This window comes from Cherax quadricarinatus, chromosome 75 (assembly GCF_038502225.1).
Source record: "Cherax quadricarinatus isolate ZL_2023a chromosome 75, ASM3850222v1, whole genome shotgun sequence".
In the NCBI taxonomy this organism is placed as follows: Eukaryota; Metazoa; Arthropoda; class Malacostraca; order Decapoda; family Parastacidae; genus Cherax; species Cherax quadricarinatus.
In genome coordinates, this window is record NC_091366.1 from 1,304,799 (window position 1) to 1,448,977 (window position 144,179).

At 42.2% G+C, this 144,179-nt stretch overlaps 2 protein-coding genes across 4 annotated transcripts; one reads left to right on the forward strand and one right to left on the reverse strand.

Moving 5' to 3' along the window:
• The first annotated feature begins 3,030 nt into the window (after positions 1-3,030).
• Positions 3,031-56,183, forward strand: Polr1A (RNA polymerase I subunit RpI1). Its single transcript, XM_070100873.1, has 29 exons — positions 3,031-3,074; positions 6,049-6,222; positions 6,784-6,963; positions 11,929-12,050; positions 15,081-15,198; positions 15,568-15,812; positions 17,359-17,559; positions 18,293-18,517; positions 20,179-20,370; positions 20,866-21,561; positions 22,150-22,323; positions 24,206-24,364; positions 27,821-27,978; positions 29,123-29,204; positions 30,648-30,848; positions 34,434-34,562; positions 35,388-35,555; positions 36,071-36,255; positions 37,114-37,357; positions 41,030-41,108; positions 41,846-41,988; positions 42,457-42,677; positions 42,917-43,097; positions 44,113-44,277; positions 49,515-49,664; positions 52,942-53,106; positions 54,923-55,069; positions 55,535-55,691; positions 55,994-56,183. Exons 2-29 carry the CDS (start codon positions 6,057-6,059, stop codon positions 56,092-56,094), a joined length of 5,154 nt encoding a protein of 1,717 aa, XP_069956974.1. The 5' UTR covers positions 3,031-3,074; positions 6,049-6,056; the 3' UTR covers positions 56,095-56,183.
• Positions 56,184-57,211: 1,028 nt separating this feature from the next.
• LOC128691868 (glucose dehydrogenase [FAD, quinone]) lies at positions 57,212-112,336 on the reverse strand. 3 transcript variants are annotated; one of them, XM_070100875.1, is made up of 15 exons: positions 112,203-112,336; positions 98,706-98,819; positions 87,842-88,013; positions 82,807-83,015; positions 75,296-75,482; positions 72,056-72,187; positions 71,800-71,921; positions 69,390-69,443; positions 67,901-68,014; positions 66,303-66,462; positions 64,954-65,114; positions 62,740-62,917; positions 61,937-62,010; positions 59,878-60,029; positions 57,212-57,390 (listed from the first exon to the last, which is right to left on the reverse strand). In XM_070100875.1, the coding sequence occupies exons 3-15, from the start codon at positions 88,002-88,004 to the stop codon at positions 57,237-57,239; spliced, it is 1,860 nt and encodes a 619-aa protein (XP_069956976.1). In that variant the 5' UTR covers positions 88,005-88,013; positions 98,706-98,819; positions 112,203-112,336; the 3' UTR covers positions 57,212-57,236. The 3 variants fall into 3 exon arrangements, with proteins under 3 accessions (XP_069956976.1, XP_069956975.1, XP_069956978.1); XM_070100874.1 differs by lacking the exon at positions 98,706-98,819 and having other exon boundaries at positions 112,203-112,323; XM_070100877.1 differs by lacking the exons at positions 98,706-98,819; positions 112,203-112,336 and adding an exon at positions 94,176-94,297.
• Between the last annotated feature and the right edge of the window lie 31,843 nt (positions 112,337-144,179).

Consider the following 144,179-nt stretch of genomic DNA (forward strand, 5'->3'; position numbering starts at 1 on the left):
AAGGTAAGTGAGATCTAATCGGACTTGATTAAATCTATGTGTGTTGTAGAGGAAGCGGTTGTGGTAGCAGATAATTAGTCTTCTTGTTCTGAGTGACGGTTTGAAGGAATAACGAGTGGTGTGAGTTTTCTTTGGTATTGCGATGTTGGCTGCTTGTGTAATGGTGTCCTGGATGAGATCAAGTTGAGTATCGATGTCAGAGATGGGTTTGTTGTTGTAGTCATAGGTGAGGTTAATATTGTCTATGTGTTGTTTGAAAGCATCCCAGTCAGCGTTCTTGTAGGAGAAGGAAGGTGTGGATGGAATGAGGATAGGGTTGGAGGAGATGTGTAAGATGACTGGGATGTGATCAGAGCCTGTAATAGGGCCAGGTGAAATGTAGTGTTGAAATAGAGAGCTGGCTCGGTTTGCCAGAATGATGTCTGGTTTGCCTTGGCCCATGTGGTTGTAAAAGGTATTGAAGTCTGGGCCAAGATGAATTAGGTGTTTATGGTTTGTGAAGTTGAGTAATTGGAGACCAAGTTGGTTGTTACTGGCGTGATGAAAGGCGGTGTGTTTGGCATTCATGTCAGCTAGTAGGTATGTTGGTGTGTTGGTGTAGTTGAAGACTAAGGAAAGGTCGTGTATGTTGAGAATAGTGTTTGGGCGAGCATAGGTGGTGAAAAAGATAAAGGGACCGAGGTGGGTGTGTATTCTGACTGCAAGACAGTGTTGGTGAAAAAAAGGGATTGGGAGAAATTCGTGTTTTATGTTGGAATTAACAAGGATGGCAACCCCATCGTGGGGATCATAGGGGGACTGTAGTGCAGTATATCCATAATGGCGGATGCGTTGAGGGGCTTTGAGGCAGGTACTGTTTAGCAAAACAATATCTGGCCTCTCTGCTTCAAGTAGCTCGGCCAGTAGGTGTCTAATTGTCAGTCCCTCGGCCTGAAGAAGCCTACACAGTAGGCTTCTTCAGGCCGAGGGACTGACAACCTCAAATTCTACGACTTCAAGGGTGATGGACTGATTACATCGTCTTCACATCTCTACTGTTCCTGCCTACTTTCTGTATTCGACTGAAGAAGCCTACTGTGTAGGCGAAACGTTTCGGAATAAAGTTGTCTAACTGTTGCATATGTGTCTTACCTAACAACCTGTCGGTATTGTATACCATTTTGATGTTCATCCCCAAGGTAGTATTCTGGGTCCCTTATTATTCTTATGTTATGTCAATGATATGCCTATCAGTGTCAAGTGCAAACTCCTACTGTATGCAGATGACAGTGCTCTGTTAGTGACAGGTAAAGACCCACAAGATATAGCTGTTTTAACACTGGAACTGGAGTCCTGCAGCAAATAGTTAGTAGACAACAAACTATCATTACACCTCGGGAAAACTGAAGCCATTCTCATTGGCACGAAACATAAACTGAGAAGGGTAAATAATTTTAATGTTCAGTGTAATGGGGAGTCCATCACTTTGGTTTCATCAGTAAAATATCTGGGAATCCCCTTTGACCCATGCATGTCAGGAGAATGGATAAGGAACAGTGTAGTAAAGAAAGCGAATGCCAGACTGAAGTTCCTGTATAGACAAGCACAGTGTCTACCTACTGAGGCACAGTGTCTACCTACTGAGGCACAGTGTCTACCTACTGAGGCACAGTGTCTACCTACTGAGGCACAGTGTCTACCTACTGAGGCACAGTGTCTACCTACTGAGGCACAGTGTCTACCTACTGAGGCTCACAAAACTATGTCTAGCCCTTATACAGTGTCATATGGATTACGCTTGCTCTTCATGGTACTCTGCTTTGACAAAAAAACTGAAAGATAGACTGCAAATCACCCAGAACAAAATCGTAAGATTCATCCTGGGGCTGGGACCAAGAGAACATGTAGGCCAGGATGAATTACAGCAGTTGGATATGCTGAATGTTGAAGACAGAGTAAAACAACTGAAGCTAAATCATGTTTATAAAATTGCTCACAAACAGTGTCCAGAATATCTTGCTGTCAATGTTGGGAACCAAAGCAATCATAGTACTAGGGGGAGAGAGCACAACTTTGTAGTACCCACAGTCAGTGGCCAGGCTTCAAACACCTTTTATTGTACAGCAATAAAGAAATGGAACAGACTACCCGCACATGTCAAAGCCAGTCATAGCATGAACCAGTTCAAGAAGAGTGCCAAAAAGTGTCTGATGAATGTAGCTACAGAAAGGGAGGGGAATGATTTTCTATTTTTTAGCTAAAATACGTGTAAATTTTACCTTGTTCCTAGTAATGACCCTCGTATTGTAGATAGTCTTAATGACCCTCGTGTAGTAGATAGTCTTAATGACCCTCGTATTGTAGATAGTCTTTTTAGTATGATAATAAGATGTTATCTTCATTGTAGAATAATAAGAAAATATTATAACCTTTATATTATAATAATAAGGTAAAAGGACCCCAATGGAAATAAGTCACTCTGTCTGACTTTTTTGGGTTATCCTAGGTTCTCTACACATATGCTGCTATGTATGATAATCTATGTAACTGTATTTGTGTATACCTGAATAAACTTACTTACTTACTTACTTACCCGGTAGATCATCAGATGCAGCATTTTCCACCTGACCTCAACATTCTCCACCTGACCTCAACATTCTCCACCTGACCTCAACATTCTCCACCTGACCTCAACATTCTCCACCTGACCTCAACATTCTCCACCTGACCTCAACATTCTGAACATGACTATAAATACTCCCGTACCTTCCACCCCAGGTAGATCTGTGTGTGACTTGAAAAATCCCACTGTGTGGGCGAAACGTTATCAATAAAGGATCACATTATACTGCATATGTGTTTATATTTCCATAGTAGTATGTCATTGATGTCAGCTATGGTCTGTATACCTTGTACATGTACTTTTAGAAATAAAGATATTATTATTATTATTATTATTATTATTATTATTATTATTATTATTATTATTATTACTACTACTACTACTATAAATATTATTATTCTTGTAATTATTATAAGGTTGACTAAAGCGTCAGTTTTAGTGACCCTTAACAAGTCCATCCTGGTGGACACAGGTCAGGTGGTGTCTTATTTAGCTCTTGTTCCAGGGAATTAAGGTTGCTTTCTCTTTCCTCGGATCAGACCCGCCTCCCCGACGGTCTCCCCAGCCGCTGTGTAGCCCCCCCTACGGGTCATGCGCTTCCCTAGAGTAATAATAATGATTCCCCGTAATGGCGAGTCAGATGTCTCTGTGGTGCTGGTGAAGGGCTCTTGATCCAGGGGTGTGGAGTTGGTCTGTGTTTATTCCTGCATGTGGTAGAAGGCTTTTTTTTTTTTTTAACTCTGGATAAGCCAGTAAAGCCACTCTAGCTTATTTCCATTTACTATGAGATTTAAGTGAAAATTTCCGTGATGCTGGTGAGGGGCTCTTGATCCGAGGAAATGGATCTGTGCTCCGGTTCCTTGAATTGAGTCTGAATACCTTCCATCCCCCCCCTCCCCAGAGGCGCTATATAATCCTACGGGTTTAGCGCTCCCCCATGATTTTAATTGTAATCCCATTATTGGTGCCTTGTGTCCCCTGCGGGTTTAGCGCTTCTCTCATACTAGTATTGCTACTAGTATTCTAGTGTTACTATTACTATAGTATTACTAGTACTACTATTATTACTAGTACTACTAGTATTACTAGTACTACTATTATTACTAGTACTACTAGTATTACTAGTACTACTAGTAGTACTACTAGTATTTGGAATTTGTGCATGGGGCTCAACAACAATTAACCATCTCAGACCACTAATTACCCAACAAAAGGCTGCAGTCAGAATGATAACAAATTCTCACTACAGGCAGCACACTCCACCAATATTCAAAACACTCAACCTACTCACCATACAAAACATCCATACTTATTATTGCACTTATTACATACATAGAACACTTAACTCTGATATTAACCCTCGCCTCAAACATCTCCTTGCCAACCTCAACAGAACACATGATCATAACACAAGGCACAGATCACTCTTTGATGTTCCTCGTGTCCATCTCACACTATGCAAAAACTCAATGCACATAAAAGACCTTAAAATCTGGAATTCATTACCTGTAAATATGAAAGAAACACTACCTGTTTATAAATTCAAGTCTCTTCTCAAAGATCACTTACTCACTCAAAACCAAATAAATACTGAATAACTGAACCATATAAATTGTATATCCTATATGTTACTCACAATTATATCATAAATGTTAAACCCTAAAACCCAATCTAACTTTGTTATTTTTTTAAATACACTACCTAACAGAATACTCCATTCTACTGAATGAACAGCAATGCATGCAACCATATGACCTGTCTTTGTAATACTCACTTGTGCTTTATAGTTATCTGTTTACAATAATGTTTTATCACTGATTTCATCATTGCTTAGTTAATCTTAAGTTAATTTTAAGCCAGCCCGTAATGCTATGCATATAAGTGGCTTTGGCATGCTGCTCTTATCTGTATTTTTTTGTACCTCTGTATATATGCTAAATTACTAAATAAATAAATAAATAAATATTACTAGTACTACTAGTATTGCTAGTACTACTAGTACTACTAGTATTACTAGTACTACTAGTATTACTAGTACTACTAGTATTACATTACTAGTACTAGTATTACTATTACTACTAGTATTACTAGTACTACTAGTATTACTAGTACTACTAGTATTACTAGTATTACTAGTACTAGTATTACTAGTACTAGTATTACTATTACTACTAGTATTACTAGTACTACTAGTATTACTAGTACTACTAGTATTACTATTACTACTAGTATTACTAGTACTACTAGTATTACTAGTACTACTAACCACTTGCCTTCACTAACTCTTATCTAACACCTCACACAAACCTGTTGGATGTCCAAGCTCATCACACACAAAACCTCCTTTACTCCATCCCTTCAACCTTTCCTAGGATGACCTGTACCCCGCCTTCCCTCCGCCACAGACGTATACTTCGAGTCATCCTGTTTTTCTCCAGCCTGTAAAAATGGTTCGTACATTGGATTGCGTGCAGCCAGTGGTAACAGCCTGGTTCATCAGGTCCTGATCCACCATGAGGCCTGGTGACAGACCGGGCTGCTGGGGCATTGAACCCCATAACTCTCTCTAGGTACCCTCAAGAACCCCTCCTTTGCCCTCTGGATAATGCTTTTAGAAACCCCGCACCTCCTCCTAATCTCAAACCTATGAATTCTCTGCATAATATTCACACCAAGCATTGCACTCAGGCATGACATTTCCACTGCCTTCAGCCTTCTCCTTGTTGCAACATTCACACCCATATAAGAGTATTGCACCAGTGGCGTTGCTAGGGTTGGTGTCGCCTAAGGCGGCCCACTCCCGTCTTACGATGCCACTGTATTGTACCACTATACTCTCATGCATTCCCCTTTTTGCCTCCATGGATAATGTTCTTTATGTCCACAGATACATGTACCTCAATGCACCACCCACTTTTTCCCTTCTTCAGTTCCATGGTTCACCTCATTTTTCACATAACCATCTGCCACAAGTCCACTTATGAATATCTGAATGCATTTACTTTCCTCCATCAACGTCAAAATGGTATACAATACCGACTGGTTGGTAGGTAAGACACATAGGCGACAGTTAGGCAACTTTATTCCAAAACGTTTCGCCTACACAGTAGGCTTCTCAGTTGAGTACAGAAAGTAGGCAGGAACAGTAGAGATGTGAATGGACTAATGTACTGATTACTAATAGACAGATTACATCGTCTTCACATCTCAACTGTTCCTGCCTACTTTCTGTACTCGACTGAAGAAGCCTACTGTGTAGGCAAAACGTTTCGGAATAAAGTTGCCTAACTGTTGCCTATGTGTCTTACCTACCAACTTTCCTCCATATTTCCTCCCTCCTATCTAATATCCAATCTCTCAATATCTATTACAGTAAGTTCTTTATAAACGTGATAAGAATCTTCTATCTCATTATTACATACTCGTCATAATATTCTTGCTCTTAGGTATCATCATGGGGAGTTACGGGCAGGTTATGCACACCAGTGTGAACAACATTACATTCCGTGTCTACACAGAAGAAGAAATCAAAGAAATCTCTGTGGTAAAAATAACCAACGACCAGTCCTTCAACGAGCTGGGTCACCAACTTCGTGATGGAATATACGATCTGCGGATGGGTAATTGTCGTGTAATCTCCATTTTGTACAGTAGGACTGCTGTATCCATGGGTCTGGTTTCCACAGTTTACTCTGGCCCAAAAATAAACCTTAATTTTGCTTAATAATGACACCAAGGTGTAAAAATAATGATGCTGGCAGTTCTTCAAAGCCTCAGAGAATCTTGAAATGCTTCCCATCAATGAAAAAGTGCCAACTTTTGACTTATTGTACTTAATTTATCAGTTAAACTTTATTATAGGTATGTATTATAGGTATGGAGTGAATGATGAAAGTTTTTCTTTTTTGGGCCACCCTGCCCAGGTGGGAATGGGCCGATGTGTTAATAAAAAAATAATAAAAATAATGTATGTAAATGAGAAATTACTTATATATAGGGTTCTTTACTATCCACAGTTTCAAGTATCCACCGTAGATCTTGGAACGTATCCCTGCAGATACGTTGGTCCTACTGTATTTTTGTTTTCCATGTATGAAGACTTATGAATATTATGTTAGGACAGTAGTAACTACTGATAATAAAAAAGTGTTTCTTCTAATGAATTATGTTCAATTTCAAAGGACCACTAATAAAGCATGTGCAAGATGTGTGTGAAACCTGTGGCCAAGATGGTTTTCGATGTCTGGGACACTGTGGCCACATAGAACTGCCACTGCCTGTCTATAACCCAATTTTTTATGAGGACCTCAAGAAGCTGCTCTCAGTGATGTGTATTTCCTGCTACAAGCTTCAATCAGACGGTATATATAATCATTATTTTTTAACATTCCACCCACCTCTCGCCAAGGACGGATGACCCGACAATGAAAAAAACACTCACTCTCATTCATTCAATAACTATCTTGCCAGAAGGGAGCTGACATCACAGATATCCCTCTAAACTGCAACATTCCCACCTCTCCTTCAAAGTGAAGGCACTGTACAGTGGTACCCTGAGTTTCAAACATTCTTCATTCCAGAAGGTTGTTCAGGTGCTGATACCCAATGAATTTGTTCCCATAAGAAATAATGTAAATTAGATTTATCCGTTTCAGACCCCCAAAAATACTCTTACAGAAGCATTTACAATAATACAGTTATATAATTGGTTGAGTTGGGAGCGGTTCGAAACTCGGGGTACCACTGTATACTTCCCATCTCTGGTTTCCTGAATCCCTTTATAAACATTATCAAGTTCACACACCAACAGCATGTCAAATCATAAAAACCACTTGCTTCCATTTACTTCAGCCTAATATGCTCACACAATTTATGATACAGAATGATGGTGAATAAGACACATATGCACAATCTGAAACTATTTAAAAAACATTTCACCCACCAGACACTTTATTAATCTAGTACAAAGAAGTGAAAGGAGATTTACATAGGAATCAGAGTATTAGTGGTGAAAAAAAAAAGTTGTAGTAGTGGAAATGTAAGGATTTTTTTAAGTATAGGTCAGGTTTTTTAAGTAGCAGTCAGGTTTTTTAAGTAGTGGTCAGGTTTTTTAAGTAGTGGTCAGGTTTTTTAAGTAGTGGTCAGGTTTTTTAAGTAGCAGTCAGGTTTTTTAAGTAGTGGTCAGGTTTTTTTAAGTAGCAGTCAGGTTTTTTAAGTAGCAGTCAGGTTTTTTAAGTAGCAGTCAGGTTTTTTAAGTAGTGGTCAGGTTTTTTTTAGTAGCAGTCAGGTTTTTTAAGTAGCAGTCAGGTTTTTTAAGTAGCAGTCAGGTTTTTTAAGTAGCGGTCAGGTTTTTTAAGTAGCGGTCAGGTTTTTTAAGTAGCAGTCAGGTTTTTTAAGTAGCAGTCAGGTTTTTTAAGTAGCAGTCAGGTTTTTTAAGTAGCAGTCAGGTTTTTTAAGTAGCAGTCAGGTTTTTTAAGTAGCAGTCAGGTTTTTTAAGTAGCAGTCAGGTTTTTTAAGTAGTGGTCAGGTTTTTTAAGTAGTGGTCAGTTTTTTTTAGTAGCAGTCAGGTTTTTTAAGTAGCAGTCAGGTTTTTTAAGTAGCAGTCAGGTTTTTTAAGTAGCGGTCAGGTTTTTTAAGTAGCAGTCAGGTTTTTTAAGTAGCGGTCAGGTTTTTTAAGTAGCGGTCAGGTTTTTAAGTAGCGGTCAGTACCTTTGTAAGTGTATAAGTAAGTTTATTTAGGTACAGGTAGTACTCATAAGTCAGGTTTTTTAAGTAGCAGTCAGGTTTTTTAAGTAGCAGTCAGGTTTTTTAAGTAGCGATCAGTGCCTTTGTAAGTGTATAAGTAAGTTTATTTAGATACAGGTAGTACTCATAGAGTTACACTAATTATCATACTTAGTAACATATGTAAATTACCCACAAGGATAACCCCAAAAGAGTCAAACAAGGTGACTGTTTCCAGGTTTGTTTGTGGAGAAGTGATTCTTAATACTATGTCAAATATTTACTTTTGTACTATGGTGTTTTATAATTATAATAATAATAATGTACTATGGTGTTACATATGACAATAATAGATGATTCTTATAATCTGCATTTCAAGAGTCGGGTAAAATTACACTTGCAACTAATGTGACATTTTATTGTGGCAACGTTTCGCTCTCCAGGAGCTTTGTCGAGCCGTTACAAACAATTCAGGGACAGAGGGTATATATAGGTTTTAGAGTAAGGTGCAAACATAATAGTACATGTACAGGTACAACATTGATTTTCCGAACCGTTGGTTCCAAAGCTTTTACGGATTACTGATTTTTCTGCCTTTAGAGCGCAGTATTCCTTGGTCTTGGGGTTGGATAACTGATGTTTAGTTTGCAACGTGAATTTCAAGTTCCTGCTCATAAATTTGTACAGTTTCGGACCATCATTGTCTGGAAAATCGATGTTGTACCTGTATAACCGTTGTAGGTAGTACAGTGGACCCCCGCATAACGATATTAATCCGTTCCTGAGAGCTCATTGTTATGCGAAATTATCGTTATGCGAATGAATTTTCCCCATAAGAAATAATGGAAATCAAATTAATCCATGCAAGACACCCCAAAGTATGAAAAAAAAAAAAATTTACCACATGAAATATTTATTTTAATACACACAAACTGAAAAAGACATGCACAGTTACATGACACTTGCCTTTATTGAAGATCTGGTGATGATTGATGGGATGGGAGGAGGAGAGAGTCTTAGTGTTTAGAAGGGGAATCCCCTTCCATTAAGACTTGAGGTGTCAAGTCCTTTTCCGGGGTTACTTCCCTTCTTTTAATGCCACTAGGACCAGCTTCAGAGTCACTGGACTTCTGTCGCACAACATATCTGTCCATAGAGGCCTGTACCTCCCGTTCCTTTATGACTTTCCTAAAGTGTTTCACAACATTGTCAGTGTAATAGTCACCAGCACGGCTTGCAATAGCTGTGTTAGGGTGATTGTCATCAAAAAAGGTTTGCACTTTAAGCCACATTGCACACATTTCCTTAATCTTTGAAGTAGGCAACTTCTTCAATTTCTCTCTCTCCTCCTCCGAAGCAGTTTCCTCAGGTCTGGCCTCATGCTGATGATGATCTAGCAGCTCATCAGTGGCTAGTTCGTCATTGTCCTCCTCCACCAACTCTTCCACATCATCCCCACTAACCTCCAACCCCAAGGACTTTCCCAATGCCACAATGGATTCCTCAACTGGCATAGGATTCCCAGGGTTAGCCTCAAACCCTTCAAAATCCCTTTGGTCTACACATTCTGGCCACAGTTTCTTCCAAGCAGAGTTCAAGGTCCTCTTAGTCACTCCCTCCCAAGCCTTACCTATAAGGTTTACACAATTGAGGATATTAAAGTGCTCTCCAAAACTCTCTTAGAGTCAATTGAGTTTCTGAGGTCACTACAAAGCACCTTTCAAACAGAGCTTTTGTGTACAGTTTTTTGAAGTTTGCAATAACCTGCTGGTCCATGGGCTGCAGGAGAGGAGTAGTATTAGGAGGCAAAAACTTCACCTTAATGAAGCTCATGTCCCCACAAAGTCGCTCTGCCACGTCTGTAGGATGACCAGGGGCATTGTCTAAAACCAGGAGGCACTTAAGGTCTAATTTCTTTTCAGTTAGGTAATTTTTCACATTGGGGGCAAATGCTTGGTGTAACCAGTCATAGAAAAAGTCCCTAGTGACCCATGTCTTACTGTTTGCCCTCCACAGCACACACAAATTAGCCTTGAGGATATTCTTTTGCCTGAACGCTCTTGGAGTTTCAGAGTGATACACTAATAAAGGCTTCACTTAGCAATCACCACTAGCATTGGAACACATTAACAGAGTAAGCCTGTCTTTCATAGGCTTATGTCCTGGGAGTGCCTTTTCCTCCTCAGTAATGTAGGTCCTGCTTGGCATTTTCTTCCAAAACAGGCCTGTTTCATCACAATTAAACACTTGTTCAGGTTTCAGTCCTTCACTGTCTATGTACTCCTTGAATTCATGCACATATTTTTCAGCTGCTTTGTGGTCCGAACTGGCAGCCTCACCATGCCTTATCACACTATGTATGCCACTACGCTTCTTAAATCTCTCAAACCAACCTTTGCTGGCCTTAAATTCACTCGCATCATCACTAGTTGCAGGCATTTTTTTAATTAAATCCTCATGCAACTTCCTAGCCTTTTCGCTTATGATCACTTGAGAGATGCTATCTCCTGCTAGCTGTTTTTCATTTATCCACACCAATAAGAGTCTCTCAACATCTTCTATCACTTGCGATCTCTGTTTCGAAAACACAGTTGAACCTTTGGCAAGAACAGCTTCCTTGATTGCCGTTTTCTTGGACACAATAGTAGCGATGGTTGATTGGGGTTTACTATACAACCTGGCTAGCTCGGAGACATGCACTCCACTTTCATACTTAGCAATGATCTCTTTCTTCATCTCTATAGTAATTCTCACCCTTATTCCTGTAGGGTTGGCACTAGAAGCTTTCTTGGGGCCCATGGTCACTTATTTTGCAGATAAAATCACCAAAAACACTGTTACCGGGGAGGCTGGCTGGTAAACAATGCCACCGGCGGAACATGTGAGGCTGGCTCGGGCCGCACATTAGACGCGTCTCGGATGAATAGCGTTGAGCGGGTTTTTTAGCGGTATGAGAGGCAAAATCTTAGAGATAAAATGTATCAGTATGCGGATTTAACGTTACGTGATGCCAACGGTATGCGGGGGTCCACTGTATTATTGTCAGTAATATTGTTAGTAATTCTACTATCATTATTACCATTTCAAGAGTTCTTCCTTTTTGATCCTTTTGGCACTGTTCCAATTTATAATGTCCATGTGATTTTTTATGTCTAACACATTTATCGGTTATGTCTCTCCTGCATGCATCAACTAGTTACACATCATCACGAGTTTCATTCTCTTACGTGCAGGTTATTTATCATATTTCGTGGCTTATTAGACACATGTTTTTTCCACAAAATGTCTCCAAAAACTACCCTGTATCCTATAAACTGAAGCTCAGTGACAGGCGCTTTGTATAACTTTGGGGTGTGGGGTGGGCTGTAGCTCCCCCAGTTACGTTCGATGCCGAGCCATTGAAACTAAAGCAAGTCTTATAAGCCACGCCTTATAAGCTGTGAAATACTACAGTATTGTTCCAGTCACAGTATTGTGCCTTTCCATTCTACATGACAAATAATAATTGATATCATTTGTAATATAAATAAAATATTAGAGTTGAAACAAAACAACGTTTAAGTGTTTAAAGTGTTTTAAATAAAACCTTACCTCTCCTTTAGAATACCAGGTGATGCAGCTTTCATATCAAATCAGACTTCTGAATGAGGGTTATGGTCAGCAGGCTCTCGAGGTGCAAGATATGGTCGCACAAATCATGTCAGATGAGAGAGAGTCGGACGAGGTCAGTTTGTTTCTACAGTTTTATTGTAGTGAATGAAAAGGCATAAAAATGGCTTGAGCCTTTATTATAATGACTTTTACACTTGAGAGGTGTTTTATCTAATTTGTTTTATTTTAAGCACAGTTCGTCTCAAAATATGAAATACTTGGAGCTTTACTTTCCGAATATCTTAAATGTTTTCATTTTTACCTTTATCTACTGCTGCTTTTTCAAGTAATAGATTAAGACTGTTTCCTTAGATTGTTTGTAAACTTGAAATAATGGTTTAAGGTAGTTTATTGCCCCAATGACCATTTTTTTTGCAACAATAAATTTTTACTTAGTAGCATTGGTACAATATCATGACAAAAAATTTTATTTTTTGGATATCTCAAGAATAAATAAGGTAACAGCTTCAAATTTGGTGTTCGTATGTCTTGGCTATGGTATATAATTCAGGTGCAGTACAGTGCTCCGTATAAATGTTCATTTTGTGACCTTCTAGCAGGAATTATAAAAAAAAAAAAATTAATTGAATTGGCCATTTCCTGCCATGATAGGTTGACTTAACCCTTAAACTGTCCAAACGTAGATCTACGTTTTTTCAACATTTGAAAGTATGTAAAAAAACGTAGATCTTCTTTTTGTTTTTTTTACATTTGAGAACGTGTAAAAAAAACTTTGATCTACGTTTTTTTTTTTTGTTATATTTGAAAATATGTAAAAAAACGTAATCTACTTTTGGAGCACTACGGATGTGAACATAGATCTGTTTGGACAGTTTAAGGGTTAAAGAAGGAAACACATTCACCATCAGTGACTCAGTCGCCATCTTTCTAGAAATGTGCTGACGTCACAATAGGATTATCCTCCTCCTGCAACATCCCCACCCCTCCATCAGAGTGCCAACACTGCCTAGCCTTCCTGTCCTCAGGTCTTCAGTCTGCTAACTCATAATGTTGTAAGGAGAATTAATTATAGCCCTAATACCATATGACCAAGGATTAATGAGCATAGAAGCCCTACTGGAAGCATACACTAAAATTCCGGTAATAGTAAAAGTTTTAAGAAACTCGCATTTGTTTAAATTCATCATTGTGGGAAATTTGGGTCCTGGAGGTTGGTGTTTCCTAAACAGCTGCTTATTGTGCATGCCATGCTTATCCTGTGAACAGTAGTGCAAAACACAAGATTAATAGGCCACTATGGGCCTTCATCATACCCCCACTGGGATGACCCTTGATTTATACATCCAATTCATCAACCTATCCCTCTCAATACCCAAACCACCTCAGCAACTCCTCCTCTTCAACCCTCAAAGATTGGTATTAGGGCTAGTACCATTTCTGCTTTATGCAAATGATATTCCAGATGGGATTGAGTCAGATGTATCCCTGTTTGCTGATGTAAAACTGATGAGAAGACTGAAAACAGACAAGGTCAGGGAAAGACTGCAAATGGATCTAGACAAACTGCAAGATTGGTCAGATAAGTGGTTGCTTGAATTTGACTCCCAGCAAATGTAAGATCATGAAGATCAGGGTGAGTGACCTTCAGGAATCTCAACAAAAAAGCCTTTCCGGGAACTTTATTCAACATACGTTAGGACCATCTTGGAGTATGCAACACCAATACAGGAACCACATCTGAGAATGTTAAGAAATCGGAGGTGTAGAAGTATGCAACAAGGCTAGTTTCTGAATTAAGTTGCACAAGTTATGAGAAAAGTCTAATGACATTAAAGGACAGAAGAACCAGGGAAGTGTCCCGTAGCTCGATCGCTAGCACACTCGGCTCACACACTGAGGTCTGGAGTTCAAATCTTCTCTGATACGGCTGGAAAACATTAGGGACGTGTTTCCATAAGACACATGCTGTCCATGTTCACCCATTATTGTAAAATGGGTACCTGGGTGTTAGTGAACAGGTGTGGGTCGCATCCTAGGACAAAACTGACCTAATTTGCCCGAAATGCTCTGCATAACAAGCGGCTTTCTGTATAGTAGTATGTCACTGATGTCATCTATGGTCTGTATACCTTGTACATGTACTTGTAGTAAATAAAGATATTATTATTATTAACAACATACAAAATACTGAGGGGGAATTGATAGGATAGACAGGGACAGGCTGTCTGAGAGGCAAGAAACAGGAACTTGGGGACACAGCAGATGTCAGGAAGTATTTCTTCAGTCTCATGGTGGTTGGAAAAGGGAATGATTTTTATGAAGAAGTGGTAGAGGCAGGCTTCATACGTAACCTTAAGAGCAGATACAATAAGGAACATGAGGATGGGAGGAAGTGAGTCTGATAAGCAGCAAGTTGAGAGGCGGGGCCTGGAGCTGAACTCGACCTGCAGCCACATATAGGTGAGTACATATAGTTGGGTGCTTATTTTATTTTAACAAAATTAAATAAGTGCCTAGTAGCATTTAAATAAGTCTCCATTAGCACTTGAAGGTGGGAACATAGTGTCTGCACTCTGATGGTGGATCATTATAATTACAATACAGGAAGGCCCCCATCGTTTTTGTCATCTTCTTTTCAGTGTTGCCCATTTTCGGTGGTTTTTCAATTGAGCTATTGTTCATTATGTTCGGTGCTTTTTCCGCATTTCTAATGTTTTCGTACAATAGTGCATAAGAGAAGGGTAACTGGTGCCATATTTTAAGGTAAGTATTGTTTGTACTGTATTTATTTTACTTTTGTATTGTTTTTTATGCTTAGCTATATTGAACACTTAATATATGATAGTGTAAACACGTCATAAGGTGATTTAGACACATTGTGCCTGCCAGCGATTTTTGCTCATCACCGGGGATCGGGAACCTAACAGCCACAAAATCAGGGCCCTCCTGTGTGTGTAAACTGCAAAGACTGCTAAGACTGACTAGTGATGCATATGTTGACTTATTTCAATCCTATCTTTATTGCTAAAATATTTTTTTATTGAAACTACTCTTATAAAATAAATTACATTTGTGTATTTTATTGAAAATGATTTGTGTAAAACAGAATAAAATTATTAGCCATATTTATTTACATTCTTAGGTATTAACTGGAGTGGGTGACAGAATTATCCAAGGAAGTGAAAAGAACTTTAATAAATCAAATAAGATGCAAGCTATTGGAGCGACTCTGAAGACATACTACGAGAAAGTGATTGAAGGTGAGCATAACGTTGGAGATAAATGGTATAAAATATTGACGCAGTGGACAAATAGACACAAATGTAGTATAATGTGATTCTTTACTGACTACATTTCACTACCATCACAAGCTAATATCAAAGATGGGTGACACAAACCCACTACCATTATAGTATGCTCCTCACTTAGCGACAGATTCTTTTACCGACGTGGTCTTGGGAACGGAACTCCGTTGTTAAGTCAGGAGAGGCTGTATTCTATGAATTCAGATTAAGGTGTATTAACCCACGCAGGAGAGAGAAGTTTCTCCTATGTGCGGGTTATTTGTGTATTATTCCAGTCACGGTATTATGCCTTTTTCTTCTTCAATGTTAGTTATCAATTTTCAGAAGGAACATGTCATCGTGAGGTGTCCACATCCATCATCAAAGCCATCCAGCAGCAAATCATCAAAAAATTCGTGGAAGATTGCAAAACTAGAAAGCTCTGTAAATATTGCAAACGATCTAAAGTAAAGCTCACCTTTCAGTATTCACGTTTCATGGTGAAATCACAGCGGTTCAAGAATCATAAAAAGAATGACGCTCTTGTGACAGTTGATGTTGACAATCAGTCGTACATCACAACCGAACAGGTAAGGATGTTAAAATGCTCTGTAATGATAACAGTTAAGGATTTAGGTAGTACAGTAATGTGGAGAGTGTTGGATGGTAGAAGTAGAACTGTCGACATCACTGTGTGTTGGATAGTAGTAGTAGAACTGTCTACATCACTGTGTGTTGGATAGTAGTAGTAGAACTGTCTACATCACTGTGTGTTGGATGGTAGAAGTAGAACTGTCTACATCACTGTGTGTTGGATGGTAGAAGTAGAACTGTCTACATCACTGTGTGTTGGATAGTAGAAGTAGAACTGTCTACATCACTGTGTGTTGGATAGTAGAAGTAGAACTGTCTACATCACTGTGTGTTGGATGGTAGAAGTAGAACTGTCTACATCACTGTGTGTTGGATGGTAGAAGTAGAACTGTCTACATCACTGTGTGTTGGATGGTAGAAGTAGAACTGTCTACATCACTGTGTGTTGGATGGTAGAAGTAGAACTGTCTACATCACTGTGTGTTGGATGGTAGAAGTAGAACTGTCTACATCACTGTGTGTTGGATGGTAGAAGTAGAACTGTCTACATCACTGTGTGTTGGATGGTAGAAGTAGAACTGTCTACATCACTGTGTGTTGGATGGTAGAAGTAGAACTGTCTACATCACTGTGTGTTGGATGGTAGAAGTAGAACTGTCTACATCACTGTGTGTTGGATGGTAGAAGTAGAACTGTCTACATCACTGTGTGTTGGATAGTAGAAGTAGAACTGTCTACATCACTGTGTGTTGGATAGTAGAAGTAGAACTGTCTACATCACTGTGTGTTGGATAGTAGAAGTAGAACTGTCTACATCACTGTGTGTTGGATAGTAGAAGTAGAACTGTCTACATCACTGTGTGTTGGATGGTAGAAGTAGAACTGTCTACATCACTGTGTGTTGGATGGTAGAAGTAGCTGTGTCTACATCACTGTGTGTTGGATGGTAGAAGTAGAACTGTCTACATCACTGTGTGTTGGATGGTAGAAGTAGAACTGTCTACATCACTGTGTGTTGGATGGTAGAAGTAGAACTGTCTACATCACTGTGTGTTGGATAGTAGAAGTAGAACTGTCTACATCACTGTGTGTTGGATAGTAGAAGTAGAACTGTCTACATCACTGTGTGTTGGATGGTAGAAACAGCTGTGTTTGCCATGTGTGTCGTAAGAGGCAACTAAAATGCCAGGAGTAACAGGATAGTAACCCCTTCTATATAAATTATTAAATTTTCTTTTTAGGTCACCTTGCCTTGGTGGGATACGGGCAGTTTGTTGAAAAAAAAAAATTATCATTATACTCCACGAAGAAGTGTAGAAGAATCCTTCCTCCGTAAACTATGCTTGTCGTAAGAGGCTACTAAAATGCCTGTATAAATTACCACATGCATAAAAGAAAAGTTTAATTTTTCTCTTTGGGTCACCTTGCCTTGGTGGGAGACGGCTGTTGCACTAAAAAAAAAAAATTATGTACATTTCTAGTGTAGGGCTACTCTTCGAAAACTAATACATACATGTAATGTTTTCGTTTTGCTTTTTTCAGATTCGTACCATTCTGCGAAAGTGTTGGGAAAAAGATAAAGAGTTATTGGTGTGTTTGTATCCCATACTGGCATCATCAAAATTGGAGCATCCTACTGACTTGTTTTTTATGACTTGTCTCTTGGTTATGCCTCCAAAGTTTCGTCCATGTAACTTGCAGGGCGGAATAATGGTGGAACACGAGAGCAGTGTTCTTCTGAAGGTAAGGGAATGTGTTGATATTAACCAGTGCTGGGTGTCGAGAAGTAATTGTAACCAGTGTTGGGTGTCAAGGGGGTAATTTTAACCAGTGTTGGGTGTAAGGGGATAATGCAAACCCCACTAACACAGCTTCAAGACTAAGTCCTCTAGCCCCCTTCGCCCAGACTGCTGACCCTAAACCTTTCTTATATAGAGAACAAAAAGGCACAATACTGACTGTTCAACTGCCTCCCAGCATACACAAGGGGGATTACCGATAGACCCCTGGCTGTATTCAAGAAGGCCCTGGACAGACGCCTAAAGTCAGTACCTGACCAGCCGGGCTGTGGTTTGTACGCCTGGTTGCATGTGGCCAACAGTAACAACCTGGTTGAACAGGCCCTGATCCACCATGAGGCCTGGTCACAGACCGGGCTCTGGGGGCATTGACCCCGAAACCCTCTCCAGGTATACTGTCCCTGCCATCTTGCCTCTATATACTGACTCCATCTCTTTTCTGTTAGTGTGACCTTGTCAGTGGTCCAAGTCAGACTTAAACGTCATCGTAAGCTCCTCTTTCCTATGTGCAGATTATCTGTGTATCCTTCCTATATAGAAATTCTGGAGCCACCTCTGATTTTAGCACACTCTTAATTGTCTTTTTTGCATAATATGCTGTATTATGTATGGTAACACAGACTGACACATTACACACATGGATTTTAGGAGGATTTAAAAAAGTTTACTTCTTACAGGGTGTGGTGAGAATGGCTAAGGTTCTAACATTTCTCATCTCAGTAGTGAAAGGAACCATTACAGAGCTGCCAGAAGAACTCAAGTATCTTCTCTCAGAAGTCTCAGGAGAAACACCTGTGGAGAAGACCCAGAGCATCTGGTACCAGATGCAAAGTTACGTTGACAACCTCTTTGATTCTGAGATCAACTCTTCGTCGAAGCTCACAACTAGAGGGATCCGACAGGTTAGTTGTTATCTTTGTACATATGAAAAGCTTTTATTTTAGAAATTACTAACCTGTATTTTTTTAACAATATTACAATTATATATTTGTAATTAGTTATTTGAGTTTGCCTTGGGAGTTGAGCTATAGCTCTTGGTTTCATCTTTAAATTTTTGACTGACCATTGTAATTTAATTTTGTCATTTCATCTTGAACCTCTGTGTGGTGCCCACTTTCATTTTGCTTCTTCACCACTTAAAGATGCTTCCTGATATCCCTGTGGCTCATTTGGGTGTACAGTTTGATTTATTGCATCTATGGTAAGGAATACTGTAATTTTGTTTACCCTTTTTATCCCTCCTAATATTTTTAATGTTGTGATTATACCCTCTCTTGGTCTTCATGTGTTCATTGAAAAGGCTTGAATGTATGAGACTTAATATGCAGGGAAAAACGTTCACTGTACAATTTTTTTTTACTCACAAAGGGGCTTTCTCATATTCATAGAGAAGATATCACAAAACACATGTATTGTGCAGTAATTAAGGGCAAGTGAGACAAAGCCAGAGAAGCAGTACTTAAAAGTCCACTGTGTTTCATTTACTGTGTTGCCTAACTTCTTTGTCTTGACCCCACTCACTGTATGCTATATAAAATGTGTGTTGTGATATGTTCCTTGTGTTCTGTGCTTGCTGATTCAGCAGTTCTTTTCACTCATTATTGCTTGAATATGTTCATATCCCAACTTCGATGTCGTGTTGTTCGCGGGTGGGCTATATGTGGCATCCACAACACCCTAGAATGTTTGTTGATTTAAACACACAAACACCCTGCACATAAGAGGGAGAAGCCCAGGATGACATTTCAGCCTGACTTGGACCATTTTTACATGTGATATATTAACCCTTAAACGATCCAAACGTATATATACGTTCACGCGTGTAGCGCCCCAAACGTATATATACGTTTTCTTTGTCATTCATTCAACATTGCCACAATAAGCCTGAGTTACCTAGACATGAGAGAATGGGTGTGTTCACTTACTGTGTTCCATATTAAAATAATTGGGGATACCTGGGTACCATATGCTCTTTTTTCCTTTTAAAAGAAAAGATTTCTTTTTTCCTCAAAAAATTTGGGGTGCTACGCGAGTGAACGTATATATACGTTTGGACCGTTTAAGGGTTAATGGTCCAGTTTGGACCAAAACATCATCCTGAGCTTCTCTCTCATATGTGTGGGTTCTTTACATGTTGTTCCAGTTATGGTATTGTGCCTTTTTGTTCATTCACTGATTAAAGTTCTGACTGTAATCAGTAAAATTATTACAGTCTGCAGCACTGCTGTTTAACAGTCCTGTTCCCTTCCCTCCTGGCTTTTCTCACAATGTGGTACCTCCTAGTGAAGAAAGCATGTGTTATCACCTCTGTTATCTTGCATTCTCTGATTGCAGTGAGGTCAGGGTGAATAAGATGCAAAGTGTTCATTTTTTTTTTTTAAACACGCTGGCCATCTCCCACTGAGGCAGGGCAACCCAAAAATGAAACACTTTCGCCATCATTCACACTATCACTGTCTTGCTCATTTCTACTGTAAAATTATGATTATATAATATACAGAAAATGAACACACACAGTTTTTAAATACTGGTGAAATTTATATCGTCTAATTTTTTCTTCAAGGTAATAGAGAAGAAATGTGGTTTGTTTCGGAGAAATCTCATGGGCAAACGTGTGAATTACTCAGCACGCTCAGTAGCCGCACCTGATCCACTCCTCGCAGTCGATGAAGTAGGTGTACCCATGGATTTTGCTCTTAAACTCACATACCCAGTTCCTGTCACTCAGTGGAATGTACAAGAACTCCGGCAGCTTGTAAGTATTTCTTAGATTTTTTTTTATCACTACAGCCTCTCCTCACTTAACAACGGAGCTCCGTTCCTAAGACCACATCGGTAAATAAATTCATCACTAAGTGAGGAGCATACATCTTTGATATTGTTTTAATGTCACCTTTGCAACATTTGTAATATTTCTGGTATATTTTTAAATGTTTATACAGTAGTGTACTGCAATAAACAGAATAGAGGAAATTAGCTCTAATATACATTATTTAGGTGTGCATACTAGTCATAGAGCCCGTTATAAATCCGAGTCATTGGTAAACGAGTACGTCGCTAAGTGAGGAGAGGCTGTACTACCTTTCCCACTCAAGAAATGTATTTATATAATTTAGCAAATTTTCATATTTTTGTTACGTGCATATGGTTATCTAAAAGTAAATGTCAGCTATTTTCTGAGGGATATGTTATAAGTATGCAGTTGTCTGCTAGTTAAGAGTGTATGATATATTCAGATCTTTTTCTTTAGGTGAAGAATGGTCCTGCAGTGTATCCTGGAGCAGTGATGATTGAAGATGAAGAAGGCAAGAAGAAGCGTCTCAGAGACGATGATGCTATCCAAAGGATTGCCATTGCCAACAAGCTTCTCACTCCACCAGAATCACACGTGCGGAGAGTCAATGCCACCAAGATTGTGTATCGCCATTTGCAGAATGGTGATTTTGTGTTGATGAATCGCCAGCCGACTCTTCATCGTCCTAGTATCCAGGCTCACCGTGCCCGTGTATTACCAAAAGATCGGGTTCTGCGTATGCCTTATGCAAATTGCAAAGCATACAATGCAGATTTTGATGGTGATGAGCTAAATCTGCACTTCCCTCAGAATGAGTTAGCAAGAAGTGAAGCTCACCATATTGTAACAACTCATAATCAGTATCTTACACCAAAGGATGGATCCCCACTTGCTGGGCTCATTCAAGATTGTGTTGTAGCCAGTGTCATGCTGACCATGAGGCAAACATTTTTCTCACGTGAAGATTACCAGCAGTTAGTTTACACTGGACTGTCTGACAAGTGTGACAGGATTAAAATGTTGCCTCCTGCGATTCTAAAGCCAAAGCAGCTGTGGTCTGGGAAGCAGGTCATCTCCACCCTCCTCCACAACATCATTCCAAAAAACGTGGCACGACCATCTTTCACATTCAAGACCTCGGTTAAAGTGGATGTAAGATTTTACACTATGTACATCTTAGCTATAAATTTGATATACTGAAGGTTCAAGAACTTAAAAATGAGTTAGGGTCCAAGTTTTTGACTTAAATGAGTTTATTTGTATAGACAGCATTGGGAAAAATGATGGTTATGTTTAACGCATGTTTAATAGATGTTCGTACTGTAAGTTGACAGTTGTAAAAACTGTAAATGGTTTCTAAGTGCCCCATTTGTAAGTGGGTATGTGGGAAGTACAATGTCTGCACTTTAAAGGATAGTTTTGGGATATTTGCTGTTTAGAGTGACATGTAAAATGTTGTATCTGCATGCCTCTGGTAAGACAGTGATAGTGTGAATGATGGTGAGAGCTTTTCTTTTTCAGGTCAGCCTGCCTCGGTGGGGGACGGCCAGCATGATAAAATAAAATTTGTGCCTATTTCCTAGAGACCAATTCTTGAAACAGAACTTTTTTTAATAAGCAAAAACTACATTTGTTTACAAATTACTTTTCCAAAAATTAAGCCTTTGATTCGTTGAGTATATATGGTACAAACATGGACATTTCTCTCTGCCATATAATTAATAATCTTACATTTTATAGATGTGGCAGACTAACAAACCAAGAGAGTGGAAAGCTGGTGGCTTCCCAGAGAAAAAACGCGGGGCTATGACCGATTCTGATTTTATTATGGTTGACGGAGAGTTGCTGTGTGGTGTTATTGATAAGAATGCTATTGGGTCCACAAGCTATGGACTTATACATACGTGTTATGATGTAAGTTGTGCCTTTTAACCCTTAAACTGTCCAATCGTAGATCTACGTTCACTCACATAGTGCTCCGAACATAGATCTATGTTCTATTTTACATCCTTTCTTATGTAAAAGAAAAGCGTAGATCTACATTCAGAGCGCTACGCAAGTGAACGTAGATCTACGTTCAATTTTACATGCTTTCTTAAGTAAAAAAAACATAGATCTACGCTCGGAGTGCTACGCGAGTGAAGGTAGATCTACATTTGGACAGTTTAAGGGTTAATTGAAACCTTTCACATTTAGCCATTAATGGCTCGGGTTGAGCTCAAAAAATTTGTACTGTAGCATTGTCTAGTCATTTGATATATTTTAAGACTGAAAAAAGGATATACTTTGGATAATATATATTATATAAAAAGGATATTGGCAGTTTGGAGGGATATGTTGTGTATCTTTATGTGTGTATTTTTCTAGACTGTTGTATTCTGAGCACCTCTGCAAAAACAGTGATAATGTGTGAGTGTGGTGAAAGTGTTGAATGATGATGAAAGTATTTTCTTTTTGGGGATTTTCTTTCTTTTTTTTGGGTCACCCTGCCTCGGTGGGAGACGGCCGACTTGTTGAAAAAAAAAAAAAAGAAAAAAAAAAAAAGGATTTGCTTTGGATAAAAAAAGAAACATGGCAAGTGGGAAAGCAGTACAGGAGTCAAGTTATTTTTGTGGTTCATCAACTTAAAAACAAGTTACTTGTACAGGAGGGCCCCACTTATACAGCAGGTTAGGTTCTGGGCTACTGCTGTACAGGAGGGCCCCACTTATACAGCAGGTTAGGTTCTGGGCTACTGCTGTACAGGAGGGCCCCACTTATACAGCAGGTTAGGTTCTGGGCTACTGCTGTACAGGAGGGTCCCACTTATACAGCAGGTTAGGTTCTGGGCTACTGCTGTACAGGAGGGCCCCACTTATACAGCAGGTTAGGTTCTGGGCTACTGCTGTACAGGAGGGCCCCACTTATACAGCAGGTTAGGTTCTGGGCTACTGCTGTACAGGAGGGCCCCACTTATACAGCAGGTTAGGTTCTGGGCTACTGCTGTACAGGAGGGCCCCACTTATACAGCAGGTTAGGTTCTGGGCTACTGCTGTACAGGAGGGCCCCACTTATACAGCAGATTAGGTTCTGGGCTACTGCTGTACAGGAGGGCCCCACTTATACAGCAGGTTAGGTTCTGGGCTACTGCTGTAAAGCAAAAACCACTATAAAATGAAACATAGCCTTCAACTGCATATAAGTCTGACAACATGTTTACACTATCACATATTAAGTGAGCAACAGAGCGAGGCCTTAAAAATGCATATACAGTACACACATTACTTACTTTAAAGTGTTTTCAACCTTAGCTTATAATGAATGTTGAATATAATTATTGTAGGAAGTCTGGATAAATGAAGAATGCATATACAGTGGACCCCCGGTTAACGATATTTTTTCATTCCAGAAGCATGTTCAGGTGCCAGTACTGACCGAATTTGTTCCCATAAGGAATATTGTGAAGTAGATTAGTCCATTTCAGACCCCCAAACATACACGTACAAACGCACTTACATAAATACACTTACATAATTGGTCGCATTTGGAGGTGATCGTTAAGCGGGGGTCCACTGTAATTGAAAACTGCCGCATTAGCGAAGTGCTGTAAAGTGAAGCGCTCTAAAGCAGGGTCCTTTGTATAGAAAATAATACAAAGGAGAGTTGGGTTTTACACATGTTTTGCCACAAATAAAGATACCCAGATATTGCACATGTGTCAAATTCATTTACACATGTTTGTACTGTAGTCCCCATGGTTATTAAACTTTAATTGCTTTTTAAATGTAGGCATGTTGCTAATGTAATTGTTTTACAGTTATACGGTGGAAGTGTTGCTTCCAAGCTGCTGTCGTCTATCAACCGTCTATGCGTATATTATCTCAAGTGGGCTGGCCATACCATCAGTGTCAAAGAATTTATTACACCATCACATGTTAGTGCCAAACGCAGAGCAGTGTTGGCTGATCTTATAAAGGTATGAAGATAATAAATTGCTATTTTCTTTTCGTATGATTGTATTCCCTTGTACCAAGCTGTCTGCATCTTGCGTAGACTACCATATATTATCGGCCATGAGTCCATCTTGGTCATTACATAGGGGTAGTATGTTGCTTATTCTACAATTATCAGATTGTTTGCATATGGAAGTACCGTATTTCGTGGCTTATAAGACGCAGCTTATAAGACTTGTTTTAGTTTTATTGGCTTGGCATCGGATGTAACTGGGAGAGCTACAGCCCACCCCACACCCCAGACTTATAGCACCTGTCACTGTCCTTCAGTTTATAGGACGCAGGGTGGTTTTGGGAGACATTTTATGGATTATTATTATTATTATTATAATCAAGGGGAAGCACTAAACCCGGAGGATTATACAGCGCCTGGGGGGGGGGGGAAGGCATTCAGGCTTAATTCGGGGAACTGGAGCACAGATCCAATTCCCTAAATCAAGAGCCCCTCACCAACATCAAGGAACCTTCCTTGAGGGGAATACATTTTATGGAAAAAATGCGTCTAATAAGCCGCAAAATACGGTAAATTGTTTTTCTGCATCAATAGAATATCAAAACATAAACATTATCTACATTGACTACTAAAGAATTTGAAAAATGCAGTCGTGGAGCGATGGTCTGTGATGTCACTGGGTGTAACAGGAAGCCAGAAAAATGACAGGGTGGGTAATGAGAACTTTGATAACGAGAAATAATGCCAGTTATAACACGATATACTTGTGCTCTCTTGCTTGGAGTACTGTTTGGTGTTGCCAGGTCTGTAAAAACATTGCTAATTGTGTCTTAAATGCATTCTCAAGTTAATGAATTATCATTTAATGTATTTTGATAATGACAGAAAATGCTCAGTCCAAATTATATATGAAAATATATCAAGTGCAGGGAGTAAGGGGCTTGTAATACCTTCTGCAGAAATTACTAAATATGAAATGAAGAGACATTACACTTATTCTGTTTTGGGCCACCGTGCCCTGGTGGCAAACGGTTCTTGTGTTAAAAAAAATATACAGCCTCTCCTCACTTAACAACGGAGGTCCATTCTTAAGACCACGTTGGTAAACAAATTTGTCACTGAGTGAGGAGCATACTATAATGGTAGTGGGTTTGTGTCAACCATCTTTGATATTGTTTTAATGTCACTTTTGCACCATTTATAACATTTCTGATATTTTTTTAATTGTTTATACAGTAATATACTGTATATTGTAATAAACAGAATAGAGGAAATCAGCTTTAATATACATTATTTAGGTATTCATATTGGTCAGAGAGCCCATCATAAGTCCAAGTTGTCGGTAAATGAGTACGTTGCTAAGTGAAGAGAGGCTGTATGTATAATGTACCCCCTTTTTTTTTTTTTTTTTTTTTTTTTTTTTTTTTTTTTTTTTTTATTAATCTGAAATCATTTTGATGTTGAAAGGGGCTGTTTACAGGGTTGTTCTGCCCCTTCAGTTTTTAAAATATCAAGTGTTTATCTGAAAGTTTTCTGTGTGAAGTCAGCAGCTGTCAGTGTTCTTTTAGGATTTGTCAGAAAAATCACGTTATATCTTACACTACACAAATAACGTGCGAGGCCTGGTCACAGACCAGGCCACAGGGGTGTTAATCCCCGAAACCTTCGCCAGGTATAGGAAACAGAAACCATGTGCAGATTATTTGTGTATTGTTCCAGTCACAGTACTGTTCCAGTCACAGTATTGTTCCAGTCACAGTATTGTTCAAGTCACAGTATTGTTCCAATCACAGTATTGTTCCAGTCACAGTATTGTTCCAGTCACAGTATTGTTCAAGTCACAGTATTGTTCCAATCACAGTATTGTTCCAGTCACAGTATTGTTCCAGTCACAGTATTGTTCCAGTCACAGTATTTTTCCAGTCACAGTATTGTACCAGTCACAGTATTGTACCAGTCACAGTATTGTTCCAGTCACAGTATTGTTCCAGTCACAGTATTGTTCCAGCCACTATATTCTTCCTTTTGGTTCTTTATACCTTACACATTTCCATGAGTGATAATCTGACACATAAGATACAGCTGGGTGGGTTATTAAGTGTCTGCATAGCTGTTTAAAACTTGTATATAGTTACTAGATATATAATGAACTCCATGGGGAAGTGAAATTAAATTCTTCCTCCATAAGCCATGCGTGTCCTAAGAGGTGATTAAAATGCCGGCAGCAAGGGACTAGTAACCCGTTCTCCTGCACAGTACTGAATTTAAATAGAGAAACCTTTATTTTTCTTTTCAGGTCACCCCTCCTAGGTGGGATATGGCCGGTTTGTTGGGGAAAAAAATAGTTGTATAAAGCTTTCGTAAAGTTACTAGGTATGTGAGGCCTGGTCACAGACTGGGCCACGGGGGCGTTGACCCCCTGAAACTCTCTCCAGGTATATAATGAAACAATCCAGCTTCATTTACTATACAGAGCCACAGTGTAATAAATATGTCACCAAATATTGGTCAGAAAGATGTTTATTTTGACTCTCTGGGGGAAATGATTTATTGTGTTAGTACGTTTTATTGTGGATACCTGGAGACGGTTTCGGGGATCATCACCCCCCGTGGCCCAGTCTGTGACCAGGCCTCCTGCACGGATAACGTTGACTTTTTTAAATTTATTATTTTGGGCTCAAATGACAGAGAAATGGAGCACTCCAGTTTTGGGGTTTTACTCTATATTTTGTAAACAGAACTCATAGTAAGTGAACTGATAACTTATGAGATACATTTTTTTTTATAACGTATTGTCAGTCTCCCACCGAGGCTGAGTGACCCAAAAAAAAAAGAAGAAAAGAAAGTTTTTTTTTTTTTGATACAAGATAGTGTTTTGAAAGAACAATACACAAATAACCTGGAACAATACACAACCTGGAACAGTACACAAATAACCTGGAACAATACACAACCTTTGTAGATGAATGGTTCAGAGAACCGACATGTTGATAAATTAGACACATGTGCAATTCTTGGGTATCTTTATTGAGGAAACGTTTCGCCACACAGTGGCTTCATCAGTCCATACGTAGGAGAAACTTGAAGAACAGGAGGAGAATGAGGTAATCAGTCCCTCAACCTTGAGTCGATGTGTTCAGTCCATCAATCTTGAATAGAATGATTGATGGACTGAACACATCGACTCAAGGTTGAGGGACTGATTACCTCATTCTCCTCCTGTTCTTCAAGTTTCTCCTACGTATGGACTGATGAAGCCACTGTGTGGCGAAACGTTTCCTCAATAAAGATACCCAAGGATTGCACATGTGTCTAATTTATCAATACACAACCTGGAACAATACACAAATAACCTGGAACAATACACAACTTGGAACAATACACAAATAACCTGGGTTATTAGTGCATACTGATATTAAATTTAGACCAAAATTTACCTATAAAGCATATTAAAATACATTGACAGAGAACTCCTGCTGAGGTGAGTGCCAAGTTTGGCATCGCAGAGGAACATTTCCAAGATTATTATGAGAAGGCTCACATGAAAGGCAGTGAAAAGGACATGGCAGCCATTGACGCGGCTTACACATCCGTTCTGGGTTCAACCACTTCAGAAGTCACTGGGTAAATCTTAAAGCCTAGCATGGACCAGTAGACCTGCTGCAGTGCTCCCTCTTTCTTACTTTTTATGAAGTTTTTGTTCAATAATGACCTACATGGAGACAAAAACTAAGGGGATTATTTGAGCTATATATTTCAACCCTCTTCTGGGATCCTCTTCGAAATATACAGATCAATTAATCTCCTGAGATTGTCACCTCGTGACTTATTATAAGCATTCATTAAAGTATTGTTGACTAGCATTTTAAATATGATTAAATACAGACATAGGTTCAATTTAAAATAAATTTTGTTAATTTGTAGCCTATTTAAATTTTCTTATTACATATATTGCATTTTGTATATTTATTTGTGTGAGCTGAAGAGATCACTAAGTTTGGAGAAAATATAATTTATAAAGTAAAATTATTAACTAAAGTCTTACGTAAATGTGTAACTAACAACACAGTATGTGTAATAATAATTATAATAATAATAAGTTTATTACAGCATGATGCAATGTTTATACAAGGTGAATGATATTTGGGTCAACATACCAAAAGTCCCTATAATATATGCAGAGCATTTCGGGTAAACTTAAGATTAATAAGGGAATAACAATATGGGTAATTTTGTACTTACAGTCACTTGGGTGAGTGGAAGTACAGTTGTGAAAGAAGTACAGTGCTGTATTAAATGTGGTTGAGTACACCTACCATCCGTCTTACGACCGAGTTCGGTTCCGAGAAACCGGTCGTAAGTCGAAATGGACGCAAGTCGAACCTTACTACTGAATATCAACATCACATTTTTGTAATGACTTTATTTTATTGTTTTATTTTGGTATTTCATGTTTTACTTTACTTTTTATGTTGTTAGTACTGTATTTTATACTGTAAGGTTTAGGATAAACACTGTGTACAACACAAATAGTTGTTTATTTCCCAGAAATTTGGCATAAAAAACACGGTCGTAAGTCGAGTGGTCGTAAGTCGAGCAGGTCATAAGTAGGATGGTAGGTGTATGCTGACAAATTTATGTAATGAATATGAAATTTATTATGCTAAATTAAAAAAAACAGCATTTTTTAGTAGTTAATGTTTCAGTATCTCAATAAATAATAAATGTCCTGATAATGAGTTATTTTTCTCCAAACTTCATAATTCAGAGAAAACGAACGAGGACTTATACGGCGCAGTTTGGACAATCATATGAGGATGATGGTAGACACAGGAGCCAAGGGTTCGAAGGTAAGTTACGTTTCGTTATACTTTTTGTGTATTCTTGAAATTGTTTCTACACATGGGGCAGAAACTGGTATTCCAGTAATGAGGACGGCAGTTTAGTGTTGTTCGTTAAATGTCTGTTGTAGCCAGAGGATAACAAAGTGTACTCGTGTGAATAAATAATTTATAAAGCCCACAAGTTGATAAATGAGACACTTGTGCAACATTTAGGCATCTTTATTCTGGAAACGTTTTGCCACGTAGTGGCTCCTTCAGCCCACTGCAGAGAAAAGTGGAAAATGAGGAAGAGTTTGAGGTGATCTGTCCCTCAGCCTTGAGTCGATGTGTTCAGCCCATCAGTCTTGACTTGTCTGCCTGCTTGACCCACCAACTTGGGGTTGATGGGTCAAGCAGACAGATAACAGATAAAGTTAAAATATTTATGGCATCAGTCAAAACAGAGGTATCTTATATTAGGGTTTAAATGGCTAGAAGAACACTGGATGAAGGAATCATTCATTATGCGTGTGATTCAAGTTGTTTCAAGATTGGTAGTAAGATCTCTATTTTTTCTGGGTAATTAATTTATATGTGCACCTCTGGGAAGATAGCTGACAAGTGAGCAATGATGAATGTCTTCTTTTACATTGTACAGCTTTAGTGGGAAATGGCCGATGTGTGGGAAGTACAGTGCCTGCACTCTGATGGAGGGGTGGGGATATTTGCAGTTTTGAACTGTGTATTGGAGCCCCTCTGACAAGACAGTGATGGGGTGAATGATGGTGAATGTGTTTCTTCTTTTTTTGGGCCACCCTTCCTTAGTGGGACACAGCTACTTTGTTAAAAACCAATCTTTATGTACTCCTGTCATTCTCATGAAGAGCCATACTAAAGATTATTGTGAATTTACATCTGCCATTTATTTACAAAGCACAAGGTTACTCTGACCTTCCCTACACCTTTGACCTCTAGTTTTTCTAACATTATCTGTGGCATCATTTTTTTTTTCTTTTTAACACATCGGCCGATTCCCACCAAGGCAGAGTGACCTGAAAAAGAAGAAACACTTACATCATCACTCACTCCAACACTGTCTTGCCAGAGGAGTGCCTGTATTACAGTTCAGAAACTGCAACATGTCTCCACCTTTCTCCTTCATGAATTATCAATTATTATCATAAAATAGACAGTGATTCTTGTATTAAATTGTAATGAACAGTGTGCCTTATGTTGAAAAATGGTATAAAATACAAACAAAGTTGATAAATATGACATGTGCAACAGCTGCATGTGTCTCACTTAGCAATGTGTCTCACTTATCAGCGTGTCTCACTTATCAATGTGTCTCACTTATCAGTGTGTCTCACTTATCAATGTGTCTCACTTATCAGTGTGTCGCACTTATCAATGTGTCTCACTTATCAGTGTGGTTTCATTTATACTTCTGTATTTACTTTTACTTTACAGGTGAATATGAACCAGATAGCATCTTTATTTGGTTCTGTGGCTATTGACGGAAAGAGGATGCCTCTGAGCATCACTGGCAGGTCTTTGCCATCTTTTAAACCATACGACCCTAACCCAGTTGCAGGCGGCTACATCTCAAACCGCTTCATGACTGGCATTAATCCCCAGTCGTATTTTTTCCTGTGCATTGTGGGGCGTGACGTAAGTTCAGCTGTGGTTGAACATTTGCTTAACAGTAGCTGGTTCAGATTTTTTTATTAAGATTTGTTATTTCTGTAATTGTATTCCACTTAATTTGTATTACACTTATATTTCTTCCAATACTAACAGTTTTTCAGTTTATAGTGTACACCCTCGAATTTAGTAGTGCCATTTCTGTGTGCAAAACTATTTTTATTATCTATAAAATGTATTTTCTGTTAATGTTTTAGGGTGTCTGGAATGGTTTAATTGGATTTACATTATTTCCTATGGGAAATATTAACAAAAAATATATTTTATAGATAATAAAAATAGTTTTGCATACAGAAATGGTACTACTAAATTCGAGGGTCCACTGTACCTGTATTTATCAACAATCAGTGGGACAGGACCTATCCGCTGAGTGAGAAATCTATTTATGCTCGAAAATGTGTGTGCTTACACACCTTTCACATAGAAGAAACTTACGATGATATTTCAATCCGGCTTCAACCATTAATCATAATAATAAAAAAATTATTTCTTTTCTGCAGTATACAGGTGATGTAGTTTACGTATAATAAAATATTGTGAGGCACAAAAGCCACTAGCATGTAGTGCATTTCAAGCAGAATAGTCCAAGTTGAACCAGAATGTTGTCTTGAGTTTCCTTCTCTTACGTGTCGGTTATTTATGTACAGCCTCTCCTCACTTAAGAACGGAGTTCCGTCGCTAAGTGAGGAGCACACTGTAATGGTAGTGGGTTTGTGTCAACCATCTTTAATATTGTTTTAATGTCACCTTTGCACCATTTATAACATTTCTGGTATATTTTTAAATGTTTATACAGTAGTGTACAGTGGATCCCCGGTTAACGATATTTTTTCACTCCAGAAGTATGTTCAGGTGCCAGTACTGACCGAATTTGTTCCCATAAGAAATATTGTGAAGTAGATTAGTCCATTTCAGACCCCCAAACATACACGTACAAACGCACTTACATAAATACACTTACATAATTGGTCACATTCGGAGGTAATCGTTATGCGGGGGTCCACTGTACTGTACATTGAAATAAACAGAACAGAGGAAATGAGCTCTTAATATACATTATTTAGGTATAAATACTGGTCAGAGAGCCCGTCTTAAGTCCAAAGCATCGGTAAACGAGTACATCACTAACTGAGGAGAGGCTGTATTGTTCCAGTCGCTGTATTGCGGCTTTTTTGTTCTGCATGTTTTTGCTATTGAAGTTTCTTGAACATTTATTTGTGTATATTTTGATACAAAAATATTTAAAAAATTTAAAATAAGATCCAAGAATGTTTTTTACTCTCAGTGTAAGTTAAGGAAATATATAGGGTTACCCCCGTAGTCACAGGGGATGTGTTCCACAACCTACCATGGTTACCCGAAACTGCGGATAGTAGCGAATCCTATATATACCATTTTTTGTATACAGTACTTATATACATACCTATGATAAAGTTTAATTGATGAATTACACAAAATAAGTTGAGAATTAGCACTTTTTTTTACTGATGGGAAGCACTTCATGGCTTCTCTTCGGCTTTAAAGAACTGCCGTCACTACTTTTGTGCTTTGGGGCCGTTATTAAACAAAGTTAAGGGTTATTTTTGGGTCACAGTAAACCATGGATAACTGAAATTGTAGAAACTGAATCTGTGGATACAGGGGTTCTGCTGTACTGTACTGACACTTTAACCCTTAAACTGTCCAAGCAGATCTACGTTCACATGCGTAGGGCTCCAAAAGTAGATGTATGTTTTTTTACGTATTTTCAAATATAAAAAAAAAAACGTAGATCAAAGTTTTTTTACACATTTTCAAATGTAAATAAATAAAAGATGATCTACTTTTTTTACATTCAATTGTTGAAAAAACGTAGATCTACGTTTGGACAGTTTAAGGGTTAATATACATTTGTCCATATAAATTTGTTGGTACCTTATATGTGGATTTTGATTATCTAGCTTTTTAATGATGGGCAACTGTGTGTAGATTCTAGCTTCAATTATCACACATTTTTTGGTTCCATGCCTTTTCTTCCCTCAAATGTTTTTTATTCAGGTCATTATTCCTTGTAAATGTCAATGTTAACTATATTACAGTGAGATGATAAGAGATTTGAACTCTGAAGCACAAAATAATCCTTAACCTCAAGGATAATTTGTTATGGATGAGAGACTTCTGCAACGTTTGGCAATCTTGATTGAGAAATGTTTTGCCAGCCAGTGGCTGAAGAAGCGTTCCCTCAGTAAAGATTCCCATATGATACACAAGTGTCTCATTCTTCAATTTTGTCAGTTTTCTAAGCTATTTACCCCACACAGAATTTTTAATATTTGTAATTTTTTTTTTTTTCAACAAGTCGGCCGTCTCCCACCGAGGCAGGGTGACCCAAAAAAGAAAGAAAATCCCCAAAAAGAAAATACTTTCATCATCATTCAACACTTTCACCACACTCGCACATTATCACTGTTTTTGCAGAGGTGCTCAGAATACAACAGTCTAGAAGCATACACATATGAAGATACACAACATATCCCTCCAAACTGCCAATATCCCAAACCCCTCCTTTAAAGTGCAGGCATTGTACTTCCCATTTCCAGGACTCAAGTCCGACTATATGAAAATAACCGGTTTCCCTGAATCCCTTCACTAAATATTACCCTGCTCACACTCCAACAGATCGTCAGGTCCCAAGTACCATTCGTCTCCATTCACTCCTATCTAACACGCTCACGCACGCTTGCTGGAAGTCCAAGCCCCTTGCCCACAAAACCTCCTTTACCCCCTCTCTCCAACCCTTTCGAGGACGACCCCTACCCCGCCTTCCTTCCCCTATAGATTTATATGCTTTCCATGTCATTCTACTTTGATCCATTCTCTCTAAATGACCAAACCACCTCAACAACCCCTCTTCTGCCCTCTGACTAATACTTTTATTAACTCCACACCTTCTAATTTCCACACTCCGTAAACTCTAGGACTGTAACCCCCCACTAATTTACATGAATTAAATTTTATTTTTTGGGGGTTAGCCTACCTTGGTGAACAATGGCTGGTGTTTTATTAAATATTCATGTTGATGGTGTTTGCATAACACTTTTTCAGTTTCTAATTACACATCGGCCGATTCCCACCAAGGCAGGGTGGCCCGAAAAAGAAAAACTTTCATCATCATTCACCTCATCACTGTCTTGCCAGAGGCATCCCTACACTACAGTTATAAAACTGCAACATTAACACTCCTCCTTCAGAGCGCAGACACTGTACTTCCCATCTCCAGCACTTAAGTCCGGCCTGCTGGTTTCCCTCAATCCCTTCATAAATGTTACCTTGCTCTTACTCCAACAGCACATCAAGTATTAAAAACATTTGTTAATAAATTTTTATTTTTCTTTCCCCGTAAGCTATTCATGTTGTAAGGGCAACTAAAATCCTGGTAGCAAGGGGCTAGTAACCCCTTCTGTATTAATTACTAAATTTAAAAAGACAAACTTGATGCAACATGGCCAGTTCATCGAATTTTTTTTATATATGCTAATGCCTTCTAATACTGTGCATTGCATCCTTCAACAGAGCTTGCAACACACTGCTGTCAAGACTGCAGACAGCGGCTATCTGCAGCGCTGTCTCATCAAGCATCTCGAGGGCATTCATGTCAAATATGACATGACTGTTCGTAACAGTGATGGTCTTGTTCTTCAGGTATTTACATCCAGTTTTGCTCATGGACATTTTTTTAATTAAAGATTTCCATCTTAAATTTTTCCACTCTTAGGCTCCTCAAGTCTTTATTAAAGTTATCCAGTATAGTCAAAATATTTATACAAGATGGTCAAAATATTGACCCAATATGGTCAAAATGTATTTATACTGTACCTATTTTTGCATGACTCACATTCTAGTCTTAGTCAAATTTAGGAAATCTAGTTTGTTCAATTTCATTAGATTTCTTCTTGAAAAAATAAAAAATACAATAATGCATTTTACAGAACCTTGATTGGTAACACATTTAGGCACAATACAATAGCAGTTTGTACAGACCAGTCACAAATATGGATATTTAAAAGATAATGAATGTGATACAGAATTAGAGTTGCCACTGCTGGAAGTTTAACGTTGTGAGTCTGGAAGTACATTGTTGTTATTGAATCATGATGTGTACTCACCCATATATGGCTGCAGGAGTTGAGTCTTAGCTCCTGGCCCCACTTCTTGTTGCCCCCTATCCTGCATGAGGTATTTGGTATTCACTGCAGAATTTGGTTGAAACATTACATTAGTAGCTTGATATTCTCCCTTTGAATCGACAGAAAATATTTTTAATGGTATAGGAATATTGTATTCAAATTGTCTACGAAGCAGCCTTTGTATGTGGGAATCTTAGCTGTAGTTAAAGTACTGAACTTTCTCCATACATTGATGATTAGATCAATATAGAACATAGCATAAAGTTTGGAGAGAGAGAATGATTAATGATAAATTCAGCATTAATTTGTTGTTTATTTATGTAAGCAATTTTTTTTTCAGTTTGATTATGGTGAGGATGGATTAGACGTAACCAAAGTTCCATTTTTAAAAAATCCCGAGACTTTGGATGTGGTGGTGAAGAACCACAGTCTTCTCCTTAACAGCCAAGCTCTCTCCCTGGCCAGATCTGTGGGAGAGAAGGATTTGGTTGATGCATACACAAGGAAGGTATGGCATCACGTATAGGGGACAGCCAGGACTCGATTAGTACAAATCTGAATAGTGCCATTTCAAATGAGATCTCTCCACTGAATTTATTATTTGCACTAATTGAGATCTAGCTGTATGAAGAGTTCCTACAGTACAGGCATACTTCATTTTAAGGCGGTTTGCGTTAGAGCATTTCGCTCTAACGTTTATGTTTATTATTGGCACTTGCCTTGCTCTAAGATGGTTTGTGGCAGTGATATACACATCATCTGACTGTAGCATCATTTTTCTTAGGTTTAGTGCTATTACTCACTCAATAAATGATTGTGTTCTCAGGAACCTAATCTGTATTAGCCAGGCATGTCTGTACTTGCTTCACAACCTTCAGTTTGCATTATCTGCAACTCTTTTAAGCATATTTTTCTTGTCTTTCTCTGGTACCTGTAGCTCATAAATTATTATTAATTTGTCAGTAAGTGCTTTTATAGAAGAAGCTGACATTATCAAAAATTTTTAATACCTTAAATTTCAAGATGAAGAAATGGCATAAGAAGAACAGCAACACTGAAAATGTTCGTCGCAGCGCCTTCCTCAAGTTCAGCAAGAAGATGAAAGACACTGTTGAGAGCGCTGGCTACAGTGAAAGAACTGGGCGGGCAAACTCCTCCAAAGAACTTCAAGATATGTGGCACAACATGACACTAGAGGAGAAGAAAAAGTTAGTCTTCATGTTTTTCAAGACTGATGAAAGACTTAACCCAAGGAATTGGTTGTACCCTCCTTCTCCTTGGATTGAACTAGATTACCTCATATTCCTCAGTACTGCATGATTGTTATGGGTTTAGTGCTTTACTATAAGTAAAAAAGTATAGTAACTGTTTTTGTCAGTTTATCTCTCTCTGTTAGTCCAGTTCTTTATGTTTTCATTAAGTTTTCCTTCAGTACCTGTAAAATTTTTGTGACTGGCTTTGGGAGTTTTTCTATTCTGAAGGCCCAGCTGGGGCTGCAGAGGCCTACATATCGATTAAAGTCTGGCACCTGTTTCAGATAGTGCTTATATTATCTTTAACATAAGCATCAGTAACCTGTATATACAGTAGCAACTGGATTGCCAGACTTGTGGTGTGAAAGTACAGTGCATGCAGTCTCAAAGATTGGTGAGAATGTTGCAGTTCAGCAGATTTTATAGATATAAATTGTGTGTCTTTCATGCCTTCATTCCAAAGAATACAGGTAAAGAACTTAAAAGATTCCCAGTAATTTAGGTGCTTGACTCATCTTATGCAGTGAAGGTTCTTTGTACACTCTAAATTTCCAATTTTGCCCACCTTAAAAAGAATCATTTAAATTGTGATGTCTACAAACTTTATTTTGACACTTCTGCCATCCCCCACCGAGGCAGGATTTCCCCAAAAATAAAGAAACACTTTCACCATCATTCACGCATAATCACTGTCTTTGCAAAGGTGCCCAGATATGACAGTTTAGATGTCACTCCAAACAGCCAATATCCCAAACCCCTCCTTTAAAGTGTAGGCATTGTCCTTATTACGTATTCATTTTGATTCAACTTCAGATTCATGAAGGATTCTTCGAAGCGTCCAGACCCAGTCAACTCCGTGTTTAGTGGTGCGTCGAACCTTGGTGTAGTCTCTGAAGCTGTAGATGATCTCATTGAGCGCTACTATGAAGAGATGTACTCCAGGCAGCCCACTCAGCAGCAGAAGTTAACGTGGGAAGAGGTGGCAACCACAGTACATATGAAGGCTCTTAATTCCAAGGTGGACCCAGGAGAAGCTGTAGGAGCTCTGTGTGCTCAGGTCAGCATATATTTGTATTTAATACCTCTCATAGTTTGCTTTACTCATTGGGCCAGTATTTCATGTGCAGTACATAGCAAAAACTTGTCTTCAAACAAAAACTTATAATCATATCCATAATTTTTAAAGGGATGTAGGGGTAAGCCTTTTTGGATGACCAGAAGCTCCAGCGGCAAGTCATCATATGACTAAAACCAATGCCAGGAAACACTTGTCCTGTTTCCTGACAAATCTTACCTAACCTAACCTTGTCTTAGATCTACACAATTAGATCTCAAGAAGTTGTGATATGGGATTAAAGTATCCTCCTTCCTTCATGAGATGTGCACCTGCTACCAAATGCACTCCAAGCAAGATGTGCATGTAAGCTGCTTTTCTTCATAAAATAGGATTGTAGAAGGCCTCTGCTGGCACCTAGACTCATACTTAGCACTCGTGTGACTCAGTTTAGAGTTACATGTAAGTCTGAAGTTGGCTACTAAAGTATTTCCTTGACCAGGAAAGCTTTTAACAGTGTAAACCATAGAAAAAGTGTGGTTTGAACCCATTGCAAACGAATCCTAAAATTCACAGGCCAGTGGGATTCGAACCCCACCTGTTTTGTGGCTTGTTTGCAATCATGTTATTATGATTTCGTGAGTTCATTTCTTGTCTGGGGTGAGTCTAGTATCAGAAATATCACCCTCACAGGAGGCTCAGGTTCACATCTCTAATGCTCCTTGATGTTTCAGAATGTCTACCATATATTATTGGTCATAAGCAGCCATTTCTTAGTAAATATGCCCACAGTAATCTTTACCCTTGTAGAAGAACCTTTCCTCTGTGAGCCATGCATGTCTTAAGAGGTGACTAAAATACCGGGAGCAAGGGGCTAGTAACCGTGCCTTGGTGGGAGATGGGCAGTGTGTAAAAAATCTTCCCTTCCTTGTGCTAAACCAAAAAGTAATCCAACCACTGGGGCAGGTGGAAGTTAAGTGACTCGAGTATTCATGTGTATAAATGTCACTGTGTTTTCGAGTTACTATATTCCTCAAAACAATGGAATACCACACAACTTATAGATATATCATGTGTCTGTTTGCTTCCATGGCTTTCTGCATGTTCTGACATAGACAGCATCATTTTTGTGCCTCCTTCCCATCCTTTGCAGCAGAAATAGTATCAGGGAAGTGTACATCAGGCTTCAGCCAAAATGAATAGCTTTCATTGCCATGGTGGTGACATGTTGGCTGAGCTTTCACCTGGTATTTTTCTGTTATCTGTCTCTTCTTCTTTCTTTCTTTCAACACACCGGCCGTATCCCACCGAGGTGGGGTGGCCCAAAAAGAAAAACGAAAGTTTCTCCTTTCAAATTTAGTAATATATACAGGAGAAGAGGTTACTAGCCCCTTGCTCCTGGCATTTTAGTCGCCTCTTACAACACGCATGGCTTACGGAGGAAGAATTCTGTTCCACTTCCCCATGGAAATAAGAGAAAATAAACTAAGAACAAGAACTAGAAAGAAAATAGAAGAAAACCCAGAGGGGTATGTATATATACGCTTGTACATGTATGTGTAGTGTGACCGAAATGTAAGTAGAAGTAGCAAGACGTACCTGAAATCTTGCATGTTCATGAGACAGAAAAAAGGACACCAGCAATCCTACCATCATGTAAAACAATTACAGGCTTTCGTTTTACACTCGCTTGGCAGGACGGTAGTACCTCCCTGGGCAGTTGCTGTCTACCAACCTACTACCTAGGGTTATCTGTCTCATGATAGATAAATCAGTCAATTTAAACTTCCATCCTGTCTTTCACCTGGATTTAGCACTCAGCATCCAACAGATGGAAAAACAATTTTATATACCACTTGTAGCTCATTCTGACACAGTCTACAAACCTAATTTGCTTGTCTGATTTGTCTACCAAACACTTACTAGTATTACAGTCAACAAGTACAAGTAGTTTAATAATAGGTTCATCTGTTTGCCAGTCAGCCTTTCTAGTTTGCTTCATTTAATGTCCATTCATGGTCATCAACATTGTCACATCTCTTTTCTTATGCCATGGAAGTGCCATCTTGGCATCTTTCTACCTGTTAGAATTGTATTGAATTCTTCTTGACAGATGATCACATATCTTCCAGTATCCTCTGTGCTAGCACTATGCAGACTCTTATCACTGGTGAATTTGGCTGGAATTTAATTTATATACAGGAGGGCCCGGTTGTACAGCACCTTCTTTTTTACTATTCCACACTATCATTGGCTTCAGATTAAGCCATTGTTCATTATATTCCACCCATCAGTGACTAACACCGGTGAGTGGAACAGTGGCTCAGTTGAAAGCCAACAAAAGTGTGTAACAGTGCAAAGAAGGTGCTGTATAACCAGGGTCCGTCTGTATGTATGTATGTATGTATGTATGTATATATATATATATATATAGTAGTAGGTAGGTAGTAGGTTGGTAGACAGCAACCGCCCAGGGAGGTACTACCGTCCTGCCAAGTGAGTGTAAAACGAAAGCCTGTAATTGTTTTACATGATGGTAGGATTGCTGGTGTCCTTTTTTCTGTCTCATGAACATGCAAGATTTCAGGTACGTCTTGCTACTTCTACTTACACTTAGGTCACACTACACATACATGTACAAGCACATATATACACACCCCTCTGGGTTTTCTTTTATTTTCTTTCTAGTTCTTATTCTTGTTTATTTCCTCTTATCTCCATGGGGAAGTGGAACAGAATTCTTCCTCCGTAAGCCATGCGTGTTGTAAGAGGCGACTAAAATGCCGGGAGCAAGGGGCTAGTAACCTCTTCTCCTGTATATATTACTAAATGTAAAAGGAGAAACTTTCGTTTTTCCTTTTGGGCCACCCCGCCTCGGTGGGATACGGCCGGTGTGTTGAAAGATATATACATATATATATATATATACATACATATATATATATATATATATATATATATATATATTTATTTATTTATTTATTTATTTATTTTTAACAAGTCGGCCATCTCCCACTAAGGCAGGGTGACCCAGAAAAGAAAGAAAATCCCCAAAAAGAAAATACTTTCATCATCATTCAACACTTTCACCTCACTCACACATAATCACTGTTTTTGCAGAGGTGCTCAGAACACAACAGTTTAGAAGCATATACATATAAAGATACACAACATATCCCTCCAAACTGCCAATATCCCGAACTCCTCCTTTAGAGTGCAGGCATTGTACCTCCCATTTCCAGAACTCAAGTCCGGCTATATAACGATAACCGGTTTCCCTGAATCCCTTCACTAAATATTACCCTGCTCACACTCCAACAGATCGTCAGGCCCCAAATACCATTTGTCTCCATTTACTCCTATCTAACACGCTCACACACGCTTGCTGGAAGTATATGTATTTTCAATTATTACTAAATAAAAAAATATGAAAGACTGTGAAAGTGTTTCTTCTTTTTTCATATCACCTGTCTTAGTGGAGACTGCCAGTGTGTTAAAAATCAACTATTAACTGAACAGATACAGTCAAGGTTGTGTCTATTTACTTTGTTTTATTTTTAACTCGCTGGTCGTTTCTCACTGAGACAGGGTAACCCAAAAAAGAAACGGTCACCATCATTCACATTATCACTTTCCCTGTTTAATCTAAACATTGCATTTTATTCCTCTTTACAGGCTATTGGTGAACCATTGACTCAGATGACACTCAACACTTTCCATTTTGCTGGCAAAGATGAACTTAACGTTACACTTGGTTAGTAAACAGCTTTTTTTCAATACAAGAAATCTAATAAGTACAGTTAACTAAGCTGGCAGATCTGTTTGGCTCTTATGTTCCCTTGTTTTGATAGCACCTCACGATAGGTGACTTATCAATAGTAATAAGGTATCAAAATGTAATAAACTGTTATCTTCCCTGAGCTTATGTAGAGGTTGACTCATATCCTTGACTAATGGGGTTGTGGAGCAAGTGGTCGAGGAATAGCTGGAGACTACGGTAGTGTGGGAAATAATAGAGGTAATTGCTGATGAAGTGGTAGAAACATCAGAGATGAGAACATTTTAAGGTTTGGAAATGGGAGTAACTGTGGTAGTGGTAATCATTGTGTGCTGAGATTACAGGAAAACACTGGAGTAACTGCAATAGTGGTAATGATTGTGTTGAGGTTACAAGAAAATGCTGAAGTAAGTGTGGTAGTAGTAATCACTGTGTTGAGGTTACAGGAAAACACTGCAGTAGGAGCAGTATGGTATTTTCCATGTTGGTGTGGTTGAGTCACAGCTTAATTATATGACAAACTCTTTCCTTTTCATACATCAGATCTCACTTTTCCAAAAGAAAACAGAACAGTTACAAGAAAACGAGGGGTGTGCTTCACCACAGTTAACACAAGAAAGGGGTTTGGTGTGAATTTTTGTGTAAAGTATTGATATACTGTACTGCAGTGATTGACAGAATTTAAATGATGCTTTTTTTCTCTTGTCATTCAGGTGTACCTCGTATGGTTGAAATTTTAAAAACAGCCAACAAAAAAATATCGACTCCCATCATGGAGGTGGCATTTCATCCACACATTACTAGATCGCAAGCTGAGAGTCTTCGTATTAGACTCTCTGAAGTATCCCTCTCAGCGGTGAGTTGCTGTGTTATACACTCTAATTCTTGGATCTCAGGCCTAATGATTTTCTTAGCAGTGCTCAGGAGAAATTTTAATGCCAGTGTACCAGTGGCTCAAACATTTAAAAAATAATAGATATGTTGGAATTATTTGAATAGTAGTGTCAGCACGCCTCTGGCAAGACAGTGATGGAGTAAGTGATGATGAAAGTGTTTCTTTTTTTTGGGTCACCCTGCCTCAGTGGGAAATGGCCATTACATTATTAAAAAAAATAAAATAGTGGTGAAGGTAGGGTTTTTGAGTCTTTTTTTAACTTGAATGTGTCATTGTTATACCTAGAGGGTGTTTGGGGGTCAGTGCCCCTGTGGCCAGGTCCATGTTTCTGATTGCTGCTTTAGTTATATAAAAAATGTGTCTCTTGTACTAAATTATTTATTTATATTACTTTAATGTAAATATCTCATGGAATATACTTGTTTTTAGGTAATGCTTAGATTGGATGTGAGATCCGAGCCTGAGAAGAACAGAAGAGGTCATAATCATCGCCGAATCAATATCAAATTTACATTCCTTCCACATCGTGAATACAAGCACATTTATGCTGTCAACCCTTCACAAGTGTTAAATTACGTTGAGCACTATTTTATCCCAAAGGTTTTATTGAAAGAAATCCAGAAATCATGTTCCATGGGCCGAAAGATGTGGTAAGTTTTCATTGACTTGCCAGGTAGTTGACTGACTGAAATGCTGGGACATATTAGTGGCTTTCTTTGTACTTAACATTATTTTTACAACATGTAAATCACACATTGTATACTATGCAAAGGAATAAAAATTGGAATGTGTCTAATTACATTATTCTTGTAGCTTGAGATACTAGGCGTACATGTGAAGATATACATCATTAGTCTTGTAGTTCTTTAGTTTTTCCTGTTGCTTACAGTTCTTCAGCTGATACTACAGAAAGAAAAAGTAAGGAAAAAGGAAACACTGAAGATAACGATGATGATGATGGACTAAACACTGCCGAGGACACTGAAAGATACAGGGAGAAAATTGATGGCACATTTGGTAAAGTGAATGCTGAGGACGACGACGACAATGACGTGGAGGAGGTTGGCGAGGTAATATTTATTACATTTCTGTTAATGTTATTCGCAGTGGTAGCTCCAGGAGCTCTACACACTAATAACCCAAACACAGACCTTAACTAGTCATGGTGGCTAGGTGATGGTCCATGTTGACCATTAGCTAGTCATGGTGGCTAGTTGATGGTCCATGTTGACCATTAACTAGTTTTGGTGGCTAGCTGATGATTCATATTGACCATTAACTAGTCATGGTGGCTAGTTGATGGTTCACGTTGGACTGACATGTGTCATAAGTTTCATTCTCCCATGTGTGTGGATTTGTGTATCACTGTCCATGTCTCCAGAAGATGTCAGAAACACTGCTGAGACAAGTGTAGAAGTCTTCAAGAGGAAACCAGACAATTATCTTCACTAGGCTATGATGAATATGTAGACCAGCAGTAATAGCCTGGTTGATCAGGCCAGGCTTTGGGAGTAGACGGGAACTCATTAAAGGTAAAAGTATATAAGTAAGAGGTAACAAACAGCTGAAGTGAGGTTAGTAAGGAGAAAGCCACCATCAAGTCAATTCACAAGTGTTATGAAGATTAGAGTATTTAACAATATACCATGAAAGGGAAGCATTAACTGAGACTAAATCAATATTTAAGATTGACGTTAGGAATAATGCAATCATCAGCTTGTTGGTTCTCTGAACTATTTATCTACAGTGTTAGGAATGTTGTGTATAAGGACTGATATGACCCTTGTACACTACTTATGGTGATTTCACCACCACCATGGCTATCTCTTGGGTCTACAAATGCCCACCAATATTTTATAGTACCTGATGAGCAGTGTGAAGTATATAGACAGAATGCACCATGTTTTAAGGGGAATAGTTGTAGAATATAATCTGTGCTTTTCAGTGAGATTGCTAAATAAGTGAATGCAACCAGATGTCAGTCTTGAGACACGTGAATCTATTACGTTTTACTGTACATGTATTTAGATGTTTGTAGGCTTCTGTACCATTTTTAAATTGATTCTTACATTATTCAATCCATAGGAAGATGCTGATGCAACAGCAGCATCAAGGAAAAGAAAGTCAGAGGAACAAGATTATTCAGAAGATGAGAACGAGGCAGAATCATCAGACAAGGACGAAAGTGAGAAGGAAACTGTGTCGGAGGATGAAGGTCTCGGGGAAGAAACCAAATCAGATGAGGAAGATGTGAGTAAAGTAGATTTAAGATTTTTTTTTATACTGATGAAGTTTTCTTAATTTTTTTTAAATACAGCAACCGTCTACCCAGGCAGGGTGACCCAAAGAAGAAGAAACACTTCTTTTACATTTGTTAATGTGCAAGTGCTCCTTGACTTAATGATTGTGCAGATGTTCCTCAACTTAAGAGGAACACCCCATCGTACATCAAGGAGCACCTGTATACAGAAGGGGTTACTAGCCCCTTGCTCCCAGCATTTTAGTCGCAGCTTACAACACGCATGGCTTACAAAGTAAAGATTCTTCTCCAATTCCCCATGGAGATTTAATTAAAATATAAAGGATTAATCTTGTAAAATCTCAGTAAATATTTTGCCTCCTATTATATTGTATTTACTATAATATGATGTTGTAATTGTTTTACATGATGGTAGGATTGCTGGTGTCTTTTTTTCTGTCTCATAAACATGCAAGATTTCAGGTACGTCTTGCTACTTGTACTTACACTTAGGTCACACTACACATACATGTACAAGCATATACAGGTCCTCCATCACAAATCCGGCATCATTGGGACCTGTAGTGTGCCGGATTACTGAGTTTGCCAGATTACAGAGCAGTTAGGTTAGGATACACTTAATAAAATTAACCAACTTGACTTAAACAAAGTTCATTGAACATCGGCAAAAATCGAACATTTCCGCTACTTTGAGCTCAGTTTCAAGGTACTTTTCATCATGAAAACAATTAAAATCATATCTATTTCTGTAATATATCTTTCATTCTATCAAACGAGACCGAAAAAATGAGAATATAACCATAAAAACCATACAAAAATATACCGCTTAGCACCCGCTAATGGCTGAGAAGTGAACTCCGCTATTTATGGTCTAATTTCTTTCATTTTTGGTGTACGTTAAGAAGTATCTTTCCATCATACATTGCCCAAGTTTCAGTAAGATAACCCAACAAACAACTGAGAAAATAATAATATAATAATACAGTGGACCCTCGCCTAACGCTATTAATCCGTTCCTGAGAGCTCAACATTAGGCGAATTAATTTTCCCCATAAGAAATAATGGAAATCAAATTAATCCGTTCCTGACACCCCAAAGTATGAACAAAAAAAATTTTTACCACATGAAATATTAATTTTAATACACACAAACTGAAGAAGACATGCACAGTTACATGACACTTACCTTTATTGAAGATCTGGTGATGATTGATGGGATGGGAGGAGGGAAGACTGTGGATGGTGTTAATGTTTAGAAGGGGAATCCCCTTCCATTAGGACTTGAGGTGGCAAGTCCTTTTCCGGGGTTACTTCCCTTCTTCTTTTAATGCCACTAGGACCAGCTTGAGAGTCACTGGACCTCTGTCGCACAACATATCTGTCCATAGAGGCCTGTACCTCCCGTTCCTTTATGACATTCCAAAAGTGTTTCACAACATTGTCAGTGTAATAGTCACCAGCACGGCTTGCAATAGCTGTGCAAGGGTGATTTTCATCAAAAAAGGTTTGCACTTTAAGCCACATTGCACACATTTCCTTAATCTTTGAAGTAGGCAGCTTCCTCAATTTCTCTATCCCCTCCTCCAAAGCAGTTTCCTCATGTGTGGCCTCTTGCTGTTGAAGATGATCTAGCAGCTCATCAGTGGTTAGTTCTTCATTGTCCTCCTCCACCAACCTTCCACATCCTCCAACCCCAAGGACTTCCCCAATGACACAGTGGATTCCTCAACTGGCATAGGATTCCCAGGGTTAGCCTCAAACTCTTCAAAATCCCTTTTGTCTACACATTCTGGCGTTAAAATGTATCGCTAGGCGGATTTAACGTTATGCGATGCGTTCGTTAGGTGAGGGGTCCACTGTATCTTTATTTACTACACGTACAAGGTATACAGGCCTAGCTGACATCAGTGACATACTGCTATATAGAAAGCCGCTTGTTATGCAGAGTATTTCAAGAAAATTAGGTCAGTGTCCTAGGATAACACCCACACCAGTCGACTAACACCCAGGTACCCATTTACTGATGGGTAAACATAGACAACATGTGTAAAGAAACATGTCTAATGTTTCTACCCTGGCTGAGAATCGAATATTTACCAAAAATCATATATGGCTAACCCAAGCCAGGTACTAGAAATAAGCCACTTTGACTTTTTTGGGTTATCCTAGGTTCTCTACACATATGCTGCTGTGTGTGATAATCTATATAGAGAAAATAACTTTTTTGTTTCAGGTTTATGGTGCAGTACAAGTGTATATCACAGTTACCCCTGTGCTACACTCAGTTTTCTCTAATATAAGCCCCCAAGACAGGGATAGGAGAATGGTACACCTACCATCCGACTTCGGTTCCAAGAAACCGGTCGTAAGTCGAACTTTACTCTGAATATCAACATAACATTTTTGTAATGACTTTATTTTATTGTTTTATTTTGGTATTTCATGTTTTACTTTACTTTTTATGCTGTTAGTACTGTATTTTATACTGTAAGGTTTAGGATAAACACTGTGTACAACAAACACACTTGTTTATTTCCCAGAAATTTGGCATAAAAAACACGGTCGTAAATCGAGTCGTCGTACGTCGAGCTGGTCGTAAGTCGGATGGTAGGTGTATTTGTATACCATATCCTTTTCATACCTCCGTTGAACTGCTCTGTGTTATGGCAAATATTATTTATTCTGGAGTATTTAACATGTTTTAGGTTAAGTAAAAGGACACAAGTGCAACTAATGTGACATTTTATTGTGGCAACGTTACACTCTCCAGGAGCTTTATCAAGCCTGATAAAGCTCCTGGAGAGCGAAACATTGCCACAATAAAATGTCACATTAGTTGCACTTGTGTCCTTTTACTTTACATATTGTCGGTAATACTACCAACTTTATTACAATATTTTAGGTTATTTATATTGTTTATTATGTCATATTAGATCATTTGTGATAGGCAAATAAGCTGTAGTGTTGATATTAGTGTAACAATAAAGCATTTTTCCCTGCATCACGAGACTGAGCTCATAGCAACCGACAGTGGCTTCCAAGCCACCTTATCTTTAATGGACAATGTACTGTGTAGGTTCTTTACACAATGAAAAGCATTTCTTTTATTCATTGGAACCATGGCTAGGGCTAAAAGTAAGCAGGTTATAACAATAAATGGAGAAAAAGAAATTAGAATGACTTATGCAGCAAGTAGCACCATCACTACGACAAGGTCCTAGATGCACTAGAAGACAAAAAGAATGCAGATGTAATATATACAGACTTTGCAAAAGCCTTCGACAAGTGTGACCATGGCGTAATAGCGCACAAAATGCGTGCTAAAGGAATAACAGGAAAAGTCGGTCGATGGATCTATAATTTCCTCACTAACAGAACACAGAGAGTAGTCGTCAACAGAGTAAAGTCCGAGGCAGCTACGGTGAAAAGCTCTGTTCCACAAGGCACAGTACTCGCTCCCATCTTGTTCCTCATCCTCATATCCGACATAGACAAGGATGTCAGCCACAGCACCGTGTCTTCCTTTGCAGATGACACCCGAATCTGCATGACAGTGTCTTCCATTGCAGACACTGCAAGGCTCGAGGCGGACATCAACCAAATCTTTCAGTGGGCTGCAGAAAACAATATGAAGTTCAATGATGAGAAATTTCAATTACTCAGATATGGTAAACACGAGGAAATTAAATCTTCATCAGAGTACAAAACAAATTCTGGCCACAAAATAGAGCGAAACACCAACGTCAAAGACCTGGGAGTGATCATGTCGGAGGATCTCACCTTCAAGGACCATAACATTGTATCAATCACATCTGCTAGAAAAATGACAGGATGGATAATGAGAACCTTCAAAACTAGGGATGCCAAGCTCATGATGACACTCTTCAGGTCACTTGTTCTATATAGGCTGGAATATTGCTGCACACTAACAGCACCTTTCAAGGCAGGTGAAATTGCTGACCTAGAAAATGTACAAAGAACCTTCACGGCGCGCATAACGGAGATAAAACACCTCAATTACTGGGAGCGCTTGAGGTTCCTAAACCTGTATTCCCTGGAACGCAGGCGGGAGAGATACATGATTATATACACCTGGAAAATCCTAGAGGGACTAGTACCGAACTTGCACACGAAAATCACTCACTACGAAAGCAAAAGACTTGGCAGACGATGCAACATCCCCCAAATGAAAAGCAAGGGTGTCACTAGCACGTTAAGAGACCATACAATAAGTGTCAGGGACCCAAGACTGTTCAACTGCCTCCCAGCATACATAAGGGGGATTACCAACAGACCCCTGGCAGTCTTCAAGCTGGCACTGGACAAGCACCTAAAGTCGGTTCCTGACCAGCCGGGCTGTGGCTCGTACGTTGGTTTGCGTGCAGGCAGCAGTAACAGCCTGATTGATCAGGCTCTGATCCACCAGGAGGCCTGGTCACAGACCGGGCTGCGGGGGCATTGACCCCCGGAACTCTCTCCAGGTAAACCAAACAGTACCAGCAGGTTGGTGTGGAAACCCTGGAAATTTTAAATTATGCTAGCCAAAATTAGTGCCGAATAACTGAAGGAACCAAATAACTGATTGCCGGATCTGTATATACACACACCCCTCTGGGTTTTCTGTTATTTTCTTTCTAGTTTATTTCCTCTTATCTCTATGGGGAAGTGAACAGAATTCTTCCTCCGTAAGGCATGCGTGTTGTAAGAGGCGACTAAAATGCAGGGTACAAGGGGCTAGTAACCCCTTCTCCTGTATAAATTACTAAATTTAAAAAGAGAAACTTTTGTTTTTCTTTTTGAGCCACCCTGCCTCGGTGGAATATGGCCAGTTTGTTGTAAGAAGAAGATGATGATGTTTTTATAATCCAGACTTCCAAGGTCAGGAAAATGGGCAAAAAAAATCAAATGTTTTCCGAACTCAGTTCTTTGGATAATACTCCTAATCTTCAAACTATGAATTCTCTACATAATATTCACACCATACATTACAACACTGCCTCCAGCCTCCTCACAACATTTAAGATACATGCTTCATACCCATATAAGAGTGTTGGTACCACTATACTCCAATACATTCCCCCTTTTTGCCTCCACAGATGCACCATCCACCTTTTTTTTCCACTCATCAGTTCTATGGTTCATCTCATCTTTCATAGACCTCTGTGCAAATTTACATTCTTTTAGACTTTAATTTTTCTATTCTTGTATTTATATTTTTTCATCAACAGTTAAAGGCAAAACCAAATGTAGAAGAGTCTAGGAAGCGTAAGGAATGTGTCACGGTGGACAAATTTGTCATACGAAAGGAAGCGCTCAAGGCATGTGACTCTTGGATTGTGGACTATGACTTTGATAGAAACAAAGAAGAATGGTGTGAAGTGAGTATTGTTCAAAATTTAGATCTTTCTATTCGTATGTTTAAAATGTCTATTTATTTTGTTCATCTTTATTATTATTTTTTTTTTATGTGTGTGTTCCCACAATATGGTGGGATAATAACATTCAGTAATTTTGGCGGGTTTGCTAGATAGCAGTCATCCAAGCAATATACAGTGGTCCCTCGTTTTTCGTAATTAATCCGTTCCTAGAAGTGTGACTATTGTCGAAATTGACGATTTTCGAATCAATTTTCCCCATAAGAAATAATGTAAGTCCAATTAATTCATTCCAGACTCCCAGAAGTATCAACAACAATATTTTTTTACATTAAAGATAGATTTGCATACACAAAAGAATGAACATTCAACATGACAGTTGCCTTTATTGAAGGCTGTTGTTGATGAATGGAAGACAGGGAGGAGAGGTTATTGTTTGGAAGGGAAATCCCCCTCCATATGGCCTCTAGGTCACTTCAGGGGTCACTTCCCTAGCTTAAATATAGATTTACATGCAGAAAAGAATACCAGATAAATGTAAAGCACTAATAAAATATAAATGAACATTGGTAATAGGGATAGTTGATGAGTGGAACGGTCTGCCTAGTAGGGTGATCGAAGCTGAAACATTGGGTAGTTTCAAATTTAGGTTGGATAAATATATGAGTGAGAGGGGTTGGTTTGAATTGGGCTTGCACATGAGTAAATAGGTTTATCAAAGCTTATTGCTTGGGTAACAGTTATGCTGTTAGTGGGTTGGATTTGTGAAGGACCTGCCTAGTATGGGCCAACAGGCCTATTGCAGTGTTCCTCATTTCTTATGTTCTAAAAGCTATGACTTGGGTAGTTTCAAAATTAGGTTGGATAAATACATGAGTGAGAGGGGTTGGATATGAGTTGGACTTGCACCTGAGATTTTTACTTGGATAGCATTTGTTCTGTTAGTGGGTTGAATATGTGAAGGACCTGCCTAGTATGGGCCAACAGGCCTGTTGCAGTGTTTCTACTTTCTTAAGTTCTTATTTAACATCACACTTACTTTTATTGAAGACTTGGTTGTGTGAGGGAGGGATGGCGAGTTTATTGTTGGAGAATAAGACCCTAATATCAACTCTGCGGCTTATTTATCTATCACAATTCAACTAATATGACATAATAAACAATACTAATAACATAGAAACATGGAATATACTCTAGCATGAATAAAATAAGTCATTATGTATGTCACAAGGTGTTGTGGTTGGGTATATAAGGGCCACTGAGAGTAAGCCGTCCATAGTGGTGGTGAAGCAGCAGCTGAGGCGTTGGTGTTTTCTGTAGCCCTATATAACTCCAGCAACATTGGAGGAGTTAGTAGTATTGCTGAATCAGTGAAGAAGGCACCCTCTACCACCACTATTGCAACTGTTACCACCATCACTATAACCCTATACCACCACCACAACTGCTTCCATTCTACCACCACCATCTTCGTATTTTTCTCACATTCTTTGCCAAAAGGGCTGGCACTAGAAGGTTTCTTTGGAGCCATGGTGACTTATTTAGCAGTTGTAAGCACTAAAATAAATTGAATATTATGAAATGTATTATATAAACTCGTGGGATCATCCTCACTCACTGATAAACAATGGCACACTGGCTGGGAATGGTGTGAGGCGACTCAGGGCTGTGTGTACACGTCCCAGACGAACGACTATTTGTGAGTCAAACGACGATTCACGAGCCAGTGTTTTGATGAAAATAACGTTATGATTTTTGAAAATTACGAGTATCGAGGGACCACTGTACTCTCAAATTGTGTAGGGGGGTCTTACCAATCCTTAGGAAAATCGGCAGAAATCGAATATTTCTGCTACTTTCAGTCCTGAAACCATTCAAAATCATTTCTATTTCAGTAGCATATCTTCCATTCTATCAAATGATGCCAAGAATTACCCAATAAAGCCATAAAATCCATCCAATAAAACATCTCAAAGTTGTTCTTTTAAACCAACCAGAAGGTCAGAGTTTTGCTTTTCCATCATGCACTGCGTGGGGCAGGATTTTTTTTTATTATGCTGTGCACACACACCCATTCTTTCATTTCTATGCCAAAATTTACCACTCACAGGTTATCTGAGGGAGCTGTGCTCAAAACAGATCTATGTAATGGAAACTGAAAGGGTTAATAGCTCTTTTTACTGTAATATTCCTTTTCCATGGGTAGTGATCCTTGCATATTGTCACCACAGTACTTTAAATTTGTACATTCATGGGGCAAGGAAAAATGAGCACAAAATTTCTATAGAGCAATAACTGGGCTCTTAGAAAAAGATTATGGAAGACTTATTGTAGGATAAGTATACAACTCTCCATGGGGAAGTAGAACAGAATTCTTCCTACGTAAGCCATGCGTGTCGTAAGAGGCGACTAAAATGCCGAGAGCAAGGGGCTAGTAATAACCCCTTGTCCTGTATATATTACTAAATGTAAAAGGAGAAACTTTCGTTTTTCCTTTTGGGCCACCCCGCCTCGGTGGGATACAGCCGGTTTGTTGAAAGAAGAAGAAGTATGCAACTGGAGACAAATGGTTTTTGGGTCGTGATGAGCTGTGAAGGGATTTAGTGAAACTGGTTAGCCAGACTTAAGCCCTGGAGGTGAGAAGTACAGTGCCTGCAATGTGAAGGAGGGGTGGGGATTTATGCTGTATGGAGTATCTGCACACCTTTGGCAAAACAGTAATAGTGTGAATGTTTCTTTTTCAGGTCACCCTGACTTGATGGGAGACAGCCAGCATGGTAAAAAAAATATATATATGCAATAAGATAACAGTAAACAGGTGATATCAAAATATAGAAAACAACCACTGTGAAAGAATAGTTAAATTCCAAGTGCTTTCGTGACTTATCACATTATCAAGGAACTACTATATACTTCCTTGATAATGTTTTCCATATATAACATGTTGGCCGTTTCCCACCAATGCAGGGTGACCCAAAAAAGAAACTTTCACCATCATCCCCACATAATGACTGTCTTTGCAGAGGCTCTCAGATCCGACAGTTTAGATGTCACTCCAAACAGCCATATCCCAAACCCAAAAGTTACAAGAAAGGTAACAAATGCAATTAGAGAATAATAATAAATACTGTAGTATTTTTACAATGGCAGGGCATTTATTTGGAATGAAAAAGTTTATATTAATCATGAGTAGAGGTAGTGTAAGTTGTCATATAATTAATATGTAAAGGAGAGTATTTAATCCAGAAATTATACCTCACCCCACTGTGCATAATTACAGGTAACAATTGCTCTACCCATAAGTGGTCTCAACTACGATATACCTTCCATTGTACGACAGAAATCAGAGAAAGCTTTGATACATTTTGTCCCAAATATTCGAAGAGTCTTCATTGTCGAGAAGGATGGTAAACTATTACTCAGGACAGAAGGTGTCAATATACTTGTAAGTATGTGAATTTTTCAGTATGACTTAGAAAATCACAACCGCACGATTACAAATAAATCAGGGAATGAACCCTCGGCAAGTGAGTCCTAAAAGTCACAGGCCAATGCGTTAACCACTGGGCCACGCCCCATACATTCCATGATAATCAACTACATGAGCTACTGTGGATAAACATTGTTAAAGAAGTCTTAAAATGTTATGAAGTTTCCTCTCCAATGATGATGATAATTCATTTTCTAATAAGCATGAAAATAAGTGTCAGGGTGATGACAATATTAGGCTGTATATGGGATTAAATCTGGAGTATCTGAGAGAGTTAGAGCAAAGGAAGGGGTAGCAGTAATGTTGAATGATCAGTTATGGAAGGAGAAAAGAGAATATGAATGTGTAAATTCAAGAATTATGTGGATTAAAGTAAAGGTTGGATGCGAGAAGTGGGTCATAATAAGCGTGTATGCACCTGGAGAAGAGAGGAATGCAGAGGAGAGAGAGAGATTTTGGGAGATGTTAAGTGAATGTATAGGAGCCTTTGAACCAAGTGAGAGATTAATTGTGGTAGGGGACCTGAATGCTAAAGTAGGAGAAACTTTTAGAGAGGGTGTGGTAGGTAAGTTTGGGGTGCCAGGTGTAAATGATAATGGGAGCCCTTTGATTGAACTTTGTATAGAGGGGAATGTATGAGAGTATAGTTTTACCAACGCTCTTATATGGGTGATGAATGTTGCAGTGAGGAGAAGGCTGGAGATGTCATTTCTGAGAGCAATGTGTGGTGTGAATATAATGCAGAGAATTCGTAGTTTGGAAGAGGTGCGGGATTACCAAAACTGTTGTCCAGAGGGCTGAGGAAGGGTTGTTGAGGTGGTTCGGACATGTGGAGAGAATCAGAATAACTTCAAGAGTGTATCAGTCTGTAGTGGAAGGAAGGCGGGGTAGGGGTCGGCCTAGGAAAGGTTGGAGGGAGGGGGTAAAGGAGGTTTTGTGTGCGAGGGGCTTGGACTTCCAGTAGGCATGCGTGAGCGTGTTTGATAGGAGTGAATGGAGACAAATGGTTTTTAATACTTGACGTGCTGTTGGAGTGTGAGCAAAGTAACATTTATGAAGGGGTTCAGGGAAACCGGCAGGCCGGACTTGAGTCCTGGAGATGGGAAGTACAGTGCCTGCACTCTGAAGGAGGGGTGTTAATGTTGCAGTTTAAAAACTGTAGTGTAAAGCACCCTTCTGGCAAGACAGTGATGGAGTGAATGATGGTGAAAGTTTTTCTTTTTCGGGCCACCCTGCCTTGGTGGGAATCAGCCAGTGTGATGATAAAAAAAAAAAAATAAAATATGTGATGAAAATATTTGTAGGGTAACAGTACAAGGGTTTTTGTGTAGCTGAAATTTATGCATGATTTATTGGAGTTAGAACAGAATATTAAACCAATACACTCAACAGAAATGTCATACAACTCTCCTCAGTATCAATGAAATATCATACAACTTTCCTCTGTAATTAATGGGTTGGTTGTAAAGTCCCAGTTAAAAATACAGTGGTACCTAGGGATAAGAACAGCTCAAAACTCGAACAGTTATGTAAGTGTATTTTTGGGGGTCTGAAATGGATTAATCTAATTTACATTATTCCTTATGGGAACAAACTTGTTTGGTATCGGCACTCGAACGAATTAAGTTTGTATCCCGAGGTACCACTGTGCTGTGCTGGCTAAAAAATGTGCATCATATCCACAGCTCTCTCTCTGTAACCACTCATTCACTTACACCCTTTGTTAATCCACTTATTAACTGTAAAGGGTGAATTAGTGTTCTTGTTTCAGAAAATGTGTGAGTGGGAGCACATGCTAGATGTGAACCGCTTGTACACAAACAACATACATCAGGTAGCAGAGAGGTATGGTATTGAGGCTGCTCAGCGCTCGGTCATCAGGGAACTACGAGCTGTCCAGTCTGCATATGATATCAAGGTAATAGTTATGGCTGCTAGCACTAGTAATGTCTAAACTCAAAAATTAGCCCACATGGAGGAAATAAAAGATTATTATAATCATGGGGCAGTACTAAACCATAGGATTATACAGCACATGTGGGGGGGATGGAAGGTATTCAGGCAACTGGAGCACAGATCCTATTCCTTCTCACCAGCATCAATGAATTTCCTTTGAAGGGAGGAAATAAAAGGAAGATAGATACTGGGATTTTTTTATTAGTGAGGCCGTCTTCAGTAGACTGAAGATGGATTATTTCTACGTGGTCTCATTTATTCCACTAGACTATATGTTTTATTCATTTGGGAACTCCTCTTTAAGGAGTGACATTATTTATAACAATAGAGGAGTTTTCTGGGGAAAAGCCCATAGTGCCTCAGTTTTATACCTTGTCTTTGTAACCCATTTTTTCTTAAGGTAATATTAATCACCTTTCTGTTTTAGGTCGATTTCCGCCACCTGTCTCTACTTGCTGACTACTTCACGTGTGAGGGTGTATACAAAGCTTGCTCCCGCTCTGGTTTGAACTCTTGCGTTTCTCCACTTCAGAAGATGTCCTTTGAAACCTGTTTAAATGTCCTTAAAAATGCCATTTTAAGAGGTACGTACACTGTGTAGTATTATTATTATAATAAAAAGAAGCGCTAAGCCACAAGGGCTATACAGTGACTGCGTAGTAACTCGAGGAATAATTGCAATGAAGTTTTCTCCTGTCGTGAATATTATGTTCTCTTTACTGTTGTAGTAAGGCAGCTGTATAGCCCTTGTGGCTTAGTAATTCTTTTTGATTATAATATATATATGTATTAAGGCAGATCTTTATTTTAATGTCATCCATACTGAATAAACATTAAGTTACAACTTTTAGATTATTAAAATATATATTTTTCTTTTATCCTCCAGATGAGAAAGACCATATGAGTTCTCCATCTGCAAATATTGCTCTAGGACAGCCAGTGAAGATGGGTACAAATTCTATGCATATATTGCCCATTCTCACATAGTATAGAATTTTTTTTTAAAAATGAAACAATACTGTTTAAATTGGAAGAATTTTGTATGAAGTGAGCATTAGTTAAATTCATTGAAATATTTCAATCTTTTCTTTTACCCCCAAGTATAGAAATCAATTTATCATTTCCTTAGTAGGTAATTTGTTATACAAACATTGCCTGTCATAGATTAAACATTTCCATAGCTAAAAATATTTTAATTTGGAGATCGACCATTATATGAAATTTAGAGTAGATAGGCACTTAATGGCTATGGTTTCCAGTAAACATTTGTAAGGAATGAAGCTCATGATGGTTGATACTCTTAGTACAAATTTACTTTAACTTGTGGGGTAGAGACCCCTCAAGGAAGGTTCCTTGATTTAGGGAATTGGATCTGTGCTCCAGTTCCCCGAATGCCTTCCACATAATAATAGAGATTGACTAGCCATGTTTATGAATATTGATAATTAGTTATATTCATGAAAAGAATACCCCTCAGGGAAGGTTCCTTGATGTTGGTGAGGGGCTCTTGATTTAGGGAATTGGATCTGTGCTCCAGTTCCCCGAATTAAGCCTGAATGCCTTCCACATCCCTCCCAGGCGCTGTATAATCCTACGGGTTTAGCGCTTCCCCTTGATTATAATAATAATAATGAAAAGAATAATATACTATTTAATATTCCTTCAGCAGTCTATAAAATAGGAAGGCAGCTAGCAATCCGGGATGATCTAAGTTGATTATTCATTATTAAAATTAAGGCCATAAACAATGGGAAGTATTGAACCCACAAGGATTATAAAACATATATATAATGGGATTAGTAATTATGTTCAATCCAAGGAAGATGGTGATGTCTAGTTCAAGAACTTTTTCCTGAGTAAGTGACTCTTCTGATTAAGAGTTAGACCTGATTCTTCCACAAGTGCTATATAACCCCTACAGTTCTAGTGCCTTAGAGAAAGGAAGGTTTCTGCATTCATTAAGTGGTATAATTTAATAAATTAAAGTGTTGAACAAATTTATTTATTTACACACATTTATTACCATACAATTCTTTAATATACATACACACAATCTTACTTATTGATCAGTATTAACATTTATGATACCTGGAGAAGGTAAGACCAGGCCTTGATTTGATAGATCTGATTTATATATTCAGTCCTGCCGAGCGCTTCCACTCTTGTTTTATCATGTCACTGCCCTTCTCGGCTATCATAATAGTAGGAGCATTTGTATTACCGTTAGTAATAAATGGCATAATGGAGGCATCCACTACTCTCAGTCCTCCGACTCCACGAACCCTGTAAGGAAATAAGCGATAAATTTATTATACAACTGTCTGTTACACATTTAAAAAATGAATAAGACGCACATGTGCAATACCTTGATATCTTTACTAGAGACAGGTTTCACCTGGACAGCTGCCTTTTTCCGTCTGAAACAAGGGCACGAGAGGAAAGTAGGAGAACAAGGATGATGTGATTGCCTACAAAAAATTTACAACAATATCATGGTAATCTCAAAAATGACATTTGGTGAATTCTTCATCTTTCTTTGTAACAAAGGTTTGTAGACAATTTTCATGAAAATGATATTTTGTTACTTTACTTTTCTTAGCCCCTCATATCTTTTAATGTGTTCTGTTGGAAGGATTAGTCTTGCATGTGTGTTCTCTGGTTTCAGCGAGATGAAGAATTTGTGCTTAGTCCTGGCAGTTACAGATGACTTTTGTGGGATACGTCTTGTACAATGAGGGTGGCATGCAAGAACATTCCAGTGGGTGTACCAAGTTTGGCTTTTCAGTCGTGGTGCAAGTAGCACTATGTTATGCCCTTTTTTATTTGTTTCTGGTATACTTTGAATTTGAGGTGGGTGTCTTTTCTTATAAGAGGCATGTCAAGGAAAGGAAGGCTATCATCAGCTTCCTTTTAAAGTGGTGAATTGAATGGATGATTCCAAAATGAGTTGGTTTGTTTGGTGTTGCTCAGGTTGAGCCTTTGGGGAGTGATAAGCAGAATATTGTCCACATTGCTTAGCCATGTGACTGTTTTGAGAATGATATTGGTGAATCTCTTGGCCTTCAGTGATTCCACACATGACCAAGCTACAATACTATCAACAACTTGCACCTTTGTCATTCTGGGGATTTATTCAAAACAAAGGACATCAGCATGAAAAACAAGAAGTTGACCTAAAAGAGGCTTCTCTCCAAGAGTCCCTGCTGACCAAGGAGTTGGTTTACTATACAGGACTCTAAGGCTGTAAATAAACTTGGCTGCACCTTGTCAAGATTTCTTGAAACTCGGCCCTGCACGAACTTGGTTTTTCTTTCGGTAATTCCTTTAATAGGCATTCTACATTTTTATGGGCTCACCGATTAGTGGCATATTAGCAAATCTATATATGGAATCACTGAAAGCTTAAGAGATTCACAAACATTCCCAAAAGACACCTCAACAATGTGGAGCCAGCAATTCAACTAATCTTGAGGAGGAAGCTGATAAAAGTGTTCCTTTTGACAAACCTCTCTTCAAATAAGACACTCATCTCCCATTCAAAATATATCAGAAACCAACCAACAAGAATGACATGAGCCATTACTACTTGCACCACAATTGAAGAACCAAATGTGATACACTCATTGGCATATTCTTGCATGCCTATAGGATCTGCATCCCAGAGGAGTGCAACATTCTGAAACACATCATCTTGACACTTGCATTTCCCACACAACTCATCTGTAATTGCCGGGACTGAACACAAACTTCACCTTCATGAAGCCATAGACAGATGAGACGCGTCCTTCTTACAGGCCACACTGCAAGATACATCACACCCAGCTCCTTGAAAAACAGCATAGGCATTGCAAATCATATGAATCCTCTTCCAAGATTTGACAAGGATTAAAGACAACTGCTTTGACCTCTTTAAGAGAGGTCAAAGCAGCTGATCATGGCCAGAAATACATGGTAGACAGCCTACACACCAGATTGCAGAGCACTAATGCATGTTCAGGACTGTGTCACACACACAGTGTAATGGAATGATACCCGGCTGATCATCAAAGATAAAAACAATGGCATCTTGGCTTTGACATGTACAAAGCATTATTTCATGTCTATGCCAAAATTTGCTGCTCACAACAGATTTGAGTAGGCTATTAAAATACAAATACATTACTAGCACTTTATGGACATTGTTCACTATGACATATTGCTGGATATACCAGACTTGCCTATGTTTGCCTGGATGTGCTAACCATCCAGAATGACTGTCTTTTTTTATCAAAGCACAATATCTATTCTCAGCTTCTTCCATGGCCTGCTGTCAGCCATCTGAAAGTTCTTTTAATCTGATTGGCTTGTTGCATCTTTACATACTACATTCTTGTCTTATCTTGCCTGTCCTATCCATCCACCAGTTACACTTGTATGCACTACCTTTGCAATGCAGCACTGGCCTTCACAGGTTTAATACTTTGTTAATATCATTCTTTAGTGTCATCACTGACAGCTTGAGCACTCTCTTGCCTGTGTAGATCTTACTGTCTCTTCAATATCAAATAACATGTCATGTACGTATGAGCTTATGAACACCTCATTTGGTTTATTTTGTACTTATCTTGAATTTTGCAACATATCCATTATCGATACACCAAAATCACACTGTCAGCAGATTTTCACCCACTCTATCAAACATGACATACTCTCAATAGTAATGTTCCTCTACCAATTTTGTGAATATAACAAATCATCTATAACCATACTGTCACACTGAGTTGAACTTACCTCAGTGTATGATCCACCACACCATAAGGATCTGAAGCTGGTGCCATCTTACAGCCCCCAGTAAGATGGTAGAAAGTTGTAGACATGTGACGGACATAGCAAACCCAGTAGGAATCGGAACCATATATTTCACCAGTGCACCCAGGGAGAGGCTGGCCAGAAAAAGAAAGTATGTACAGTATTCAAATTCACTTGTGCAAGAATTATATTTTAGTAATGACCCTTGTGGGTTTAGCACTTAGTTATGATTATAATAATAATTGACTGCTGTATTCTTCTAAATTATTTTCTACATATAATACTGTATATAAATTTTAATAACAGAACAGTTTACTCTTAAAATGCTTCTTCCTTTGATGCTTAAGATAAAACAGGGGTTGCCAAGTTAAATAAATATCTGAAGAATTTATAATGGTAACACCTCCAGGGAGCATCCTAGCCAAACACTGTAAAATGGATATACATTTTTTACTTAAACCTCACAATATACCATCTTTGCCCCTTTTCTTGATGAACGAAGATGTTTAGTGGCTGATTTTTGCATATGGTATACAGCATATATCCTTGCTTATCAACTTTAATTTTGGTTAGTACTTTTGGAAATGCTGGTTATCACTAGATTTTATATCTTTACAATATATAGTGGCTTTTTTTTTTTTTTTTTTTTTTTTTTTTTTTTTTTTTTTTTTTTTTTTTTTTTTTTTTCAACAAGTTGGTTGTCTCCCACCGAGGCAGGGTGACCCCAAAAAAGAAAGAAAATCCCCAAAAAGAAAATACTTTCATCATCATTCAACACTTTCACCACACTCACACATTATCACTGCTTTTGCAGAGGTGCTCAGAATACAACAGTTTAGAAGCATATACGTATAAAGATACACTTTATAAGTACATAATCTTTGCAATTATTATTCATGAAGGAAGCATTCATACAGGTCTGTGACTACTTAATTATACACCATATGTGCAAGTATGTTGTGTATCTATACGTATATGCTTCTAAACTGTTGTATTCTGAGCACCTCTGCAAAAACAGTGATAATGTGTGAGCGTGGTGAAAGTGTTGAATGATGATGAAAGTATTTTCTTTTTGGGGATTTTCTTTCTTTTTTGGGTCACCCTGCCTCGGTGGGAGACGGCCGACTTGTTGAAAAAAAAAAAAATGTGCAAGTAGAAGTTATTATTACAACAGGGTGTTTCACATGTAGGAGTACCCAAGTTGGTACACCCATAGTTGCAACTTGTTTGTATATCATGTCTGTAGTAAACAATAACTCGGGGCCACCTACAAGTAAGAGGCAAGTACCGGAGTACCAACTTGGGACTTCCTATGAGTGAAATACCCTGTATATTTATCCCCTGGGAAACATGTGGTTTAGAAGTTACCAATGTTAGGTATTTGCTACATGATTAAATACAGTAACTTTTAGCAACATTTTCTAGTGGGCAAAAGCAGTAGGACAACGTGCAATACTGTAAAACAATCTTCTAATTTATCATGCTATAAATGTTAATTTTGGGCAATTTATACAAGTTTTTTGGTTAATCAATAAAACAAAGATTAATTTAACCTAACCTGTAAAAAGTCCATTTCAATCTCATTTGAGGAATATCACAGCCATATCATACACAGTGAGGGTCCTTTCTAGTACATATATTTGTCACTTAACTATGCAAACTGCCCATGTTTTGTGCCATTATAAATATAGTCACATCTGTGGCATAATTTTGAAATGCATGGTCCACCTTTGGGTCAGGCCACTAATTGGATGCATAGTTGTTGTGACAACTACATCAACTACTGAAGTACATCATACCATTTTTATGTTAAATTCTAATTATTTTTGACTGAAGGCATATGACTATTATTATGAAACAGTGCAAGTCACAAATGCATTTCTGAAAGTATCATTCGGAATGAATTGTTTGGATAAAGGCATCCCTTGAGAAGCAACATATAAAAATTTGCAAACATTTTTGAGGCAATTTGTTTAATTGCTCAGTTACAGCACTAAATATTGCTGAAACCTGAAACCACAGTTTTTTTTTTTTTTTTTACCTTATCATAAAACTTTGCTCCAAAGTTGTGGATGAAGGCTGAGGTGTTGCCCATCGCCAAGGCGACCTTTATCCCTTTGATAAAAAAATAAATGTAACAAATTAGATATAATATAGAAACACAGAATACAAGTTATATGACAAGCCAAGTGTATGCTGTTACGTAAACTATACATAAGAGCATACACTATGTAAAATACACAAGTCACGTCTGTAAACGAAACCTAAGAAAAATAGCGCAGAGTGGTCCTAAATACTAACTTAAGGAAACATTTGACAGTTATTGTATAAACATGTGTGGTTAACCTACACACAGTGTTCCAGACTTAAATCACTGAATAGCACAGTATATGCAGTATCAAACATTTAAGCTACAGTATCTAGTTGTCAATAAATATTTAACATTTCAGATTGCACTTGGAATATCAAATGACAAAAATAAAGCAAAACTCCTCATGGAGCTCTTGATCCAAGAAATTTATTCTATTCTCTTCTTGGACCTAAGCTGATTGTCTCCCTTTACGCAAGTGCTTTATTATCTGTATGGGTTTAGCACTCCTCCCGTTAATATAATAAACAAAAATGGTTCATTTATTTATGTAATAAATGATGTTAGGTACAAGAACATGTGCAGCTAATGCAACATTTCACAAACATCCTGCCGAGCAAAACGTTGCCACAATAAAATGTCGCATTAGTTGCAAATATCTGTCCTTTTACCTAACATATTGTCGGTAATTCTACCATTATTATTATAATTTGTGATAAATGATATTATTCTAGCAAGAGCATTATTTCACTTACCTTTAACAAGGGCTTTGACATCATCTGGATGTGACAGAAGCTGAGGATCAATATTTGGATGATCATGTACATTTGTCGACTTAAGCGTGATGGTTCCTCTACTCTTGGGTAGACCAAGGATGGGTCTGATACAGAATCCTTCTCTTCCCAATATTTCACCCATGTACTCTTTAAATTTCTGCAAGGAAGCAATATAGCAATCTGCATGCTTACTTTTCAAAAATGTATCAATGATATTGGTAAAATTGATTTCCCTGAGTTTTGAGGTGGCATAAGGAATTAGAATATATTTTATGATAGCCACAAATAAAGAGAGACAATACCATGACTGGAACAACAGATAAATAGTCTGCACTTACTACAACATTTCGGTTCAATTTTGACCATTAACTAATTTAAGTCAGATCAAAAGTCAAAAGTTTTATTCTATGTGCAGGTTATTTGCATATGATAGCCATCATCAGTAGTTTAGAAAATGGTGTGAATTTTAGTGGTACTACAACTACTGTATATGCCATTACATAGCAGTGCTAAAAAATATTAACAAGAATTATTTTTTTTTATTTTTTTTTTTATTATCACACCGGCCGATTCCCACCAAGGCAGGGTGGCCCGAAAAAGAAAAACTTTCACCATCATTCACTCCATCACTGTCTTGCCAGAAGGGTGCTTTACACTACAGTTTTTAAACTGCAACATTAACACCCCTCCTTCAGAGTGCAGGCACTGTACTTCCCATCTCCAGGACTCAAGTCCGGCCTGCCGGTTTCCCTGAATCCCTTCATAAATGTTACTTTGCTCACACTCCAACAGCACGTCAAGTATTAAAAACCATTTGTCTCCATTCACTCCTATCAAACACGCTCACGCATGCCTGCTGGAAGTCCAAGCCCCTCGCACACAAAACCTCCTTTACCCCCTCCCTCCAACCCTTCCTAGGCCGACCCCTACCCCGCCTTCCTTCCACTACAGACTGATACACTCTTGAAGTCATTCTGTTTCGCTCCATTCTCTCTACATGTCCGAACCACCTCAACAACCCTTCCTCAGCCCTCTGGACAACAGTTTTGGTAATCCCGCACCTCCTCCTAACTTCCAAACTACGAATTCTCTGCATTATATTCACACCACACATTGCCCTCAGACATGACATCTCCACTGCCTCCAGCCTTCTCCTCGCTGCAACATTCATCACCCACGCTTCACACCCATATAAGAGCGTTGGTAAAACTATACTCTCATACATTCCCCTCTTTGCCTCCAAGGACAAAGTTCTTTGTTTCCACAGACTCCTAAGTGCACCACTCACTCTTTTTCCCTCATCAATTCTATGATTCACCTCATCTTTCATAGACCCATCCGCTGACACGTCCACTCCCAAATATCTGAATACGTTCACCTCCTCCATACTCATCAAGTCAATGCAAAATGTACAAGTCAATGCAGAATTTACATTATCAAAAAGTTTGTGTGTAGTGTACAATTTTTTCTTTTATAACCTAACAGTCATTTCCCCCAGTTAGTGACCTGGGGAGAATGCATGAGCTTCCTGCCTACAAGAGTACATCATTCCATATTTATCAAACTTTTGACATGAAGCGCATGACTTATTACATATCTGGTTATGGGCTTTCCAATGAATGGAACCTGACCTCCATTGTTTTGATTGAACGTTCCTGTCTCCGATGCAAGGTTTCAGGTACATTTTGTTACTTCTACTTAGGTCACACTACACATGCATATACACACTCCTCTGTGTTTTCTTCTATTTTCTTACTAGTTCTTGTTTATTTCTTTTTATCTCCATGGGGAAGTGGAACAGAATTCTTCCTCTGTAAGCGACTAAAAATGCCAGGAGAAAGGGGCTAGTAACTCCCTTCTCCTGTATATATTACTAAATTTAAAAAGAGAAACTTTCATTTTTCTTTTTGGGCCACCCTGCCTCAGTGGGATATGGCCAGTTTGTTGAAAAAAAAAGTGCCCGTCTCCCATTTTCTCAGGCGCTGTATGACCCCCTACAGGTTTAGCATTTCTCCATGGATATATTAATAAAGCCATTATTATCATTGTTGCTGTTGTTAGACAATGACTGCAAATCAGGTTCATTCTGAACATCAGTAATGATACAACTAGTCCAAGTCTAACTATAAATTTTAAGATGTGCTGCCACAGAGGAGTAAATGAGATGTAAATGGAAGACAGCCAGGAACTCACCTTTTTATCAAATCCCCAAAAGCCAGAATTTATAGTACCCTTGTCATATGCTATAGTGGCACCATTGAAAAACAGTTGCATGTCGGGCCATAATGGATCGCCTTCTTGTGACACTTTTACCCAAGCGTTAAGGAAATTCAGTGGTGCTGCACCCACAGGTCCTAATGGAAAAAATTACAAAATCAAAACATACATATTGGCAAATGTGACAATACTGAAGTAGTTATCAGCCAGTGTTCTGCAAAACTTCAAATAAAACTGTACTGTACTAGAGTATATTAACCTCTCAAAAGAAGGAAAAGAAAGGGAGGTGAGGCAGCCATGACACTGGTCAACTGACTCATTATCTAAGGAAATTCAGCTTTCATTTCCTTTAGCTCAAACCTGATTGCTTACTATTCTATCAGTGCTGTACAAACCTTACAGGTTTAGCACTTTACCATGAATAGAGCACATATAAGTACAGTACTGGTACTTATTGAAGCACAGAAAACTACTATTGTACCATTCAGTACATGGAATAGAATTTTTTATATGTAAAATTACTGTAGGGTTTGTTGCAAAAAAATAATTATGCATGTTCAGAGGAGGAAGTTAGAACCTATGCTCTAAATTAATTTTTTTTTAGCACACTGGCCATCTCCCACTGAGGCAGGGTGACCTGAAAAAACAAAAACACTTTCACCATCATTCACACTATCATTGTCTTGCCAGAGACATGCAGATACAACAGTTTAGATGTCACTCTAAACAGCAAATATCCCCAACCCTTTCTTTAGAGTGCAGGCACTGTACTTCCCACCTCCAGGACTCGTAACAATATTTTTTTTTTTTCAACACACTGGCCATATCCCACCAAGGCAGGGTAACCCAGAAAAGAAGAAAAACAATCATCAGCACTCACTCCATCACTGATTGCCAGAGGCATGCTAACACTACAGTTCAAAAACTGCAACATATCCTGACCCTCCTTCTGAGTGCAGGCACTGCACAGAGCTAAATACTGTACATTTTAAATGGAGAGATCTATACTATTTACTCTTCCTCCATACGCCATGTGTGTCTTAAGAGGCAACTAAAATGCCGGGAGCAAGGGACTAATAACTCCCTCTCCTGTATATAGTATTATTAAATTTAAAAGGAGAAACTTTCACCTTGCCTTGGTGGGATGCAGCCAGTTTGTTGAAAGAAAAGAAAGATCTATATTATGTCTCTCCCTCTGGCATGTAGCACTGCATGGCTCATACATGTTTAACTCCTGCCATGAATATAAAATATTTCCTATCAATAATTCCTAAAAATAGGAAAATAGAGGAGCACACTATAGAGCAAAAAAAGTGGATACTAACCTTGTCTGGTGGCTCTGTGTTGCTTGATTGCAATGGGGTTGAATGTTTCCAGTAAGCCTAGAGAAGATGTGCCTTTAACGCCCAACCAGCTGAGACCTAAAATTTCAACATGATCATGCACATTCTGGCCGACTCCTGGTATGTCTGCCACCACCTTCAGCTGTAAAACAGTGATCAGCAGTGAGGTTATCTGCTGAAGACAGCTATAACAGATCAACATTAATGGATAAACCTTTCCTGGGCTGAAGAAGTTAGGCAAATAATGACACTAACTAAGGTACAGTATAACAAGTGATTTACTTTGAAAATAGTTAATTTTGCTTATGACAACAATGCACGAGTTAATAAGATCAGGCTATAATTTACTGTGGCAAACATTATGACTATTCCTGTTGTGCTACATACACTTGGTATAGCATCAAAAGATGTTAGTTTAGTTTAATATGTTTATTATGCACCCCATACCCATCCTGTGGGTGGTAGTCAAAAGATTACAGAGGTACATAATTGGTCCAGGGACTGGACTCCAAAGTTTTGATAGCTGAGCAAGTTACAAAGGTAATGAACTAGATCTGGTCATAATCATGACCAAGTTCAAAAGATGAATAATTTAAATAGTAAGCAATGCAGTTCTAGGATGTTTAAACAATGTAAATGATGCTAACATGTGCAAGATGAGATGAGATCATTTAGAATAATACTAAATTTAAGAGTAGATCAATTTGTGCCCCAAACCTTAAGAGATATGCAAGTATCTGGAAATACAGTACTGCAATAGCACCCTAAAACTAACCTAACCTTAACCCCACCAATGTACACCTATCCCATCCAGCTCTCCCTTTCCCCATGGTCAACATTTCCCTAATTAGAATGAGACATCGTTCTTTTCTGTACTGGACTGAAGGAGTCACTGGCTGGTGAAAAGTTTCCTCAGTAAAGATTCCCATAAATTACACAAGTGTCTCATTCTTCATCTTGTCAGTTTTCTTAACCATTTACTACATCATTTTCCCAATTAGTCCAATTTATCCCAAAATTACCAATTTCCCAGCTTTAACCTCATTATCACTTTTCACTCACCTTCTCAGCTCAAATTCAACCTTAGCCCTAACACCACCCTAAATCATTCCCAAAAATTAATCTTAGTTTAGGTCTAATCTCTTCAATGCATCCTTCAAAGGATGGATGAGGTAGAGAGGTACCTTGATAATGGTAAAGGGCTCTTTATCTGAGGTACCCTTTCCTTCCCTGCATCACATCACAGGAAGTGCTCAACCCTATGGGTTTAGCACTTCCTGTGATTATGGCAACTGCTCTTCTAATACTTGCCATAACCTCACTGACAGACAGACCTAATTCTACTGTAGTTCGATTAATTAGCCTATTACACTGGCCAAAGTTTAATTACCTAATCAAGGCTTGACCTCAATGTCTGGATGGTTTAACAGGTTTAAAATCTATCAAATGAATGAGGGTTATTAAGGCAGTATACTTGTATACCTCAATCAAGAATACTGTAACTCTTTAAAATACTATGCATTTAAGTAAACAATGTGTATAAACCCTTGCCCGACTGCTCAATGAATTCTGATACCTACTTTATGCTGCTGGAGATGTTCCTTGGGTCCAACCCCTGACAACATGAGTAACTTGGGTGATGCTACCGGCCCAGCAGACATTATGACTTCACGCAGCGCTCCCACTGTTAACATCTGCAGAACATACCTTGTTAGCTTCACATTTCAGAGAAACACTGAAAGTAATGAGAGTTGTCCTACATGAAGATTTTGGAAGAATCTTAATGACTCATATGGCTGCCACTTATGATTTGCCTCATGTGATTGCTACTTATGAGTAAATATTTCTGAATTGTACCAGATTATAGGTGTGGCTTGTCATTACCTGGAGAGAGTTCCAGGGGTCAACGCCCCCGCGGCCCGGTCTGTGACCAGGCCTCCTGGTGGATCAGAGCCTGATCAACCAGGCTGTTGCTGCTGGCTGCACGCAAACCAACATACGAGCCACAGCCCCTACAAATCCACACCTTTTGATGGGATGATGATGCCTGGATGCTGAAGGTCTTTTGATCTAAGAAAGTTGAACTACTTTTTCCCTGAAATATAATTACCTCTTGTCTCCCATGCATTATGTGACACCTATGACTTTGACACTTTACAGCGACTATAATTATTGGTCATTGTTTTTAAAATAAAAGAGAAATTCCCTATGTATTCAACTCTCACATTTATCTTTTAGCAGTGCTCATCAAGCCATCAATAAATGTTACTTCCTTATATCTATCTATCTTTAAATTCTAGCTGTGTCCCAAGAGTAACTATTTCTCATCTCTCAAACAGCCTATGAATTTCCCTGTGTATTTTGAATATTATCCTATCTTCCCTGGTTTCTTCTGTCTTCAAATGTTGTTAGCTACAATTCCTGTAGCCTCTCAATGTACCTCATGTCCTTTAGCTCTGGGAGAAGCCTCATTGCATACTTCTCTGCTTTCTCAAGTTGTACCATGTATGGGTTTTATACTGGTGCTGCATACTCATAAGTGGTCCTCACATGTATTGAGGACCCAAATGACTCAAGATTCTTACAATTTGACAGATGAACATTGGCTGCAGAGGCTATTCAGCTAATGCAAGCCTCTGGCAATATACTGGACACAATGATCTTTCTGAGTGACATGTAGCCTCTGTCCCCCAAGTCTATACTCTGTCTCCAGTCTTCTTGCCTCTTCCCCAGTCTTCATAACCCCTTATCTAATCAACCTTGCAATTTATCCAAAACCACTAGAAGCCTTCCCCTTTCCTCATCTAACTTATTCCCCTCGGTTTTGCTTCAGCAAACAGGGACACATCTAATTCCATTCCATCTGGGAAGCCATTCACACAAACCAAAGAGGACTGCACACTGGGTTTTCTCTTATTAAAGCCACTCTATTAACAGAGTGCCACACTATTGTATTACCTGCTAAAGATAGATTGTATGACTATTTTTGCTATACAGTACATGTATTTAGTACATATTTAGAAAAAAACAGAATATGCTGAAGAATAAAAATATGAAAGATTTACTCACTTTTTTATTGTATTCAAATCTGACGCCAACAGCTCTTTTGTCGCGGAAAATAACCTGAAAAGAACAAGTTTTCTGATAAATATTGGGAATGTTGAAGGGTGTGATTCAAATAGTGTACAAAAAAGAAAATAAGACAAAACAATGGAAAGCAAGTGAATTTTTTTAATACTGGCCGTCTCCCACCAAAGTAGGGTAACCCAAAAAAGAAGAAACACTTTCACCATCATTCACTCTATCACTATCTTGCCAGAGGCATGTCGCTACTACAGTTCAGATGCCCCTTCAAACTGCGAATATTCCCGCCCTGACACCAGACACTCTCTGAGGAGAAGTTGGGTTCCAAGGATCAAATCTCAGCATCAGCAGGTGAAATATTTGTCAAAAATGTCTTTCCAAAGTCAACATTTAAGCAGAATGTAGCAAAGTATAAAGTAATATCTAAAAAGGATCTTAAGAGTCAATAAAGCATGAGATGCAATAGATACCTGGAGTTTACCTGGAGAGAGTTTCGGGGGTCAACGCCCCCGCGGCCCGGTCTGTGACCAGGCCTCCTGGTGGATCAGCGCCTGATCAACCAGGCTGTTGCTGCTGGCTGCACGCAAACCAACGTACGAGCCACAGCCCGGCTGATCAGGAACTGACTTTAGTTGCTTGTCCAGTGCCAGCTTGAAGACTGCCAGGGGTCTGTTGGTAATCCCCCTTATGTGTGCTGGGAGGCAGTTGAACAGTCTCGGGCCCCTGACACTTATTGTATGGTCTCTTAACGTGCTAGTGACACCCCTGCTTTTCATTGGGGGGATGGTGCATCGTCTGCCAAGTCTTTTGCTTTCGTAGTGAGTGATTTTCGTGTGCAAGTTTGGTACTAGTCCCTCTAGGATTTTCCAGGTGTATATAATCATGTATCTCTCCCTCCTGCGTTCCAGGGAATACAGGTTTAGAAACCTCAAGCGCTCCCAGTAATTGAGGTGTTTTATCTCCGTTATGCGCGCCGTGAAAGTTCTCTGTACATTTTCTAGGTCGGCAATTTCACCTGCCTTGAAAGGTGCTGTTAGAGTGCAGCAATATTCCAGCCTAGATAGAACAAGTGACCTGAAGAGTGTCATCATGGGCTTGGCCTCCCTAGTTTTGAAGGTTCTCATTATCCATCCTGTCATTTTTCTAGCAGATGCGATTGATACAATGTTATGGTCCTTGAAGGTGAGATCCTCCGACATAATCACTCCTAGGTCTTTGACGTTGGTGTTTCGCTCTATTTTGTGGCCAGAATTTGTTTTGTACTCTGATGAAGATTTAATTTCCTCATGTTTACCATATCTGAGTAATTGAAATTTCTCATCGTTGAACTTCATATTGTTTTCTGCAGCCCACTGAAAGATTTGGTTGATGTCCGCCTGGAGCCTTTCAGTGTCTGCAATGGAAGACACTGTCATGCAGATTCGGGTGTCATCTGCAAAGGAAGACACGGTGCTGTGGCTGACATCCTTGTCTATGTCGGATATGAGGATGAGGAACAAGATGGGAGCTAGTACTGTGCCTTGTGGGACAGAGCTTTTCACCGTAGCTGCCTCGGACTTTACTCTGTTGACGACTACTCTCTGTGTTCTGTTAGTGAGGAAATTATAGATCCATCGACCGACTTTTCCTGTTATTCCTTTAGCGCGCATTTTGTGCGCTATTACGCCATGGTCACACTTGTCGAAGGCTTTTGCAAAGTCTGTATATATTACATCTGCATTCTTTTTGTCTTCTAGTGCATTTAGGACCTTGTCGTAGTGATCCAGTAGTTGAGACAGACAGGAGCGACCTGTTCTAAACCCATGTTGCCCTGGGTTGTGTAACTGATGGGTTTCTAGATGGGTGGTGATCTTGCTTCTTAGGACCCTTTCAAAGATTTTTATGATATGGGATGTTAGTGCTATTGGTCTGTAGTTCTTTGCTGTTGCTTTACTGCCCCCTTTGTGGAGTGGGGCTATGTCTGTTGTTTTTAGTAACTGAGGGACGACCCCCGTGTCCATGCTCCCTCTCCATAGGATGGAAAAGGCTCGTGATAGGGGCTTCTTGCAGTTCTTGATGAACACAGAGTTCCATGAGTCTGGCCCTGGGGCAGAGTGCATGGGCATGTCATTTATCGCCTGTTCAGGTGCCAGCACTGACCGAATTTGTTCCCATAAGGAATATTGTGAAGTAGATTAGTCCATTTCAGACCCCCAAACATACACGTACAAATGCACTTACATAATTGGTCGCATTAGGAGGTGATCGTTAAGCGAGGGTCCACTGTACCTACTTACTGCTAAGTGAACATAGACAGCAGGTGTCTTAAGGAAACACATCCTAATGTTTCCACCCATACTGGGGATTGAACCCTGGAAATTATAACAGCAGGGTTACAACTGGGATATAAACTCACCCTATGAACAGTAGCACTGTGCAGGATGTGAAGATTGGGACGTTTGTTCGCAGGTTTTAAGTATTCCCTGGCTGTTGAAGATCTGACCCCATCTTTAATTGAAAAATATGTCACGGAAAATCCTGGAAGGGAAAATTTGTGGTAAGACGTAGTGAAGAAAAACTGGAATACTGTACTGCTGTAAAATTAATAAACTCGTTACAAAATAATTTTCCTTCGCCAAACTGAGTGCCAAAAAATAAATACATATCCATACCTAGTTGTTCTGGGCCGTTGTAATCAATGACAGGATAGCCTAGCTCCTGGCCCCCCTGTATGAAGGCTCGTGTGAGGGGTGTCATCGGTCCTGGAGTGACACCAATGGGTCCACTGCGCCCATGGAAGGCCTCTGTCATAAGAGATGTGTTAATAACTAAATAAGAACAAATATTTTATAGTCAATGCTCTGCATAACTATGGGTTTTCTGTATGCATAACTAATGGCACCGAACTCTGTATACCTGGTGTATACAGAGTGGCCAGCAGTAACAGCCTGGTTGATCAGGCCCTGATCCACCATGAGGCCTGGTCACAGACCGGGCCGTGGGGGTGGTGACCCCCGGAACTCTCTCCAGGTATACCTGGAGGGTGTTCTGGGGGTCAATGCCCCCACAGCCCATTCCATGACTAGGCCTTGTGGGGGGATCAGGACCTGATCAATCAGGCTGTTACTTCTGGCCGCACGTAAACCAACATATGAACCACACCCCAGAATGCAACCCACAAGTCTAATAACATCTGGACGCCAATGATGAGATCAAACGTCTAGCGCAAGCTGGACGCCAAGGTATTGGTCCAGTGTGGTGAGAATGGTAAGGTACTGCGTACCTTGTTCCAAGGTTCATAGGTTCGAGTCTCCTTCAGCCAGAGACCAGTGTTTGTGTTATTAATATATATTTGGATTTGGAAGTTATCGAATGAAAGTTAAAAATTAATATCTATCCTCTGTAGATATAAACAGGTAATTAATTAGCAAGTCGATTTAGGTACAGGTACACCTAAGTACACTTATCATACATAGTAATACAGTAAATTGCAGACAAGCAAACAGAAAAAGATGCAAAGTAACCACAGGGAGAGTTGAATGATAACTCCAGGCCTTTCATGTTGCAATGAATACATCAGGAGCTTGCAATTACCTGGAGTTTACCTGGAGAGAGTTTCGGGGGTCAACGCCCCCGCGGCCCGGTCTGTGACCAGGCCTCCTGGTGGATCAGCGCCTGATCAACCAGGCTGTTGCTGCTGGCTGCACGCAAACCAACGTACGAGCCACAGCCCGGCTGATCAGGAACTGACTTTAGGTGCTTGTCCAGTGCCAGCTTGAAGACTGCCAGGGGTCTGTTGGTAATCCCCCTTATGTGTGCTGGGAGGCAGTTGAACAGTCTCGGGCCCCTGACACTTATTGTATGGTCTCTTAACGTGCTAGTGACACCCCTGCTTTTCATTGGGGGGATGGTGCATCGTCTGCCAAGTCTTTTGCTTTCGTGGTGAGTGATTTTCGTGTGCAAGTTCGGTACTAGTCCCTCTAGGATTTTCCAGGTGTATATAATCATGTATCTCTCCCTCCTGCGTTCCAGGGAATACAGGTTTAGAAACCTCAAGCGCTCCCAGTAATTGAGGTGTTTTATCTCCGTTATGCGCGCCGTGAAAGTTCTCTGTACATTTTCTAGGTCGGCAATTTCACCTGCCTTGAAAGGTGCTGTTAGAGTGTAGCAATATTCCAGCCTAGATAGAACAAGTGACCTGAAGAGTGTCATCATGGGCTTGGCCTCCCTAGTTTTGAAGGTTCTCATTATCCATCCTGTCATTTTTCTAGCAGATGCGATTGATACAATGTTATGGTCCTTGAAGGTGAGATCCTCCGACATAATCACTCCCAGGTCTTTGACGTTGGTGTTTCGCTCTATTTTGTGGCCAGAATTTGTTTTGTACTCTGATGAAGATTTAATTTCCTCATGTTTACCATATCTGAGTAATTGAAATTTCTCATCGTTGAACTTCATATTGTTTTCTGCAGCCCACTGAAAGATTTGGTTGATGTCCGCCTGGAGCCTTGCAGTGTCTGCAATGGAAGACACTGTCATGCAGATTCGGGTGTCGTCTGCAAAGGAAGACACGGTGCTGTGGCTGACATCCTTGTCTATGTCGGATATGAGGATGAGGAACAAGATGGGAGCGAGTACTGTGCCTTGTGGAACAGAGCTTTTCACCGTAGCTGCCTCGGACTTTACTCTGTTGACGACTACTCTCTGTGTTCTGTTAGTGAGGAAATTATAGATCCATCGACCGACTTTTCCTGTTATTCCTTTAGCGCGCATTTTGTGCGCTATTACGCCATGGTCACACTTGTCGAAGGCTTTTGCAGTCTGTATATATTACATCTGCATTCTTTTTGTCTTCTAGTGCATTTAGGACCTTGTCGTAGTGATCCAGTAGTTGAGACAGACAGGAGCGACCTGTTCTAAACCCATGTTGCATAAATGAGCAGGAAGCCCAGATACGTGGAGAGGGCTCCGGGGGTCAACGCCCCCTGCAGCCTGGTCTATGATCAGGTCTCATGGTGGATCAGGGTCTGATAAACCAGGCTGTTACTGCTGGCCATACACAACCTGATGCATGAACCACAGCCCGGCTGGTCAGGTACTGACTTTAGGTGCCTGTCCAGTGCTTGCTTCAAGACAGCCAGGGGACTATTGGTAATCCCCCTTATGTATGTTGGGAGGCAGTTGAACAGTCTTGGGCCCCTGATACTTATTGTTTTCTCTCTCATGCTAGTGGCACCCTTGCTTTTTACTGGGGCAATGTTGCACCTCCTGCCGAGTGCATTTCATTCATGGGAATGGCTCTAGCAACCTGGAGTTACCTGGAGAGAGTTCCGGGGGTCAACGCCCCCGCGGCCCGGTCTGTGGCCAGGCCTCCTGGTGGATCAGAGCCTGATCAACCAGGCTGTTACTGCTGGCGGCACGCAAACCAACGTACGAGCCACAGCCCGGCTGGTCAGGTACCAACTTTAGGTGCTAGCAAGAGTCATTCCCATGAACGAATATACCCGAACTTCCTATTTATGCAACACTGCAAGCTCCTCATGTTTTGATTGCAACATAAAAGGCCTAGAGGTAACATTCAACTCTCCCTGTGGTTATTTTGAGAAAAAATTATTTATTTCCATTGGTGTCCTTGTAAGTTTATTCAGTATTACATAAATAGTTACTAGATTATCATACATAGCAACATATTTGTAAAGAACCTGGATAGCCCAAAAAAAGACACACAAAACTCAACTTAGTTTGCAAAAATGGGAAGATATACAATGTTCTAGTTGACATCAGATGAAAGATAAAGATCTAGATAATTCTGTAAATACCTGCATTTAAGTGAAATCTCAATAGCTTGCATAATAAAAAATATTGAAGTTTGGGGTCCTTTGTCAGAAATAATCCAACTGAGTGGCACTCACCAGTTTGCTGGACCTCCCCACGGTAGTCCTCAGCTTTGATGAAATATGGAAGGACACTCAGGTAGTCCCAACCTGGGTTACCCCAGGCTGCCCACCGGTCAAAATCCCTCCTGTTACCTCTGACATACATCATGCCATTGACAGTGGAACCACCACCCAGCACTCTACCCTGGGGCTGCCTTGCTGCCTGTTATGTAATAATGACAGTAAGTAGGTTTATTCAGGTATACACAAATATATTGATTATTATACATAGCAGCATATGTGTAGAGAACCTAGGTAAACCCAGATTAAGTCAAAGTCACTTATTTCCATTGGGCAATTGACTTATTTCCATTGGTGTGTGCAAGCTTGTCAAGTCCCTTTAGTGCTATCTAGATAATTTTGGAAATTACCATCTGCACTATGGTCATTAAGGTTGCAATTCCCTTGTATATTCGTATCATTAATACTCCAATCTAAAAATAGGGAATTAAGCAAATTTTCAGTTTATATATACAATGATATATATACCAATACATCTCTTTGATAGATATCAATTCATCTGGTGCTGCTAGCTTGGTTGACCAGGCTAGTACCAGACAATCCTGGTCCAGGACCACCAGTAGCAACCAATGGTTGACCAGGCTAGTACCAGACAATCCTGGTCCAGGACCACCAGTAGCAACCAATGGTTGACCAGGCTAGTACCAGACAATCCTGGTCCAGGACCACCAGTAGCAACCAATGGTTGACCAGGCTAGTACCAGACAATCCTGGTCCAGGACCACCAGTAGCAACCAATGGTTCACCAGGCTAGTACCAGACAATCCTGGTCCAGGACCACCAGTAGCAACCAATGGCTGACCAGGCTAGTACCAGACAATCCTGGTCCAGGACCACCAGTAGCAACAACTGGTTGACCAGATTAGTACCAAACAACCCTGGTCCAGGACCACCAGTAGCAACCAATGGTTGACCAGGCTAGTACCAGACAACCCTGGTCCAGGACCACCAGTAGCAACAACTGGTTGACCAGGCTAGTACCAGACAACCCTGGTCCAGGACCACCAGTAGCAACCAATGGTTGACCAGGCTAGTACCAGACATGCCTGGTCCAGGACCAGTAGCAACAACTGGTTGACCAGGCTAGTACCAAACAACCCTGATCCAGGACCACCAGTAGCAACAACTGGTTGACCAGGCTAGTACCAGACATGCCTGGTCCAGGACCAGTAGCAGCAACTGGTTGACCAGGCTAGTACCAGACAACCCTGGTCCAGGACCACCAGTAGCAACCAATGGTTGACCAGGCTAGTACCAGACAATCCTGGTCCAGGACCACCAGTAGCAACCAATGGTTGACCAGGATAGCACCAGACAATCCTGGTCCAGGACCACCAGTAGCAACAACTGGTTGACCAGGCTAGTACCAGACAATCCTCGTAAAGGACCACCAGTAGCAACAACTGGTTGACCAGGCTAGTACCAGACAACCCTGGTCCAGGACCACCAGTAGCAACAACTGGTTGACCAGGCTAGTACCAGACAATCCTGGTAAAGGACCACCAGTAGCAACAACTGGTTGACCAGGCTAGTACCAGACAACCCTGGTCCAGGACCACCAGTAGCAACAACTGGTTGACCAGGCTAGTACCAGACAATCCTGGTAAAGGACCACCAGTAGCAACAACTGGTTGACCAGGCTAGTACCAGACAATCCTGGTAAAGGACCACCAGTAGTAACAACTGGTTGACCAGGCTAGTACCAGACAACCCTGGTCCAGGACCACCAGTAGCAACAACTGGTTGACCAGGCTAGTACCAGACAATCCTGGTAAAGGACCACCAGTAGCAACAACTGGTTGACCAGGCTAGTACCAGACAACCCTGGTCCAGGATCACCAGTAGCAACAACTGGTTGACCAGGCTAGTACCAGACAATCCTGGTAAAGGACCACCAGTAGCAACAACTGGTTGACCAGGCTAGTACCAGACAACCCTGGTCCAGGACCACCAGTAGCAACAACTGGTTGACCAGGCTAGTACCAGACAATCCTGGTAAAGGACCACCAGTAGCAACAACTGGTTGACCAGGCTAGTACCAGACAACCCTGGTCCAGGACCACCAGTAGCAACAACTGGTTGACCAGGCTAGTACCAGACAACCCTGGTCCAGGACCACCAGTAGCAACAACTGGTTGACCAGGCTAGTACCAGACAATCCTGGTCCAGGACCGCCAGTAGCAACCACTGGTTGACCAGGCTAGTACCAGACAATCCTGGTCCAGGACCACCAGTAGCAACAACTGGTTGACCAGGCTAGTACCAGACAATCCTGGTCCAGGACCACCAGTAGCAACAACTGGTTGACCAGGCTAGTACCAAACCCTGGTCCAGGACCACCAGTAGCAACAACTGGTTGACCAGGCTAGTACCAGACATGCCTGGTCCAGGACCAGTAGCAACAACTGGTTGACCAGGCTAGTACCAGACAACCCTGGTCCAGGACCACCAGTAGCAACCAATGGTTGACCAGGCTAGTACCAGACAATCCTGGTCCAGGACCACCAGTAGCAACCAATGGTTGACCAGGATAGCACCAGACAATCCTGGTCCAGGACCACCAGTAGCAACAACTGGTTGACCAGGCTAGTACCAGACAATCCTGGTCCAGGACCACCAGTAGCAACAACTGGTTGACCAGGCTAGTACCAGACAACCCTGGTCCAGGACCACCAGTAGCAACCAATGGTTGACCAGGCTAGTACCAGACAACCCTGGTCCAGGGCCACCACTAGCAACAACTGGTTAACCAGGCTAGTACCAGACAACCCTGGTCCAGGACCACCAGTAGCAACAACTGGTTAACCAGGCTAGTACCAGACAACCCTGGTCCAGGACCACCAGTAGCAACAACTGGTTGACCAGGCTAGTACCAGACAACCCTGGTTCAGGACCACCAGTAGCAACAACTGGCTGACCAGGCTAGTACCAGACAACCCTGGTCCAGGACCACCAGTAGCAACAACTGGCTGACCAGGCTAGTACCAGACAACCCTGGTCCAGGACCACCAGTAGCAACAACTGGTTGACCAGGCTAGTACCAGACAACCCTGGTCCAGGACCACCAGTAGCAACAACTGGTTGACCAGGCTAGTACCAGAATCCTGGTCCAGGACCACCAGTAGCAACCAATGGTTGACCAGGATAGTACCAGACAATCCTGGTCCAGGACCACCAGTAGAAACAACTGGTTGACCAGGCTAGTACCAGACAACCCTGGTCCAGGACCACCAGTAGCAACAACTGGTTGACCAGTTTAGTACCAAACAACCCTGGTCCAGGACCACCAGTAGCAACAACTGGTTGACCAGGCTAGTACCAAACAACCCTGGTCCAGGACCACCAGTAGCAACAACTGGTTGACCAGGCTAGTACCAAACAACCCTGGTCCAGGACCACCAGTAGCAACAACTGGTTGACCAGTTTAGTACCAAACAACCCTGGTCCAGGACCACCAGTAGCAACAACTGGTTGACCAGGCTAGTACCAGACATGCCTGGTCCAGGACCAGTAGCAACAACTGGTTGACCAGGCTAGTACCAGACAACCCTGGTCCAGGACCACCAGTAGCAACAACTGGTTGACCAGGCTAGTACCAAACAATCCTGGTCCAGGACCACCAGTAGCAACCAATGGTTGACCAGGCTAGCACCAGACAATCCTGGTCCAGGACCACCAGTAGCAACCAATGGTTGACCAGGATAGTACCAGATAACCCTGGTCCAGGACCACCAGTAGCAACCAATGGTTGACCAGGCTAGTACCAGACAATCCTGGTCCAGGACCACCAGTAGCAACCAATGGTTGACCAGGATAGCACCAGACAATCCTGGTCCAGGACCACCAGTAGCAACAACTAGTTGACCAGGCTAGTACCAGACAATCCTGGTCCAGGACCATCAGTAGCAACAACTGGTTGACCAGGCTAGTACCAGACAATCCTGGTCCAGGACCACCAGTAGCAACAACTGGTTGACCAGGCTAGTACCAGACAATCCTGGTAAAGGACCACCAGTAGCAACAACTGGTTGACCAGGCTAGTACCAGACAACCCTGGTCCAGGACCACCAGTAGCAACAACTGGTTAACCAGGCTAGTACCAGACAACCCTGGTCCAGGACCACCAGTAGCAACAACTGGTTGACCAGGCTAGTACCAGACAACCCTGGTCCAGGACCACCAGTAGTAACAACTGGTTGACCAGGCTAGTACCCGACAACCCTGGTCCAGGACCACCAGTAGCAACAACTGGTTGACCAGGCTAGTACCAGACAATCCTGGTAAAGGACCACCAGTAGCAACAACTGGTTGACCAGGCTAGTACCAGACAACCCTGGTCCAGGACCACCAGCAGCAACAACTGGTTGACCAGGCTAGTACCAGACAATCCTGGTAAAGGACCACCAGTAGCAACAACTGGTTGACCAGGCTAGTACCAGACAACCCTGGTCCAGGACCACCAGTAGCAACAACTGGTTGACCAGGCTAGTACCCGACAACCCTGGTCCAGGACCACCAGTAGCAACAACTGATTGACCAGGCTAGTACCAGACAACCCTGGTCCAGGACCACCAGTAGCAACCACTGGCTGACCAGGCAAGCAAGTGCAAATAAACTACACAACAAATGGGGCCATTATGCAGCCTCCTGGTCCCCTCCCCATTTCTTCCTCTCCCCATCATTAACAGCCTAACTTATAACAGATTATGAGCAACCACGTATATGATAAACATTTTTTTGAATTTGTACACTGACATATTTGTGTGTGTCATGGAAGTTTACATAGGTAATGAGCAACTGTGTACTCCATGACTGTGGGAATTCTGAGAATAAATTTGTGGTGTCATCAAGTCAGGGGAAAGTTTATACTCGAGGTTACTCACATATATATTAGCCCAATTTTAGTGCCAGATGTCAGGATTTTATTGTTACTATAATACAATACCTCAGGATATTATTGCTGTCACTACAATACAAGACGTCAGGATTTTATTGCTGTCACTACAATACGTCAGGATTTTACTGCTGTCACTACAATACAAGACGTCAGGAATTTATTATCACTACAATACGTCAGGATTTTACTGCTGTCACTACAATACAAGACGTCAGGATATTATTGCTGTCACTACAATACGTCAGGATTTTATTGCTGTCACTACAATACGTCAGGATTTCATTGCTGTCACTACAATACGTCATGATTTTACTGCTGTCACTACAATACAAGACGTCAGGAATTTATTATCACTACAATACGTCAGGATTTTACTGCTGTCACTACAAGACGTCAGGATATTATTGCTGTCACTACAATACGTCAGGATTTTATTGCTGTCACTACAATACGTCAGGATTTTATTGCTGTCACTACAATACGTCAGGATTTCATTGCTGTCACTACAATACGTCATGATTTTATTGCTGTCACTACAATACGTCAGGATTTTATTGCTGTCACTACAATACGTCAGGATTTTACTGCTGTCACTACAATACGTCAGGATATTATTGCTGTCACTACAATACGTCAGGATTTCATTGCTGTCACTACAATACGTCAGGATTTTATTGCTGTCACTACAATACGTCAGGATTTCATTGCTGTCACTACAATACGTCATGATTTTACTGCTGTCACTACAATACAAGACGTCAGGAATTTATTATCACTACAATACGTCAGGATTTTACTGCTGTCACTACAAGACGTCAGGATATTATTGCTGTCACTACAATACGTCAGGATTTTATTGCTGTCACTTGGAGTTTACCTGGAGAGAGTTCCGGGGGTCAACGCCCCCGCGGCCCAGTCTGTGACCAGGCCTCATGGTGGATCAGGGCCTGATCAACCAGGCTGTTGCTGCTGGCTGCACGCAAACCAACGTACGAGCCACAGCCCGGCTGATCAGGAACCGACTTTAGGTGCTTGTCCAGTGCCAGCTTGAAGACTGCCAGGGGTCTGTTGGTAATCCCCCTTATGTGTGCTGGGAGGCAGTTGAACAGTCTCGAGCCCCTGACACTTATTGTATGGTCTCTTAACGTGCTAGTGACACCCCTGCTTTTCATTGGGGGGATGGTGCATCGTCTGCCAAGTCTTTTGCTTTCGTAGTGAGTGATTTTCGTGTGCAAGTTCGGTACTAGTCCCTCTAGGATTTTCCAGGTGTATATAATCATGTATCTCTCCCGCCTGCGTTCCAGGGAATACGGGTTCAGGAACTGTCACTATAATACAAGACGTCAGGATTTTATTGCTGTCACTACAATACGTCAGGATTTTATTGCTGTCACTACAATACGTCAAGATTTTATTGCTGTCACTACAATACAAGACGTCAGGATTTTATTGCTGTCACTACAATACAAGACGTCAGGATTTTATTGCTGTCACTACAATACGTCAAGATTTTATTGCTGTCACTACAATACAAGACGTCAGGATTTTATTGCTGTCACTACAATACAAGACGTCAGGATTTTATTGCTGTCACTACAATACAAGACGTCAGGATTTTATTGCTGTCACTACAATACAAGACGTCAGGATTTTATTGCTGTCACTACAATACGTCAGGATTTCATTGCTGTCACTACAATACGTCAGGATTTCATTGCTGTCACTACAATACGTCAGGATTTCATTGCTGTCACTACAATACGTCAGGATTTCATTGCTGTCACTACAATACGTCAGGATATTATTGCTGCTGTCAATACAAGTGATGTATATCACCTAGGAAATATAGTTGCTACTCAGGTCATACTGACCAGGTATACGTGTCCTCCACCCAAAAATCTTAATATATATTTAAAAATCTTACATTCTACAATAATTTAGCAAGAATAATTGGAACAGTGCCTGAAGTTTGAAGCATCAGTCACATTATAACCTGAAAATAACCTCTCCTATGACCACTCACATCAATATCTCTAAAAACATAATTAAAAATTAATAACCCAACCACTGTAGTCATGCTAACTCCATTTAAATACTGGATTTACAAGTCAATTAATAACCCAACCACTGTAGTCATGCTAACTCCATTTAAATACTGGATTTACAAGTCAATTATAAATTTACGTCAGGTCTGAGACCAGGCCTCAGGGTCTGATCAACCAGGCTGTTACTGCTGGATGCGGTTTGGCATTGCTTTGGAGTGGAGCATATTGTAATAAGTAAAATTTGGATATGTGGGTCAGTTGGCCACCAGCAGCAACAGACTGGTTGGTCATGTTAGCACCAGACGAGCCTGGCCCATGGCCGGGCTCCAGAAGTAAAAAATAAAAAGGTTAATTATTTTTTGGTATCTATTATCTCAAGCTTTATACATCAGGTACACATAATCACAATTATCATACATAATAACATATGTAAATTATCTAGGATAATCGTCCCTCCCCCTCCAGAGTTACTTTTAGCATTGGAGTCCTTAAAGTACCTAATCAATGATGCATTTGTCACTTACGTGATTGGCAAAGTTCTGGGAGGAATATTTCTGAGGGACGGTGGAGTAGCCCCAGTCCTCGGTGTAGCCAGGAATGTAAGAGATGGGCAGGAAGGCTGGAACGTTGGACTCCAGGGGTGGAGGTCCTCCTGCCTCAAGTAGCAGCACCCTCCACTCAGGTACCTCTGATAGTCTGGCTGCTAGTATACAACCTGCTGTGCCTCCACCCACTGTGTCAAGTGTAACATAATGTTAGCTTAGTTTAGCTTAGGCCAAGCTGGATTAGGTTAGGTTAGGTTAGGACAGGATAGGTTAGGTTACATTAGGTACGTTAGGTTAGATTAGGACAGGATAGGTTAGGTTACATTAGGTACGTAAGGTTAGATTAGGACAGGATAGGTTAGGTTACATTAGGTACGTTAGGTTAGATTAGGACAGGATAGGTTAGGTTACATTAGGTACGTTAGGTTAGATTAGGACAGGATAGGTTAGGTTACATTAGGTACGTAAGGTTAGATTAGGACAGGATAGGTTAGGTTACATTAGGTGCGTTAGGTTAGATTAGGACAGGATAGGTTAGGTTACATTAGGTACGTTAGGTTAGGTTAGAGGATAGGTTAGGTTAGATTCGTCAGGAAACAGGACAATTGCTTCCTGACGCGAGTTTTAGTTATATAACGACGGGCCACTGAAGCTTTTGATCATTTGGCCGAGGCCTTCCACTGGCTTACCCCTCCACTTGAAAAATATCATGGTTGTGGGTATAACAATTAGGAGTACGTATATTCTTTGGCACTGCTTATACAGAAAAGCTTTGCATAACTCTGGGTTTTCTTCAGGTACAACTAAAGGCCTCCGATCGCTGTGGGTGATGATAGCTCGTTGAAAGCCTAGCATAGGTATATCAGCTGCCCATTTTCACCCAGAGGTAAATTATCTGGGTGTTCGACTGTTGAGATTTACCCTGGGTAATCCTTCAATGGGAGGTTCCTTGACGTTGCTGAGGGGCTCTTGATTCATGAAATTGGATCTGTGCTCCGGTTCCCTGAACACCTTCCATCCCCCCACACATGGGCTGTATAATCCTGCGGGTTTAGCGCTCCCCCATGATCATAATATCCTGGGTAAGGTGATAAAATACTCTAGCTGAAGTCAATCTTGATATAAGCTTGCAAATCAAACTGCAAAGACCAAAATACTGAATAATTCATAACACAAGCACGTAGATGGAGTAAACTGTTATAATTATAACATTCATTTTTAAGGGGGTGGACTGGTAAGCCAGTGGAAGGCCTCGGTCAGATGACCAAAAGCTCCAGCTGTGGATCATACAAGACCCACGTCAGGAAACACTTGACGAACCTAAGCAGGTGGATGGCATCTCCGGTAGCTAAAAGGTTACTGGTCTAACAGGAAGTCAGTGATATTTCAAGGGCAGGGTAGTGTCAAGAGAAAGGAGGCTGTCAGTCCCATGCTTAGCATCAACTCAAATTGCTGATTTAATTCACAAAATAAGATATTTAAGTTGCTAACGACAGTTACTCGTCTAGTAACTCAAACCACTTCAAGTTTGGTTAAATTCGACCATATCTTGCTAAAATATAAACGATTATAATTCAAAATCACATGTGAGCTAAACTAATATTTTTTTGTGTGGCTATTCGTGTTTGCATAAATAATTTAGTATGAGTGTAACCAGATATAAACATGTAAACAGTTTATTATTATTGTAACTTGTTCAGCTAACAGTCCCTGGAGCCATTATGTACCTCTGTAATGTTGTGGTACAGTCCCTGGAGCCATTATGTACCTCTGTAATGTTGTGGTACAGTCCCTGGATCCATTATGTACCTCTGTAATGTTGAGGTGCAGTCCCTGGAGCCATTATGTACCTCTGTAATGTTGAGGTACAGTCCCTGGAGCCATTATGTGTCTGTAATGTTGAGGTGCAGTTTCTGAACCCATTCTGTGCCAATATAATCTTTTAACTGCTGCCCACTCCATGGGTATGGGGTGCATAACAAACTAACATCACCCAAGAGTAAATAAGCACCCGGATGTTTAAAATACGTTACAATACGTTAGATGGAGCTGGACTTGAAATAAGATGAGAACAACATCCTATTAATTCCACTTTAAAAAAAGTGTGAACCTTGCCAAAATAAAAAGTATTGTGGATTCTCCGGTATTTAAAAAGGTTACCTGTCTAACAGGAAGTCAGTGATATATCAGCATCGTAACACTGTAAATAGATAAATAAACCTGACACCTTATATAGTACAGTAATAGGCTGGTTTTTAAAATCTAAGGACAGGCAACCCAATCATCGTTACGTAGGTACGTAATATCATCTATGTACTACCAGCACATGATACAACTTATACAGACCATAGCTGACATCAGTGACATACTACTATATAGAAAGTCCCTTGTTATGCTGAGCATTTCCCGCAAATTAGGTTAGTTTTGTCCCCAGGATGCGACCCACACCAGTCCACTAACACCCAGGTACCCATTTTACTGATGGGTGAACATGGAAACCCGGTGTAAGGAAGCACGCCCAATGTTTCTACCCTCGCCGGGAATCGAACCCGGACACTGGCAGTGTTTTAGATTCATATCGAAGATTAACTGTTTAAAATCATTTAAACAAATACGTCCCGACATTAGACCTTAAATACTCAAAACTCTTTGACACGAATAAAACAGGTTTGTCAGAAGTTTGGCCCGTGGCCTGGTGGCAAACGTTCTCGCTTCACACGGTGATTGTCCGGGTTCGATTCCCGGAGAGGGTAGAAATATTGGGTATGTTTCCTTACAACGGGTGTCTATGTTCACCCATCAGTAAAATAGGTACCTGGGTGTTAGTGGACTGGTGTGGGTCGCATCATGGGGACAAAACTGACCTAATTTGCGGGAAATGCTCAGCATAACAAGGGACTTTCTATATAGTAGTATGTCATTGATGTCAGCTATGATCTGTATACCTGGAGGGAGTATCGGGGGTCAATGCCCCGCGGCCCGGTCTGAGACCAGGCCTCGTGGTGGATGAGGGCCTGATCAACCAGGCTGTTGCTGCTGACCGCAAGCAAACTGACGTACAAACCACAGCCCGGCTGGTCAGGTACTAACTTTAGGTGCCTGTCCAGTGCCTTCTTGAAGACAGCCAGGGGTCTATTGGTAATCCCCCTTATGTATGCTGGAAGGCTGTTGAACAGTCTTGGGCTCCTGACACTTATTGTGTTGTCTCTTATTATGCTAGTGGCGCCTCTGCTTTTCACTGGGGTAATGTTGCATTTCCTGCCGAGTCTTTTGCTTTCATAGGGAGTGATTTTCGTGTGCAAGTTTGGTACTAATCCCTCTAGGATTTTCCAAGTGTATATTATCATGTATCTTTCTCGCCTGCGTTCCAGGGAGTACAAATCAAGGGACGTCAACCGTTCCCAGTAATTTTTATGCTTTGTGTGTTCCATAAAGGTTCTCTGTACATTATGTCAGCAATATCCCCGGTAAATCAGGAATGAAGACAGAGGGATACCTGAGCCCACAACAAGGGGTTTTACATATTACATGGAGAATAAATGGTACACAAACCACCGGACCGAGTGGAGTCTGAACCAGATAGGCAAGGTAGCAACAATTCCTAGGAGCAAGAGTCCTTCTGTAGCATCAAGGAAGTACCCCAGAAGAACCTAGGAGTGGAAAGTAGGGCTGGCACATAATCGCTCTCTTTACGCCTTTTTTGTGTGTGTAAGCCTTGGCACCTTCCTGTTTCACTAGATTTTTATAATTAAATTGTAGGTTATGTGGTAGGAACAGGAAGACCTTGTTCGTATCGAGGTCTACCAAGGTGAGTATTTGACCAGTTCCCGGGATGCGCCCTGCAAAAGTGACTAACGTCTAGGTACCTACTTACTGCAAGGTGAACATGAGAAGCAGGTGTTAGGATGCCACCCACAACAGTCTACTAATATATAAGAAGGAGCACTGTAGCAGGCCTACTGGCCCATGTTAGACAGGTCCATTTCATCTACTGCCCTAAGCTACTGGCCAGAGCCAGTCAGATGCAAATACTCTAATACCCAGGTACCTATTTACTGCTAGGTACCTATTCACTTCTAGGTGAACATTAGAAGCAGGTGTAGTGAGACTCCAAGACGCTTCACCCTGACCTGGAATCACCCAACCCTCAGTGTGACTTTGTAAATGGTCCAAGTCGGACCTTAACGTCGTGTTAAGTTCCTCTCTCCTATGTGCAGGTTATTTACGCGCTGTTCCAGTTATGATAGCGTGATTTTTTCTCTAAATGTGAATGGCGCTGAGGCATTTAAAAGCGGAACTGAAGCCGCCATGACATGCTGATTAGCTCAATAGAAAAGCAAAGTGACCTTAGTTATTTTAAGTAACTAACATTAAATGTGGGTAATTTAAAATTGTATTTAATATTAAGCATAACCGAGCGTCACATTATCATCACAAGGAAGCACTAAAGCCGCAGGAGCTATACAGCGCCTGAAGACTGCAAGGTAATTAAGTTAGATCCGAGGAAGAGGGCAATTCCTTGGATCAAGAGCCCTTCCACCAGAAGACTTAATGTATATTTTTTCCTAAGAGTGTCTGTTTAAGATGTCTGGGTTAAGGTCAGAGGTAGACCAGCCATACTGTCTGACAGAACACATGGCTGACCACCTATCAAAATTACATATTATTGAGAAAGTAATGTGTACTGTCATATATATATATATATATATATATATATATATATATATATATATATATATATATATATATATATATATATATATATATATATATATGGAATAAAATCAGAGTAAACAGGTGATATCACAGAACAAGCACTGTGAAAAACTGGAATTCTAAGCGCTTTCGTGATTTCTCACATTATCAAGGAACTGTAGAAATAAAATATCAGTGGGAAGACATACAGGAACGAGGCCACATCTCGCGAGGTGCGGCCTCGTCCTTATGTCTTATAAGTCAAACTAACTTATTTCCATTGTAGTGTGTGTAATCAGATATAAATCAATGGTCTTACCGATAATAAAGTCGTACTGAGCAGACAGAGGACCATTTAATGCATATTGCTCTTGACCAGCTTCAGGAAATACACTGACTAGAAGTAGCCGTAGCACTGGTAGCAAGGCTACTGTCGTGGCTCCTATTACTGTGTCTCGCACCCCGTTCAGGTCTACCACCATCTTGAACACCTGGAAAATAACAAGTATTTACAAACATTAATCTTAGGCCTACGTAGAGTCGAACCTACAACCCCTGTGACAAGACTCACGCAATCGTAATGACATGATTGCAAACAAACCATACCACGGATGGGGTTAGAACCCCGCCCGTGGTATGGCTTATGACCTGTGACAAGGTACGTAGTACTAGGATGGTGTGTATAGTAAAGTGTACCTTGTTTCAGTCTTCTTCGGGAAAATAATCACAGGGGTCAGTTGAATGACAGCTCTAGGCCTTTCGTGTTTCAATCAACACATCTGCCTGGATATCCTACTCATTTATGCAACGTTGCAAGCTCCTGATGTGGTAATTGCAACACGAAAGGCCTAGAACTATCATTCACTTTCCCCTGCAGTTATTTTTGTATTATATATATATATATACATATATATATATATATATATACATATATATATATATATATACATATATATATACATATATATATATATATATATATATATATATATATATATATATATATATCCGGTGGATTAGGGCCTGATCAACCAGGCTGTTACTGCTGGCTGCACGCTGGCCATTGTAGCTAAATGGTTCGGAGAGCCCACAAGTTCCCAATGTGAAGATAACCTTATTAACAGATGTAATGAACCATTCACATGTCTGCACCTGATCCCGGGTACATAATGCTTCCCGGTCCCTGGACCTATTATGTACCTCTGTAAACTTTTCGACTACCGTCCACAGGATGGCTGTGAGGTGCATCAAGATATTAAACAGATGCACTGTTAGAAAAACTCGTTCTACCCTACAGCTCTCACTTGGTCCTGTCAGGTTTCCTGGGCAGCAAAACACCGTCGTCTGGTGTATGTGTGTCAGGGAAAGCAAGACCTTGAATTATCCAAGTCCCACAAGTCAAGGACGAGGCTGTATTATCCTTCCCATATATCATGTACACAGTCTCTACCACTTCAGTTTATTTTACTCGTGAAATCTGTAATACGTCAAGTGTTAGCTGGTATATTTTTGACAGTTGAATTTACATGCTGAGAGGCGATGTTCTACTCGTCTCATTACAGGGAACAGGGAGTGTCCAGCTCTCCTCGACGTTGGTCTTTCGAACCAAGTGGTGGAGGGGTAAGCCAGTGGAAGGTCTCGGTCAGATGACCAAAAGCTCCAGCTGTGGGTCATCGTGCAACTAAGACCCGCGTCAGGAAACACTTGTCCTGTTACCTGACGCAACTTACCTGACCTACCGAAGGACTTTGAGTTGTCTTCCACTGAATCTAACCTGTTATCTATTCCATAGGAGCTCTATAATCCTTGCGGGTTTAGCGCCTCTTCATAAATATAAGAATATAATATCACAGATCAACCCTAAGGTATACTATTAATTGCAGTATGCCAGCAACAACAGTTGGTGAAGCATAACTCATGGTTACTACAACAGTGTTGTAGAGATGAACAACAAGCAGTGTTTACCTGGAGTTTACCTGGAGGGATTTCGGGGGTCAACGCCCCTGCTGCCCGGTCTGAGACCAGGCCTCATGGTGGATCAGGGTCTGATCAACCAGACTGTTACCAACGTACGAACCACAGCCCGGCTGGTCAGGTACTGACTTTAGGTGCCTGTTCAGTGCCTTCTTGAAGACAGCCAGGGGTCTATTGGTAATCCCCCTTATGTATGGAGTTTACCTGGAGTTTACCTGGAGAGAGTTCCGGGGGTCAACGCCCCTGCGGCCCGGTCTGTGACCAGGCCTCCTGGTGGATCAGAGCCTGATCAACCTGGGAAACAGTTGAACAGTCTTGGGCCCCTGAGGCTTATTGTCTCTTATCGTGCTAGTGGCGCCTCTGCTTTTCATTGGGGGGAATGTTGCATCGTCTGACGAGTCTTGCTTTCACAGTGAGTGATTTTCGCATGCAAATTTGGTACTACTCCCTCTAGGATTATCCAAGTATATATAATCATACAGTAAAAAGATAGCTTCATAAGAAGGTCACTACAAGTGTTGTAGAAATAACAACAGGTCACTACCACAGGTGTTACAAAGATGGCATCTTAACACGGCCACCTTGAACCTTCCTGCCACTTGGGCCACAAGGTCGCTGCACATACTTACATGTCAGCAAGGCAGCCTCCTCTCTCTTCATTTTACTTTCCTCGTGTCACCTTGCACTCCACCATGACTTGCTTCTATCACCTGTGCTACATTTTCTTGCTTTTATTATTAACTCGTCTTCCATGTCTCTCTTTCACATCGATAACTGACTCAGGGATTCACTGTTCTTTGTATATAATAATTATAATTCACTGTTTCCCACTGAATGAACTAATTTACCAAACGCAGTGTGTATAATAATAATAATAATCTTTATTTCTATAAGTACATGGTACAACTTATACAGACCATAGCTGACACCAATGACATGCTACTATATAGAAAGTCCCTTGTACAGAGCATTTCTCGCAGATTAGGTCTTTTGTCTCCCAGGATGCGACCCGCACCAGTCCACTAACACCCAGGTACTTACTGCTAGGTGAACGGACAGCAGGAGTAATATCTAGAATTATATTCCAAGAAAAAGTTGTCAGGGAACAGGAAGTGAACTGGATAATTATCTACCTCGAAGAGCAAGATTATCTTCAGCAATCAATATTAAGGCACTTGTTTGACTCCAACTAGATTATCCTAACTTCAATTCTAACAATTTATCAGGTAAAACTATTATAAAACTAAGAATTATGTTCTGTGCGCACGTAAACACTAGGATAATAATATCTATTTACTACCAGTACATGTACAAGGTATACAGACCATAGCTGACATCAGTGACATACTACTATATAGAAAGCCGCTTGTTATGGTGAGCATTTCCCGCAAATTAGGTCAGTTTTGTCCCAGGATGTGACCCACACCAGTCCACTAACTCCCAGGTACCTATTTTATTGATACACCATAGACAACCGGTGTAAGGAAACATGCCCAATGCTTCTACCCTCGCCGGGAATCGAACCCGGACGCCTCACTGTGTGAAGCGAGAGCTTTGCTACAAACATCAGGGACCCAGTAAGTACACTGGATCTGCCATTCCTGATGCGAGGACATTCTTGGTCGTGGATATTACAGGATTAACTCCACTAAAATACTGCGACCAGGCTGAGGGACTGACCACCTCTGTACTCAACTGAGGAAGTCTACCGTGTAGACGAAACATTTCGGAATAAACCCAGTACACAAATGTGCTATTAACTTGTCGGTATTGTATACCATTATCATATTCCTGGGACATATGACCACAAACTCCAGGTAGCTGTTTATTACATGACAAAAAATCCTTGTCGCAAACACATGTCTTATTTCCTGGCCAATATTCTTCTTCCCCATCCTAGGTTAAGGCCACTCAGGAAAGTTGTCTGGACAACCCTGGTGATCATATACCATTTACAAAACGTGAGGAGAAATATATACCTTTAGGATTTTACATTTTCTACTTCAGAAATCTTAAATAAATTTTGAGTAATATTTTCTAAGGGAGGACAATGTATGTACATGAGAAAGGAGGAACACTACAGTAGGCCTGTTGGCCCATACTAGGCAGGTCCTTCACAAATCCAACCCACTAATAAACGCTATCCAAGCAATAATCTCTGATAATTCTGTTCGTATGTGGTGACAGCAAGCAGTATAATGCAACTGTGCCAGCCTTGGAACCTGAAGCATTTTAAACTCTAGACAAGACATAATGTATACAGCAGATAACACATTGAGGTCCGTGTTCGATCCCCGGTACGGGTGGAACATTAGGATGTGTTTCCTTAAGACACCTGCTGTCCCTGTTTACCTAACAGTAAGTAGGTGGCTGGGTGTCAGTCACATTACACCTGTTGTCACTTCACCTAGCATTATGTGCCTGGGTGTCAGTCACCTTATACTTGTTGTCACTTCACCTAGCATTAAGTAGGCACCTGGGTGTCAGTCACCTTACACCTGCTGTCCAAGTTTACTCATTAGTAGAACAGATACCTGGGTGTGAGTCGACTGGTGAGAGTCGCATCCTACAGACTAGAAGAATGATTTAGCAAATGTTAGGTGATGCCTGTAGGTTCCTAATTCACTTAAAAAACTAATCTCGCAAATAAACCGCTGATGGCATAGCTATTAAAGGGTACCTAATGCAGAATCCATTTGTAACGGGCAGTTTTCTCTGGTTTTGTCTTAATCAGGAAAAACCAGAGATTTCACTTTTCCCTGACCTTGCTGGAGACTAAGATTTGCTTATTGATTAAGGTCATACCCTGACAATGCATTAAAGACTATACCTTCTTCAGTATACTGATCAGTGTTGAAAGTATTCATGACTCGAAATTTTCACCACCTTGCTGGCGGTGACTTCGAAATATTTACTCCGATTTCGTAACTGTGGTACCGCAAATTGTGGAAATGGAGGCTGTGTACTTGTTATAACATTTGTGTAGCTCTACACAATGATTTACAAGCTCTATTTAGAAATATTTGTAGCTAGAGTTTGTATAGCAGGATATATATACTATTTATACACCATGTTAAGTTCTGTTTCAACCCCTCATGCAGCTGGTATTTTGTAAGCCTAAGAGAGTGGCTAGATTATAAAAATGCGAGGCTTTACAGTCATATAACATCCATCTAACTTATTTAAAGTAGTGGAGAGGTAAGCCAGTGGAAGGCCTCGGTCAGAGGAACAAAAGCTCCAGTTGTGTGGGTCATCATATAACCAAGACCCGCCTCAGGAAACACTTGTCCTGTTTCCTGACAAACTCTTTACCTCACCTAATTTAATATCCATCTTTCACGTATCAGAAATCTTTCCTATGAGGTAGGCTAAAAGCATCGACTTTGCACTTTCTAGAAAAACGTAGAAATAGAGGATATGTCTAAATGTACAAATGTAACTGACTCACGAAATCGTAATGACACGATTACAAACAAACCTAGCTGGCTAAGCTGGCTAGCTAGCCCAGTGGCTAACGCGACGGTTTGGAGTTTCGAGACACTCTGATCGCGGGTTCTATTCCCTTCCGTGGTATGGTTTGTACAAATGTAAACCTGGATTAAATAACGGGGATATAGTGTTGAATAAGTCTAACCATGGAGCTGAACTTCTCCAGGCTGAGGGACTGACCACCTCAAATTTTGACTGAAGAAACCTACTCTGTATGTGAAACATCAGTAAAGGCACCCAACTGTTGCACATGTCTCTTGATCTTCAACTTGTCGGTATTTTATACCATTTTCAACAATGAGTTGGACTTGCCTAGCATGGGCTAATAGACCTACTGCAGTATTCCTACACTCTCCTGTTATGTAAGACATCAGACAAGAAGTGATGGCTGGGGGTTCTTACAGCATATATCAGTCAGTGGTGGTCCACTGAAGTCTCACTTGGGAAACCAATGTTGACACAAAATACTCGGGAATGCTGACATAAAATACTCAGTGTGACAACACACTGACGTTACTGAGGAGAGAGGGCCAAGATTTTGTAACAGCTGATAAACCACACAATATACTATGATAAATATAACCTTATTCCTTATTCTTCCCCACTGAGGTTTCGTAGTATTTATATGAGGATAATACTGTACCCGTAACGGTAATAATAGTTGACTAATGAGACGGCTAATGATGGAATATTGGCTAAGCCTCTCAAAAAAGCATAGCATTTGTGTGTGCAACCTTTGCAAACCTGTTCTGTAAAAAAAAAATATGGGGAACTATATGAGAATCATGGAGGGTCTAAAATATGGCACTAATTAAAAAAAATGTGAAAAAGCACTAGCTTCAAACTATGGCCCCAGCCAATATAACTAACATCAAAATAAACATGACAGCCTACAAGCTCAGTGTTTGCAGGCTAACTTTTCATTCACTCCTTAGGCGATTCTGTTCTGACTCACGAAATCGTAATAACACGATTACAAACCAGGGAAAAGGTGGGGGTTTAAACCCATGGCGAGTGAGCCGTAAAACTCCAGGCCAGTGCGTAAGCCACTAGGTCAGCTGGCTACAGTAAGATTCATTATCCAAATAGGTACATTTTTACACTCACCTGCCATAGCTTCAAGCCCCATCCGTTGCGTGGTCTGTTCTGATTGTCTTGATGTATGCCTCTCCCATTATAACTCAACTTACCTTGTCTGATGGTGCACGCAAACACACGTGTGTGTGCTCAGACTCGAATACTGAAATTTCAAACTACAATCAACCTTTTTGTGGCTGGAACAATCAACATTGTGACTGGGTTGGTGACCTGCCAAGCAACCAGGGCAATGACCCATTCAACCATTAACTCATTCATATAAGGATGGAGTGATGATGGAGTCACCCATCATCCTTGCTGGTCAGTTCAAGGAACTGAACAAGTTGACTGTAATTTGAAAGCTCTGTTATTCCGTTTTTATGTTTTTTACCATAACTAAAAATACCACGTTGGTTGTGTGAGGCTATGACAACACTAGAGTAACAGTACGAGGCTATGACAACACTAGAGTAACAGTACGAGGCCATGACAACACTAGAGTAACAGTACGAGGCTATGACAACACTAGAGTAACAGTACGAGGATATGACAACACTAGATAACAATATGAGGATATGACAACACTAGAGTAACAGCACGAGGCTATGACAACACTAGAGTAACAGTACGAGGATATGACAACACTAGAGTAACAATATGAGGATATGACAACACTAGAGTAACAGTACGAGGATATGACAACACTAGAGTAACAATATGAGGATATGACAACACTAGAGTAACAGTACGAGGCTATGACAACACTAGAGTAACAGTACGAGGATATGACAACACTAGAGTAACAGTACGAGGCTATGACAACACTAGAGTAACAGTACGAGGATATGACAACACTAGAGTAACAGTACGAGGATATGACAATATTGGAGTAAGAGTAGAACGGAGCTATGACAACACTAGTGAAAAGAGTACGAGGCTATGACAACACTAGAGTATGTGAAGTAAAAGGACACAAGTGCAACTAATGTGACATTTTATTGTGGCAACGTTTCGCTCTCCAGGAGCTTTATCAAGCCATTACAAACAATACATGGACACAGAGGGTATATAAAGGCTCAGAGTGAGGTGCAATACTACTGGTAGTAGTAGTAGTAATGACAAAAATTGTAGTAGTAGTAGTAATACAACTTTTGTCACTACTACTACTACTACTACCACTAGTGAACATCGAAATGGTACCTCACTAGTATTGCACCTCACTCTGAGCCTATATATACCCTCTGTGTCCATGTATTGTTTGTAATGGCTTGATAAAGCTCCTGGAGAGCGAAACGTTGCCACAATAAAATGTTACTTTAGTTGCACTTGTGTCCTTTTACTTCACATATTGTCGGTAATTCTACCAACTTTAATACAACACCAGAATAACAGGATGGGGCTATGACAACACCAGAGTAACAGGATGGGGCTATGACAACACCAGAGTAACAAGATGGGGCTATGACAATACCAGAATAACAGGATGGGGCTATGACAACACCAGAGTAACAAGATGGGGCTATGACAACACCAGAATAACAGGATGGGGCTATGACAACACCAGAGTAACAGGATGGGGCTATGACAACACCAGAGTAACAAGATGGGGCTATGACAACACCAGAATAACAGGATGGGGCTATGACAACACCAGAGTAATAAGATGGGGCTATGACAACACCAGAATAACAGGATGGGGCTATGACAACACCAGAGTAACAAGATGGGGCTATGACAACACCAGAATAACAGGATGGGGCTATGACAACACCAGAGTAACAAGATGGGGCTATGACAACACCAGAATAACAGGATGGGGCTATGACAACACCAGAGTAACAAGATGGGGCTATGACAACACCAGAATAACAGGATGGGGCTATGACAACCCGAGTAACAAGATGGGGTTACGACAACACCAGAATAACAGGATGGGGCTATGACAACACCAGAACAACAGGATGGGGCTATGACAACACCAGAACAACAGGATGGGGCTATGACAACCCGAGTAACAAGATGGGGCTACGACAACACCAGAGTAACAAGATGGGGCTATGACAACACCAGAATAACAGGATGGGGCTATGACAACACCAGAACAACAGGATGGGGCTATGACAACACCAGAGTAACAAGATGGGGCTATGACAACACCAGAATAACAGGATGGGGCTATGACAACACCAGAATAACAGGATGGGGCTATGACAACACCAGAATAACAGGATGGGGCTATGACAACACCAGAATAACAGGATGGGGCTACGACAACACCAGAGTAACAAGATGGGGCTATGACAACACCAGAATAACAGGATGGGGCTATGACAACACCAGAATAACAGGATGGGGCTATGACAACACCAGAATAACAGGATGGGGCTATGACAACACCAGAGTAACAAGATGGGGCTATGACAACACCAGAATAACAGGATGGGGCTATGACAACACCAGAGTAACAAGATGGGGCTATGACAACACCAGAATAACAGGATGGGGCTATGACAACCCGAGTAACAAGATGGGGTTACGACAACACCAGAATAACAGGATGGGGCTATGACAACACCAGAACAACAGGATGGGGCTATGACAACAGAACAACAGGATGGGGCTATGACAACCCGAGTAACAAGATGGGGCTACGACAACACCAGAGTAACAAGATGGGGCTATGACAACACCAGAATAACAGGATGGGGCTATGACAACACCAGAACAACAGGATGGGGCTATGACAACACCAGAGTAACAAGATGGGGCTATGACAACACCAGAATAACAGGATGGGGCTATGACAACACCAGAATAACAGGATGGGGCTATGACAACACCAGAATAACAGGATGGGGCTATGACAACACCAGAATAACAGGATGGGGCTACGACAACACCAGAGTAACAAGATGGGGCTATGACAACACCAGAATAACAGGATGGGGCTATGACAACACCAGAATAACAGGATGGGGCTATGACAACACCAGAACAACAGGATGGGGCTATGACAACACCAGAATAACAGGATGGGGCTATGACAACACCAGAATAACAGGATGGGGCTACGACAACACCAGAGTAACAAGATGGGGCTATGACAACACCAGAATAACAGGATGGGGCTATGACAACACCAGAACAACAGGATGGGGCTATGACAACACCAGAACAGGATGGGGCTATGACAACACCAGAACAACAGGATGGGGCTATGACAACACCAGAACAGGATGGGGCTATGACAACACCAGAATAACAGGATGGGGCTATGACAACACCAGAACAACAGGATGGGGCTATGACAACACCAGAACAACAGGATGGGGCTATGACAACACCAGAACAACAGGATGGGGCTATGACAACACCAGAACAACAGGATGGGGCTATGACAACACCAGAATAACAGGATGGGGCTATGACAACACCAGAACAACAGGATGGGGCTATGACAACACCAGAACAACAGGATGGGGCTATGACAACACCAGAACAACAGGATGGGGCTATGACAACACCAGAACAACAGGATGGGGCTATGACAACACCAGAACAACAGGATGGGGCTATGACAACACCAGAGTAACAAGATGGGGCTATGACAACACCAGAATAACAGGATGGGGCTATGACAACCCGAGTAACAAGATGGGGTTACGACAACACCAGAATAACAGGATGGGGCTATGACAACACTAGAGTAACAGGATGGGGCTATGAGAGTGAACTTTCATGGTACACACAAGTGCGATAAGGCACCTAAACTACTGGGAACGGTTGAAGGTCCATGATCTGTATTCCCTCGAACGCAGGCGAGAGAGATACATAATATACACTTGGAAGGTCCTGGAGGGATTGGTACCAAACTTGCACACGAAAATCACCCCATATGAAAGCAAAAGACTAGGAAGGAGATGCAACATTCCCCCGATGAAAAGCAGGGGCGCCACGAGTACACTGAGAGACAACACAATAAGTGTCCAGGGTCCAAGACTGTTCAATTGCCTCCTAGCATACATAAGGGAGATTACCAATATACCCCTGGCTGTCTTCAAGAAGGCACTGGACAGGCACCTAAAGTCAGTACCTGACCAACCGGGCTGTGGTTCGTACGTCAGCTTGCGTGCGGCCAGCAGTAACAGCCTGGTTGATCAAACCCTGATCCACCATGAGGCCTGGTCTGAGACCGTTGACCCCCGAAACCCTCTCCAGGTAAACTCCAGATAATGACAACGCTAGAGTATCAGGATGGGGCTATGACAACACTAGGGCAACAGGATGGGGCTATGACAACACTAGAGTAACAGGATGGGGCTATGACAACATTAACAGGATGGATCTATAACAACACTAGAGTAACAGTACGAGACTATGACAACACCAGAGTAACAGGATGGATCTTCGACAACACTAGAGTATCAGGATGGGGCTATGACAACACTAGAGTAACAGGATGGGGCTATGACAACATTAACAGGATGGATCTATAACAACACTAGAGTAACAGTACGAGACTATGACAACACCAGAGTAACAGGATGGATCTTCGACAACACTAGAGTATCAGGATGGGGCTATGACAACACTAGAGTAACAGGACGAGACTATAACAACAATAGAGTAAGAGCAGTAATCACCTTGCCACTGTGGGCCGCGTTGTTAAACTGAGAGTTGTACCTTCACTTGTACACCAGGGAAAGATAGTCTCTCTGGCTGCCCTTGGCCTTGCCTCAGCTTCATGGCGATCCACACTATAAAATACATATATTAGAAGAGAAATAAAAACGTGAGTATGCCCACACCCAGAGATGATATTGTGCGGCTAATACTACCCGATATTTTAATATATTATTTATTAGATGTATCGCAAAAATAGCTCTTTTGCTGATTGCAAAATATGGAAAAAAGTTTGTTATGGTCAGTTCCTTAGGTGACTTGTAGGTCTATAGTAAACTCCTCTGGTTAACAACTGAAGATACCCGGGTTTGATTCCCAAGCGGGAAATTAAAAAAAAAAGTGGAAATAATGGGAAGAAATGGGGAAAATACATGGGAGAAGCTGACAAGTCGAGAGTTACACTCAGATGGCTGAAGAACTTCGTGTATTATTACATTAGGGACACAATACGAGAGGTGACGAACCGACGAGGCTATGCCCGATCTTCTTGAATACGTCATACATAGGACCACTATATCCCGGGATATCTCGGGATATAGTGGTCACTCCCACTGGGTGGGAGAGACCACTATATCCCAAGCATCAAGTACCTACTGGGAATTATCCTAGAAATATCATAAGGAGGAGAAAAGAGCCAAAAACGTATACTCCATAAGAAGGATCATAGACCCATAATAGACTTCTTGAGTTACGCAGTGGGGGGAAGAGAAGTGTAAGGAGAGAGAATGGGAAGAATTATATGTAGACAGCCTGTACTGTCAGAGCACACAGCCTAGCCGTCTGCTCTGACTAGTTCATATTTCGCGGCATTCAGTGCTGCCCTCTGTAGGCCTACCTAGGTCGGTGGGAAGCACAGCCCACCCTCTCTCACTCCTAGACTGACCGACTAGACGTACACAAGTACTCCCCCTCCACGGACTGGCTTGCGGTCACTCCCTCACACTGCCCGTTGTGTACTCACTCCTACCCGATTAAAGCCAATCTAGTCCACGGCCGTATCATTGCTACCTACGCTACCTTCATCGGCACTAAACCGCTGTTCAACAGTAAGAACAGCAATAACATATATCTTGTTGAGCAAGAAAGTACTAGGATACAAAAGAGGAAATTTATAGCCATGATAAGATAAAAATTGTAATGAAAAACCCATTATTTAACTGCAAATGTAACTTGATAAAGACAAGAAACAACAGAGCATGTAATAAACGCAGAAGATTAATACAAAAAAAATAGAGAAATTAATTAGCAGGAGTGAAAAGAGAAAGGCAAAACAGAGAGAGAAAAAAGTGAGAAATATAAGGAAAGACAGAACAATAACACTGCATAATCACATCAGGCTGTGATCCACCAGGAGGCCTGGTCACAGACCGGGCCGCGGGGGCGTTGACCCCCGGAACTCTCTCCAGGTAAACTCCAGGTAATAATCACATCAGATATTTATTATAATAACAAAGCACCAACAGAACACTAAAAGCCAAGACGAGGCTATTATAATCAAAAAGAAGCGCTAAATCACAAGGGCTATACAGCGAAGATGAGGCTATGACATTTATTATTTAAGAAGGGAAAACAACAAGAGTAACGTGAAGGAGGTTATGAGAGGAATGAAGCAAGTGCTTGAGTGCAGCAGACGTGAAGGTTATGAGAGGAATGAAGCAAGTGCTTAAGTGCAGCAGACGTGAAGGAGGTTATGAGAGGAAGCAAGTGCTTGAGTGCAGCAGACGTGAAGGTTATGAGAGGAATGAAGCAAGTGCTTAAGTGCAGCAGACGTGAAGGAGGTTATGTGAGGAATGAAGCAAGTGCTTGAGTGCAGCAGACGTGAAGGAGGTTATGAGAGGAATGAAGCAAGTGCTTAAGTGCAGCAGACGTGAAGGAGGTTATGTGAGGAATGAAGCAAGTGCTGGAGTGCAGCAGACGTGAAGGAGGTTATGTGAGGAATGAAGCAAGTGCTTAAGTGCAGCAGACGTGAAGGTTATGAGAGGAATGAAGCAAGTGCTTAAGTGCAGCAGACGTGAAGGAGGTTATGAGAGGAATGAAGCAAGTGCTTAAGTGCAGCAGACGTGAAGGTTATGAGAGGAATGAAGCAAGTGCTTAAGTGCAGCAGACGTGAAGGAGGTTATGAGAGGAATGAAGCAAGTGCTTAAGTGCAGCAGACGTGAAGGAGGTTATGAGAGGAATGAAGCAAGTGCTTAAGTGCAGCAGACGTGAAGGAGGTTATGTGAGGAATGAAGCAAGTGCTGGAGTGCAGCAGACGTGAAGGAGGTTATGAGAGGAATGAAGCAAGTGCTTAAGTGCAGCAGACGTGAAGGTTATGAGAGGAATGAAGCAAGTGCTTGAGTGCAGCAGACGTGAAGGTTATGAGAGGAATGAAGCAAGTGCTTAAGTGCAGCAGACGTGAAGGTTATGAGAGGAATGAAGCAAGTGCTTGAGTGCAGCAGACGTGAAGGTTATGAGAGGAATGAAGCAAGTGCTTGAGTGCAGCAGACGTGAAGGTTATGAGAGGAATGAAGCAAGTGCTTGAGTGCAGCAGACGTGAAGGTTATGAGAGGAATGAAGCAAGTGCTTGAGTGCAGCAGACGTGAAGGTTATGAGAGGAATGAAGCAAGTGCTTAAGTGCAGCAGACGTGAAGGAGGTTATGAGAGGAATGAAGCAAGTGCTTAAGTGCAGCAGACGTGAAGGAGGTTATGTGAGGAATGAAGCAAGTGCTTAAGTGCAGCAGACGAAGGTTATGAGAGGAATGAAGCAAGTGCTTAAGTGCAGCAGACGTGAAGGAGGTTATGTGAGGAATGAAGCAAGTGCTTAAGTGCAGCAGACGTGAAGGTTATGAGAGGAATGAAGCAAGTGCTGGAGTGCAGCAGACGTGAAGGAGGTTATGAGAGGAATGAAGCAAGTGCTGGAGTGCAGCAGACGTGAAGGTTATGTGATGAAGCAAGTGCTGCTTGAGTGCAGCAGACGTGAAGGTTATGAGAGGAATGAAGCAAGTGCTGGAGTGCAGCAGACGTGAAGGAGGTTATGAGAGGAATGAAGCAAGTGCTGGAGTGCAGCAGACGTGAAGGAGGTTATGTGAGGAATGAAGCAAGTGCTGGAGTGCAGCAGACGTGAAGGAGGTTATGTGAGGAATGAAGCAAGTGCTGGAGTGCAGCAGACGTGAAGGAGGTTATGTGAGGAATGAAGCAAGTGCTGGAGTGCAGCAGACGTGAAGGAGGTTATGTGAGGAATGAAGCAAGTGCTGGAGTGCAGCAGACGTGAAGGAGGTTATGTGAGGAATGAAGCAAGTGCTTGAGTGCAGCAGACGTGAAGGAGGTTATGTGAGGAATGAAGCAAGTGCTGGAGTGCAGCAGACACCAACAAAACTGTGACGTTGCTGGACAGCACCAGAGAAACACATGAAAAGCGTAACAAGATGATTGGAAATAAATCACGGAACTGGCGGGACTTAACACACCGCAGTTTTTGTGGCCTCAAGATCTACCAGCGTGAGCTGAATCAAGAGCCCCTCTACCAGCGTAGTTGAATCAAGAGCCCCTCTACCAGCGTAGTTGAATCAAGAGCCCCTCTACCAGCGCAGTTGAATCAAGAGCCCCTCTACCAGCGTATTGAGTTGAATCAAGAGCCCTTCTACCAGCGTATTGAGTTGAATCAAGAGCCCCTCTACCAGCGTAGTTGAATCAAGAGCCCCTCTACCAGCGTAGTTGAATCAAGAGCCCCTCTACCAGCGTAGTTGAATCAAGAGCCCCTCTACCAGCGTAGTTGAATCAAGAGCCCCTCTACCAGCGTATCGAGTTGAATCAAGAGCCCTTCTATCAGCGTATTGAGTTGAATCAAGAGCCCATCTACCAGCGTAGTTGAATCAAGAGCCCCTCTACCAGCGTATTGAGTTGAATCAAGAGCCCTTCTACCAGCGTATTGAGTTGAATCAAGAGCCCCTCTACCAGCGTAGTTGAATCAAGAGCCCCTCTACCAGCGTAGTTGAATCAAGAGCCCCTCTACCAGCGTATTGAGTTGAATCAAGAGCCCCTCTACCAGCGTATTGAGTTGAATCAAGAGCCCCTCTACCAGCGTATTGAGTTGAATCAAGAGCCCTTCTACCAGCGTATTGAGTTGAATCAAGAGCCCCTCTACCAGCGTAGTTGAATCAAGAGCCCCTCTACCAGCGTATTTAGTTGAATCAAGAGCCCCTCTACCAGCGTATTTAGTTGAATCAAGAGACCTTCTACCAGCGTATTGAGTTGAATCAAGCGCCTCTACCAGCGTAGTTGAATCAAGAGCCCCTCTACCAGCGTATTGAATCAAGAGCCCCTCTACCAGCGTTTGAATCAAGAGCCCTTCTACCAGCGTATTGAGTTGAATCAAGAGCCCCTCTACAAGAGCCCCTATACCAGCGTAGCGTATTGAGTTGAATCAAGAGCCCTTCTAGTTTGAATCAAGAGCCCCTCTACCAGCGTAGTTGAATCAAGAGCCCCTCTACCAGCGTAGTTGAATCAAGAGCCCCTCTACCAGCGTAGTTGAATCAAGAGCCCCTCTACCAGCGTAGTTGAATCAAGAGCCCCTCTACCAGCGTATTGAGTTGAATCAAGAGCCCCTCTACCAGCGTAGTTGAATCAAGAGCCCCTCTACCAGCGTAGTTGAATCAAGAGCCCCTCTACCAGCGTAGTTGAATCAAGAGCCCCTCTACCAGCGTAGTTGAATCAAGAGCCCCTCTACCAGCGTATTGAGTTGAATCAAGAGCCCCTCTACCAGCGTATTGAGTTGAATCAAGAGCCCCTCTACCAACGTAGAGTTTAATCAAGAGCCCCTCTACCAACGTATTGAGTTGAATCAAGAGCCCCTCTACCAACGTAGTTATAGGAACTCACCACTGGATCAAACTCCACCCATTCCCTGATTTGAGAAGCCTAGATCGGGAGAGAAATAAAAAGGCCGCTAAGTGAGACATATCAGAGTAATTGGATCTGACAGTATGGTTCACTGGGTCTTAAAAGAGCGAGAAAAATAGAGTGAACCGCTAGCAAGACTTGAACAGACCTTGGAGACAGGGTGCCTTCCAGAAATAAGTGTTGTTCCACTATTAGTCATTATCAACAGCAACACAACAGAAGTAACAGCAACACAGCAACAGCAACAACACAGCAACAACACAGCAACAGCAGCAACACAGCAGCAGCAACAACACAGCAACAACACAGCAACAGCAACACAGCAGCAGCAGCAACACAGCAGCAGCAGCAACACAGCAGCAGCAACAACAACGCAGCAGCAACAACACAGCAGCAGCAACAACACAGCAGCAACAACACAGCAGCAGCAACACAGCAGCAGCAGCAGCAACACAGCAGCAGCAGTAACACAGCAGCAGTAACACAGCAACACAGCAACGCAGCAGCAACATAGCAGCAGCAACACAGCAACACAGCAGCAGCACAGCAGCAGCAACACAGTAGCAGCAGCAACACAGCAGCAGCAACACAGTAGCAGCAGCAACACAGCAGCAACAGTAGCAGCAACACAGCAGTAGCAACACAGTAGCAGCAACAGCAGCAGCAACACAGTAGCAGAAACACAGCAGCAGCAACACAGCAGCAGCAACACAGCAGCAGCAACACAGCAGCAGCAACACAGTAGCAGCAACACAGTAGCAACATAGCAACGCAGTAGCAGCAGCAACACAGCAGCAGCAACACAGTAGCCGCAACACAGCAGCAGCAACACAGCAGCAGCAACACAGCAGCAGCAACACAGTAGCCGCAACACAGCAGCAGCAACACAGCAGCAGCAACACAGTAGCAACACAGCAGCAGCAACACAGCAGCAGCAACACAGTAGCAGCAACATAGCAACACAGCAGCAGCAACACAGCAGCAACACAGCAGCAACACAGTAGCAGCAGCAACACAGTAGCAGCAGCAACACAGCAGCAGCAGCAACACAGCAGCAGCAACACAGTAGCAGCAACATAGCAGCAACATAGCAGCAACACAGCAGCAGCAGCAACACAGCAGCAGCAGCAACAACAGCAACACAGCAGCAACACAGCAGCAGCAACACAGCAGCAGCAACACAGCAGCAGCAACACAGCAGCAGCAACACAGCAGCAGCAACAGCAGCAACACAACAGCAGCAACACAGCAGCAGCAACACAGCAGCAGCAACACAACAGCAACACAGCAGCAGCAACACAGCAGCAACAACAGCAGCAACACAGCAGCAACACAGCAGCAGCAACAACAGCAGCAACACAACAGCAGCAACACCACAGCAGCAACACAGCAGCAGCAACACAACAGCAGCAACACAGCAGCAGCAACACAGCAGCAGCAACACAGCAGCAGCAACACAGCAGCAGCAACACAGCAGCAGCAGCAACACAACAGCAGCAACACAACAGCAGCAACACAGCAGCAGCAACAACAGCAACACAGCAGCAACACAGCAGCAGCAACACAGCAGCAGCAGCAACACAGCAGCAGCAACACAGCAGCAGCAACAACAGCAGCAGCAACACAGCAGCAGCAACAACAGCAGCAGCAACAACAGCAGCAACACAACAGCAGCAACACAGCAGCAGCAACAACAACAGCAGCAACACAGCAGCAGCAACACAGCAGCAGCAACAGCAGCAACACAGCAGCAGCAACACAGCAGCAGCAACAACAGCAACACAGCAGCAACACAGCAGCAGCAACACAGCAGCAGCAGCAACACAGCAGCAGCAACACAACAGCAACACAGCAGCAGCAACACAGCAGCAGCAACACAGCAGCAGCAACACAGCAGCAACACAACAGCAACACAACAGCAGCAACACCACAGCAGCAGCAGCAACACCACAGCAGCAACACAGCAGCAGCAGCAACACCACAGCAGCAACACAGCAGCAGCAACACAACAGCAGCAACACAGCAGCAGCAGCAACACAGCAGCAGCAACACAGCAGCAACACAGCAGCAGCAACACAGCAGCAGCAGCAACACAACAGCAGCAACACAACAGCAGCAACACAGCAGCAGCAACACAGCAGCAGCAACACACCAGCAACACAGCAGCAGCAACACAGCAGCAGCAACACAGCAGCAGCAACACAACAGCAGCAACACAACAGCAACAACACAGCAGCAACAACACAACAGCAGCAACACAACAGCAGCAACACAGCAGCAACACAGCAGCAGCAACACAGCAGCAGCAACACAGCAGCAGCAACTCAGCAACAGCAACACAGCAGCAGCAACACAACAGCAGCAACACAGCAGCAGCAACACAGCAGCAGCAACACAGCAGCAGCAACACAACAGCAGCAACACAACAGCAGCAACACAGCAGCAGCAACACAGCAGCAGCAACACAGCAGCAGCAACACAGCAGCAGCAACACAGCAGCAGCAACACAGCAGCAGCAACTCAGCAGCAGCAACACAGCAGCAACAACACAGCAGCAGCAACACAGCAGCAGCAACACAGCAGCAGCAACACAGCAGCAGCAACTCAGCAACAGCAACACAGCAACAACACAGCAGCAGCAACACAGCAGCAGCAACTCAGCAGCAGCAACACAGCAGCAACAACACAGCAGCAACAACACAGCAGCAGCAACACAGCAGCAGCAACACAGCAGCAGCAACTCAGCAACAGCAACACAGCAACAACACAGCAGCAGCAACACAACAGCAGCAACACAACAGCAGCAACACAGCAGCAACAACACAGCAGCAACAACACAGCAGCAACAACACAGCAGCAGCAACACAACAGCAGCAACACAGCAGCAGCAACACAACAGCAGCAACACAGCAGCAGCAACACAGCAGCAACACAGCAGCAGCAACACAGCAGCAGCAACACAGCAGCAGCAACACAGCAGCAGCAACACAACAGCAGCAACACAACAGCAACAACACAGCAGCAGCAACACAGCAGCAACAACACAGCAGCAACAACACAGCAGCAACAACACAGCAGCAGCAACACAGCAGCAGCAACACAGCAGCAGCAACACAGCAGCAGCAACACAGCAGCAGCAACACAGCAGCAGCAACTCAGCAACAGCAACACAGCAGCAGCAACACAGCAACAGCAACACAGCAGCAGCAACACAGCAGCAGCAACACAGCAGCAGCAACACAGCAGCAACACAGCAGCAACACAGCAGCAGCAACACAGCAGCAACACAGCAGCAACACAGCAGCAGCAACACAGCAGCAACACAGCAGCAACATTAGTCAATACTTCACTTGTTTAGATAACGGTTCTTAGGTAAATTCTGCAACATTAAGCGGTTTAAGCGGGTTGTGTAATGGATAAATTGATATTTTAGGCACGGCCGGGGGGGGGGGTCTGTTCTTGTAGAATCCAACCTATCACATTATTGCATTCATGGGAGAGCTCTAAACCAATACGGGTCATACTGTACCAGGGGGGGGAATGGGAAACACTCGGGTTCAATCTCAGGAGATCAGGTTCAAATCTTTGAATCAAGAGCCTCTCTATCAGCGTATTGAGTTCTATCAAGAGACCCTCTACAAGCGTATTGAGTCGTATCAAGAGACCCTCTACAAGCGTATTGAGTCGTATCAAGAGCCCCTACATCAGCGTATTGAGTCGTATCAAGAGCCCCTCCATCAGCGTATTGAGTTGTATCAAGAGCCCCTGTATAAGCGCATTAAGTATCAAGAGCCCCTCTACCAGCGTATTAAGTCGTATCAAGAGCCCCTCCATCAGCGTATTAAGTTGTATCAAGAGCCCCTCTACCAGCGTATTAAGTTGTATCAAGAGCCCCTCTACCAGCGTATTAAGTCGTATCAAGTGCCCTTCCATCAGCGTATTGAGTTGTATCAAGAGCCCCTCTACCAGCATATTAAGTTGTATCAAGAGCCCCTCTACCAGCGTATTAAGTCGTATCAAGAGCCCCTCCATCAGCGTATTGAGTTGTATCAAGAGCCCCTCTACCAGCATATTAAGTTGTATCAAGAGCCCCTATACAAGCGTATTAAGTTGTATCAAGAGCCCCTCTACCAGCGTATTAAGTCGTATCAAGAGCCCCTCCATCAGCGTATTGAGTTGTATCAAGAGCCCCTCTACCAGCATATTAAGTTGTATCAAGAGCCCCTATACCAGCGTATTAAGTCGTATCAAGAGCCCCTCCATCAGCGTATTAAGTTGTATCAAGAGCCCCTCTACCAGCGTATTAAGTTGTATCACGAGCCCCTCTACCAGCGTATTAAGTTGTATCAAGAGCCCCTCTACCAGCGTATTAAGTTGTATCAAGAGCCCCTCTACCAGCGTATTGTATCAAGAGCCCCTCTACCAGCGTATTAAGTTGTATCAAGAGCCCCTCTACCAGCGTACTGACAAGTCTACACAACATCCAGACGAGGAACGCCAGGCAGCACTGCAGGCCAATATCCTTGACACAATTGCTATGTAATCTAACGAAAGGTAATTTTTATAGCGGACCGCTCGGAAAGGTGCAGCGTTATAAGCGAGTCAGCATGAGCTTAGAGAAGGTGAATCTTGTCTCGCTCCTTGTAGGGCGTAACAGACTGGTACCTCGTTAAATACGCGATACGAATATGTACCTGGAGGTTACCTGTAGAAGTATTCCGCAATCTATTTGTACCGAATTGCAGGACAGGTTAGGCAAGATTGGTCAGGAAACAGGACGAGTGTTTCCTGAAGCGGGTCTTGGTTATATATATATATATATATATATATATATATATATATATATATATATATATATATATATATATATATATATATATATATATATATATATATATATATATGTGTCGTGCCGAATATGTAAAACTGGTCAATTAGCAAGAACTCATTTAAAATTAAGTCCTTTCTAAAATTTTCTCTTATACGTTTAAAGATATATTTTTTTCATTAATGTTAATGTAAAAATTTATAATTTTGCACCAAAAGAATCTTAGAAAACTTACCTAACCTTATTATAACAAGAACAATTTATTTTAGCCTAACCCAACTAAATATATTTTAGATTTGTTTACAATAATTTAATACTAAACAAACACAGTGAAATATATTTTTTTTCGTTAGGTTCAGAATGATTTTGGTGAAATTATTGCATACACAAATTTTCACTTGTCCTATATGGCAAGATGAACGTTGCTATTTAAGCCAATATCGCAAGTTCTGCCTATTCGGCACGACATATATATATATATATATATATATATATATATATATATATATATATATATATATATATATATATATTGTGTGTGTGTGTGTGTGTAACTCTCACTGCATATATACCGAGATTATTTTAATTCCAACTAGGGATTAAAGTATTCTTGATTAGTGATAAAGAGGTAACATACAGCCTTAAGAATAAGACGACCTGAAGTGATGGACAGACAGGTGTAGGGATGTGGAGTTCCGCAGGGACTCCTGCTGGGACCCCTACTGTTCCCAATAGTTTTTGGGTTTAATATGTTCATTATGCAGCCCATACCCATCCTGTGGGGAGCAATCAAAAGATTACAGAGGTACATAATGGGTCCAGGGACTGTACCTCAACATTACAGAAGTACATAATGGCTCCAGGGACTGTACCTCAACATTACAGGAGTACATAATGGCTCCAGGGACTGTACCTCAACATTACAGGAGTACATAATGGCTCCAGGGAATGTACCTCAACATTACAGGAGTACATAATGGCTCCAGGGACCGTACCTCAATATTACAGAAGTACATAATGGCTCCAGGGACTGGGCAGCAAATTTTTACCAGCTAAACAAGTTACAAATGAACCATTTAAACGTTTATATCTGGATCACAACTCTAACGAGTTATTCCCGATATACATAAATATGGTCTACGAGATAATCTTACGTCTCCCTCTTTGCAACTGCTGCAGAACAGACGAGGAAACTAAATGTAGATCTGAAAACAAGGAAACGCTACAATTTGTGAACAGGATGCATGACTAGGCAACCAAGACAGCAACTCCAGCAAGATCAAGGTTATGCATATCGTAGGAAAAACCAGATCATAAACAAAAGAAGGAACATGTTACAAAGCTTTGACAAGGATAAGGATCAAGGAAATTAGGTTAACAAGCATTGTTTAATTTTAAACATGCCGACTGCAAGTAGGTCATTAAATCCGCATGTCACTGTTCTAAAATATTTGAAAATACTTTGATAATTGTTCAATTTATATAAAGAACTAAACCCGTGTGGATCATTTATTGGTAGAAGTGGTACAGGTTCGATCCTTTGTGATATCACTAGTAAACAGGTGATATACAGAACCACTGTGAGAAAATTGAATTGCAAGCGCTTTCGTGATTTCTCATAGTATCAAGGAACTGTCTTGCAAATATCGCTAACAAGCGATGCAAGATGCAAGACAACCACGGGGGGGAGATGAATGATAGCTCTAGGTCTTTCGTGTTGCAATCAACGCATCATCAGATGCTTGGAATTTTACAGAAAAGAGGAGGAAGTCCGAGCAAATACGATCACAGGAAGCGCCTTTGACGGCGCGAGGCAGAGAGGCAGGTGCCTCCTGCTTCCTGCCTCCAGCCTCCTGCTTCCTGCCTCCAGCCTCATGCTTCCTGCCTCTCTGCCTCACTCCAGCAAAGGCGCTTCCTGTAATAGTAAGTGCTTGGATCTCGTCTTTTCTGCAACATTGCAAGCTCCTGATGTGTTGATTACAACACGAAAGACCTAGAGCTATCATTCACCTCCCCCCGCGGTTGTTTTGCATATATATGTATACATAACGGCTTAAAACTAGCGAAAATCATCCCATTTAACTATAATGCAGATAAATAGTGAGTGTCGAAATTAGTGTCTCAAATACGAGAAATATATTGTATTAGTGTTGTGTCACCTTGCCAGCCAACTATACTGTCAACACCTGCTGGAGGTCTTGATATCAAGGTGAACATTGTTGCAGGTATCCTAGGGTGAAGGAGTATGTCATACCACATTCCTATTTTCCTGTTTATTATTTTTCCCGGTTTCTTGATCAGTTTTTGGTGGGAAGAGGGGAGGGGGTCAAATTAACGAGGGTAGAGCTAAAAAAAAAAGTCTGCTACATTCATGATAATGATGATAATGTGTCTATTAGCAGGTTTGGTATCGCACTCAACTCACACATTGAGGTCCGTGGTTCGATCCCCCCTCCCGGTCTGCCGAGTCTTGTTTTTCATAGGTGGTGATTTTCGTGTGCAAATTTGGCACTAATCCCTCTAGGATTTTCCAGGTGTATATAATTATGTATCTCTCCCTCCTGCGTTCCAGGGAATACAGGTTTAGGAACTTCAAGCGTTCCTAGTAACCGAGGTGTTTTATCTCCGTTATGCGCGCCGTGAAGGTTCTCTGTACATTTTCTAGGTCAGCAACTTCCCCTGTCTTGAAAGGTGCTGTTAGTGTGCAGCAATATTCCAGCCTAGATAGAACAAGGGACCTGAAGAGTGTCATCATGGGCTTGGCATCCCTAGTTTTGAAGGTTCTCATTATCCATCCTGTCATTATTCTAGATGCGACTGATATAATGTTGTGGTCTTTGAAGGCGAAATCCTGACATTATCACTCCCGGGTCTCTGACGTTAGTTTTTCGTTCTGTGTGGTTGGAATGTTTTATACTCCGATATAGTTTTAATTTCCTTACGTTTTCCATATCGTAGTTGAAATTTCTCATCAATGAACTTCATATTGTTTTCTGCAGCCCATTTAAAGATTTGGTTGATGTCTGCCTGGAGTCTTACAGTGTCCTCCAAGGAGGACAATGTCATGCAAATTCGGGTGTCAATTGCAAAGGAAGATACAGTGCTGTGGCTTTCCACTACTATCAAAACTAAGCACTAAACCCACAAGAGTTGTCAAATACGTAAGCCCAACTTCAAGGTGATTTCAACGAGTCCATGAACATTGCTCATTAGAATTACGAATATGTGGCAAACGAGGGTTTGGATTAGTGTCCGGGGCGTTTCAAAAATCAAAGTTCAAGCCACGTTAACACACAGTAACAAGACTGTTGGTCCCTTAGTAATTACCAAGTGACAACCATCCCCCTCCCCATCACCCTCCCCCCAGTAACAACTAACCACCCACCCCAAAAACCCCACTACCAACAGAAAACCCCCGACCCTTCCCCCTTCCCCACAAACTACCACTGACGTCACCACCCCTCCTCCAGGTCAATGGCGCCATTTAGTCATGGAGGTCACGAATAGTGGCGCCACTAGTCACTTCCCTGCCATCCACTACACCATCAACACCTCCAGCGCCATCAACCCGTGGTAATTAAAAAAAAAACTTAGATTATTCCAATTTCATGGTAATTTTTGATAGATCAGCTTTGTAAACATTTCAGCAATTTTTCTTCCTACAAAATGTTGAAGGAAACATTCTAAATACATAGTAAGACTTCTAACTATTGCTTACTGCAGTTCATTACTAAATTGTTAATGTCCATACTTTTATCTTTGCAGACATTGTTTTGGCGTGTTGCTGCTGGTGATGACATCTCTGAAGACTTGCAGCTGCCCACAACACGGTCTTCACCACACAGCAGCTGCCCACAACACGGTCTTCACCACACAGCAGCTGCCCACAACACGGTCTTCACCACACAGCAGCTGCCCACAACACGGTCTTCACCACACAGCAGCTGCCCACAACACGGTCTTCGCCACACAGCAGCTGCCCACAACACGGTCTTCGCCACACAGCAGCTGCCCACAACACGGTCTTCGCCACACAGCAGCTGCCCACAACACGGTCTTCGCCACACAGCAGCTGCCCACAACACGGTCTTCGCCACACAGCAGCTGCCCACAACACGGTCTTCGCCACACACCAGCTGCCCACAACACGGTCTTCACCACACACCAGCTGCCCACAACACGGTCTTCACCACACACCAGCTGCCCACAACACGGTCTTCACCACACACCAGCTGCCCACAACACGGTCTTCACCACACACCAGCTGCCCACAACACGGTCTTCACCACACACCAGCTGCCCACAACACGGTCTTCACCACACACCAGCTGCCCACAACACGGTCTTCACCACACACCAGCTGCCCACAACACGGTCTTCACCACACACCAGCTGCCCACAACATGGACAATATCTTTAACCTGCAAGATTCGATTAAGATTAATAAAAATGTAATTTACTTAGTCTTTCTTTATCACAGCAAAGAAATGTTCAAGAAACACACACAAAGGTGTTCAAGGAACACAAAAGAAACAGAAAAAGTAAATAACTTTGAGAGAAGCCTCAACTGCTGTATTTGTCAGCAGGAGGACAACATTCACACAGTTCGGGAGCTTTAAGCTCGGAGAAAAAAAAAAAAAACCTACCTACCCCAACCCTACTAACAACAGTAGTAATGAGGCAGACAGCCTCAATACTGCCATTATTAGTAGTTTGAGGTATGATACATTTTTTAAGTTTCATGACCTTAGTGTTGCGACGCTGAGCAAACACGTCAGAAAGCTGTCGTGCACGCTGAAGTATTTAGTGTTGTACAGAAGTCTTCCAACACAGGCTGTTAGAATACTGGAGACAAGAGGTGATCATTCTGACAAGACGTGATTCTGCTGCAATTAAACAAGTTAGAGAGTTTACCCTTACATATACATTACAACCTAGCCAAACCTACTCCTAATATCCATTAAATATAGGCGTCTAAATGACTAAAGTGGGTTTTTTTTTTTATCAACTTGCACTACTCTCCTCTGAATCAAACCTGATTGACTTTCGTTGACCTGTCCCCTGAGAGTTTACCGCTCCCCCCCCCCTCAAACAATTTTACATACGCGCACATTTACCCAAATAAAATTTCCCATAACTATATATATACATAATCCATAGGGGTTATACACAGCTTGGGGAGTGTTAGGCAATCGGGTTTGATCCAAGGAAGGGGAGGGTACTTACAAGCAGTTGTATCAAGATATCTTCACTAGTACAAAGACACCCCTTGAAGGGCATCCAAATTTAACATGAAGGTAGTTAATGATCCTAAGACATTATATTTACCCTACACTTCCACGTCCCTCATAGCACACTAGGCTAACAACCAACACTATGGGTTATCTAAACTGTTGGAGTCCTGCCGTATAGTCTCCTAACACACTACTATGCTAGCCTGAATTCATAGCCTACCTTACTAGCCAGTTATGGCTGACATCTCAGGCACAACCTGAGGACCACTACATTCAAGCACCCACACTCTGTACCCAAGTTTCTAACCCAAATGGGTTAATAATCCTATTCCCACTAATACAAGTCAATCACCCCCCTAACTATATTCATCAACATCAGATGTTAGTGAATCCTTTCTGCCGATTAACACTTCAGATCACATGTTTTCATTAACGTCCTCTGCCAGAAGTGTTAGACTTCACTGTAACCTATCAAACCAACTAATTCTGAACGCTAATACTTTTATATTCACAGGAACTTGAACGCCGCTAAATTATCCAAAATGATGAAAATGTGTAAATCAATGAATCAATATTTAACTTTGCAGTTTGGCCAAAGGCATAAAAAACGTAGAACACCCACCACAACCACTACCCAAACCCGGAACCCACCAACATCCCCACGGAAACCACGAGCAATAACAGATTGCAGACAGCTACTGAAGGTCGTTGGTGGGTTCCCAGGCCAACAGTTCTACGTAATCTATGCCTTCAGGGGAGATTACTCTCCCCTGCTATATGCATTCATAATGCATATAGCAGATTCTCCAGTTTTATACCTTACCTATCCTACTTAACAATACCCAATTCGATAAGCAGAAACTAAACTGTAGACCAACAAAGTGAAAATAAATGATATAAAATACCGACACAATGGAAACAAACACACATGCAGTTTAATGTGATCCTTTATTGACAACGTTTCACCCACACAGTGGGCTTTTTCAAGTCACAAACAGATCTACCTGGGGTGGAAGGTACGTGAGTATTTATAGTCAGATACAGCATACTCCAAATGACCTCAACATTCTGAACCTGACTATAAATACTCACGTACCTTCCACCCCAGGTAGATCTGTTTGTGACTTGAAAAAGCCCACTGTGTGGGTGAAACGTTGTCAATAAAGGATCACATTAAACTGCATATGTGTTTATGTTTCCAGACCTACAAAGTGTTGTATATATACACCACAACTATGCAGTATACTCCAGGTATAGGAATTACTAATTTGCAGATCAGTGGAGGCGCAAGGAACGTAAAGGTAAGACCAAGGAGGCCTATGCAAGATTAAGGGGGGGGTCTAGGTAAGGTCAAGGAGGTCTAGGTAAGCTCAAGGGGGGCCTAGGTAAGATCAAGGGGGGTCTAGGTAAGATCACGGGGGTCTAGGTAAGATCACGGGGGTCTAGGTAAGGTCAAGAGGTCTAGGTAAGATCAATGGGGGTCTAGGTAAGATCAAGGGGGTCTAGGTATGATTAAGGAGGTCTAGGTAAGGTCAAGAGGTCTAGGTAAGATCAAGGGGGGTCTAGGTAAGATCAAGGGGGTCTAGGTAAGATCAAGGGTGGTCCAGGTAAGGTCAAGGGGGTCTAGGTAAGATCAAGGGGGTTTAGGTAAGATCAAGGGTGGTCTAGGAAAGATCAATGTCTAGGTAAGGTCAAGGTAAGATCACGGGGGTCTAGGTAAGATCAAGGGGGTCTAGGTAAGATTAAGAGGGGTCTAGGTAAGATCAAGGGGGTCTAGGTAAGATCAAGGGGGTCTAGGTAAGATTAAGAGGGGTCTAGGTAAGATCAAGGGGGTCTAGGTAAGATCAAGGGGGTGTAAGATCAAGGGTGGTCTAGGTAAGATCAAGGGGGTCTAGGTAAGATCAAGGGTGGTCTAGGTAAGATCAAGGGTGGTCTAAGTAAGATCAAGGGTGGTCTAGGTAAGATCAAGGGAGTCTAGGTAAGATCAAGGGGGTCGAGGTAAGATCAAGGGGGTCTAGGTAAGATCAAGGGGGTCTAGGTAAGATCAAAGGGGTCTAGGTAAGATCAAGGGGTGTCTAGGTAAGATCAAGGGGGTCTAGGTAAGATCGAGGTCTAGGTAAGATCATGGGGGTCTAGGTATGACTAAGGGGGTCTAGGTAAGGTCAAGGGAGCCTGGGTAAGGTCAAGGGGGTCTAGGTAAGATTAAAAGGGGTCTAGGTAAGGTCAAAAGGGTCTAGGTACGATCAACGGGGTCTAGGTAAGATCAAGGGTGGTCTAGGTAAGGTCAAGGGGGTCTAGGTAAGATCAAGGGTGGTCTAGGTAAGATGTCTAGGTAAGGTCAAGGTGGTCTAGGTAAGATCACGGGGGTCTAGGTAAGATCAAGGGGGTCTAGGTAAGATGAAGGGGGGTCTAGATAAGATCAAGGGGGTCTAGGTAAGATCAAGGGGGTCTAGGTAAGATCAAGGGGGGTGTAGGAAAGATCAAGGGTGGTCTAGGTAAGATCAAGGGGGTCTAGGTAAGATCAAGGGGGGTCTAGGTAAGATCAAGGGGGTCTAGGTAAGATCAAGGGGGTCTAGGTAAGATCAAGGGGGTGTAGGTAAGATAAATGGGGTGTAGGTAAGATCAAGGGGGTCTAGGTAAGATCCAGGGAGGTGTAGGTAAGATCAAGGGGGTCTAGGTAAGATCAAGGGGGGTCTAGATAAGATCAAGGGGGTCGAGGTATAACTAAGGGGGTCTAGGTAAGATCAAGGGGGTCTAGGTAAGATTAAGGGGTCTAGGTAAGATCAATGGGGGTGTAGGTAAGATCAAGGGTGGTCTAGGTAAGATCAAGGGGGTCTAGGTAAGATCAAGGGGGTCTAGGTAAGATCAAGGGGGTCTAGGTAAGATCAACGTGGTCTAGGTAAGATCAAGGGGGGACTAGGTAAGATCAAGGGGGGTCTAGGTAAGATCAAGGGGGTCTAGGTAAGATCAAGGGGTGTCTAGGTAAGATCAAGGGGGTCTAGGTAAGATCAAGGGAGTCTAGGTAAGATCAAGAAGGCCTAGGTAAGATCAAGGAGATCAAGGGGTCTAGGTAAGATCAATCAGTCTACAAAGACTAAATATATACTGTATAACCAAATTCCAAGACGCTCTAATACAGACACTGGAGTCGGAAGCGCTAAACCCACAAGGCTATACTGTTGAGAATATTTTTATATTCATACGAACTTGAACGCCGCTAAATTATCCAAAATGATGAAAATGTGTAAATCAATGAATCAATATTTAACTTTGCAGTTTGGCCAAAGGCATAAAAAACGTAGAACACCCACCACAACCACTACCCAAACCCGGAACCCACCAACATCCCCACGGAAACCACCAGCAATAACAGATTGCAGACAGCTACTGAAGGTCGTTGGTGGGTTCCCAGGCCAACAGTTCTACGTAATCTATGCCTTCAGGGGAGATTACTCTCCCCTGCTATATGCATTCATAATGCATATAGCAGATTCTCCAGTTTTATACCTTACCTATCCTACTTAACAATACCCAATTCGATAAGCAGAAACTAAACTGTAGACCAACAAAGTGAAAATAAATGGTATAAAATACCAACACAATGGAAACAAACACACATGCAGTTTAATGTGATCCTTTATTGACAACGTTTCACCCACACAGTGGGCTTTTTCAAGCCACACACAGATCTACCTGGGGTGGAAGGTACGTGAGTATTTATAGTCAGATGCAGCATACTCCAAATGACCTCAACATTCTGAACCTGACTATAAATACTCACGTACCTTCCACCCCAGGTAGATCTGTTTGTGACTTGAAAAAGCCCACTGTGTGGGTGAAACGTTGTCAATAAAGGATCACATTAAACTGCATATGTGTTTATGTTTCCAGACCTACAAAGTGTTGTATATATACACCACAACTATGCAGTATACTCCAGGTATAGGAATTACTAATTTGCAGATCAGTGGAGGCGCAAGGGACGTAAAGGTAAGACCAAGGTGGCCTATGCAAGATTAAGGGGGGTCTAGGTAAGGTCAAGAAGGTCTAGGTAAGATCAAGGGGGGCCTAGGTAAGATCAAAGGGGGTCTAGGTAAGATCAAAGGGGGTCTAGGTAAGATCAAGGGGTCTAGGTAAGATCAAGGGTTCTAGGTAAGATCAAAGGGAGTCTAGGTAAGATCATGGAGTCTAGGTAAGATTAAGGGTGTCTGGGTAAGATCAAAGAAGTCTAGGTAAGTTCAAAAGGTGTACTTAAGATCAAGGGGGGTCTAGGTAAGATCAATGGGAGTCTAGGTAAGATCAATGGGAGTCTAGGTATGGTCAATGGGAGTCTAGGTAAGATCAAGGGGAGTCTTGGTAAGATCAAGGGGAGTCTTGGTAAGATCAAGGGGAGTCTAGGTATGATCAAGGGGGTCTAGGTAAGATCAAGGGGGTCTAGGTAAGATCAAGGGTGGTCCAGGTAAGGTCAAGGGGGTCTAGGTAAGATCAAGGGGGTTTAGGTAAGATCAAGGGTGGTCTAGGCAAGATCAATGTCTAGGTAAGGTCAAGGTAAGATCACGGGGGTCTAGGTAAGATCAAGGGGGTCTAGGTAAGATCAAGGGGGGTCTAGGTAAGATCAAGGGTGGTCTAGGTAAGATCAAGGGTGGTCTAGGTAAGATCATGGGGGTCTAGGTAAGATCAAGGGGGTCTAGGTAAGATCAAGGGGGTCTAGGTAAGATCAAGGGGGTCTAGGTAAGATCAAGGGGGTCTAGGTAAGATCAAGGGGTGTCTAGGTAAGATCAAGGGGGGTCTAGGTAAGATCAAGGGGGTCTAGGTAAGATCGAGGTCTAGGTCAGATCATGGGGGTCTAGGTATGACTAAGGGGGTCTAGGTAAGGTCAAGGGGGCCTGGGTAAGGTCAAGGGGGTCTAGGTAAGATTAAGGGGGGTCTAGGTAAGGTCAAGGGGGTCTAGGTACGATCAACGGGGTCTAGGTAAGATCAAGGGTGGTCTAGGTAAGGTCAAGGGGTCTAGGTAAGATCAAGGGAGGTCTAGGTAAGATGTCTAGGTAAGGTCAAGGTGGTCTAGGTAAGATCACGGGGGTCTAGTTAAGATCAAGGGGGTTTAGGTAAGATAAAGGGGGTCTAGGTAAGATCAAGGGGGGTAAGATCAAGGGGGTCTAGGTAAGATCAAGGGGGTCTAGGTAAGATCAAGGGGGGTCTAGGTAAATCAAGGGGGTCTAGGTAAGATTAAGAGGGGTCTAGGTAAGATCAAGGGGGGTCTCGGTAAGATCAAGGGGGTCTAGGTAAGATCAAATGGGTCTAGGTAAGATCAAGGGGGTGGAGGTAAGATCAAGGGGGTCTAGGTAAGATTAAGGGGTCGAGGTAAGATCAAGGGGGTCTAGGTAAGATCAAGGGGGGTCTAGGTAAGATCAAGGGGGTCTAGGTAGGATCAAGGGGGGTCTAGGTAAGATCAAGAGGGTCTAGGTAAGATCAAGGGGGTCTAGGTAAGATCAAGGGGGTCTAGGTAAGATCAAGGGGGTCTAGGTCTAGGTAAGATCAAGGGGGTCTAGGTAAGATTAAGGGGGGTCTAGGTAAGATCAAGGTGGTCTAGGCAAGATCAAGGTGGTCTAGGCAAGTTCAAGGTGGTCTAGGCAAGTTCAAAGGGGGTCTAGGTAAGTTCAAAGGGGGTCTAGGTAAGTTCAAAGGGGGTCTAGGTAAGTTCAAAGGGGGTCTAGGTAAGATCAAGGGGTGTCTAGGTAAGATCAAGGGGTGTCTAGGTAAGATCAAGGGGGTCTAGGTAAGATCAAGGGGGGTCTAGGTAAGATCAAGGGGGTGTAGGTAAGATCAAGGGGTGTCTAGGTAAGATCAAGGGGGTCGAGGTAAGATCAACGTGGTCTAGGTAAGATTAACGTGGTCTAGGTAAGATCAACGTGGTCTAGGTAAGATCAAGGGGGGACTAGGTAAGATCAAAAGGTGTCTAGGTAAGATCAAGGAGGGTCTAGGTAAGATCAAGGGAGTCTAGGTAAGATCAAGGGAGTCTAGGTAAGATCAAGGGGTGTCTAGGTATGATCAAGGGGGGTCTAGGTAAGATCAAGGGGGTCTAGGTAAGATCAAGGGAGTCTAGGTAAGATCAAGGGGGGCCTAGGTAAGATCAAAGGGGGTCTAGGTAAGATCAAAGGGGGTCTAGGTAAGATCAAGGGGGGGTCTAGGTAAGATCATGGGGGTCTAGGTAAGGTCAAGAGGTCTAGGTAAGATCAAAGGGGGTCGAGGTAAGCTCAAGGGGGTCTAGGTAAGATCAAGGGGGTCTAGGTAAGGTCAAGGGGGTCTAGGTAAGGTCAAGGGGGTCTAGGTAAGATCAAGGGGGTCTAGGTAAGATCAAGGGTGGTCTATGTAAGGTCAAGGGGGTCTAGGTAAGATCAAGGGGGTTTAGGTAAGATCAAGGGTGGTCTAGGTAAGATCAATGTCTAGGCAAGGTTAAGGTAAGATCACGAAGGTCTAGATAAGATCAAGGGGGTCTAGGTAAGATCAAGAGGGGTCTAGGTAAGATGAAGAGGGGTCTAGGTAAAATCAAGAGGGGTCTAGGTAAGATCAAGGGGGTCTAGGTAAGATCAAGGGGGTCTAGGTAAGATCAAGGGGGTCTAGGTAAGATCAAGGGGGTCTAGGTAAGATCAAGGGGGGTGTAGGTAAGATCAAGGGTGGTCTAGGTAAGATCAAGGGGGTCTAGGTAAGATCAAGGGTGGTCTAGGTAAGATCAAGGGGGTCTAGGTAAGATCAAGGGAGTCTAGGTAAGATCAAGGGTGGTCTAGGTAAGAACAAGGGGGTCTAGGTAAGATCAAGGGGGTCTAAATAAGATCAAGGGGGTCTAGGTAAGATCAAGGGGTCTAGGTAAGATCAAGGGGGTCTAGGTAAGATCAAGGGGGTCTAGGTAAGATCAAGGGAGTCTAGGTAAGATCAAGGGGGTCTAGGCAAGATCAAGGGGTCGAGGTAAGATCAAGGGGTCTAGGTAAGAACAAGGTGGTCTAGGTAAGATCAAGGGGTCGAGGTACGAGCACGGGGGTCTAGGTAAGATCGAGGGCTAGGTAAGATCATGGGGTCTAGGTATGACTAAGGGGGTCTAGGTAAGGTCAAGGGGGCCTGGGTAAGGTCAAGGGGGTTTAGGTAAGAATAAGGGGGGTCTAGGTAAGATCAAGGGGGTCTAGGTAAGATCAAGGGGGTTTAGGTAAGATCAAGGGTGGTCTAGGTAAGATCAATGTCTAGGTAAGGTCAAGGTGGTCTAGGTAAGATCACGGGGGTCTAGGTAAGATCAAGGGGGTCTAGGTAAGATCAAGGGGGGTCTAGGTAAGATCAAGGGTGTCTAGGTAAAGTCAAGGGGGTCTAAATAAGATTAAGAGGGGTCTAGGTAAGATTAAGAGGGGTCTAGGCAAGATCAAGGGGGGTCTAGGTATGATCAAGGTGGTCTAGGCAAGATCAAGGAGGTCTAGGTAAGATCAAAGGGGGTCTAGGTAAGATCAAGGGGGTCTAGGTATGATCAAGAGATGTCTAGGTAAGATCAAGAGGGGTCTAGGTAAGATCATGGGGGTCTAGGTATGACTAAGGGGGTCTAGGTAAGGTCAAGGGGGCCTGGGTAAGGTCAAGGGGGTCTAGGTAAGATTAAGGGGGTCTAGGTAAGGTCAAGGGGTCTAGGTAAGATCAAGGGGGTTTAGGTAAGATCAAGGGTGGTCTAGGTAAGATCAATGTCTAGGTAAGGTCAAGGTTTTCTAGGTAAGATCACAGGGGTCTAGGTAAGATCAAGGGTGGTCTAGGTAAGATCAAGGGGGTGTAGGTAAGATCAAGGGGGTCTAGGTAAAGTCCAGGGGGTCTAGGTAAGATTAAGAGGGGTCTAGGTAAGATCAAGGGGGGTCTAGGTAAGATCAAGAGGGTCTAGGTAAGATCAAGGGGGTCTAGGTAAGATCAAGGGGGTCTAGGTAAGATCAAGGGTCTAGGTCAGATCAAGGGGGTCTAGGTAAGATTAAGGGGTCTAGGTAAGACCAAGGGGGGTGTAGGTAAGATCAAGGGTGGTCTAGGTAAGATCTAGGGGGTCTAGGTAAGATCAAGGGGTGTCTAGGAAAGATCAAGGGGGTCGAGGTAAGATCAAGGGGTCTAGGTAAGATCAAGGGGGTCTAGGTAAGATCAAGGGGGTCTAGGTAAGATTAAGGGGTCTAGGTAAGATCAAGGAGGGTCTAGGTAAGATCAAGGGGGGTCTAGGTAAGATCAAGGGGGTCTAGGTAAGATCAAGGGGGGTCTAGGTAAGATCAAGGGGGTCTAGGTAAGATCAAGGGGTCTAGGTAAGATCAAGGGGTAGGTAAGATCAAGGGGGTCTAGGTAAGATCAAGGGGGTCTAGGTAAGATCAAGGGGTGTCTAGGTAAGATCAAGAAGGCCTAGGTAAGATCAAGGGGTCTAGGTAAGATCAAGGGAGTCTAGTAAGATCAAGAAGGCCTAGGTAAGATCAAGGAGATCAAGGGGTCTAGGTAAGATCAATCAGTCTACAAAGACTAATTATATACTGTATAACCAAATTCCAAGACGCTCTAATACAGACACTGGAGTCGGAAGCGCTAAACCCACAAGGCTATACTGTTGAGAATATTTTTATATTCATACGAACTTGAACGCCGCTAAATTATCCAAAATGATGAAAATGTGTAAATCAATGAATCAATATTTAACTTTGCAGTTTGGCCAAAGGCATAAAAAACGTAGAACACCCACCACAACCACTACCCAAACCCGGAACCCACCAACATCCCCACGGAAACCACCAGCAATAACAGATTGCAGACAGCTACTGAAGGTCGTTGGTGGGTTCCCAGGCCAACAGTTCTACGTAATCTATGCCTTCAGGGGAGATTACTCTCCCCTGCTATATGCATTCATAATGCATATAGCAGATTCTCCAGTTTTATACCTTACCTATCCTACTTAACAATACCCAATCCGAGAAGTAGAAACTAAACTGTAGACCAACAAAGTGAAAATAAATGGTATAAAATACCGACACAATGGAAACAAACACATATGCAGTTTAATGTGATCCTTTATTGACAACGTTTCACCCACACAGTGGGCTTTTTCAAGTCACAAACAGATCTACCTGGGGTGGAAGGTACGTGAGTATTTATAGTCAGATGCAGCATTCTCCAAATGACCTCAACATTCTGAACCTGACTATAAATACTCAGGTACCTTCCACCCCAGGTAGATCTGTTTGTGACTTGAAAAAAGCCAACTGTATGGGCGAAACGTTGTCAATAAAGGATCACATTAAACTGCATATGTGTTTATGTTTCCAGACCTACAAAGTGTTGTATATATACACCACAACTATGCAGTATACTCCAGGTAAAGGAATTACTAATTTGCAGATCAGTGGAGGCGCAAGGGACGTAAAGGTAAGACCAAGGTGGGCTATGCAAGATTAAGGGGGGTCTAGGTAAGGTCAAGGAGGACTAGGTAAGATCAAGGGGGGCCTAGGTAAGATCAAAGGGGGTCTAGGTAAGATCAAAGGGGGTCTAGGTAAGCTCAAGAGGTAAGATCATAGGGGTCTAGGTCTAGGTAAGGTCAAGAGGTCTAGGTAAGATCAAGGGGGGGTCTAGGTAAGCTCAAGGGGGTCTAGGTAAGATCAAGGGGGGGTGGTCAAGGGGGTCTAGGTAAGATCAAGGGTCAAAGGGGGTCTAGGTAAGATCAAGGGGGTTTAGGTAAGATCAAGGGTGGTCTAGGTAAGATCAATGTCTAGGTAAGATCAAGGGCGTCTAGGTAAGATCAAGAGGGATCTAGGTAAGAACAAGGGGGTCTAGGTAAGATCAAGAGGGGTCTAGGTAAGATCAAGGGGGTCTAGGTAAGATCAAGGGGGTCTAGGTAAGATCAAGGGGGTCTAGGTAAGATCAAGGGGGTCTAGGTAAGATCAAGGGGGTGGTCTGGGTAAGATCAAGGGGGTCTAGGTAAGATCAAGGGTGGTCTAGGTAAGATCAAGGGTGGTCTAGGTAAGATCAAGGGTGGTCTAGGTAAGATCAAGGGGGTCTAGGTAAGATCAAGGGGTCTAGGTAAGATCAAGGGGGTCTAGTTAAGATCAAGGGAGTCTAGGTAAGATCAAGGGGGTCAAGGTAAGATCAAGGGGGACTAGGTAAGATCAAGGGGTGTCTAGGTAATATCAAGGTAGGTCTAGGTAAGATCAAGAGGGGTCTAGGTAAGATCGAGGTCTAGGTAAGATCAAGGGGGTCTAGGTATGACTAAGGGGGTCTAGGTAAGGTCAAGGGGGCCTGGGTAAGGTCAACGGGGTCTAGGTAAGATTAAAAGGGGTCTAGGTAAGGTCAAAAGGGTCTAGGTACGATCAACGGGGTCTAGGTAAGATCAAGGGTGGTCTAGGTAAGGTCAAGGGGGTCTAGGTAAGATCAAGGGTGGTCTAGGTAAGATGTCTAGGTAAGGTCAAGGTGGTCTAGGTAAGATCACGGGGGTCTAGGTAAGATCAAGGGGGTCTAGGTAAGATCAAGGGGGGTCTAGGTACGATCAAGGGGGTCTAGGTAAGATCAAGGGGGTCTAGGTAAGATCAAGGGGGGTGTAGGAAAGATCAAGGGTGGTCTAGGTAAGATCAAGGGGGTCTAGGTAAGATCAAGGGGGGTCTAGGTAAGATCAAGGGGGTCTAGGTAAGATCAAGGGGGTCTAGGTAAGATCAAGGGGGTCTAGGTAAGATCAAGGGGGTCTAGGTAAGATTAAAAGGTCTAGGTAAGATCAAGGGGGGTGTAGGTAAGATCAAGGGTGGTCTAGGTAAGATCAAGGGGGTCTAGGTAAGATCAAGGGGGATCTAGGTAAGATCAAGGGGGTGTAGGTAAGATCAAGGGGGTCTAGGTAAGATCAAGGGGGTCTAGGTAAGATCAAGGGGGTCTAGGTAAGATTAAGGGGTCTAGGTAAGATCAATGGGGGTGTAGGTAAGATCAAGGGTGGTCTAGGTAAGATCAAGGGGGTCTAGGTAAGATCAAGGGGGGTCTAGGTAAGATCAAGGGGGTCTAGGTAAGATCAAGGGGGTCTAGGTAAGATCAAGGGGGTCTAGGTAAGATCAAGGGGGTCTAGGTAAGATCAAGGGGGTCTAGGTAAGATCAAGGGGGTCTAGGTAAGATCAAGGGGTGTCTAGGTAAGATCAAGGGGTGTCTAGGTAAGATCAAGGGGGTCTAGGTAAGATCAAGGGGGGTCTAGGTAAGATCAAGGGGGTGTAGGTAAGATCAAGGGGTGTCTAGGTAAGATCAAGGGGGTCGAGGTAAGATCAACGTGGTCTAGGTAAGATTAATGTGGTCTAGGTAAGATCAACGTGGTCTAGGTAAGATCAAGGGGGGACTAGGTAAGATCAAAAGGTGTCTAGGTAAGATCAAGGGGGGTCTAGGTAAGATCAAGGGAGTCTAGGTAAGATCAAGGGAGTCTAGGTAAGATCAAGGGGTGTCTAGGTAAGATCAAGGGGGGTCTAGGTAAGATCAAGGGGGTCTAGGTAAGATCAAGGGAGTCTAGGTAAGATCAAGAAGGCCTAGGTAAGATCAAGGAGATCAAGGGGTCTAGGTAAGATCAATCAGTCTACAAAGACTAATTATATACTGTATAACCAAATTCCAAGACGCTCTAATACAGACACTGGAGTCGGAAGCGCTAAACCCACAAGGCTATACTGTTGAGAATATTTTTATATTCATACAAACTTGAACGCCGCTAAATTATCCAAAATGATGAAAATGTGTAAATCAATGAATCAATATTTAACTTTGCAGTTTGGCCAAAGGCATAAAAAACGTAGAACACCCACCACAACCACTACCCAAACCCGGAACCCACCAACATCCCCACGGAAACCACGAGCAATAACAGATTGCAGACAGCTACTGAAGGTCGTTGGTGGGTTCCCAGGCCAACAGTTCTACGTAATCTATGCCTTCAGGGGAGATTACTCTCCCCTGCTATATGCATTCATAATGCATATAGCAGATTCTCCAGTTTTATACCTTACCTATCCTACTTAACACAAACTAATTCGATAAGTAGAAACTAAATAACTGGAGGTACAAAGTGTTGTATATATACACCACAACTATGCAGAATACTCCAGGTATAGGAATTACTAATTTGCAGATCAGTGGCGGCGCAAGGAACGTAAAGATAATTTCAAGGTGGTCTAGGTAAGATCAAGGGTGGTCTAGGTAAGGTCAAGGGGGCCTAGGTAAGGTCAAGGGGGCCTAGGTAAGGTCAAGGGGGTCTCAGTAAGATCAAGGGGGTCTAGATAAGATCAAGGAGTCTAGTTAAGATCAAGGGGAGTCTAGATAAGATTAAGGGCAGTCTATGTAAGATCAAGGGGGTCTATGTAAGATCAAGGGGGTCTAGGTAAGATCAAGGGGGTCTAGGTAAGATCAAGGGGGTCTAGGTAAGATCAAGGGGGTCTAGGTAACATCAAGGGGGTCTAGGTAACATCAAGGGGGTTTAGGTAAGATCAAGGGGTTCAAGTTAAGATCAAGGGGGTCTAGGTAAGATCAAGGGGGTCTAGGTAAGATCAAGGGGGTCTAGGTAAGATCAAGGGGGTCTACGTAAGATCACGGAATGTCTAGGTAAGATCAAGGGGGTCGAGGTAAGATCAACGTGGTCTAGGTAAGATCAACGTGGTCTAGGTAAGATCAAGGGGGGACTAGGTAAGATCAAGGGGGGTCTAGGTAAGATCAAGGCGTGTCTAGGTAAGATCAAGGGGGGTCTAGGTAAGATCAAGGGGTCTAGGTAAGATCAATCAGTCTACAAAGACTAATTATATACTGTATAACCAAATTCCAAGACGCTCTAATACAGACACTGGAGTCAGAAGCGCTAAACCCACAAGGCTATACTGTTGAGAATATTTTTATATTCATAGGAACTTGAACGCCGCTAAATTATCCAAAATGATGAAAATGTGTAAATCAATGAATCAATATTTAACTTTGCAGTTTGGCCAAAGGCATAAAAAACGTAGAACACCCACCACAACCACTACCCAAACCCGGAACCCACCAACATCCCCACGGAAACCACGAGCAATAACAGATTGCAGACAGCTACTGAAGGTCGTTGGTGGGTTCCCAGGCCAACAGTTCTACGTAATCTATGCCTTCAGGGGAGATTACTCTCCCCTGCTATATGCATTCATAATGCATATAGCAGATTCTCCAGTTTTATACCTTACCTATCCTACTTAACACAAACTAATTCGATAAGTAGAAACTAAATAACTGGAGGTACAAAGTATTGTATATATACACAACAACTATGCAGAATACTCCAGGTATAGGAATTACTAATTTGCAGATCAGTGGCGGCGCAAGGAACGTAAAGATAATTTCAAGGTGGTCTAGGTAAGATCAAGGGTGGTCTAGGTAAGGTCAAGGGGGCCTAGGTAAGGTCAAGGGGGCCTAGGTAAGGTCAAGGGGGCCTAGGTATGGTCAAGGGGGTCTAAGTAAGATCAAGGGCGTCTAGATAAGATTAAGGGGAGTCTAGATAAGATCAAGGGCAGTCTATGTAAGATCAAGGGGTCTATGTAAGATCAAGGGGGTCTAGGTAAGATCAAGGGGGTCTAGGTAAGATCAAAAGGGTCTAGGTAAGATCAAAGGGGTCTAGGTAATATCAAGGGGGTCTAGGTAATATCAAGGGGGTTTAGGTAAGATCAAGGGGTTCAAGTTAAGATCAAGGGGGTCTAGGTAAGATCAAGGGGGTCTAGGTAAGATCAAGGGGGTCTAGGTAAGATCAAGGGGGTCTAGGTAAGATCAAGGGGTGTCTAGGTAAGATCAAGGGGGTCGAGGTAAGATCAAGGGGGTCTAGGTAAGATCAAGGGGGTCTAGGTAAGATCAAGGGGGTCGAGGTAAGATCAAGGGGGTCTAGGAAAGATCAAGGGGGTCGAGGTAAGATCAAGGGGGTCTAGGTAAGATCAAGGGGTGTCTAGGTAAGATCAAGGGGTGTCTAGGTAAGATCAAGGGGTGTCTAGGTAAGATCAAGGGGGTCTAGGTAAGATAAACGTGGTCTAGGTAAGATCAACGTGGTCTAGGTAAAATCAAGGGGGGATTAGGTAAGATCAAGGCGTGTCTAGGTAAGATCAAGGGGGGTCTAGGTAAGATCAAGGGAGTCTAGGTAAGATCAAGGGAGTCTAGGTAAGATCAAGAAGGCCTAGGTAAGATCAAGGAGATCAAGGGGGTCTAGGTAAGATCAAGGGGTCTAGGTAAGATCAAGGGGGTCTAGGTAAGATCAAGGGGGTCTAGGTAAGATTAAGGGGTCTAGGTAAGATCAAGGGGGTCTAGGTAAGATCAAGGGGGGTCTAGGTAAGATCAAGGGAGTCCAGGTAAGATCAAGAAGGCCTAGGTAAGATCAAGGAGATCAAGGGGTCTAGGTAAGATCAAGGGGTGTCTAGGTAAGATCAAGGGGGGTCTAGGTAAGATCAAGGGGTGTCTAGGTAAGATCAAGGGGGTCTAGGTAAGATCAAGGGAGTCCAGGTAAGATCAAGAAGGCCTAGGTAAGATCAAGGAGATCAAGGGGTCTAGGTAAGATCAAGGGGTGTCTAGGTAAGATCAAGGGGGGTCTAGGTAAGATCAAGGGGGGTCTAGGTAAGATCAAGGGAGTCCAGGTAAGATCAAGAAGGCCTAGGTAAGATCAAGGAGATCAAGGGGTCTAGGTAAGATCAATCAGTCTACAAAGACTAATTATATACTGTATAACCAAATTCCAAGACGCTCTAATACAGACACTGGAGTCAGAAGCGCTAAACCCACAAGGCTATACTGTTGAGAATATTTTTATATTCATAGGAACTTGAACGCCGCTAAATTATCCAAAATGATGAAAATGTGTAAATCAATGAATCAATATTTAACTTTGCAGTTTGGCCAAAGGCATAAAAAACGTAGAACACCCACCACAACCACTACCCAAACCCGGAACCCACCAACATCCCCACGGAAACCACGAGCAATAACAGATTGCAGACAGCTACTGAAGGTCGTTGGTGGGTTCCCAGGCCAACAGTTCTACGTAATCTATGCCTTCAGGGGAGATTACTCTCCCCTGCTATATGCATTCATAATGCATATAGCAGATTCTCCAGTTTTATACCTTACCTATCCTACCTAACAATACCCAATTAGATAAGCAGAAACTAAACTGTAGACCAACAAAGTGAAAATAAATGGTATAAAATACCGACACAATGGAAACAAACACATATGCAGTTTAATGTGATCCTTTATTGACAACGTTTCACCCACACAGTGGGCTTTTTCAAGTCACAAACAGATCTACCTGGGGTGGAAGGTACCCGAGTATTTACAGTCAGATGCAGCATTCTCCAAATGACCTCAACATTCTGAACCTGACTATAAATACTCACGTACCTTCCACCCCAGGTAGATCTGTTTGTGACTTGAAAAAGCCCACTGTGTGGGCGAAACGTTGTCAATAAAGGATCACATTAAACTGCATATGTGTTTATGTTTCCAGACCTACAAAGTGTTGTATATATACACCACAACTATGCAATATACTCCAGGTATAGGAATTACTAATTTGCAGATCAGTGGAGGCGCAAGGGACGTAAAGGTAAGACCAAGGTGGGCTATGCAAGATTAAGGGGGGTCTAGGTAAGGTCAAGGAGGACTAGGTAAGATCAAGGGGGGCCTAGGTAAGATCAAAGGGGGTCTAGGTAAGATCAAAGGGGGTCTAGGTAAGCTCAAGGGGGTCTAGGTAAGATCATAGGGGTCTAGGTAAGGTCAAGAGGTCTAGGTAAGATCAAAGGGGGTCTAGGTAAGATCAAGGGGGTCTAGGTAAGATCAAAAGGGGTCTAGGTAAGGTCAAGGGGGTCTAGGTAAGGTCAAGGGGGTCTAGGTAAGGTCAAGGGGGTCTAGGTAAGGTCAAGGGGGTCTAGGTAAGATCAAGGGGGTCTAGGTAAGATCAAGGGTGGTCTATGTAAGGTCAAGAAGGTCTAGGTAAGATCAAGGGGGTTTAGGTAAGATCAAGGGTGGTCTAGGTAAGATCAATGTCTAGGCAAGGTCAAGGTAAGATCACGGGGGTCTAGGTAAGATCAAGGGGGTCTAGGTAAGATCAAGGGGGTCTAGGTAAGATTAAGAGGGGTCTAGGTAAGATCAAGGGGGGTCTAGGTAAGATCAAGGAGGTCTAGGTAAGATCAAGGGGGTCTAAGTAAGATCAAGGGGGTCTAGGTAAGATCAAGGGGGTCTAAGTAAGATTAAGGGGTCTAGGTAAGATCAAGGGGGGTGTAGGTAAGATCAAGGGTGGTCTAGGTAAGATCAAGGGGGTCTAGGTAAGATCAAGGGTGGTCTAGGTAAGATCAAGGGGGTCTAGGTAAGATCAAAAGGGTCTAGGTAAGATCAAGGGGGTCTAGGTAAGATCAAGGGGGTCTAGGTAAGATCAAGGGGGTCTAGGTAAGATCAAGGGGGTCTAGGTAAGATCAAGGGGATCTAGGTAAGATCAAGGGGGTTTAGGTAAGATCAAGGGGGTCTAGGTAAGATCAAGGGGGGTCTAGGAAAGATCAAGGGGAGTCTAGGTAAGATCATGGGGAGTCTAGGTAAGATCAAGGGGGTCTAGGTAAGATCGAGGTCTAGGTAAGATCATGGGGGTCTAGGTATGACTAAGGGGGTCTAGGTAAGGTCAAGGGGGCCTGGGTAAGGTCAAGGGGGTCTAGGTAAGATTAAGGGGAGTCTAGGTAAGGTCAAGGGGGTCTAGGTAAGATCAAGGGGGTCTAGGTAAGATCAAGGGGGTCTAGGTAAAGTCAAGGGGGTCTAGGTAAGATTAAGAGGGGTCTAGGTAAGATCAAGGGGGTCTAGGTAAGATCAAGGGGGTCTAGGTAAGATCAAGGGGGTCTAGGTAAGATCAAGGGGGTCTAGGTAAGATCAAGGAGGTCTAGGTAAGATCAAGGGGGTCTAGGTAAGATTAAGGGGTCTAGGTAAGATCAAGGGGGGTGTAGGTAAGATCAAGGGTGGTCTAGGTAAGATCAAGGGGGTCTAGGTAAGAACAAGGGGGTCTAGGTAAGATCAAGAGGGGTCTAGGTAAGATCAAGGGGGTCTAGGTAAGATCAAGGGGGTCTAGGTAAGATCAAGGGGGTCTAGGTAAGATCAAAGGGGGTCTAGGTAAGATCAAGGGGGTCTAGGTAAGATTAAGGGGTCTAGGTAAGATCAAGGAAGGTGTAGGTAAGATCAAGGGTGGTCTAGGTAAGATCAAGGGGGTCTAGGTAAGATCAAGGGGTGTCTAGGTAAGATCAAGGGTTGTCTAGGTAAGATCAAGGGGGGTCTAGGCAAGATCAAGGGGGTCTAGGTGAGATCAAGGGGGTCTAGGTAAGATCGAGGTCTAGGTAAGATCATGGGGGTCTAGGTATGACTAAGGGGGTCTAGGTACGGTCACGGGGGCCTGGGTAAGGTCAAGGGGGTCTAGGTAAGATTAAGGGGGGTCTAGGTAAGGTCAAGGGGTCTAGGTAAGATCAAGGGGGTTTAGGTAAGATCAAGGGTGGTCTAGGTAAGATCAATGTCTAGGTAAGGTCAAGGTTTTCTAGGAAAAATCACAGGGGTCTAGGTAAGATCAAGGGGGTCTAGGTAAGATCAAGGGGGTCTAGGTAAAGTCAAGGGGGGTCTAGGTAAGATTAAGAGGGGTGTAAGATCAAGGGTGGTCTAGGTAAGATCAAGAGGGTCTAGGTAAGATCAAGGGTGGTCTAGGTAAGATCAAGGGGGTCTAGGTAAGATCAAGGGGGACTAGGTAAGATCAAGGGGGTCTAGGTAAGATCAAGGGGGTCTAGGTAAGATCAAGGGGGTCTAGGTAAGATCAAGGGGTTCTAGGCAAGATCAAACGGTTCTAGGTAAGATCAAGGGGTGTCTAGGTAAGATCAAGGGGTGTCTAGGTAAGATCAAGGGGGGTCTAGGTAAGATCAAGGGGGTCTAGGTAAGATCGAGGTCTAGGTAAGATCATGGGGGTCTAGGTATGACTAAGGGGGTCTAGGTAAGGTCAAGGGGGCCTGGGTAAGGTCAAGGGGGTCTAGGTAAGATTAAGGGGGGTCTAGGTAAGGTCAAGGGGGTCTAGGTAAGGTCAAGGGGGTCTAGGTAAGATCAAGGGTGGTCTAGGTAAGGTCAAGGGGGTCTAGGTAAGATCAAGGGGGTTTAGGTAAGATCAAGGGTTGTCTAGTTAAGGTCAATGTCTAGGTAAGGTCAAGGTGGTCTAGGTAAGATCACGGAGGTGTAGGTAAGATCAAGGGGGTCTAGGTAAGATCAAGGGGGTCTAGGTAAGATCAAGGGCAGTTTATGTAAGATTAAGGGGGTCTATGTAAGATCAAGGGGGTCTATGTAAGATCAAGGGGGTCTAGGTAAGATCAAGGGGGTCTAGGTAAGATCAAAGGGGATCTAGGTAAGATCAAGGGAGTCTATGTAAGATTAAGGGTGTCTGGGTAAGATCAAAGAAGTCTAGGTAAGATCAAAGGGTGTACTTAAGATCAAGGGGGTCTAGGTAAGATCAAGGGGGATCTAGGTAAGATCAAGGGGGTATAGGTAAGATCAAGGGGAGTCTAGGTAAGATCAATGGGAGTCTAGGTAAGATCATGGGGAGTCTAGGTAAGATCAAGGGCAGTTTATATAAGAGCAAGGGGGTCTATGTAAGATCAAGGGGGTCTATGTAAGATCAAGGGGGTCTAGGTAAGATCAAGGGGGTCTAGGTAAGATCAAGGGGGTCTAGGTAAGATCAAGGGGGTCTAGGTAAGATCAATGGGGTTCTAGTTAAGATCAAGGGGGTCTAGGTAAGATCAAGGGGGTCTAGGTAAGACCAAGGGGGTCTAGGTAAGATCAAGGGGGGTTTAGGTGAGATCAAGGGGGTCTAGGTAAGATCAAGGGGTCTAGGTAAGATCAAGGGGGTCTAGGTAAGATCAAGGGGGTCTAGGTAAGATCAAGGAAGTCTAGGTAAGGTCAAGGGGGTCAAGGTATGATCAAGGGGGGTCTAGGTATGATCAAGGGGGGTCTAGGTAAGGTCAAGGGGGTCTAGGTGTGATCAAGGGGGGTCTAGGAGAGATCAACGTGGTCTAGGTAAGATCAAGGTTGTCTAGGTAAGATCAAGGGTGTCTAGGTAAGATCAAGGGGTCTAGGTAAGGTCAAGGGGGTCTAGGTAAGATCAAGGGGGTCTAGGTAAGATCAAGGGGGTCTAGGTAAGATCAAGGTCTAGGCAAGATCAAGGGGGTCTAGGTAAGATCAAGAGGGTCTATGTAAGATCAAGGGGGTCGAGGTAAGATAAAGGGGGTCTAGGTATGATCAAGGGGGTCTAGGTAAGATCAAGGTGGTCGAGGTATGATCAAAGGGGTCTAGGTAAGATCAAGGGGGTCTAGGTAAGATCAAGGGGGTCTAGGTAAGATCAAGGGGGTCTAGGTAAGACCAAGGGGGTCTAGGTATGATCAAGGGTGGTCTAGGAGAGATCAACGTGGTCTAGGTAAGATCAAGGGGGTCTAGGTAAGCTCAAGGCTATCTAGGTAAGATCAAGGAGGTCTAGGTAACATCAAGGAGGTCTAGGTAAGATCAAGGGGGTCTAGGTAAGATCAAGGGGGTCTAGGTTAGATCAAGGGGGTCTAGGTAAGACCAAGGGGGTCTAGGTATGATCAAGGGGGGTCTAGGAGAGATCAACGTGGTCTAGGTAAGATCAAGGGGGTCTAGGTAAGATCAAGGCTGTCTAGGTAAGATCAAGGGGGTCTAGGTAAGATCAAGGGGGTCCAGGTAAGATCAAGGCTGTCTAGGTAAGATCAAGGGGGTCTAGGTAAGATCAAGGGGGTCCAGGTAAGATCAAGGGGGTCTAGGTAAGATCAAAAGGGTCTAGGTAAGATCAAGGGGTCTAGGTAAGATCAAGGGGGTCTAGGCAAGATCAAGGGGGTCTAGGTAAGGTCAAGGGGGTCTAGGTAAGATCAACGTGGTCTAGGTAAGATCAACGTGGTCTAGGTAAGATGAAGGGGGTCTAGGTAACATCAAGGGGGTTCTAGGTAAGATCAAGGGGGTCTAGGTAAAATCAAGGGGGTCTAGGTAAGATCAAGGGGGTCTAGGTAAGATCAAGGTAGTCTAGCTAAGATCAAGGGGGTCTAGGTAAGATCAAGGTGGTCTAGGTAAGGTCAAGGGGGTCTAGGTAAGGTCAAGGGGGTCTAGGTATGATCAAGGGGGGTCTAGGAGAGATCAACCTGGTCTAGGTAAGATCAATGGTGTCTAGGTAAGCTCAAGGGTGTCTAGGTAAGATCAAGGGGTCTAGGTAAGGTCAAGGGGGTCTAGGTAAGATCAAGGTCTAGGTAAGATCAAGGGGGTCTAGGTAATATCAAGGGGGTCTAGGTAAGATCAAGGTCTAGGTATGATCAAGGAGGTCTAGGCAAGATCAAGGGGGTCTAGGTAAGATCAAGAGGGTCTATGTAAGATCAAGGGGGTCTAGGTAAGATCAAGGGGGTCTATGTATGATCAAGGGGGGTCTAGGTAAGATCAAGGAGGTCTAGGTATGATCAAGGGGGTCTAGGTAAGATCAAGGGGGTCTAGGTAAGATCAAGAGGGTCTAGGTAAGATCAAGAGGGTCTAGGTAAGATCAAGGGGGTCTAGGTAAGATCAAGAGGGTCTAGGTAAGACCAAGGGGGTCTATGATCAAGGGGGGTCTAGGAGAGATCAACGTGGTCTAGGTAAGATCAAGGGGGTCTAGGTAAGATCAAGGCTGTCTAGGTAATATCAAGGAGGTCTAGGTAACATCAAGGAGGTCTAGGTTAGATCAAGGGGTCTAGGTAAGATCAAGGGGCAAGGGGGTCTAGGTAAGATCAAGGGGGTCTATGTAAGATCAAGGTGGTCTAGGTAAGATCAAGGGGTTCTAGGTAAGGTCAAGGGGTCTAGGTAAGATCAAGGGGGTCTAGGTAAGATCAAGGGGGTCCAGGTAAGATCAAGGGGGTCTAGGTAAGATCAAGGGGGTCTAGGTAAGATCAAGGGGGTGTAGGTAAGATCAAGGGGGTCTAGGTAAGATCAAGGGGTCTAGGTAAGATCAAGGGGATCTAGGTAAGATCTAGGGGTCTAGGTAAGATCAAGGGTGTCTAGGTAAGATCAAGTGGGTCTAGGTAAGATCAAGGGGGTCTAGGTAAGATCAAGGGGTCTAGGTAAGATCAAGGGGGTCTAGGTAAGATCAAGGGGGTCTAGGTAAGATCAAGGGGGTCTAGGTAAGATCAACGTTTTCTAGGTAAGATCAAGGGGGTCAATGTTGCAGTGCTGATCAATGTTGCAGTGCTGATCAATGTTGCAGTGCTGATCAATGTTGCAGTGCTGGTCAATTTTGGTGTTGGTCAATGTTGCAGTGTTGATCAATGTTGCAGTGCTGGTCAATGTTGCAGTGTTGATCAATATTGCAATGATCAATGTTGCAGTGACCAATGTTGCAGTGATCAATGTTGCAGTGACCAATGTTGCAGTGATCAATGTTGCAGTGATCAATGTTGCAGTGCTTATCAATGTTGCAGTGCTGGTCAATGTTGCAGTGTTGATCAATGTTGCAGTGATCAATGTTGCAGCGATCAATGTTGCAGTGATCAATGTTGCAGCGATCAATGTTGCAGTCGATCAATGTTGCAGCGTTGATCAATGTTGCAGTGTTGATCAATGTTGCAGTGCTGATCAATGTTGCAGCGTTGATCAATGTTGCAGTGATCAATGTTGCCGCGTTGATCAATGTTGCAGTGTTGATCAATGTTGCCGCGTTGATCAATGTTGCCGCGTTGATCAATGTTACAGTGTTGATCAATGTTGCAGTGCTGATCAATGTTGCAGTGTTGATCAATGTTGCAGTGTTGATCAATGTTGCAGTGCTGATCAATGTTGCAGCAGACATAGCCCTCCTCAGTTATCACACCTGAAACAAAACATACACATTATAACTATAAACATTACATATATATATATATACACAAACATTACCATGTAATATAAACTAGTAACATTGCTGCCTGACTGATATAAACATTACACAAACATTACCATGTGTGGAAAATTGCATTTACTTGGATGTATAATTATATACACAACAGTAAATGAACACAGATAATTATTATTTATCAGTTAGACAAGTAGGAATTTGGGACACCTAGGTCGCAAAAAAGTGTCCCCCTTCGATACCTACCTCTGTCATAACCACAAGTTGCTCTGGACCTATTAATTAAATGAAATATACATACACCAGGAATGCTGCTAAATATATAAATTTGTGGACTGTATATTAAAAATAATAAATGGTTATATATATACACAATTACATAACAAGGAAAATATATCTAAATATCACTCACCACTCACCCAGGAGGCCTGGTCACAGACCGGGCCGCGGGGGCGTTGACCCCCGAAACTCTCTCCAGGTAAACTCCAGGTAAAACCAATTTGACTGGATATTAAGTTGTATCATACTCAGAAAAACCTAACTAACTAAATTTATGAAAACACTGGCCAGAATTATACACAAATCTAGAGAGCTTATCTGAGGTTCCTGGAGCTGTCTTGTCCAGTCGTCTGATATCTCAAGTTATGCAGGAATGCACATCCAACAATTTCACCTCCTATTTGAGAGGTGTCAACCCAATTTTAACCTCTAGAGCACGAAAAATTCTACCCATTACACCAACGTTTCTAATACAAATTCAAAAACCAAGATGGCGAGTCCCCTACTTTTTTTCGATAACATACTTTTAAAAATACAATATAGGGCATCTATTTACCTATAAATTACCGTATTTCCGAAAAATATATACAGTATTTTCCACACCATGTAATATAAACTAGTAACATTGCTGCCTGACTGATATAAACATTACATAAACATTACCGTGTAATATAAACTAGTAACATTACTGCCTGATATAAACATTAACGTTTAACATGGTAATTAAAGTTATTTTTCTCTTTAATAAATATTTCTTTCACATAAACCCAATAACTAACAATTTGTTAACATTAAAGTCTATATCTGGATCACAAGGCGCAAGTTCCTTGGATCAAGAGACCTTCACTAAGTTATTTTTCAATAATAGAACCTAACAGCCCAGACATTAAACCCCAAAGAAAATTAACTTAAAATATTAATAATTCGGTGACCAGGAGCTGCAGCTCAACTCTGCTGTTGTGCTGACAAATATATCACTAGACAATACTTACGTTATTTAGGTGTATTAAGAGGTTGAGGAAGCGGTAAAGCCGGCGGGGCGGCAGGAGGAGGAGCGCCACGTCTCTCTTGTATGACCATTGAAGTTCAACTGACCTTTAGTGACATTGAGGTTGGTCACTGTCCTGACCTTCACTATAACACCATCACTGATAACCTGACTAACTCTGACTACCACCACTAGATGGCACTACTACACTACCACTACTAGTTGTCACTACTGCACCATCACTATCAGTACTACTCATGGTGGAGCGCTCAACCCGTGGGGGTCATGGACCACCTGGGAGGATAAGTTCACTTCCAGGTGGCATAGATCTCATTCCTTGGATCAAGAGGCCCTCACCACCACAAGGAACCTCTCTCAAGGCCACCACTCACCACCAGAGGCGCTGAACTCAACTAGTATTGTACCACTAGTACTCTACATAAGGGGAGATTATTGTACCACTAGTACTCTACATAAGGGGAGATTATTGTACCACTAGTACTCTACATAAGGGGAGATTATTGTACCACTAGTACTCTACATAAGGGGAGATTATTGTACCACTAGTACTCTACATAAGGGGAGATTATTGTACCACTAGTACTCTACATAAGGGGAGATTATTGTACCACTAGTACTCTACATAAGGGGAGATTATTGTACCACTAGTACTCTACATAAGGGGAGATTATTGTACCACTAGTACTCTACATAAGGGGAGATTATTGTACCACTAGTACTCTACATAAGGGGAGATTATTGTACCACTAGTACTCTACATAAGGGGAGATTATTGTACCACTAGTACTCTACATTAGGGGAGATTATTATACCACTAGTACTCTACGTAAGGGGAGATTATTGTACGATTAGTACTCTACATAAGGGGAGATTATTGTACCACTAGTACTCTACATAAGGGGAGATTATTGTACCATTAGTACTCTACATAAGGGGAGATTATTGTACGATTAGTACTCTACATAAGGGGAGATTATTGTACCATTAGTACTCTACATAAGGGGAGATTATTGTACGATTAGTACTCTACATAAGGGGAGATTATTGTACGATTAGTATCTACATAAGGGGAGATTATTGTACCATTAGTACTCTACATAAGGGGAGATTATTGTACGATTAGTACTCTACATAAGGGGAGATTATTGTACGATTAGTACTCTACATAAGGGGAGATTATTGTACCATTAGTACTCTACATAAGGGGAGATTATTGTACGATTAGTACTCTACATAAGGGGAGATTATTGTACCACTAGTACTCTACACGAAGGGCAGACTATTTTACCAAAGTTGTACTCTCTCCCCCTAGTACTATGATTGCTTCGGTTCCCGACCTTGACAAAATTAGCAGCAAGATATTCTGGACACTGTTTGTGAGCAATTTAACTTGATTTAACTTCAGTTGTTTTACTCTGTCTTCAACATTCAGCATATCTAATTGTTGTAATTCATCCAGGCCTACATGTTCTCTTGGTCCCAGGCCTACATATTCTCTTGGACCCAGGCCTACATGTTCTCTTGGACCCAGACCTACATGTTCTCTTGGACCCAGACCTACATGTTCTCTTGGACCCAGACCTACATGTTCTCTTGGACCCAGACCTACATGTTCTCTTGGACCCAGGCCTACATGTTCTCTTGGACTCAGGCCTACATGTTCTCTTGGACCCAGGCCTACATGTTCTCTTGGACCCAGGCCTACATGTTCTCTTGGACCCAGGCCTACATGTTCTCTTGGACCCAGGCCTACATGTTCTCTTGGACCCAGGCCTACATGTTCTCTTGGACCCAGGCCTACATGTTCTCTTGGACCCAGGCCTACATGTTCTCTTGGACCCAGGCCTACATGTTCTCTTGGACCCAGGCCTACATGTTCTCTTGGATCTAGGCCTGCATGTTCTCTTGGACCCAGGCCTACATGTTCTCTTGGACCCAGACCTACATGTTCTCTTGGACCCAGGCCTACATGTTCTCTTGGACCCAGGCTTACATGTTCCCTTGGACCCAGGCCTACATATTCTCTTGGACCCAGGCCTACATATTCTCTTGGACCCAGGCCTGCATGTTCTCTTGGACCCAGGCCTACATGTTCTCTTGAACCCAGGCCTACATATTCTCTTGGACCCAGGCCTACATATTCTCTTGGACCCAGGCTTACATGTTCTCTTGGACCCAGGCCTACATGTTCTCTTGGACCCAGGCCTACATGTTCTCTTGGACCCAGGCCTACATGTTCTCTTGGACCCAGGCCTACATGTTCTCTTGGACCCAGGCCTACATGTTCTCTTGGACCCAGGCCTACATGTTCTCTTGGACCCAGGCCTACATGTTCTCTTGGATCCAGGCCTGCATGTTCTCTTGGACCCAGGCCTACATGTTCTCTTGGACCCAGACCTACATGTTCTCTTGGACCCAGGCCTACATGTTCTCTTGGACCCAGGCTTACATGTTCCCTTGGACCCAGGCCTACATATTCTCTTGGACCCAGGCCTACATATTCTCTTGGACCCAGGCCTGCATGTTCTCTTGGACCCAGGCCTACATGTTCTCTTGAACCCAGGCCTACATATTCTCTTGGACCCAGGCCTACATATTCTCTTGGACCCAGGCTTACATGTTCTCTTGGACCCAGGCCTACATGTTCTCTTGGACCCAGGCCTACATGTTCTCTTGGACCCAGGCCTACATGTTCTCTTGGACCCAGGCCTACATGTTCTCTTGGACCCAGGCCTACATGTTCTCTTGGACCCAGGCCTACATGTTCTCTTGGACTCAGGCCTACATGTTCTCTTGGACTCAGGCCTACATGTTCTCTTGGACTCAGATCCAGGATGAATCTTACCATTTTGTTTTGGGTGATTTGGAGTCTATCAGTTTCCGTCAAGGCAGAGTACCATGAAGAGCAAGCGTAGTCCATATGACATTGTGTAACATCTAGACGTAGGGTCTTGCCAGGCCATCCCCGGTACGGCTGGAAACATTACGACGTGTTACCTTAAGACACCTGCTGTCCATGTTAACCTAGCAGTAAGTAGGTATCTGGGTGTTAGTCACCTTACACCTGCTGTCACTGTTCACCTAACAGTAAGTAGGTACCTGTGTGTTAGTCACCTTACACATGCTGTTACTGTTCACCCAGCAGTAAGTAGGTACCTGAGTGTTACTGAACTGGTGTGGGTCGCATCCTGGGACAAAATTTACCTAATTGGCTCTGTATAACAATGAACTTTCTATATAGTAGTATGTCACTGATGTCAGCTAAGGTCTGTATACCTTGTACATGTACTGGTAGAAGAAATAATAATAATAATAATAATAATAATAACAATAATAATGGTCTGGTGGCTAAAGCTCCCGCTTCACACACGGAGGGCCCGGGTTCGATTCCCGGCGGGTGGAAACATTTGACACGTTTCCTTACACCTGTTGTCCTGTTCACCTAGCAGCAAATAGGTACCTGGGTGTTAGTCGACTGGTGTGGGTCGCATCCTGGGGGACAAGATTAAGGACCCCAATGGAAATAAGTTAGACAGTCCTCGATGACGCACTGACTTTCTTGGGTTATCCTGGGTGGCTAACCCTCCGGGGTTAAAAATCCAAACGAAATCTTATCTTATCTCTTATTATTATTATGAGGAACATCCTACAAAAACGTCAAGGACTTATTAAATACTTTAATAGATGTTGTCATGGAAACTCCTGACCTTCGTAAGGTCATAAGTGATGCTGGTAATAAACTAGATGCTTGTCGCCATGAACTATAAATCTTGAACTCTGGTTAGAGGTTATAGGAGCACAGTCGTTGTGAAAACTGCTTCCGCGTTACGATAGAATATACATGTACCTAATTGAACATCAAAATGGTATACAATACCGACAGGTTGTTAGGTAAGACACATATGCAACAGTTAGACAACTTTATTCCGAAACGTTTCGCCTACACAGTAGGCTTCTTCAGTCGAGGGACTGACAACCTCAAATTCTACGACTTTAAGGGTGATGGACTGATTACATCGTCTTCACATCTCTACTGTTCCTGCCTACTTTCTGTATTCGACTGAAGAAGCCTACTGTGTAGGCGAAACGTTTCGGAATAAAGTTGCCTAACTGTTGCATATGTGTCTTACCTAATATACCTAATTATTATTATAATCAAGGGGGAAGCGCTAAACCCGGAGGATTATACAGCGCCTGGGGGGGGGATGTGGAAGGCATTCAGGCTTAATTCGGGGAACTGGAGCACAAATCCAATTCCCTAAATCAAGAGCCCCTCACCAACATCAAGGAACCTTCCTTGAGGGGTACATATACCTAAGAGTATATATCTGGAGGGTTTTTCGGGGGTCGACGCCCCCGTGGCCCGGTCTGTGACCAGGCTTTGTGGTGAATCAGGATCTGATGAACCAAGTTGTTACAGCTGGCCGCACGTAAACCAACTTATGAACCACAGCCCTGCTGGTCAGGTACTAACTTTAGGTTAGAGAACTTGTCGGTTCAGAGAACCAACAAGTTCACAAATGAGATGGACTGACCACATCGACTCCAGACCGAGGGACTGACCACCTCACATTCCTTCTGATCTTCAACCATTTTCCTCCGTATTGGACTCAGTTCCTCAAGCTTCAACATCCGTGCGCACGAGGGCCGGGGATCTTCAGTCAACTTGGCGTCCACCAGGACGTTGACATGTCCCTAGGGAAGCTCTCCATCGGGCTACTAGCGGAGTCGCTAGCATACTCCAGGTATACCCTCCAGGCAAAGTCCAGGTATACCCTCCAGGCAAAGTCCAGGTATACCCTCCAGGCAAAGTCCAGGTATACCCTCCAGGCAAAGTCCAGGTATACCCTCCAGGCAAAGTCCAGGTATACCCTCCAGGCAAAGTCCAGGTATACCCTCCAGGCAAAGTCCAGGTATACCCTCCAGGCAAAGTCCAGGTATACCCTCCAGGCAAAGTCCAGGTAAACCCTCCAGGCAAAGTCCAGGTATACCCTCCAGGCATACTCCAGGTATACCCTCCAGGCAAAGTCCAGGTATACCCTCCAGGCAAAGTCCAGGTATACCCTCCAGGCAAATTCCAGGTATACCCTCATGCATACTCCAGGTATACCCTCCAGGCATACTCCAGGTATACCCTCCAGGCATACTCCAGGTATACCCTCCAGGCATACTCCAGGTATACCCTCCAGGCATACTCCAGGTATACCCTCCAGGCATACTCCAGGTATACACTCCAGGCATATTCCAGGTATACCCTCCAGGCATACTCCAGGTATACCCTCCAGGCATACTCCAGGTATACCCTCCAGGCATACTCCAGGTATACCCTCCAGGCATACTCAAGGTATACCCTCCAGGCATACTCCAGGTATACCCTCCAGGCATACTCCAGACATACCCTCCAGGCATACTCCAGACATACCCTCCAGGCATACTCCAGACATACCCTCCAGGCATACTCCAGACATACCCTCCAGGCATACTCCAGACATACCCTCCAGGCATACTCCAGACATACCCTCCAGGCATACTCCAGGTATACCCTCCAGGCATACTCCAGGTATACCCTCTAGGCATACTCCAGGTATATTCCAGGTATACCCTCCAGGCATACTCCAGGTATACCCTCCAGGCATACTCCAGGTATACCCTCCAGGCATACCCTCCAGGTATACTCCAGGCATACCCTCCAGGTATACTCCAGGTATACCCTCCAGGCATACTCCAGGTATACCCTCCAGGCATACTCCAGACATACCCTCCAGGCATACTCCAGACATACCCTCCAGGCATACTCCAGGTATATCCTCCAGGCATACTCCAGGTATACTCCAGGTATACCCTCCAGGCATACTCCAGACATACCCTCCAGGCATACTCCAGACATACCCTCCAGGCATACTCCAGGTATACCCTCCAGGCATACTCCAGACATACCCTCCAGGCATACTCCAGACATACCCTCCAGGCATACTCCAGACATACCCTCCAGGCATACTCCAGACATACCCTCCAGGCATACTCCAGACATACCCTTCAGGCATACTCCAGACATACCCTCCAGGCATACTCCAGACATACCCTCCAGGCATACTCCAGACATACCCTCCAGGCATACTCCAGACATACCCTCCAGGCATACTCCAGACATACCCTCCAGGCATACTCCAGGTATACCCTCCAGGCATACTCCAGACATACCCTCCAGGCATACTCCAGGTATACCCTCCAGGCATACTCCAGGTATACCCTCCAGGCATACTCCAGGTATACTCCAGGTATACCCTCCAGGCATACTCCAGGTATACTCCAGGTATACCCTCCAGGCATACTCCAGGTATACTCCAGGTATACTCCAGGTATACCCTCCAGGCATACTCCAGGTATACTCCAGGTATACCCTCCAGGCATACTCCAGGTATACTCCAGGTATACCCTCCAGGCATACTCCAGGTATACTCCAGGTATACTCCAGGTATACCCTCCAGGCATACTCCAGGTATACTCCAGGTATACTCCAGGTATACTCCAGGTATACTCCAGGTATACTCCAGGTATACCCTCCAGGTATACTCCAGGTATACTCCAGGTATACTCCAGGTATACCCTCCAGGCAAATTCCAGGTATACCCTCATGCATACTCCAGGTATACCCTCCAGGCATACTCCAGGTATACCCTCCAGGCATACTCCAGGTATACCCTCCAGGCATACTCCAGGTATACCCTCCAGGCATACTCCAGGTATACTCCAGGTATACTCCAGGTATACTCCAGGTATACTCCAGGTATACTCCAGGTATACCCTCCAGGTATACTCCAGGTATACTCCAGGTATACTCCAGGTATACTCCAGGTATACCCTCCAGGCATACTCCAGGTATACTCCAGGTATACTCCAGGTATACTCCAGACATACCCTCCAGGCATACTCCAGGTATACTCCAGGTATACTCCAGGTATACTCCAGGTATACTCCAGGTATACTCCAGACATACCCTCCAGGCATACTCCAGGTATACTCCAGGTATACTCCAGGTATACTCCAGGTATACTCCAGGTATACCCTCCAGGCATACTCCAGGTATACTCCAGGTATACTCCAGGTATACTCCAGGTATACCCTCCAGGCATACTACAGGTATACTCCAGGTATACTCCAGGTATACTCCAGACATACCCTCCAGGCATACTCCAGGTATACTCCAGGTATACTCCAGGTATACTCCAGGTATACTCCAGGTATACTCCAGACATACCCTCCAGACATACTCCAGGTATACTCCAGGTATACTCCAGG

Coding starts and splice junctions, on each gene's coding strand:
- Polr1A (XM_070100873.1), top strand. CDS start 6,057: ATGGGGAGTTACGGGCAGGTTATGCACACCAGTGTGAACAACATTACA. Junction 41,109..41,845: donor TGAACTTAACGTTACACTTG/GTTAGTAAACAG, acceptor CTTGTCATTCAG/GTGTACCTCGTATGGTTGAA. Junction 42,678..42,916: donor TCCATGGGCCGAAAGATGTG/GTAAGTTTTCAT, acceptor TGTTGCTTACAG/TTCTTCAGCTGATACTACAG.
- LOC128691868 (XM_070100874.1), bottom strand. Junction 66,463..67,900: donor AACATCTCCAGCAGCATAAA/GTAGGTATCAGA, acceptor ACTGTTTTACAG/CTGAAGGTGGTGGCAGACAT. Junction 62,918..64,953: donor TTTGGGGATTTGATAAAAAG/GTGAGTTCCTGG, acceptor GCTTCCTTGCAG/AAATTTAAAGAGTACATGGG.